The 142325-nt window shown below is 50.6% G+C and overlaps 3 protein-coding genes across 7 annotated transcripts in view; 2 read left to right on the top strand and 1 right to left on the bottom strand.

Annotated features, from left to right (window-relative positions):
• Positions 1-9190, bottom strand: part of FMOD (fibromodulin) — a 19757-nt gene extending 10567 nt beyond the window's left edge. The window contains exons 1-2 of one of the 2 annotated variants that reach the window (XM_054026806.1): positions 8962-9190; positions 3711-4703 (exon numbers count right to left, since the gene is read on the bottom strand). In XM_054026806.1, the coding sequence (XP_053882781.1) occupies positions 3711-4698 (988 nt within the window). In that variant the 5' untranslated portion in view covers positions 4699-4703; positions 8962-9190. Of the gene's footprint in view, positions 1-3549; positions 4704-8961 lie in introns of those variants that run through there. The other variant, XM_054026805.1, reaches the window with a different exon arrangement.
• Positions 9191-82040: 72850 nt separating this feature from the next.
• PRELP (proline and arginine rich end leucine rich repeat protein) lies at positions 82041-103395 on the top strand. Its single transcript, XM_054027371.1, has 3 exons — positions 82041-82207; positions 94092-95046; positions 98689-103395. The coding sequence occupies exons 2-3, from the start codon at positions 94107-94109 to the stop codon at positions 98862-98864; spliced, it is 1116 nt and encodes a 371-aa protein (XP_053883346.1). The 5' UTR covers positions 82041-82207; positions 94092-94106; the 3' UTR covers positions 98865-103395.
• Positions 103396-110428: 7033 nt separating this feature from the next.
• Positions 110429-122548, top strand: OPTC (opticin). 4 transcript variants are annotated; one of them, XM_054027151.1, is made up of 7 exons: positions 110429-110514; positions 114949-115183; positions 116252-116405; positions 118321-118479; positions 120348-120550; positions 121432-121527; positions 122008-122548. In XM_054027151.1, exons 2-7 carry the CDS (start codon positions 114956-114958, stop codon positions 122176-122178), a joined length of 1011 nt encoding a protein of 336 aa, XP_053883126.1. In that variant the 5' UTR covers positions 110429-110514; positions 114949-114955; the 3' UTR covers positions 122179-122548. The 4 variants fall into 4 exon arrangements, with proteins under 4 accessions (XP_053883126.1, XP_053883125.1, XP_053883127.1 ...); XM_054027150.1 differs by lacking the exon at positions 110429-110514 and adding an exon at positions 111885-111935; XM_054027152.1 differs by lacking the exon at positions 110429-110514 and adding an exon at positions 113894-114014.
• The last annotated feature ends 19777 nt before the right edge of the window (positions 122549-142325 follow it).

Here is a 142325-nt window from a genome sequence, read left to right as displayed (position 1 = left end):
TTGGTAAGACAACTCCCACCTGTTTATGCTCTCTGTATGTGTGTATATATATCTCCTCATTATATGTTCCATTCTATATGCATCCGAAGAAGTGTGCTGTAGTCCACGAAAGCTTATGCTCTAATAAATTTGTTAGTCTCTAAGGTGCCACAAGTACTCCTGTTCTTCTTTTTGCGGATACAGACTAACACGGCTGTTACTCTGGAACCAGAGAGGGGAGCGTCACTATTTTTGGCCTCCGGGCCGGTAATGTCAAGCAGCCAGTGCTCCAGCCCAGGAATGGATACAGGATTAAGTTAGGCAGAAGCCCAGATGCTAGGGCTACCATATGTCCGGATTTCCCCGGACGTGTCCGGCTTTTCAGTCTATAAATAGCCGTCCGGGGGGGATTTTTTAAAAATCTAAAAATGTCCGGGATTTCACCCCGGTCGGCTATTTGTAGACAGAAAAGCCGCGGCCAAGCGCCGCTGCGCACCCAAAGCCCCTTCCCGACTCCCCCCATCCCCTGCAGCCTTACCACGCTGTCCCGCCCCGCAGCTGTCTTCCCCCTCCTCCACTCCCCTGAACGCTCCGCCCCCTGCTCCTCCCCCTCCCCTGCTTCCCGCGAATCAGATCTTCGCGGGAAGTCTGAAAAGAAGCAGGGGCAAGCGGGAGGCAGCAGCAGGTAAGCTGGGGCGAGGGTGGGGGGAGGAGAGCTCCGGGGAGGCGCGGCCCTGGCCGAGCGGTGCCCGGCGGCCCCAGTGGCTCTGGCCCAGCTCGGGCCCCAGCGGCTCTGGCCCCGGTTCCGGCCGAGCGCACCGACCCAGCCCCGGCCAAGCACCCCCGGCCCGGCCCGGCCCAGCTCGGGCCCCAGCAGCGCCGACCCTGGTTCCGGCCGAGCGCGCTGGCCCAGCCCCGGCTGAGCACCTCCGGCCCGGCCCCAAGCCCCGCAACCCCGGCCGGAGTGCAGCCCGATTCCTGGGCTCTTTAAAGCCGGCCCTGGTCAGGGGACAGGGAGGGGGTGTTGGATGGGTCGGGAGTTTAGGGGGGGCTGTCAGGGGGGCAGGGGTGTGGAGAGGGGTTGGGACAGTCAGGGACAGGGAGCAGGGGGGGTTAGATGGGTCTGGGGTTCTGGGGGGGCTGTCAGGGGGCAGGGGTGTGGAGAGGGGTCGAGGCAGGCAGATAGCAGAGGGGGTTGGATGGGTCAGGAGTTCTGGGGGTCCTGTCAGGGGGCGGGAGCAGTTGGATAGGGCATGGGAGTCCCCGGGGGTCTGTCTGGGGGCGGGGGTGTGAATATGGGGTGGGGGTGTGGATAAGGGTCGGGGCAGTCAGGGGACAGGTAGGGTCGTAGGGGGTTCTCAGGAGGGGGCAGTCAGGGGACAAGAAGCAGGGCGGCTTAGATAGGGGTGGGGTCCTAGGGGGCAGGTAGTGGCAGGGGTCCCAGGAGGGGGCAGTCAGGGGACAAGGAGTGGGGGGGGCTTCTGAGGGGGGGCAATCAGGGGGTGGGGAGTGGATGGGGGCGGGGCAGGGGCGGGACTAGAGCGGGGCTCCTCCCCCCCCAGTGTCCTCTTTTTTGCTTGTGGAAATATGGTAACCCTACAGATGCATAGACACAAGTGCCCTTCATGGGCCAAATGCAAGCTGGAGTGAACTGGTACAACTCCCATGAGTCAAATCAGTTTTGGTGTAAATGACAGCGTATGGTACGAGGTGCATGTAAGTGGCAAAGTAGCAAACCTTGTGCTGATCTGGCATTCAGAAAGCAGCCATTGCCCATGCAGGTAAATGGGAAGGTGCACCTACACCATTACCCATATTCCCAGAGTTAGCTTCAGGTCTGGTGTAAGCAGACACAATCTCCATTCGGTTTAATAGGAGTTGTGCTCACTATTCAGGTCTGAATTGGGGCCCCACAGACTTGCACGCCCACTGAGTGCCAAAAAGTGGCATAAGTTACTCCACTTTGCCACTTACCCCTCCTTCCGGACCAACCCTGTGTCATCTGGACCCAACTCTGCTCCCACCCACACCATTGACTTCAGCGGAGTGACTCCCCATTTACACCCATGTAAGTGAGAACGGAATCAGGTGCATCACTTGCACCACAGTTTACATCCCGGTGCAGGGAACCAAATGTACATCTCTAGGATTATTCATCTGTGCACCAGCGTGAGGGGGAGCAGAATATTGTCTTTCGCCTGTCATGCAAAGGATGAGTTTCTTTCTGTTCTTTTCACACCTTTTCTGTTGTGCTTTTTTGCTCTTTACACAACAAAAGTTTATATAAAGAAACCACATGGGCGCACAGCTGGGTCCCAAATAACTGTGTTTACTCGATGTACACAAACACACCAGACCTAGCCACCTACACGCTGCTGCTCTCACTGGCTTCTAATATAGTGAGCACCACGATAGTGTTCTCAAAATATTTAAAGGGATACTATCCTATTCTTATACACTATGCTTTCTTATGTCTTCTTCTCTCAGGGGCATCCCCCATTCTCAGTGCAGCCACATCACTTATACCTTTGTCATCTGACCTCTGACCATTTAATTCAGCTAGTATTTTTTAATCATTAATATATCTCAATCTCGAGATTTCTTCACCTTTAAATTCTCTGTGGAGTTCTACCTCAGCTTGCAGAATTTAAAAAGATAATCTCACAGACACGAGCAGGGCCGGCTCCAGGCACCAGCTGAGCAAGCTGGTGCTTGGGGCGGCAGATTGTTGGAGGCGGCATTCTGCCCAATCCTAGGCTGGGTCTACACTACCCGCCTGAATCGGCGGGTAGAAATCGACCTCTCGGGGATCGATTTATCACGTCCCCTTGGGACGCGACAATCGATCCCCGAATCGACGCTCTTACTCCACCAGCGGAGGTGGGAGTAAGCGCCGTCGACGGGAAGCCGCAGAGGTCGATTTTGCCGCCGTCCCTACAGCGGGGTAAGTCGGCTGCGATACGTCGAATTCAGCTATGCTATTCGCGTAGCTGAATTTGCGTATCTTAAATCGACTCCCCCCCCCGGTAGTGTAGATGTAGCCCTAGGGTGGCACGGCCGCTTTTTTGTTTTTGTTTTTTTGTTCTTGTTCCGCACCGGCCGTCCTGTAGGGGGCGGCGGCGTGGAGAACCAGAGCGCCCTACAAGCAAGTCCTCTTCCTTCGACCGGAGCGGAGCCCTCATGGCAGGTGGCAGGCGGCAGCGCAGCGGGAGGGGCCGCGTGGTAGCGCCCCTGCTGTAGCCCTGGCCACCCCCTTCTCTCTCTCTCCCGCCTGCTCACTCCCCCTCTCCCCCAGCCTGTCCCCCTGCACCCGCGCTCCATCCGTGCCACAGGTTTTTGGTTTTTTTTTTTTGCTTGGGGCGGCCAAAAAGCCAGAGCCGGCCCTGGACTCGAGAAAGACTTCCACTGAGCAAAAGGATAACACCTTGCACCTACCAGAGCACCATGCATCCCAGCATCTCAAAGCACTTTACAAAAGTACCATGTAGATGGGGCAAACTGGGGCAAAGAGTAGGGAAGTGGCTGTCCTAAGGCCACACAAAAAATCAGTGGTAGAGACAGCAATGGAATTTAGGTTTGCTGAATCCCAGCCCCTCTGCTCAGGCCATTAGACCAGGCTGCTTCCAACAAACAGTGCCAGAACCTGGCTCCCCATCTCCCTACCCCTTGTCCTGACCATTTGACACTAGGATCCCCTAGCATCAAGAGGGTGCTGTTGGGAGGCTGCTCACCATTGATTTGGTTCCCTTGGAGGTAGAGGTTCTCGAGGTTGGTGCTAACCCGGGGGATCTTCTGGAGCCTGTTATAAGACAGATCCAGCTCTAGGATGCTGCTGGTGTTGAAGGTGTTGGAGGAGAGCCCATCATTGGTCAGGCTGTTGTGAGACAGCCTGATATAGAGCAGCTTGGGGGACACTTTGAAATACTCATCAGGGATGGTGTAGATGTAGTTGTGCTCTAGGTAGAGCTGCTCCAAAGAGCTTGGGAGGCCATCGGGGACCTTCCTGAGGTGATTGTAGCTCAGGTCAACAAGGATCAAGGACTTTAACCCTTTGAAAGATGCTCCTATATCATGGATCTGGTTGTGGCTGAGATACAGGGCAGTAAGGTTCTCCAAACCTTCCAGAGCATTGGATGGGATCCTGGTGATCTGATTGTAAGCCAAGTGGAGTTCTCTCAGGGACCTGGGCAGGGGGCTGGGCATCTTGGTCAGGTTGTTGTTATCCAGATACAACCTCTCCAGGTTCTTGAGCTTGGCAAAGACCCTCTTGCCCATCTTCTCACTGGTTATCTGGTTGCCATGCAACGCAATCCATTCCAGCGTTGTGGCATTGTCGAAAGCCCCCTCTTGGACGGTGGTGATCTGGTTGTTCTGGAAGTAGACGTACTTCATCCTGGAAGGCACAAAGGGAAGGTACCTCAGGTTGCGGCTGTCGCAGTACAATGCCGTGGAGAAGTTGGGGGGGCAATCGCACTCCTGGGGGCATTCCCGGGAAACGGGCTCAAGGAGGGGCTCCGCAAAGGGGGACCCAGGTGGGACATAAGGGTATTGGGGGACCTCATCCTCGTAGTATGGCATGTAGTTATAGGACAACGCCTGGCTGCGAAGGTACTGATGCAACCAGTACATATCTTCTTCATCTTCATACTGGCCCAGGGAGACCCCACACAGCCCAGCTACTATCAGGACGGAAGCCCAGTGCATTGTGCAGAACCTCATGGAACCTGTATGGAAGTGGGAAAAATATGAGCAACTTTAGGTCAGGGACAAGTGACTAGAAATAGGAAGCAGGAGGGAGTTTATCATGGGGAGGCATGGAGCCTAGAGCATTGGAGAGGGAATCAGGAGACCTGGGTTCTATTCCTGACTCTGTCACTGGTTTTCAGGGTGACCTTGGACAAGTAACTTCCCTTATTTTTTTGTCTCAGTTTCCCCATTTTTAAAATGGGGATAATGACACTGACCTCCTTTGTCAAGTGCTTTGGGGTCTGCTAATGAAAAGTGCTATAGAAGAGCTAGGCATTGTTTTACCATTGAGGGAGGTGGCCCTTGAGTTGCAGTAATAGAGAGAGATGGATCCAATTCACCATCCTTTCATTTGCTTTTCGTGAACATTCATGCCAGTGACATTTTGATCATGATAATTTATTTATTATGAATAACAATAATAATAATTAATAATTAATAATTTTATTATTACAGTAGTGTCTATAGATGCTACAAATGAGATTGGAGCCCTATTGTGTTAGGAGCTGTACATTGTAAGAGTTCCTACTCCAAATATTTATAGACAAGAAGTACACAGGATGGAGGAGAGACAGAGACAGCAGGTCAGTGACAAGCTGAGAAGAGAACCCAAGATTCCTGACATTGGTCACTTAAGTCACAAGGTATTGTTTCTGCTTCCTTTTTGGGTGACACCTAAAGAGCTTCCAAGCAATCACTCATAATGCAAATCTTTATACAGGTCCATGTGCATTAAATATATTTGCAATTAGACCCCATGAGTAGCAATTGTTTGAAGTGACAAATAGTCAAGATGAAACCCAGAGGCTGAAGTAACCATTCATCATCGACTTTTGCATAGCAAACACATTTATAAAGATCAAAGTCTATTCATGGATAATTTGCAAGCAGAAGAAAAGGGGCTAAATTAGTGGCATGAAATTGTTGCTGTTAATATTTCATCAGGCTGCAGTCACAGACCCTGGCACTGGATGCAATGAGACAAAAGCTGTTGACTGGGCAGGAGGGGTGGCCTGTTGGAGAGGGTTTTGGATTGGGACTCAGGAAACCTGGCTTCCATTCCTGGCTTTGTCACCGACGTCTTTCGTAACTTGGACAAGTGACTTAATCTACCCCACGCCTCAGTTCCACATCTGTACAGTGGGGTTAATAGTGTGGAATCATAGAAGCAGGGCCGGCTCCAGGGTTTTGGCCGCCCCAAGCAGCCAAATAAAAAGCCGCGATCGCGATCTAAAAAAGCCGCGATCGCGATCTGCAACGGCAATTCGGCGGGAAGTCCTTCACTCCGAGCCGGAGTGAGGGACCGTCTGCCGAATTGCCGCCGAATACCTGCACCTGCCGCCCCTCTCCGGAGCGGCCGCCCCAAGCACCTGCTTGAGAAGCTGGTGCCTGGAGCCAGCCCTGCATAGAAGATTAGGGTTGGAAGAGACCTCAGGAGGTCATCTAGTCCAACGCCCTGCTCAAAGCAGGACAAACCCCCACTAAAACATCCCAGCCAGGGCTTTGTCAAGCTGGGCCTTAAAAACCTCTAAGGATAGAGATTCCACCACCTCACTAGGTAACCAGTTCCAGTGCTTCACCACCCTCCTAATGAAATAGTGTTTCCTAATATCCAACCTACACCTTCCCTACTGCAACTTGAGACCATTGCCCCTTGTTCTGTCATCTGCCACCACTGAGAACAGCCGAGCTCCATCCGATTTGGAACCCCCCTTCAGGTAGTTAAAGGCTGCTATCAAATCCCCCCTCACTCTTCTCTTTTGCAGACTAAATAAGCCCTACCTAAATAATACTGCCCTACCTTCCCATTAATGACAGTAGGTTTTGGCACACCATGGCCATGAGGGCCGTATAACCACCCACACAGTGGCTTACATGCTTTCCTGAAGGGAGGGGATAATGACCCTGCTGACCGAGGCATCTTCCAGTACATACCAGAAAGCGCTTGATCAGCATTCAATGGCCTGGCCTTATTGTCATAGAATGACCAGCATGATGGAGAGGGGGCTGCTCCCAGAGGGTTCCAGCTACTCTGAGCATGGTGTGAGTCCAACTTATTGTTAAGGTCTGCTCTGCAGAGGGAAAAGGCTGCCCTTTGTGCTTACAGCACTGGCCTGGGATGTAAGAGACCGGGCTTCAACTCCCACCTCTGCCACAGTCTTCCTGCGTCACCTTATCTCGCTCTGGGCCTCAGTTCCCTATCTGGAAATGGGGATAGGAATAACACTTCCCATTTTTTCTCTGTCTGGTGTATTTAGACTGTCAGCTTTGTGGGACAAGGACCGTCACTGCCCATATGTACAGCGCCTAGCGCAAGGGGGCCGTGCTCTTGGCTGGTGCTACTATAATCCAAGTAAGAGTGGAAGATCAGAGGTCCCCTTACAGGCGTGCCCAGGCCCTTGCAAAGCTGTGAAATTGGTGCCTGCTGGACATTGTGATCTAGATTTGCTGCCCCTGCAGACAGCCTGTCCAAACTGGGCCTTTGGCGGGGGCGTCCCCAGACTAATTATCACAGGAGGCCTCTGGGTTACGTGTAGCAGGCCTGACAGCATCCATAGCCCTGGCTCAGACATACATACAGAACAGAGCTGCAGGAAGGGGGGGATATTTATAGCTTCACCCCTAATGAGGAATCCTGGCGCTCCAAACAAAGAGGGTACAGTCCTGCTCTGAGCCAGACTGCGCATCGCCACCTAGGCACACTGCTGGCTGGCAGGCTGCTCGTGTGGGAAGAAAAGAGGGATTGAGACACTCCATGGCTGGGCTCTTGGGTTTCTTCCATTTTCCATACGTACAGGAGTTCCGGCAGTCGATGGGGCCCATGAAACTGAGTCTGTGTGGGGTGCAGGAGCTTGGCATGCAGGCTGCTTCAGAGAGCAGCTCTCCTCCTCCTCCCATTCCAGGGGTACCTCGATGGGTAAAATACTAGTCCTACTTCCCGATAAATGGGCTTCCTCCACCCCCACTAAAGACCATCTTTCCCACTGTATAGCACCATTCCTAGGGAGTCTGACCTCTCTATTTGGCACAATTCCTAGGAGTTCTGTCCCCCAATTTGGCACCATTCCTAGGGGGTCGGTCCCTCCATTTGGCACCATTCCTAGGGGTTTGTCCTCTAATTTGGCACCATTCCTGGTGGGTCTGTCCCCCCTATTTGGCACAATTCCTAGAGGGTCTGCCCCAATTCCTAGGTCTCTCCCACTATGAGGCACTGTTCCTAAGGGGGAATCTCCACTATCCACTATTGTTCCTAGGGGGTACCTTCCTGCAAGTACACACCATTCTGAGGCGGTCTTTCCCTCAATCTACCCGTTCCTAAGGAGTCTCTCTTGCATATACAGCACAATTTCCCTCTGTCCAATGCCAAGTCTACGGGGTTTGTCTCTCAACCTACAGCCCCCTTCCTATAGAGAGCTTTCCACTGTCCAACCCCATTTCTACGGTGGGGTCTGTATCCCTTTCATGTGTAGGATAACACAAGTTTAACTTCTTCATATGTCAGCATGAATAAACTGGTCCCAGTTCCACTGGCTGCTAGTCTAATTGGGATTGTGCTGCATAGGGCACCTTGCTGGAACAACCAGAGTCAGACAGCATGAGCTTCATCCATTGCCACCTTCTCACCCTGTTAATCAGGTAATAGCCCTCATCTAGAACCGAATGCAGAGCCAGGTAGATGTGCTTGGTGGAGGAGGTGGTGGTTGGGGGTCTGGATACTAGAGTCTGGCATGAAGGAAAAAGTTCCTAACTGTCAGGGTGGTTAAACATTGGAATAAACTGCCCAGGGAGGTTGTGGACTCTCCATCTCTGGAGATATTTAAGAGTAGGTTAGATCAATGTCTATCAGGGATGGTCTAGACAGTATTTGGTCCTGCTATGAGGGCAGGTGACTGGACTCGATGACCTCTCGAGGTCCCTTCCAGTCCTAGAGTCTATGAATCTATGAATCTGTCTGTCTAGCTTGTCTCACTCTTCCTTGCCAGGAATTTAACAAGTCACCAAAGGAAAAAAAGGGCATTGTTAATAAGGACAAAAGCTCCCCAGTAGTAACCAAAGCAGCCCTTGAGGCTCAGACCTGTGCCATCCATGTCGTTGGCGTGTGATTCACATGGCTCCCTGTGTCAGCGCCGTGCCACCGGCATGGCGAGGGGGTTGCATTCCCTCTGCGGTACAGGTATGCAAACAAATAAAAAAAAAAGGCAGCACAACCCATGATAAATACAGAAATCGACTTACCAGACTCAGAGTCCCTTTTCCAAAGCCTCAGTGTTCGTCTGCCTGATCTCCTGTGTATTAAAGAGCATGTGTATATCTCAATTTGCCAGGGTTGGTGCCCGCCCCGCAGTCCTGATCAAATATTGTGCTTGCAGGTCATGGGCACTGCAGGGTTTTTCTTGTGGAGTGACCTCCCAGCGGCAGACAGTTTGCAGACCCGAGTGAAGATACCCTACCACTGCCTGACTTTATAAACAACCTGCTTTTTCTCTCTCCTCTCTCTCACTCTCGTGTCTTTCCTTGCAGAGGCTTTGGCAGTTTCCAGCCTCTCTCTGTTTAACAAGTTAGTGGAATCGTGGGTGTTGTTTGGAACAGACTTTTGCTAGGTCGCCTGCGTTTCTCATCAAACAGAGATGATGAGGCCGCTTTAAAAAACAACACAGGCTTTGGGTGGGGGGAGACGCTGAGGATGAACGGCTTAGAAACAAAGCATCTTTCATGTTTTCACTGCGGGGGGAGAGATGGCAGAATGGCCCACAGGCTGCATCCCTTGGCTCTGGGTCACCAGCAAACCTTGATATTTTATTATTCTACTATTAAATAGGAATGTATCATAGAAATATTTATTCTAATGAAGCAGCATCCAAGGTACATAAACTACATACCAAAAACCTAATGTCACACTAAGAATTTGTTTTCATCTGCTGCTGAAAGGTGCCAGGTTGACCGTCCTGCTAGCTGGAGTCCTCTGCCAAGCCACATGGGAAGCAACATAGTTTCTTGCTTAGATACTGTGGGGAAGGGTTCTATAGAAATATCGAAGACACATAGCACATAGACTAGGACCTGGGAGTCCTGGGTTTCTATCCATCCTTTTATGATCCCCATTACTGTAATATCTGGGCATCTTACCATCTTTAATCTTTATCACATGCCTGTGCAGCAGGGCAGCGCTACTGTCCCCATTTTACAGATGGGGGACCTGAGGCCCAGAGACATTTAGTGCTTGCCTCCACATGAACATTAATCTGGAATAAGATAAACTGTTAATTTAAAGTGGATTCACTGTTCTTGATTAACTCCACATGGGGATGCTTTTATTCCAAATCAGCTTAATCCACTTGCAAATTGGAATAACTCCCATGTAGACAAGCCCGAAGGCACTTTCCCAGATTCACACAGCCAAAGGAATTGGACTGGAGTCTTCCAGAGTCAGAGGCATGCTAACTACTGCCCCACCCTTCCTGCGTAGGGGACTCTGCTCCCAGTTCTGCCACAGATAGTCGCTCAACTTATGCAAGTCGCTTTGCGTCTCAGTGCCAGTTTCCTCACCTGTGTTATGAAGCTAATGCTACTGACCCAGCTTTGTAAAGCGCTTTGAGATCTGGGGATAAAATGGGCCTAGACAAAGGGCTTAAATATTATTATTTATCCACCACACGGGCCATGGCAATCCAAGCTGCTTCCAGATTCCACATTATTCTCTGCCAACTTGCCTCTGGAGAAGCAAGAGGCCTTTGTAACTCCGGGGCTATCCGCTTTCACTAGCTCTCGACGCACAGGGTATTTTTAAAACTTCAAGACATAATTATTAGTTATTCAAACATTTCCTCCCGCTCCCCTCACAAAAGAAAAACCAATAGATCCTCATCCAGTTGCTAATAACCCCTCAGTACAGCAGCAGTCAGGGCCCTGGGGATAGGGTTTCTGAAGGAGCCTGGAGTAAATTAGTTACATTCAACAGGCGATGGATGCCAAATTCCCTTAGGGGGTTGTATTTACGTAGATTCCTTTGAAAATCCCAGCCTAAACTACCACTGTTTTTTGGGATGCTTGCGGTGACCCTAAATAACCCATAACGAATTGCTAGTAGGAGCGCTCATTGTAGCCGGAAAGAACGGGAGGCAGATTCATGGAAGTTATTAGGAAAGGGACTGGTTGTATGGAATCATTGTCCTACGGAGCAGCTGCTATTTATTAGGGAAGGGTGTGGCTGGAGAGATCAAAGCGTCACCCTTTCTGTAGCAATGTAAAGCTGGTCAGAGTAGAGTCCTGCCTGCTACGGCTCTCTCCACGCTGCAGTAAAACACCTGCAGCTGGCCTGAGTTAGTGACTTGGGCATGCAGAGCCCAGGCCGCGGGGCTATCCAATTTCAGGGTAGGTATCCTGGCTGGCTCAGGCTGGAGGGCAGAGGATTCCAGAGTTGGACTCCATCCTGAGCCTAAAGGTCTACACAGCAATTCATCAGCCCCATAGCCCGAGCCCCATGAGCCTGAGTGAGCTGACCCACGCTAGCCACGGATGTTTAATTGCAGTGTACACATATCCTGAAAGAGCTGGCCTGATCTGCAGCTACTGTGAGAAGCTGGACTGTATTTTTGGCAGAAATGCCCCCACTGCCTCATGGCATGTTGTCAACTCCACCACAGACAACCCCCTGAAATTCAGGTTCTTGTCAACCCTCTAAACCCCAAGGCTGACCCATTGATGGAGCCCCAGGCTCCCCCTGAATCCCAGGCAGATATTGCAGATCAGTGGCACTATCTGCCTCAACGTAGCCGTGTCCTGAAACCCTCTGCTTCTGGGACCTCTGCAAACCGGGCTACACCCTTCACTTCCCCAGTCCCGTTCCTCAACCTTCCACACCACAAGACAGCGTGGCGAGTAGGAGAATCTCTCAACTCCCACACCCACAAGGGACAGGCCTTTCTCTCTCCCCCGCATCCTACCCCACAAGATGCAGAGAGCATTTCCCCCATGTGTGCAAATTGGTGATCTTGAAAGCACAAACTTGTGCTCCCCCAGCCCTGTGTTTTTTGGCACTGGCTTGTAAGTGTGCTCTGTGTAATGCCTACGCAGTAGTTTTTTCTGCTGTTCATAACACACAACTGGGTGGATGATTTCTTATTACATTGAATGTCATTGGAAATGTCAGGAGGTTGTTTAAAATTTTCACAAAAGCCTTGGCCGAAGCAGGATAAAATCCCCACATGAAGCTTGCTACAAGCCGTGCACCATGCATCACTGGTCCCTGCACACAATCATGAGAAAAGCCTTACCCTAAGGTAGCTGCGTTGTCCGCAAGACTGCCCTGGCCTCACAGCAGGAGCATAACGCATCCCTGACCCTGTGTCCTTGACCAGTTGAAGCATTTCATAGAAGCCGCCTCTCTGGCTGTTCAGAATGTTCAGCTTGTCTGTCCACCTCTTCTTTCCACCCGTCATTGAGGTGCTCTCCCTTGTGCTCACTTAGGCTGTGCAAAACATAGCAAACAGCTCTCACACGAGCAGGGCCGGCTCTGGCTTTTTTGCCGCCCTAGGCAAAAAAGCCACCTGCCGCCCCGCCCCCAGTGTGGCAGGGGAGGGCGCTGAGCCCGGCCGTGGGCCCGCAATCCCCGACCGGCCGGAGCGCCGGGGGGAGGGCGACGAGCCTGCCACGGCTCCGCTCTCCCTGGCGGCCAGAGCGCCGGGAGCAGGGTGGCGAGCCTGGCCGGGGCTCTCCGCTCTCCCCGGTGGCCAGAGCGCCGGGGGGAGGGCGGAGAGCCCCCGGCGGCCAGAGCACTAGGGGGAGGGCGGAGAGCCGCCACAGCTCTCCGCTCTCCCCGACCGGCCGGAGCGCCGCAGGGAGGGTGGCGAGCCCAGTCGCGGCTCCGCTCTCGGGCTGGAGCGCCCCGCCGCACCGCCCCCCTCCGTGTGCCGCCCCAAGCACATGCTTGGTGGGCTGGTGCCTGGAGCCAGCCCTGCACACGAGGCAGATAATGTTCAGCAGCCTCCATTCTTGGCAGTAGGTATCTGCATCCTCCCTTCAGTCTCTAAATGTGCACTCCACTGTCATTCTGCAGCTGCTTCTGGCATAGCTAAACAGCTCCTTTCACCTATCCAAGTATCCATAAAAGGATTCATAAGCTGGGAAGCAGAGGGGTAAACTCAGGGCAAGTTTACGTCACACAATTAAGTTGACCTAAGTTATGTCGACATACAGCTGCCACAGGAATTAAATGGTTTTTGCATGTCCACACTATGCTCCGTGGGTTGGTGGTGCACGTCCTCACTACTAGTGCTTGCATTGGTGCGGAGAGCAGTGCACCCTGGGTAGCTATCCCACTGTGCAACTTGCCACCATGGCTGTCTTGGGAAGGGTTTGCAATGCCTCATGGGAGCAAATGAGTCGCACAGGAGGACCAGGAACATGGTTTCTATGTCTCATGATGCAGTTTTCTCCATCCCATAGTTTTATCTGCATCCAATAATGTTTTGTGCCTCTTTTCAAAAGCACCTCCAACCCGCGCATCCGCCATCTCTGTACGCATGGATCCTGCACAGCTGTGCGCTATTGTGATGAGCGTTGCGAGCACAGAGCGCCTGATCCTGCAGTATTTGCAGAGCCGCCAGAGGAGCTGTGGGGAACATGGACATTCCTTGGAGGCTAGCTTGCTGGGGGACACAGTAAGAAACAATTCAAGGTTGTCATTGGCATTCACTGAGCAGATGCAGACATGACACGAGGAACCGAACACCACCGAGGTCCATAATGGTCCTCCAAGCAACAGTTCCATTTGTCATTGCAGGATGAGGTGCAGAGTTTCTAGTGGTCTTGTCATCATGGACCTTCTCAGACCACCCTACATTAATACCGATGAACCTTCTATGGGGATCAGCCAGACCTTGCAGCACCGTGCAGAGAGACCCCTTATTGTTGATGAATTCTGAGTCCTGGGGTTGAGACAAAAATAAGCATGTGGGTCCCATCACTACCCCGTATACAACTTGAGAACCCCAATCATGCAACTCCAGCAATAAACCCCTGAGCATCTCCAAGCTTTATGACCTAGGGCAACAGCACATTCTGAATAGCACCACTGCACCTCCATGACAATAGCCCCAACAGTTGATCTACCAACACCACACTGGGCAGTTGCTGACCGGTAGCAATCGGGGTGTGGCGAGCTTCCAGATACCACTAACCATGTACCTGGGTCCAGCGCTGCAGCTGTAGGGTGAGCTCAGCACAGATTTTTAAGAAAGTCACCTCTGATATCCTGAAGTTCTGCTGCCACTGCTGGTCTCCGAGGTCTGCATCTCTGTCCTGCCCTCCCATCATGGCTAGTTGGCCATGCCCAGAAACAGCAGCCCACCACGGGAAGCCGCTCCAGGAAAAGTTCATGCAGAAGTGACTGCTTGATTTCAGTCGCCTCCTCTCCAGGTGCCTGTATTGCACTGCCCCAGAAACCCTTGCCCAATTTGAGATACATGGGAAGCAACCTGTTTGTCAGGATCACAGCACTCAGCAGTGTTTCCACTACGCTGTGTGACAGTGAAATGCCAGAAGAATCACGGGATGCAGTGAGAGGAACTAATTAGTTGGGAATTAATTCGTTTGACCCCAAGTTCCAGAATCCCAGTGCCTTGGGGTAGCTATCCCACAAAGCACAGGGGGGGGGGAAATACCAGACTGCATAGAGTCTAGTGGAGGAGTATTGCACCAGGGGATGTCTGCCCTGAATGCTGAGGGCTTATTTGGAGCAATGCAGTGGGGTGTGGGCATGATGATCCCAAAGAGAAGTACATTAACCTGGGGTGATGCGGTGTGGATATGCCACTCGCATAACAGTTGTTCAGGATGACTTAACGCAGATCGACATAACTCCAAACAACTTTCAAGCATGGACATATGCTTAGGTACTGTGACAGACCCAGACCAGTGGGGTACAGGAGTCTGGTAGAGGGCAAATATACTGGTCACCGGATGAGTAGTTTTCTGTTCCCTGAGTGACCAGAGCAGGGGCTGCACTAGAGTAATCAGGAACCTGCTAGAACCAGTTAAGGCAGGCAGGCTAATTAGGACACCTGGAGCCAATTAAGAAGAAGCTGCTAGAATCAATTAAGGCAGGCTAATCAGGGCACCTGGATTTTAAAAGGAGCTCACTTCAGTTTGTGGTGTGAGTGTGAGGAGCTGGGAGCAAGAGGTGTAAGGAGCTGAGAGTGAGTGCTGCTGGAGGACCGAGGAGCCCAAGTGTTATCAGACACCAGGAGGAAGGTGTCTGGAGGAGGCCATGGGGAAGTAGCCCAGGGAGTTGTAGCTGTCATGCAGCTGTTACAGGAGGCACTATAGACAGCTGCAGTCCACAGGGCCCTGGGCTGGAACCCGGAGTAGAGGGCAGGCCTGGGTTCCCACCAAACCTCCCAATTGACCTGGACTGTGGGTTCTTCCAGAGGGGAAGGTCTCTGGGCTGTTCCCCAGCCCACATGGTGAATCTCTGAGGCAAGAAAATCTACTAATAAGCGCAGGACCCACCAAGATAGAGGAGGAACTTTGTCACACTACATACAAGACTCCTCATTCCAATAGGATCTGAGCACTGCAATCTTTAATATATTTATCCTCACAACACATTTGTGAGTTGGGTAAATGCTATTATGCCCACTTTACAGATGGGAAACTGAGGCATGGAGAGACTAAGGCATTAGCTTCATTAGAAAAAAAGATGTGTTCTTAACTTGAGTTAGCTAACATGAGGTGAAATCCTAATGAAGACAAGGCAGTTTGTAGTTTTAACACAAGTTTGCAGGACAAGGTAAACCTTAGACTAAGAACACATGTTGATTCCTCATGAATACACACCTTAAATGTGTATTCACTAGGGTGACCAGATGTCCTGATTTTATAGGGACTGTCTTGATACTTGGGGCTTTCTCTTATATAGGTGCCTATTACCCTCACCCCCGTCCTGATTTTTCACACTTGCTTTCTGGTCATCCTAGTATTCACCTTCAAGTACATAAAAGGCTGTTACAAGGAGGAGGGAGAGAAATTGTTCTCCTTAACCTCTTAGGATAGGACAAGAAGTAATGGGCTTAAATTGCAGCAAGGGCAGTTTAGGTTGGACATTAGGAAAAACTTTCTAACTATCAGGATAGTTAAGCACTGGAATAAATTGCCTAGGGAGGTTGTGGAATCTCCATCATTGGAGATTTTTAAGAGCAGGTTAGACAAACACCTGCCAGGGATGGCCTAGATAATACTTAGTCCTGCCTTGAAAGCAGGGCACTGGACTGGATGATCTCTCGTGGTCCCTTCTAGTCCTACGATTAGTGTCAAAGCACAGACTTGACCCTAGGCTTCCCAAGTCTGAGGCAAGGGTCCCTACCCACTAAACCAACCAGAAAGTTCTAATTTGTGTGCTGTTAGGCTCTTTTCCTCTTAACTTTAGATCCGCCTATTTGCTTCACACAAGCTGTCCTTGGTCTAATATGAAGAGCAACACCATTATGAAGGGGTCTCTCCTGCTGTCAAAGAGAGGAGGTGCACACAATAATGTACATTATCCAGTTGCTAGACAGATGAACCAAAGTCAAATCTTTGGGAATTCAAGATACCACTAACAACAGGAACTTAGTAGGCTGTTAAAAGGGTGAGACATTTCTTTGGATAGTGAGAACACCCACACTTACATTAGACAGGGTATGTACCCTATAAATATTATATACTTGCTGGGGTGAGTGACAGCTGGGAGGGTACCATCTGCAACACCTAAGCCTAAAGCCTTGAACACCTTCCTGTAGAGAGACCCAAGCATCTAGGATCCAGGCTCTGCTCGTTAGCCTCGTATATTTTCCAGAAGGCGCTGAGAGAGCCCGATGATGAGAATGGTACAAATGCCTACAGACAGACCAGCTAGATCCAGAAATGGTGACTACAGAACATCAGGGCGAGAGGCAGAGAAACAGCCCTTAATTGACTTCAGACTCTGCAGTTGGTCTCTGCAGGGCCTGTGGATCTCAGGCCTGATGTTTCCTGACTGGCACGTCTGAGAGTTTGCATCCATACAGTCTTCCTTGCCAGCGCTACCTCTCTCCATCCTCTTTGAAAGGCAGAAAGGATGCTTGTATTGATACTGACAGGGTGCCCTTTCTCCAAACAGATCTGAGTCTCTCTCCCTCTCTCTCTCTCTCTCTCCCTTGCTCATTTTCATTGCATCCTGGAAAAGGCAGCTACCAGCAGAGGGGTGGGCAGCAGGTCTACAAGCCACTGCAGAGCTCCTGGAGGGCTCTGTTGTCCAGTAAGGGGGTTGAGTCCAGCTACCCGGGATGGGCTGTGCTCTCAAAGAAGAGGCAAGGAAAGGCAGGTTCATAGGGAATGTGGAACATCAGTCAGACCCACATTAGAGATACCACCTACTGCTGTACTAAGGTCAAATATTATAACCTAAGCAGCACTGGCCCTGGTCACTACTTGGATGGTTGAGCTGCAGTGAAAAGCCAGGATAGTGTAGGCAATAGAGCTGGTGATCCAGCAGGCGTCACCCTTCCTTCTGAGTTAGTACAGAAGAAGTGCCCCGCCCCCTGCGTGCCCTGTGCTGCTGCAGTAAGCTGAGACCTAATGCCAAGGGGATGGGCCACTAGTGGTCATCAAAGGTTCCATATTATGTTCCCAGGGGAACTGCCAGGGTGTGAAGCACAGGCTTTGTGCCCAGCACTAGCATAAGCTGGGAAACCATTTAATTCTTTTAGCTTGTTATAAGAGAGTCTGTGCCCGTGAATGGGAGTTTGGGGTTGGAAATGGCCTCTTAACCCTAGAAATTTTGGCAGTGGATACAGAATTCAGTCTGCTCACTCGTAAGAGTGTCCTCTGGGAAACCAAGCACCTCTCAAACCCTGCTCCCTTGTATGGATTGCTTAAATCAAAGCCTAACTGTGGAGGAGCAGGCTGGCTGGGGCCCCTGGATGGGGGCTCTTCATTGAAGAAAAAAAAAATCTAACTACAAGTCGTGCACCTTTGACATTTTGCTCGGTGTCAGTCACTGTTCATTGGTCTAGTCCATTTTTGGCAAACTCTTCCCAGCCTGGATCACGTCTAACTCTGTTTGTACAGCACCTAGCACAAGGGGGGGTAGTCTTGACTGGGGGCTCTAGGCATTATTACTATGGAAACAATAATAATAGCATAGCAAGGCATGCGGCAGGATAGGGCTGAGGGGCAGCAGAGCTGGAGCCAAAGAGTGAAGTAGCCAGGGGTGCTGCAGGGCTGATTCAGGTGCATTGGCAGAGCTACAGTGGAGCCCAAGGCTGGATTAGATGGGTGGCATTGAGGTTCACTAGCAGAGTGGGGTGGTAGTGGGGAAGTTAAGCCAGGGGTCAAGGTGGCAGAGGGTTATCAGGGGATGTGGCAGATCAGAATGGAGATGTCTTCATCAAACAGTGCATGGGAAGCTTGCATGGCACCTACATGACATCTACAAATTGGCCGTAACCAGTGGTTCTAATTAGGCTTGGAAGGATTAGATTTGTGTTGGTAAACGTCAATTCCACTGTACACACACACACACCCTCACAAAGAAATATATCCATTGATAATCATTGAGATAGGCAGACAGACAAAGTAAGAAAAATGCTGCTTGAGAACTTCTTACAGCCAAACTTCAGTGATTTAGAATTTTGAATTAAGCTTGTTACGGATGGACTAGCCAATGAACAGTACAAACAGGGATGACTTGTTGATTTGCTTTGTATATTTGCTATTTGCTTTGTATATTTTGACACGTGATGTTGATAATTTGGTGTCAACCCTTTATAAAGCTTTAACTTTTTCAGTCTCTCGGTTTACTCTCATTGAATAATTATCTGACCCTCCCCCACCCCACCCCATCATTTCATGCAACTGAGATAATTTAAATCAATCAAAATTGAAAAAATGCTTAACAATAAAGATTGATACTATCCATGAAATTATATAAAAAATTGAATTTTGCCAAGCCTCATTATAATATTGCTTTCCAAAAATCCAAAGGTCATGATGGGGGTGAGAGGGTTAATTCTCCCTGGACCTGCCTCTTCACCCATGATCTCACTTTTCCTAGTAATAGTTTTTTCAACCCAAACAACATTCTTGAATCGAGATTTGAGAGAGTCTGAAGAGAGAGACGGTCACTCGGAGACAATGCGGCTACGGGGAGCAGCACCGCTCCCGGAAACTCTGACTCCAAGGAGAGTTGTTTGGTTGGTGTTTTATAAACGATGCTTGTGTTTCAGTGGAAAGTCTTTGCCACCTAGGATCCCCAGACTCTCTCGGGTCACACTGTTTCCATGGGAGATTCTTTAATGTTTACCCTCAAATGAAATAAATAAGTGACTTAAATTCTCAGCCTGGAGTTTTCTAGAATAAGAGTGGTGCAACGGGAGAACCCCTTGCTAGCAGGGTGCACTGGCGCCACTCTGCTTCCAGCTGCTGAGTTGGCTTGGCTGCCAGCACTGGGGAATGACAGTTTGCTGGAGCAGCCTCTGACTTGTCCCACGGTAATTACAGCTCAGATCCTGAGGGTAATTAGCACTCCCTTCTCCCAGGAACTGGGGGGGTTGATGACAGGCTAGAGGCATCGTCTCCTCCCTCCCGCAAAAGCCTGGACTCAGTAATGAGAGTCCCAAGGCCTCATCAAGGAAGGAAGGTCTCTCCAAACCCACCTGGTTTGACCCATTTCAGAGCCATTCGCTCGAGGGATTTCAAAGCGGAACCTCCATTGTTTGCCCTAGAAATCCACTTCCTCACCAGCACCACTGGGCCCAGGAGAGGAGAGGCTGGGTCCCAGGCCAGGGAGATACTCTGCAAGCACAAGACAGGATGGATGTGAAGAGGATATAATCTGAGCCACAGGATTTTTAAAGTCTGACATCTCACGAATCAGCCAAGTTGCTATATACAGCATGGGAAAGCTGGGGCAACGGGGTGTGGCATGAGAGTCTAGCCTCGGAGGGTCATACGATGCCATCATCCCATCAATGGTCCCTGGGACCGAATAAAAATACAAGCCATTTGCCAGGCCAGGTGAGAGGGTTTCCAGGATCCTCAGCATCCCCACTCTTCTGGGATGCTGTATTTAGATGATCCTCCTCTGTCTGAAAAGAACTGGCTGTAACTCTGGAGAACTGCCACATACTCCATCAGGCTGGCTTATCCATCTCTCTATCTACCTAATCTTCATCCTTCCTGTCTTCCTTCCATTTTTCCTTAGCACCCATCACCCTGGAACCTAAATTTTGCCTCCTCTTTGCTCCCAGCTTGTTTGGACTGTTATCCTCATAATCAGTGTGACCCTGAATACCCTTTGGGTAGGTCTACACTTACCTCCGGGTCTGGCGGTAAGCAATCGATCTTCTGGGATCGATTTATCGCGTCTTGTCTAGACGCGATAAATCGATCCCGGATCGATCCCGGAAGTGCTCGCCATCGATGCCGGTACTCCAGCTCGGCGAGAGGAGTATGCGGCATTGACGGGGGAGCCTTCCTGCCGCGTCTGGACCCATGGTAAGTTCGGACTAAGGTACTTCGAATTCAGCTACGTTATTAACGTAGCTGAATTTGCGTACCTTAGTTCGAAATGGGGTGTTAGTGTGGACCAGGCCTTAATGTACAAAGAGAAAGAGTAACAATACCCAAGAGGGGAGGACTCTCAGTGCGAAAACTACTTGAAAAGGGTGGGTCTCTAATTGAGGAAAGTTATGGGTGCAGCAGCAGCTTCCAATGGCTCTCCCAGTCGTCAGGGTGCATTAGCGAGGCCGTGCTGCATAGCCGGGAACAAACGCCGGGCAATGTTAATACCGAAGGAGCTAAACAGAAGGTCAGTTATTAGTATGTAGGGAAACAACTTTGAGAAGAGAGGAGCCAAGAGAGGCATTTGCACAAGATTAGCCACGTGCAAATCCATTCAGGAGCACAGTAAGTGAATTGCCAGTCGTGCTTATTTCTGGGAGGTGGCTGGGTTTTTCCAGGATACTGAAAGTAGAATAAAGAAATGTGAATGCATCCACCTGGTGCAGCTGCATTTTCATTTTTGAGGACTCGCATTTCCCTCTTGTGGTTTATGGGCTGTCACCCTGGATAACCCTGTACGGCTGAGTGCAGTTTGTTCTCTTTATAGTACTTCACAGGCCTGTGTCTCAGTTACTCTGATCCTGTGCTTGGGGAAGGGTGTGTGGGTGGGTGGCAGATGGTCAGGATTTGTGCATCCCATATTCTAGGACTGGTCGGGACCTGCCCAGCCTCTAGGGTAGGTTAGAGCAGCCACAGAGCTTATCTACACTTGAAATGCTATAGTGGTACCGCTGCAGCTGCATCTCAGTAGCACTTCAGTGTAGACACTTCCCCTCTCCCTTCGGTGTAGGTAATCCATCTCCCCAAGAGGCCATAGCTGGGTCAATGGAAGAATTCATAGAATCATAGAATATCAGGGTTGGAAGGGACCTCAGGAGGTCATCTAGTCCAACCCCCTGCTCAAAGCAGGACCAATCCCCAGACAGATTTTTGCCCCAGATCCCTAAATAGCCCCCTCAAGGAGTGAACTCACAACCCTGGGTTTAGCAGGCCAATGCTCAAATCACTGAGCTATCCCTCTCCCCCTCCATCAACCTAACGCTATCTACACGGGGGAGGTTATGTTGGCTTTTTCACACATAGTTAAAATGATGTAATTTTCTAGTATAGACCAGGCCTAAGCTGTGCCTTGATAATCAGAGGCTAGCCCTAGACCAATGCATTCTGCAGGGGGCTGAGAGCAGGGCTTATGTAGAGGTCTTACACCAGTTCTGCACAGGCTGGGGGTATGCTCAGCAGGCTGGTTCAATACCCTTTGAGGCTTTGTATGCTACCAGGATGGCATTTAGATGCCTTCATGTAACTGGCGATCAGGCCTAAGCCTCTGTGTGACCTAATGGTAGGGATTTTTGCCTTTTCCTTATCTTCCCATCTCCTGGGCCTTGCTTCCTGTGGGTAAGCTTGCCATAGAGTTGTGTATGAAGCCCTGTTCAGAGGGATGTCTATTTGGCTTTGGGGCCCAGTAACACCTGAATGACGTTTAATGGTTTATAAACTTACATGATAAACTCACTGCATGACACCTGGCTATCCCGCTTCCCAGCTGAAAAGTGATCCTTTGGATTTGGGAGGAAACTCCTTCCCTACTTAGCAATGCCCCAAATCTTGGAGGTTCCCCTGTTGCTCTTGAGCCACTATGCTACTGATACATTAGGAAGTCTACAATGGACAACTGTTAGACCCAGTTGTCTTTTCAATGGTTAGATACGACACATGATGGCTGCTATAGAAACACCTGTGATAGGTAGATCACCTTCCAGCTGTGAAGAAGCTGAGCTACTCACTTCAAGCATACAGTAATCCAGGGGATGTATTATTCCGCATGGGAATCCAGGTTCTCCAAAGAGCTAGACCTTACCGAGGTGGGTTATCAGAGTCAGATGGGAACTGAACTTGGATCAGTGCACTTGCAGGTACCAGGATTTGTTAGACTCCTGCTGCAATTCATTCCTATCCTGGAGATAGAGGACAGTCAGCAAGATGTCTCGTGTTCAGGGCTCAGGGTCTAGCGGCAACCTGTGGGCTGCTCAGCACCACAATTATTTTTCTTTTAATACGCCCCTCTTGGCAGGCTGGCCCTTTGCAGAGGTTTCACAATGATCGCAGGAAACGTTCCAAAGATCACAGCCCACTTCCTGGTTTTGTAGCTCGGATGCACTTTTCTAGGCAGGGGGTTGCTTATGGTGGTGTGTGAAATAGCTCTGGGATGTTAGCATCCTAAGGCCGACTTCACAACAACCCACGCACACGCCAGTCAGCAGCCCTAGTAAAGCGAGCGGGAAAGCCCAGGTTAAACAGGGGGGTGTTGAAGGATTGTCTTCCACAGCTGCTCCTTTGAAGTGGTCTGAGAAACCACAGCAGTGTCCCAGCCATGGGCCAAGCAGCACAGTCCACAAGCCTGAGCGGAAAATGGGCAAGGATCCCAAAAAGGGCTTCAGTCTGGTCAACCCCCCGGGCCACAATGTATTGGCAATATGTGAAGTAGGGTGTGGATGGAGACCAAGCTTCCAAGGCTCTTACCCAGTCTATGACAATGCAGAATTATGACATCTCCATGGAATTTACCAAGACAACACTTTCACCTTGATACTCCCAGAGGCTGTTTCCCTCGGAGCTACGTCCCTCTGACACAGGATTGGTTATGGAACCTGTTTCACTGGGATTCAAGGAGTGTCAGGTCTAGAGAATGTGGGATAGACAACAGATCCAGACAGCTGTAACTGGCTTACATCTTCTCCTGTTTTGCAGCGTTGGGAGGGACATATCACAGGCCGGGACACATCTTGTTTGGCAGAAATCCTGAGCAACCTCGCAACGGGCCTTACAGTGCTGTATCTGAGATCACAATTTGGACTCTTCTTAAAATTGGGGGAGCAATTTTCCCATTCATCATGGGGTGCTGCAGCTATCCCCCACCGCCCCTGACTGTCAGCACCTAGACCTGATGCCATGGGACAGATGGCAAATTTCACACAAGGTGACCGGAGAGTTAGCTTTCCAGCAGATCTCAAGACAGAGGCCAGGTCCATGTGGCTCCTTCTGCTTAATGTCTGTTATGCATGACTTTGTTGTATGGTTACAGCAGCCACTTAGCAGAAGGCAAGCTCTCTCCCTCCCCCACCATTCCAGTCTGTGGCATCAAAGCTGCTGCTATGAGCGCCAACAGCTGTCAAAGGAGGGAAGGGAAAAAGTGTTGCAGTTCCTTACTCACAGCTTTGAATTCATGTTTTCAAAGAACCACTGAATGCTTTGCACGTCTCAGAAGCCTCAGTGTCCTAAACAAACAGCACAACAGAAATAGGTTCCTTTACATCTCATTGACAGCCGGCTGAGATCCCTGGAAGGTAAAGCCCTCTGAGGAACGCTACGTGTCATTTTTCATACAGCTTGCAAGCTGCTGAGTCCCCTCGACTCCCACTGGTTTTGACTTCCAAGGCATCGATCTGGAGGCAAAATTTGACCTCTCCAAAAACAGTGTTGCTGACTCTTTAGGAGATAAACACAAATCAATCCAGAGCTTCATAAAGTGTAGCTGACACTTTAAACTGCACCTACGAGCAAATAGGTAGCCACTGCAAAGCACAGAACATTGCTGTCATGTGTTCAGAGCTGCCTGCCCTGCTCAGCTTCTGTGTGCTCTTCAGAGCACAGACCCTCTTTTTAGACTGCCCTTTTCCTGTCAGGCACTTTGTGAAATACGGTACACAGGAATTGCTTCACCTCTTACTAAAATGCAGCCACTTCTGGGGTGGAAAGAACCAGCTGTTTAATAGTGCACAGCAACAGTTTAGGGCAGGCAGGGCATACGCATCCCATTGTTTTAGGAGCAGAATGCACTTCTCCTTTTAGAACAATCAGCAGTCCAGTGTTTCTATATGCCTGGGCTGGAGAGCAACACACTTGATACCCGGGATTCCATTGCAGATAGATCTCCTCCTTTCCAGCAAGTATGCAGACCTCCTTCCCCTCTGCTTGCTCTGTTATCTTTGCAGGTGGCCTGCTCTCTTTAAGACACGTTGATAGGCAGCCGAGGACCCTGGGGACCATTTCCACACTTCTTCAAATCCATAATAAGCTTGCCCAGTTTCCCCTAGTTTGAAATAAACCCCACCTGCCTTCGGGGAGACACTGTGCAGAAGGTCACGCACAGAACTTGGTTCCCAGATGGTGCACCCGGGCTGGTTTTTGTCCCTTAAAAATGTCTGAAATATGACATTGAAGGGAAACGTCAGCTCTCTGGGAAAGCCATTACCATTCCATGCTGCCTGGCCCAGCCGCCTGGCTTTCTGTTAGAGCAAATAAAGAAATGAAATGCCCAGCTTTCGAGCTCTCCTTGCCCTGGCATCAGCCACGTCATTTCTCATGGGGCACGGTGCTCGTGTACAGTAAACGCAGCCAATGCCTCCCTGAAATGAGCCGCTTAAGCAGTGCCCTCCCCTCCTTCAACCCCCTTCTGAATGACTAAGGCCTGCTCTAGCCGCACAAGTTGCAGGGGTTTAGCTAAAGATGTGCTTTTTAAATGGATTGAGTTCAACCAGCACAAAAGGCTGAGTGGATGTCCTTTTAGCTAAACCATACTCCTGTCGGACAAAAGCCAACTCAATATAAACCAGGTTTATATTGATTAAAGAGCATCCCCACCGCTGCTGGCACCAGTTTAATTAAATCCATTTAAAATCGCTCCTTTAGTGACGCCGGTGCAGGCCTGCATGTAGACAAGCCCATTGATTGTAAGGGGTAGGGACTCTCTCTTTCATTCTGGGTGCATAGCACAAGGGGAGCGTGACTGGGACCTCAGAGCTATATTGCATTGCAAATAATAACACAGGTTGGTTCCATAAGGCCTACAGGGGATTGATTGGCTGGTTAATCACAGAGCTCGAGGAGCCGCTGGGTAGATTTGATGAGGGTTTGTTTAAATATATTAAATTAAATTACATAATTATTTAATTGTAATTTAAACGATCAATAGAACATGTGTATCTGCTGAGGCAGTGTTGTCGAATGGTCAGGGCTCTAGATGGGGGGTCAAGAGACTAGGGTTCTATTCTTAGTTCTGCCACTGGTCTGCTGGGTGACCGTGGGCAAATTGCTTTCCCGCTCTGTGCCTCAGTTTTCCCTTCCCACTCCTTGTCTATTGAGACTGTACGATCTTCCTGGCAGGGACCGCCTTTTCCTATGTGTCTGTGCAGCACCTAGTACAGTGAGACCCTAATCTCGGTGTTATTTGCACTGTAATACAAATAATAACAGAAATCACCGTTTCACGCATCGCCTGCGGGGTAATAACATGAAAGAACTCCAGGCTCATAAAACTAAACTGGATCTTTATTAAGAGAACGATTTACGGAGGTGCTGCAACCATAGCTAGCGTTTGACTCTGGACATGTGCCTGTTGACTACGTTCCAGGTGCTTCCTCCAAACTCTTCCCTCTTGAAACCTGTGTTCCTCCCTCCAAGTTCCAGGCAGGTTGCCACAAAAACATGCATAGAAAAATTTTATATATTTTCTTTGTATCCGTCTCCGCTCTCCTGTGTGTGCTGGGGGAAAGGGGTAGGGTTGGGGCCATGATGAGGGCCCATGTAGGTACTTAAATACAGACTGAATTCCTGGTGTTGGAGGCAGAAGGAGGCAGTGCCTAGCACATTGTAGGTGCTGCCAGAATACAAATAATAATTTATAATGATCAAAGCTGCTTGCGGATAACATTCATGAATATTGATGTATGGAAATCCCAGTTGGATGCAAACCCTCTTTCAAACCCCCAGTGTAAAGACAGCAAAAACCTGCTCATGTCAGAGACTCCTCAGTAGATCGCAGACACGAAATCTCTTTGTTTGCAGAGCTCTCTCCCTGGGCCGAACAGGTTTTGCACACTTTGTCCACAGAGTTGCACCAGTAAAGTTAGGGAGTCTCTTCCCAAGCTGATGCTTGACTGGAAGAAGAATGGTTGAGTGGTTAGAATACAGAACTTGGGGGCAGGCCCATTATTCCCAGCTCTGTGACCAGTTGTGCCTTAGTTTCTCCATCTGTAATAAATAAGTACAGTGATACAGACATTAATTTCTTTTAATTAAGTAAGCTCCTTTGAGGTCCTTGGATGGAAGGTGCCAGAAGACTGCAAAATGCTATAATGCAGCTGTGGCCACTTAACCACTTCATTTACTGCAGACGAGACACAGAATTTCATTGCAGTTTCTGTGTAGAGACATAGAACTTATGAGACACACTTGGAAAATTCTGATTCCCTAATAGAGGACAATGGTGCACAGACACACAAGCCAGTTCATTCCAGCGTTACTATTCAAATATCCACATCGTCAGGTCATGGGCTCCCTAACACCCAACCCCTATATTGTGTATTCTTAAATGCTGCCACAGATTAGCACACGTGGAGCTCGATATGTTATAGGCAGGGTTGGATACATGCAATTAGAATGAAGTTTTCCAGTCATATTCTTTAGATTGTCTTTTGCTTTCTGGTTGGCAGATGTTTTCTAAGGGCAGAGTGGGGATCTGATCTCGGGTATGAACTGGAGCTGCTGTCAGCTGAGTTTACTCCATCTTCCGTGAGTGAGGCACCAGTGACTTCTGTTCTGCACAGACCAGGAGTACCCTATTTGTTACTGGTATAAGCTGCCTTTTGCTGACACCAACATTGGGGGAGCTTGGCTGCTGGTGGGTGCGGAGCACCCGCTAAGTTTTCGCCGTGGGTGCTCCAGCCCCGGAGCACCCACTGAGTCGGCGCCTATGGCCCCACCCTGATTCCCCTGTACCCAGCTCCCTCCGCACCTGTGTGATGCCCCTATGAAATGGCCTTCCCCCAAAATCTAGCCACAGTCATTGCAAACCTCTGTCCGTTACCCAAAACCCCACCTCTCCTCAATCCTTCAGACCTCAATCAAGCTTTCTGTACCTGTGATTCATAGATTACTCCCCCCACACACACACCATCCGCAATTATATGTGTTGTGTTTTTGATGTCCCGGGGACCTCTCTACTCCTGCTGGGATGAGTTATTTCTCTGCCTCTAGGGAAAATAATTAAATAAGTAAATAGACTCTGTAAAGCCAAGTTTGCACGACTGAAAGGATTCCATCAGCAGCTCCTTGCCAAACATTCCCAGGGATGGGGATGTGGCTGGGCTCTGAGCCCATGCTGTATTCAGACAGAGACAATGGCAGTATTCCTCTAACTGGAGACCCAGAGAGAGAGACTAGAGAACGGAGCTTAGCGCCTCACAGCTAAAGATTTCACCGTGCTTTATGAACCCGTGAGTTGGTGAGTCTAGCTAGTCCACGAAGAGGGAAACGGTCGATACATTGGACAGCAGTGGTGTGCTGAGAATCTCACTGTTGTGCCCGCCAGTGTTTTCAAAAAGCATTTGTTATTTAAGGTGCATTCGTTTTGGGAGCTCAGCTCGAGACCAGGCCTGAAGTTCAGGAAGTGCCGAGCACCCACGCGCGGAGAATCAGGGCTTCTTAATGTGGCTCATGTCGGGCATCCAAAATCACTGGTTCTCTTGAAAAGCTTGGCCACAATGAATCAGTGATGGCGCTGGGGCTAGGACTCAGGGGGCCTGGCTCTGGGTTCCTTGTGCTAATTCATGCACACCCTGGAGATCTTTGAAAAGGGGAAGCTTCTTCTGTACTGTGAGTTCATTCCCTGCAGGAAATGATGCCTGTTATGAAAGACTTCAGTCATTTCCTGCAGGACAATCCTGTCTGTCCATCCATTCATGCAGTAGAAAATGTTACTACTGCAATTGCTCTAACATTGCCATATGCCACTCCCTGGGATACAGAGCAAACTCTTGGGACCCATGCAAGCTATGCCCCCATGGGAGGATCCCATTATTGATTGCAAGGGGCCTTAAAGATTTTGACGCCATCCCACATCTCCACGCCTCGGTGGGACCTGCAGTCTCTGACGACATTGGTCGGAATTCCACTGGGCTGAGACGGGAAGAGGAGGACAGGGGAATGAAGAGAGAGGAGACAGACACTGAAGGGGTTGTGAAGACTGAGGTGAATGTGGGGGAGAGAGTAGAGGTAGAGTGAATGGGCCCCTTGCCCCATCAAACTCCCTGTGAAAGGCAGCCCTGCTAGGGTAGCGGCAGGCAGGGGCCATTGTTTGCACACGACCTCTGGGCTAGCACGATGAATTCTACAGCAGCCCGGGGGGCGGAAGGGGGTGCATGGATTTGTGCACAGGGTCAGCAGCCTTGATACCTCCTCCTCCTCCTCATCATCTGCTCTGCCGTCCCACTGCCAGCGGTGATGAGAGGAGATCAGTTTCTTTCACAGGAGGGGCAGCTCCATTGCAACCGCTCTTCCGTGAGGACGCGATCGCCGCCCGCCTCGTTCTCCTGTGGGTCCTGCAGCGTGAATGATGAAAAAGCTGCTTTTGATGCACAGATGGCAAGTGGGCAGGCTCGGGGAAGTGTGTGCCTGACGCAGCCTGACCTGCCAACACGACAAATGTTCACCGCGTGTGCAGGGGAGGGGCTGTGGCCCAGGGGCTGCAGTCTTGCCTGGTCGAAGACTGATGTGGGGGCTGCCGTAAGGGATGTCCATAGGGTATCTGCCCCGATGGGCAGCCATTGATATAACCGCACAGGTGCAAGCCCCTAGAATAGCCTGACTAGGATGAAGCGACATCCCTGATTGATTAAGTTGCTCTGGTGCGAATCACAGTTTAGTTTCTTGTCTGCGCCCATGGGCTTGAAGCGCTGCAGCTCCACGGAGGGCTGGAATCAGGGCAAATTGCCTGCCTGGGCAGGGCTTAGGGTGCTGGGTTGAATCTGGTCAGATCCCTAGCTAAGCAGTTGTCACTATCTGAAGGCGGTTACATGGCCTATGTGAAATGAGGTTGGTGCGTCTCAATCCGGGCAGGTGACACATGATGGAAACCTCCACCCTAATTGACAGCTGTTGAAGGACTGAACGGCCACGGTGGAGGGACACCTCCATGTTCAACCATAGCTCCTTGCAGGTGAGGGAAGTTTGCTCGGCAGCTGCTGATGTTGGACCCGATCGGTGGATAAAAAGAGAAGAGCTGTCAGCCCAGCAATTTCCTTATACACTGAACTCCCTCGGAAGATGCTAGAGGAGCTGTATACCTGCAGCAGCCCCTTAAGAAAGAGGAAGAGAGTTGGCCTCTCACCCACCATGCCTGCAGCCAATGTTCCTCTTTGCTGCTCTGGCTGATACCCACACAGGGGGATGGCTTGGTGGGAAGGCTGCCGTTCATAACAGAGAGAGGCCCAGGGTCGGAAAATTCTGTTTGGACGTTGGGGGCCCCCAAGGCTCAGGAGTTCAGATCCAGGGTTCCAGTTTGGTCACTTATAGAGATCAGGGCTCAGCCTTGCTATCTGGGATTCTGGCTCCCCCTTGCCAAAGATCGGGGGGATTTGGTAAAGGGCTGCATCTAGGCGTGACGCAATGGAGCATCAGTCAGCAGTGAATTCCCTGCGTTGTATGTCCCTGCACCACATTGTTAGCTGTTGATCGGAGGGGCGGGGCAGCCCAGCTGACAAAGTGTGATTCCAGTTCCACACGTGGGCGCTCTAATGTACTGCACCTTTCAGGGACCAGCCAGCCTTTGGGGGGGACAAGGGCAGCTCCAGCAGGGTTAACAAGCCAAGTCAATCCCTGGGCTGCTGGCAGAACCATTAACTGTGGCTGGAGAGGAGGGAGGATTATTCTGGAGCTGGGAAAGAGACTCTAGGAGGAGGAAGTGTGGGTATTATGCAAAATAAGGCTCTGCGGGCAGCAGGAATCTGACTTTCATTCTTGGTTCCTGGCAAAGACCCCAGCTGGGAGTTGTGCTTACCCCTGAGCTCTCTCTTTTGGGTAACCTGCCCTCCCTATGGCCATGGAGCTGTGCCTCGAGATCCGACTCTAATGATATGCCCCTAACACCTTTCATCACCCTTCCCACGGCAGAGTAGGGGGCAGCCGCCGCAGGGTGCACCCCACAGCATGGGGAAGAAAAGGTCTGGCCCAGGACATGGGGACACACCCCGGCACTTTCCGAGAGAACCACTGCAGAAGGACTTCTAATAGCCACTCTGCAGGGAATTCAATGGATTGCAAAAGGTTGCTGGGCTGAGCCAATGGTGCCGATGTTCGAAGCTGATTCCAGAGACCTTTGAGCCAGAGGCCGAGGTGTCTGGAGTCTGAGCCTCAGTGATTCTGCCAGCGTCAAGGGGCCTTAGCATGGGTGGAATTGTCCCCTGAGAACACCTAAGTGCAGGGGGCCTCCCTGGCTGTGGAAGAGCTGGGATAAGGGCTCTCATTGCCCCACTCCCTGCCTTTGGTGTGGGGGTTGGATTGGGAGTGTGACTGGAATTCACTGTGTCTGTTCACAGCTTCTCAGCCACGGCTTGTTGGGGGGGAGGGCAAGTTAGAGCAGCTGTAAGGCTGCCCTAAATTACACCAGGGCCCCTGCATGGTCACAGAGTATAGGGATCGCAAAGGAGCCTTAATCTACTTTTGTCCCCTCTCCCTTCAGGGCAGGAAGAATCAGACCCCTTAGCTTTCCTTTCCAGCCAGAGACCGGATCTGGTCTCACCTCCCCTTCCTGGAGAGAGGCATCATCCTGCAGCCGTACACCCATGCACATGGGAGAATATCCCACAGGGGGCACTATAGGAAAATAATTAACAAACCCTGGGCATCTCATTGTCCCTCAAAGAACAACTCCCCTCCCCTCCTGCCCCCCAATCCCCTCTGGGTGTCTCTCTCCACCAGCCCAGGGATCGGCAGGATTCCCCGCTGCACTGGCCAGTACAGTGACACCTCTTGCCCCCGAGAGAGAGTATGGGCCAGCGCTCGGCAACTCGCATTGAGAGCAATGGACAATCCTGCCTCCTCCAGGCCCCAGTGGGAACTGCAGCGTGAGGCACATGGACAATCATGCCCATATAACGGGCCCAACATTCTGGAGTGGGAAAGAGGCAGGTCTGCCCTATGGCAGGTGGCCCCTCTTCCGGCAGGTGCACAGGCTCCGTACAAACAGCTGGGCACCCCCTCCGCCAATTCCCTTGTGGCGCAGCACTCAACGCGGGGAACACCTGCACTTCCAGTGCCCTTGGAGCGCTCGCTCCTTTCTGGGAGCTGCTGGAAAAAGGATTCCTTTTATTGCTGTTAATACTTTTCGCCCTGCTAATGAAAGGCAGCTCTATTCCAGTCCAGGCACTACCGCTTTATGTGAGGGAAGGGGTGGGGCTGGTGGAATATTAAGCATGTGATTTTTCTTCTTTCCCTGAAAGAATGAGAGAGATGCTGCCGGGCCGATGTGTAAGCTCTGGGTCTCTTTGGCTCCCTAGGTTCTCTACGGCTGGTAATAAAAGTCACATTGCGCAGAAATAGCAGCCAGGAAACTCTTTCATATAGAACTCGGCTATATTCTTCCAGGCTCAGGCACTTAAATTTCCTTTGTGCTCACTGTTGGCTGTCTTGTGCTAGACAGAGAGAGAGAGCGCGTCTCTAAAGCCCAAATGGAATTAATGGGCTGTAAAGGATAGTACGCACTGCTCTATCAAGGTGCAGTTCTCAGTTCATTGAAGGAGGCTGGGTCTTCATCCCTCCCAGTGTTTTCTCAGCTGAGCAGTCTCCGGGATTATTCAGGGAAATTGATCTTATCAGCCTGGGGATGGATCACGTGACAGTGCCGATCAGCCTGGGGATGGATCACGTGACAGTGCCGTAGTGATACAGACACACGGGCAAAATGGAATGCAGGGGCGGGGGTACGGGGGGAAGGGGAGGGAAATAAACTCTGTTCTCAGAGTCCTTGGTGCTGCCCACGGGGCCTCAGCTGTTGAAGCAACTTTGTTCAGCGATAGGAGCCGGGCAGCTGGAGTGCAGATGGGGTTGGCCTCCACGGAGCTGCCATGACAGCAGGCACAGTCTGTACTGGAGGAATCCATACTGGTTAATTTCAGGATAAGTGTAACATGGCCTGCAGTGACTTAAGAGCACGAGTAGGAAGCTTAGGGGAGACGAGTAGGAACCAGGGCATAAGCCCCAAATCGGCTGTGAGGTCTATACTTAGATTTCACCACCCAATTATCAAGTCTAAACTCCTCAGGTGCTATAACAGCGTTAACCTGGAGTCACAGACAGTCTCCTTGGGTCCTCCGATCTATCTTGCCACCCAGGTGAGCGTGCCTTTGTGATAGCTCAGGGGTTTTCAACCTTTTTGCATTTGCGGATGCCTTTTCGAATGGAGGTGAGGACCCCTTTGGAAATTCACGGACCACAGGTTGAAAACGGCTGTTCTATGGTAACAACAAACTTTTGTGGACCCCTTAGACATAGTCTGCAGACCCCCAGGGGTCCATGGACCACAGGTTGAAAACCACTGTGATAGATGATTGCTTACACCAAGAATCACAGCAATATTCAGGTTACTCCCAGAGGACCAGTCACTTACTCCAGGTCAGTTGCACCTTAGATCTCGCACCAAAGACATTGCTTGTAACCAATACTATAATAAACTATCTAAAGATTTATTAACTAGGAAAAAGAAATGAGTTATTTACAAGGTTAAAGCAGATAAACATAGGTACACAAATGAGTTACAGTTGTAAATTTCAAAAGGCAATAATAAACCAAACTCAGCTGATGGGAGGAGTCTACTTGCAGGGCTCATCTTCATAGGGGAGAGTCTTTTGTTCTCTTGTTGATGGTATATGGGGAGACTGCATTTGCAGTGTCCCTAAATAGTCCATCTGGTGTGGATGAATCCTTCCTTTTGGGCAGGGCATAACATCTTTTGTTGGAGATCAGCCCTTCACGCTAATTAATGTCTCTCTCCTCTGTCTGGTGATTGATAGTCACAGAGACTCACAATACAACCACTCAACTATTACCTTGCAATATGGGATAGAGATATTATAAGTGAGATTTATGCTGGCAGCAACTTGCAAGTATTCAGTAAAGTTTAAACACTAAACACATTCTTATAACTCTAATACCTATTTTAACAACACTAACACACAGGTGAGCCAGACTGACTCCAGCTGTGTATTTGTCAGTGTTCAATTGAGACACGGGGACCTTGGCATGAGCTGGAATTTAGTCTGCCAGTGTCACAGTAACAATAAGGGAAGGCTGAGCTTGGGGTTAAGGCGCTGGGTTGGGATTCAGGAGATGTAGGTTCAGCTCTCAGCTCTGCCACAGTCTCCCTGAGTGGCCTTGGACAAGTCACTTAATGTCTCTGAGACTCAGTTCCACTTCTGTAAAATGGGATTGATATTCTATCCTTTCCCCCACCCTTTCCCCCACCCTTTGTCTATTTAGGGTAGGTCTGCACTTAACAGCAACATACAGAGTATAGACACTGCATGCCCTGCTAGCATGGGTATAAATAGCAGTGTAGATGCTAAGGCCTGGTGTAAGTGAGTAGAGACATGCCAGGCCCCTAAGGTAGGTACCCGCCACAGCTCTCTACAGGCCCAAGCAACACCTCCCACAGTCGTGTCCCACTGCCATGTGTAGCTGCACACCACAGGGAGGACGCAGCCTGCCTTTCACTGCCACCTGTCGCGCCCTGTACCCTACAGGCTGCCACCAATGTATACAAGGCCTTAGACTATAAGCTTTTGGGTCTTTTACAATATCTATGTGCAGCACCGAGCACGGGGGCTGGGACCGTCTTTTTGTTCTGTGTCTGTACAGCACCTGGCACAGTGGGGTCCAGACTGGGGCTCCTAGGTGCTACGGTAATACAAATAATAACAACAACCAGGCCTTGATTTTCAGTTGGCTGTCTAGGTGGTATCGTCCTAATCCTAGCTGGGATTTTCCAAGAGCATAAGGGAGTCAGGCATCCGCATTGCATTGGCTTGGAGCTGGGGCTGTGAGATACCTTTGAAATCACCGGCTGACAAGAATAATAAACTGATGCTTCACTTCTAAGGACTCGGAACTTTTCATCAATAAATGATCATGAATGTGAAATGTATTAATAATAAATAACCAGATCCCAGTTCTGCTTTAAGTTACAGGTCTGCAACTCCCACGGGAAAAACTAAATAAATCCTCTCCTGCAACGTGCTCTAACCACCACCCTACATCCCCCTACAGACCCCGTTGGCCACTACACTGTATGGATGAAAAACAACTAATTAGCCCAAGGAAAATAATTATATTTACTTGGCATTTCAGAGGCATCATAATGTTACAGGAGAGAAAAAAAAGAAGAAAAATGGCCTTCCTAATTTGTTTATTGATTTTCCCAGGAGGGACCCAGTTGAAGTAAGATGGGGACAATAAGCTTCCCTTTGTGTATCTGGTTTATTGAGACCAAAGATCTTCAAGGCAAGGATTGTCTCTTATTATGTGTCTGTAGAGCACCTTGGAAAATGGGGCCCTGATCTCAGCTGGGCAAATAATGGAGTTCTTGTCTTGCGTTGATCCAAAATAACTTTACAATCCTGGGCAAGTTGCTGCTCTGTGCCTCAGTTTCCCTACTGATAAAATGGGCATAATAAAGCTTCTTCACATGCCAGGGGGCTGTATCATGATTAGTTGGTTAACATGCACAGGGGGCTTTGAGGAGAAGTGCAAGACACCTCACTTTATTTAACATCTTTTTCTCGACCTTCAGCCCAGATCAGCAACATTTTCCAAAGTAAAACACGGCACAGAAATGCAAACACCACTAGGGGAATGAAGCTGGGCATTTGTAATATTCTATTCCCTCTATATTTAGAAAATGCTGGATTTCCCTGAGCATTTGAACTCCATCTTAAAGATTCTGTTCTCGCTCTCAGTGTCATATACTCACAAAGATTCTTTATTTGGTGTGCTGGCTATCGTCAGCTGTATTTAGGAAAACACTGTTTCCTGTTGACTTGTGGGTTCCCAGCTGTGATTCCAAACATTGTTGGCCAACCCACCCTCTCCCAGCCTTTTTGTCCCCTTCCTCCCATCCCACCCACGTACCCCTAAAGCAAGAGAAAGTGACACAGCAAACACTTTTCCAAGAATTCACATTGGAACGCCTCATCCAAAGCCCTTTTGAAGTCACTGGAAGGGAGTCTTTTGATTTTGCTGTGAGTATCGGGGATGCTAATTGTGATTCAATGACTCAGAATGATAAGGCTACTGTTCCGAAGGTGGCCATGATATAATAATAATAAGAGTTAGGAGAATAATTCACAATGGAAAATGTCACATCCTGAGCTAATCTCTTTTGCTGGCCAGGGAATATTCCCAAGCAGACCAGGATGTCCACTGACTACTATATTTCATGGTTTGAAATCATTCAATGCACTTTTTATTATAATTTTTTTCCTCAGGAGTATTCACCATTTTCTCTGTGTTGGTTAGTTGTGATTGGTCAGGCGAGTCCTGTGGTATTGTTTCTTCTCCCTGATTGGAGAGGGAGATCTTGTGGGTAAGGCCTTGGATTGGGATTTAGGAGACTCAAGTTCAGTTTCTGGTTCTGTGACCTTAAGCCAGTCATTTAATCTGTGTATGAACTTCCCATCTGTAAAATGGGGATAATACCTCTTTCCTCCCATATTTTGCCTGTCTTGTCTGCTTAGGCTGTAAAATCTTTGGGGCAAGGACCATCTCTCATTTCTTAGCATAAGGAGGCTTCCTGGTCTCAGATGGGTTATTCTACAGATGGGAAACCGATGCACAGAGAGGGGAAGTGACTTCCCCAAGGTCACACAAGAGATCCGTGGCAGAGTGAGGAACTGAACTCATCTCGCTTCAATGCCAGGCCCGCGCCATCGCCATATGCAATGAACCCATCCTTCCTGTCTGGCGGGGATTTTGTTTCATGATCAGGGCCCACGAGAAGGGGGGGAAGCTGGTACAAATTACCGGGGCCCGGCAGTCTGGAAGGGGGCCCAGCTTCCTCCACCTCTCATCGGCCCTGTTTAGCTGGTCTGACCTTGCTGGGGGGGCCGAAAATTTTTTTTCACTGCGGCCCGAACCCGCTCTCGGCGGCCCTGTTCATGATATCTGACACCCATCAAGGAGAGTCAACCCCGAGGGGAGAGTTTTAAATGGAAGCAAGGCGAACAAGTGCTTTAACCTGGTGAAGAGAGCGCCATCTGAGTCCGATACGATCTGCCTGACGTGCTACTGTTATTGCTCTGGCCGGGGAGGCTGCCGAAGCGCTAGGTGAATTAACGAGCAGCAAAACAACACCTGTTTGTGATTACATTTGCCCGTCTCCAATCAGCGTGAACAGCAGCTGCAAAGTCACCCCGTTGACAGCGCATGAACGAGCCAGGGCCTGCTCTCTTCCAGCAGCGTCTGATTCTAACTCCTGTGCCTCCAGATCCCTGGATTTACCTGGCTGGTTCCCTCTCTAATGGTTGCCGTAGAACCTACATAGAGAGGCATCTCCCACCCAGCTGTCTCTGTGTCTATGCAGCTCCCCACCATGAGAATGCCACCGCTAAGCCCTGGCCTGTCTCTCCTGCCCACCAGGCAGTGCTCTTGAAACGGTGGCCGGGAGGTGGCACGGGGCTTGGAACCGGATTGCCTTTCTCCAGCCAGAGAGCAAAATAAAGGAAGCGGCCTGGTCTCCAGCTGCTTCTCTTTCCAGTGACTGAGGACAATGGAGAACAGATGTGAAAGCTTGACCCCTAGTGGCTGTAACTCTCGGCTGCGGTGCAGGCTGTGAGGAAGGAGCGCCGTGAAGCTGTGGAGTAGTGTAGCTCAGGCGTCTGCATCTGAGCTGTAGGCTGACCTGCCCCATCCCAGCTACACAGCATGCAGAGCTCAGTTCCTGCACCTCCTGCTCCCCCATGCACATCTAGGGATATTACTGCCCAGATAAGCCACTCTAGAGCCTTGCTCCCAACAAAACCCTAGAACTAGTGGATAATAAGAGCTAGCACTTTCCTCTAGGAATCCAGAGAGGTGAACGTGACCTGTCTGAGGCTTCACAGCAAGTCAGCGTCAGAACAAGGAACAGAACCCAGCCCTGATTCGCAGATGGACGCCCTGATTGTCGGAGCCCTGGGCGCCTGGGACCCCTGCGACGAGCGTGTGCTGCGGACCTGCGGGATCGGTCGACGCTATGCACGGCTCATGCGGCGCCTCATGGTCTCAGATGCCATCCGATGGTCCAGGGACATCTACATCGAGCACATCACCGGCCACCGACAGTACCAGGAGGCGTGAGCCAGAGTGACATCGTTCTCCCACTACAAGAAAGGGACCAAGTGACCTTCTCCATTGGATCATATGAACTGGAACCATAAACTCCCTGAACATTAAATCTCACCAAATGAGGGTCAATCCATCCTCCTCCTCATATCCACTCGTTATACTCCACACCCGAACATAGCCACTCTATGAACTTCATACCCTCATATCTCAATGCCTGTACTTTCACCCATCAACCTTTTACCCCCAATCGGGGATATTGCAGATTATGTATTCCTTATGCCACCTGATCTTAAACAAAACTTTGCACCCTTGATAATCTGTACCTTATTCCCTGATAACCAGAAACTTCTATGCTCAAACTCTGTGAACGTTTTTTAACATCATCTTAATAAAATTTTTAAATCTATTATTAAACTTCAGAGAGATCTGTTGTGCGAAAAGGGCCAGGCACTGAAAGTGTTAAATGCTTTGCCAATGACAAACTCAGCATGTTGTTGTTTGGAAATGATCTGAGGGTCACGGGAACTTGATGGGGCCAGATAAACTCCTGGGACCTGTTTCTCAATTGGTGTAAGGGGCCAGTGCTACACTGAAATTCATGAAGCTCTGCTGATCTACACCAGCTGAGGGTCTGGTCCTGAGGTCTCCCTGCCTCCCTGTCCATGCCTTCACGGTTTCAGTGACTGCATTGAAAAATAAACACATTTCCTTATAGCTTCACATACAAAAATGTTACTGTTGGCTTCCTCCGAGGATCCAGGAGCACAGGGACTGAAGGGGCTTTTGTTGGGGAAAATGGCTGCGAAATAGTAGTAGGTTTTTCTTCCATCCTCTCTCTCAGCCCTCTTCCCCCACGCCCCTTCCAGAAAACGAAAACCCAATATTCATGCATGGGGGTTTATTATTGCACTCTGCTGGAGCGGACCTGCAGTTTGGGATGGCTCGGCTTGGTACCATCGTTCCAGATAGAAGGATTCTGCCCTGGAATCCACCCAGTGGCCTGCACTTAAAACGCAGGTTGACGTACCTGCGGCGCTCAGGAGTGTGACACCCCCGCCCCTTGAGCACTGGAGCTACACCGCCCTCCACCCTCCATCCCCTGGTGTAGATGCAGCGAGGTCAATGGAAGAATGCTTCTGTGGACATAGCTACCGTCACTCGGGCAGGAGGAGAAGCAAAAACTCCTTTGGTCGCTGTTGGCAAATACAGTGCTGTAGCAATGCCACCAAAGGCCCACGTGGCACAGACATGGCCTCAGCTCGGCTACTTTGCTGTCGCTCAGCTGGGAAAATCCTCCCTGTAGACCCCAGTGTGACGAGCGAGCACTGGGGAGATGTGCGGGAGGGAAGGTAAGGGACCGGAATTCCCCTGCTGGGTAAGGACCTGCTGCAGGGTTCACTCTGCTTCACCCTGCATTTGCCCCCAGGGTCCTAATGCGACCCCCCTACATGGGGGGAAATGGGAGGACCTGCCAGTGCCTTTCCCCCTTGAGTGCTGCTGCACAGAGACCCTCTGCAGAGAGGCTCCAAGCTTCAAAGGAGGGGGGAGGGGTGCACCCCACACACAGCATCCCAAAACTCTGCCTTTGCCCTGAGCCATTGTGACTGCAAGACTGGCTCCAGTGTCTGCCCCCAACGCAGGCCTGTCCACCATACAGCTTCTACCACTGATAGTGCCACTGGAGAATGATGGGTCCAGCATAGACACCCCTTTGGGCACAGAACTCCCAGGAGAACAGAACTGCACAGCTGTTAGCCCACTGCCTGTGGTGGGCTGTAGGGGGTGCGGGTGGGTGGCATAGATGTGAAAGGAGCTCATTAAACACAGCCAACGGAGAGACCTCATCACCCATATCCCCTCTTCCCCCACTCCAAGTGCACTTCAGACAGCATTTCATCCTCTGCGGGGGTGAGCTCTGTATCAGAGCTCTGGAGAGACCGCTCCATTGCAAACCCTCCCTGGGGTCATTATGCCATAGAAAAAAATCACACCTGTACACACTCTAGTCTCTTCCTTCTGTTCCTTCTCCAGCTCCTGGGCATGCCTGGGCATCCCGTCTCCTCCCACCCCCTCAATTAGATTCTGCCGAACAAGACTGTCTTGGTGCACGTGCCGTTTCAGGGGTCTCCAGCAGGTTGCCTTTGAGGAGCTGATTCAAAGGGCTTAGCAGTGCTTGGTTACCTGCTCTGTGGGCTCCCATTTGAAGCTCCCTTACTTCTGCAGAAGCTGCTGGCTTGCCAGTCTCACTTGCAGCAGCTGGGATCCATACGGGGTGAAGTTCACCTGCCAATCAGAAACCAGGGCCAGTATCTCTGGGATTTTGGCGCATGTGCTTTTTGTTACAGCTTTAATTGCAGGCTCTGGCATTCTGCTGAGAAATGCCCCAGACACCATCAGCACAGGGGTGAGGCAGGAAATCCTAGATGCTCAGCTGCAGCAGGGTGCATGCTTTATTAGGCGAATATCCCGCAGGAGCATTCCCAGTTGCAGATAATACATGGTCACAAAAGTATGTCCGCCTTGCCGTGCGACTGGAGAGGACTTGGAAAGCTCTCAGACCTCAAGAAATGGCATTGAAAGCAGAAAGCTGCCTCCCCCTTCTCCCTTAGGTCCTACCTCGAAGGGGCAAAGTGCAAACCCTCCAAGAGGAAGGAAGGAAGGAAGGAAAGGAGTGGACAACAGACTGTACAGAGAAACAGAACCTTAGAGCGGGGTGGTTTACAGTGCTTTGGATGAGTGCTAGGGCCCGGTGATGAGACCCTCCTGTGCTCCCCTTCTTCCTATCTAGGTTCAGGAGAACATCTGAGTCTAGGTTTGACTAGAGATGATGAGCCAGCCTGGTTAAAATAGGAACCACCACTCAGAACTTAGGTCTGGGGCAGTCGGGTTAAAGATGCTCCTACAACATCTTCCTTGAATGGGGAGTACCAATCGTGAGCCTACAACCTCCCCATCTTACCTGCCCACCAGCCCCATTCCTCTACTTCTTACATGCTGTGCGGCCATTGTGGGAAGTGGGGCTGGGGGCTGGCCCATGCTCCTCAGAGTTAGGCTTTAGAGTTTGTTATCTCATCTAGCATCAGGGACTTCTTGTGAGAGAGTGAACAGGTCTTGCCCCCACCAGCTCCCCATTTATTATCACTTTACTTCAAGAGACAGTTTTGGCTAATTTCTCTCCTTCCACCTGAATCCACTCAGGGATCTTCCTCTGGGGTAGGCCAGAATGCCTGTTGCCCTCTTCTGGGGCAGTGGGGCCAGGAAACCCCACCTCTGGCCCCCCCGATCTGCCACTACCAAATTTAAGATGCACTTCAGAGCGTACGCGCCCAAAATGCAGAATGGTGTCATGGAAAACCTTCCTCCATTTCTCTGAGATCACCAGGGAGCTGGGATCCACCCTGCACCACATGTCCAGCTTCTCCTTATAGATCAATACTGTATATACTTAATTGGCTTGAATGTTGGTTTATTAGAGCAGATGAGTGTGTAATATCCTGGAAAATATTCACTCCAGATTTCTGACGACGCCTATGGAAACCCAAAAACAGAGAGAGCCCCTGGGGAAACTAACGTCCACTCCACAATCCTGACCAGGATTTTGGAAAAATCATAGAAGAGACCAGCCTCAGGTTGTGCACAGAGCCCAGTTCATGTAATGATCTGTGCAGTTATGTCATTCAGTCACTAGATGTCTTTGTATGCTACACAGATTTCCAGACAGGATGTGGTACCTGGTAAACAAGAGAGAGCGAGCTGGAACTTGAGCTGTGTGAAAGTCTGTTTGTGTCTGTAGCTACAGCTGTCTTCTTTAATAGATGCCTGTTTAAGAAGGAGTTTGGTTCTATTTATCATGAGAGAGAACTTTGATAGTTTGTGGTGTGTGAATACTCATGCAGCGCAGATCAGCTCAGTAAAGTTTGGCAACATACCTTACTACCCCGGCTCAATGCTTTGATTTAAAAAGATCGAATAACTTAGGACACAACCAAATTCACCTCCTTAGTTTTGCATGGGATTGATTGTATGCTGTTGCAGGGCATTTGGGAAGTGTTAGTCATTTTCCAGGTAGACTGTTAGATAGGCTAAATATAGTCAGCGAAATGGTTAGTTCATTTCCTTCACACTCATCCTGGGGGCTGATTTTCAAATGTTCAGCACCCAAAATTAGGGCCATATTTTCAGCTGTGTTCCGCACCCAGCAGCTCTTTGGAAACTCCAGCCATTTCTTTAGGGGCGGGAGCGGGAGTTCTACTCTTATGCTAAGTCTGGCTCCAATTGTGCTGAGCACTGGGAAAGATCTGGCCTTGGTGTGCAAAAGGACACAGCAGTGTACAGTGGTGTACTAATGATGCTAACCAGTCCTAGATGAATGAGAGCAAGCGCTCCCCAGTGCCATCTCCAGATGTGCATTTCATTCTGATTTAATAACACATTTATTGTGTGTCCATAAAACAATGAATTGTTCAAAACGCATTTCCACAGCTGTTCCCTGGGGCCTGTTCTCTTCCATAATGACCCCTTGCCTCTCATTGTGCGTTGCTGTCCAATACCTAGTTAGCTAGTGCCCTGTTTGTGAACCTTCCTTTTACATGATGTGACCAAGTCCCGACTCTATCAGAGCACGTAGCTATTTAGAAACATCCCTCAGGTGGGGCAGGAAGTTCTCCCGAAGGCTGTCACTAATTATTATCTGATCACATAATAAATGTCTCAGATGCAATAACGTGTGCAGCTGGGAACTAGATTCTACCCTGGTTTTTGTCTGGCTTTCTTTGTCTTTGATCAAAGCAGTTGTTCTTCTTGATCTGCTCTGGAATAGCAGCCCGTTCCTTGCAATGGGATGTTCTGGTAGTGCACTTCAGTGGTGAATGGAGCCTGCCATGCACTGATACCCCCCTGCATTGTGACACATAATGTGCACCAATGTGTCCTGGTGTGATGCTATGCACCACAGATCAAAGCATTTCACATCATGGCCTGTACCATCTATTGCTGAAATCGAGTACCAAATATCAGGAGGTTTCTGTTGAACCATGCTTACTGCATGTAGTAGTGCTTGACTTTAGCAACGAGTACCACAGTGGTACACTCTGGCATAATGGTATGTCCCACACATTGATATAATCAAATATAAAGGTGTGTGCCATGTATTCTGAAGACATACCAGGCCTTTCCAGCTGGTTTAGCAGATTTCAGCCTAATGGCGTGGATTGCACATGTGCAGTTGGCATCCCCCAGTGTTGGTGTGCACCGCACGAGTGCATTGTTGTGCATCAGTGTAACGGTGTCTATGATTCATTTGAAACGTGCTCTGATATCATAGCATGCGCTGCCCATGTACCAAGTCCAGGGCAGTATCTGGATTGATGTGCGCTGATGAACATGAGAGCGGCCATACTGGGTCAGACCATGGTCCATTGTGCCCAATATCCTGTCTCTGACACTGGCCTGTACTGGAGCTTCAGGGGGAGTGTACAGAACAGAGCAACTACAGAGTGATCCACCCCGTCTTCCACTTTCAGCTCCCGGTAGTCAGAGGTTTAGGGTCGCCCCAATCCTGGGGTTGCATGTAACAGTTCATGCTGCAACTGCATGCTGCACATTGGGGTGCCGTGTGGCAGAGCTATTGTGTAGACTCTAGAGAGACATGCAGAAAAAGCAGGTCAGCTATTTGCTAACTCGAACCTCAGTGCCAAGGGACTAGGCAGAGGACTGCTTGTGGGCCTTTCATCTTCAACGCTACGAGAGCAGAATTACTCAACCGTCCTCATCAGCAGAGCAGAAGAATAAACAGTACCTTTGGCTGGTTGAGGAGAGCTCAGTCATCCGTGGCTGTGACCACTGGGGCTTCAAAAAGGATGGGGCTTGTGCCGTGATTATATGGAGCATAGTTGTGAAAGGGGTGGACTCTGGCATATCCATGTTCAGCTAGCAATTCCTTGCAAGCACCAGACGGAACCTCGCTTCCTGACATGCCTCATTTCAGCTAGCGTGGGCTTTGCTGCTGCCTGTCCGTCTTCCACCTTTCAGTCAAGGCCTTCCCCCACCCCCACCTTGCATTCTGAACTTATCCGCAACTGATTGCAGACTCCCTGGCACCGTTTGCTACTGCTCTTGTTTTTTCGCCCATCAGAAGACACTACATCGCTTCCGATTTTCTGAAGAGGCTCAGAAAACAAATCAGTGAAATGTCTCACGTCAAAGGTAGCATCAAGTGCAATCTTATGTACCGTGGTGATGGGGGAGGAGCCAAATAAGTACCTAGACAGACAGACAGATTAGATAGATAGGAAGCTAGTCATCATCGTACAAACCTCTCTAGTATCATCAGAAATATTATAATAAGGAAGGATTGATCTTCAGGGATTCACTAAACTCTTGAGAGTGTAACAGATCGATCGATCGATCGATCGTCTATCTATCTATCTATCTATCTATCTATCTATCTATCCCCATACACTACATCCATCTAATCTATCTATCTATCCCCATACACTATATCCATCTAATCTATCTATCTAGCTATCTCCATACACCACATCTAATCTATCTATCTATCTATCACAGAATAAATATACCTTACACTGTACCTAAATTCTTCTTGCCAGTTGCATGGGAACAACTTCTACTGGCTCAAATGGGAGGTGTTCACATGCCACTGGTGGGAAAGCCCCTCTATGTATATAGAATTTTTCATCCTACTGGATCCCAGCTGCAGGGCAGACCCTGGGTCGGGTCCACAGCTCGTGTAAATAGATGTAGCTCCTTTGACTTTGGGGGAGCTACGCCCACTTATAACAACGGACAGTCAGGCCCCCTCAGTCAGACTCTGCACAAATTTATATTCCATGCAGCTCTCTGGAGCCGGGCAAGGGATAAGCCTAGGCAGAAGATGGCCACATCTCTAGAGATGATCTCACTCATCATCGCCTGCGGCCAGCTCTGGGTGGGACAGGGCAGAAGTTCTACGTCTGCCCTAGGCTTAAGAGAGGAAATGAAGGCTATACACACACACACACGCTGTGCAGGGAGCGGGCCATTATGGAGGCTGGAATTAACGCTTTTCGTGGTCAGAAGAGGAAGGAGAAATAAGAGGAAAGGGGGCAGATAGAGCTAGACTGCAAGAGATGGCAAAGTTGCTGCTGGGATTGCTGGCAGTGTCCGGGCTGCTGGCGAGACAGAGCTGGCTGGCTGGATTTTTTTTTTCCAGGCCCGTGTCTCAGTTTCTCTGTGTTTTATGTGTTTTTATTTCCTATTAAAAGCTCCCTGTCTCATTTCCTCCATGAAAAACAAGGCTCTTTCAGGGAGATGAATTCCTTCAGCTCCAGAAGAGCCCTAGTCGGCACTGAAAAATAAACAGCCTGCAGATCGCAGCGTCTTTCTCCCGAGCCTCCTCTTGAGCCCCACATTCTCCCCCCAGAGCCTGTGGTTAGCCTGCTTTTATTACCAGGACTTAGGGACATCAGAGATGCTGGTGCTAGAAAATGTTCTTTCTGCTCCAGACATCAATTGTTTGCAGCCCAGTGCACTCAATGTATTCCCGTGGCCCTCCATTCAGGGACGTGTTTTGTGCACCGTGTTCAGTATTTGGTTAAAGTCTAAACTGCTGGTTACTAGCTGTGAACAATCTGTGAGCAACACCTTTCTGTCAATGCTGCACTCTCCTACCCATGGATCCAGGGTGTGTCATCTCCTGGCCTCCCACCCTGTGTGCCTGATCCACTAGCCTGGCCTCTCGCTCCAGTCCGGGGTTCATGACACGCTTCCCTGGCCTGTTATCTGTGTACGCTGGTCAGAATTAAGGCCCTTTGGCAGAGTGGTGCTTGAGGGAGAGCCCAGAACAGGACTAGCAGGGGATGCTGCTGGCTGGGATTACGGTGCATTGGAAAAATGCTGGGGAGCCCAGGACTGACGTGGCAGGAGATGTTGCAGGCCAGGAAGGAGATGCACTGGGCTCAGGTGTGTAGGATCCCAGTACTGGAATAGCAGGCAGGACCTCAGGGGTGCACTCAGGCGCATGGGCAGAGCTATATGGGGGGAATTTGCAGAGTGTCACCTCACCATGTGCCTGCCTTTAGCCAAAACTATTCACCTTGCACTTTCACAAGCACTGAAATTCACCTAGATACTGAGGGAAGAACACCCCTGCGTTTTCTGCTGGCCAAAAATAAGTGACGCTGGCCAGTTTGTTTTCTAGCAGCGAGTGATGCCTTTGGGGTGTTCGTCTGCCCTGGGCCGCATGTTCCTGAGTTTCGTTGGCCTCCAGGCTGAGGAGCACAAGCGTGGGAATGATTTCATCGTGATCCCTGCTGTGCATGGCAGGGGAGCTTGTCGCACACTCACTCCCAGGGAGGGGCTCCTCTAGTTAGAAGAGCCAGGTCAGCAGGAAGGGCTGGCCCTGGAGTACAGCTCTCCTGTCCAGTAGCCCTCCCCTGTGGTCACAGGGTATTAAAGAAAAGCCCATCTGCTCTCCCACCAGAGACCCATGTCCTGCATCTTTGAGGCAGCTGCTTGCAGAACCCAGCAGTGGTGTCTTTCAGAGGCTGGGGTGTGTTGTCCTGGATAAGAATCAGGTCTCTGATGAGCTCTCTAGAAGGTCTCTTGGTCTTTTCCCAGCTGAGGAAATTGCTGATGACCAGTGACAACCTGGAACAAGTCCCAGGTGCTGTGGCCAACCAACTAGCAGCAGTTGAGGTGAGGACACATTCAGATCTCAGAGGGATGGCTGGCACTTTCAAAGATCTGGTGGACCTGAGCCTGCTGCCGCCTGAGGCCTACAAGACTGAAGAATTTGAGGGGAGAAGGAAAGGGGTGAGGGTCATTAACTCAGGCAGCCTCCTCCACATTTCCCCTTCTTTCTTATGCCAGACTGGTAATCTTGGAGCCTCTTCCATGGTGCTTTGGTACGTTTGGTCCTACCTGGAGCCAAAGGGTAAAAAAAAAGAGGTTAAACAAAATAATCAGACAAGCAACTGAGAAACAAATAGTTTGGTTCCAGTTTGGTTCTGGACTCCAACAAAGGCTCTGAAACCCATTGTTTCTAGAACACGATAAAGGCTCTGAAACCCACTGCTCCTAGAACATTACAAAGGTGCTGGAACCCACTGGTTCTAGAACACGTGAAATGTACTGGAACCCATTGGTTCTAGAAGATGACAAAGATGCTGAGCACAATTCAGGACCCTGACAAAGGCCCTGGAGCCCATTGGTTCTAGGCAAGCCAATGGCTCTGGTAGAGTCTGGAACCCTTTGATTCTAGATCATACCAAAGACTCTGGGAACCCACTGCCTGTCATTACTTGGAGAAGCCTCCAAAGTATCTGCCTGCCGCATGTAACCCCCTTCCTGAAACCATGGCACAGATATTTTCATGGTGACGGTGCTTCCACCCCATGCTCCTCCTGCATGCTGTGTTTTAGAAAGCTGAGGTTTGACTCAGTGGGGAGGGAAGGCAGCGTCACCAGGACCTTCATGTTCATATTAACCTCAGCCATAAAAACAAAAACAATAATAATAATGAATAACTACATGACATGATTGCAAGAAGCAGGCAGTTTGCTCCAGCAAATCCCAATGGCCGTTGCCAAGAGAACTGGAGTGTTGTGTTTATCCCAGCCAGCGGAGTTGGCTTTTGGAAGCTCTTCCCCCTCGTAGTGCACTTGTGCGTGTTGCCTGCAACACACTGGCTGCCCACATCAACATCTGAGCTGTCAAGGCTCAGCTTTGAATTTGACCAGCCCGAAAAGTGGAATGAGCTGGTGGGATCTCGACTCCCAAGCGCCACTGGACAGCTCTGAAAGAGTGGTTGATAATGTCACCTGCAGGAGAGCCTCCTCTTAGCCCTGCAGGCTCCTGGCAAAGTGTAGGACCTATAGAAACCATCCTGGCCCTGGATATCTCTCCCTAGCAAGAGGAAGCAGCTACATCCCCCGGGGAAAAGGCACACCGCTTTTAATCATTATAGGACCGCAGTGGGGTGAACTGTCTTTTCTTCCTAGGAGAGGGTGGTCCCTGAGGAAGCTGTTACTGCAGTGGAAGGAGATTTGATCTTAAGGTTCTCTCTAGATTCACTGCCCTAGATCAGCTAGTATCAACCTTGCCCTCCAGAGCTGCCTGCTCTTTGCACTGAGCTGTTGGCTGATGCCCAGTCCCTCAGTAAAGCACTCCGCAACAAACACAGTGGTGGAGCCAGCCAGTGGGGATAGGAGCTCCTGGCCTGTGTTCTGAGACTATTCTCGACAGTCAGTTTTACAGCCTTGGCAGCTAATCTCCCCCTTCCGTCCCTTTCTGTTTAAATCAAAATAAACGAGCAAAATCAAAGCAGCAAAACCCCAAGCACAGAGAGACGTTTATTCTCCAGCCGTGTAATAGATATTTGTTATTAAATATCGGGGCTCGTGGAGGAGAAAATATTGGCAGAGGCAGAAGCTACAGCCCGGCTCGTTTGCCAGCTGCAGGGACACTCAGCACTTGCTAATGCCAGTGGCTACTGGGGAGGAAAGGTATTCTGGGACTCAAGAGAGCTGCGTAGGACATGGGGTTTCCCATGGGGAAATTTTTGAGATTTAAGAAAAATGTCCTGTCCCAAATCAGGATGAAAAGTCAAAATTGCAAAAATTTGAGTGAACCGACAATTAAAATAAAAATATATATATATGTTGGTTTGAGTTGATCAAAACGTTTTGTTTTGATCATTTCAAATCAGACCCTTTCCAGAAAAAAGTTTCAGTTTCGACGAATCGGCATTTTCCTAACCAGAGTAGGGAGGAAATTTCATCCAAAAGTTCCCGACTAGCTCTAGACCTGGGTTCAAGCCTCGGCTCTGCCACAGACTGCCTGTGTGACCTCAGTCAAGTTACTTTATCTGTCTGCATCTCAGTTCTGTACAAAAATACCCCTTCCTTTGTCTGTCTTGTGTACCTAAGACTGTTAGCCCTTTGGGTAATAATGCACAGGCTTTACTACATACAATGTAAGCCTCCCCAAACACTCAGTGATTATACCTTTAAACTGCCTGTTGGATGCTGGCTTGTTGTTTAGCTCCTCCTGACCTCAGACTGGTGGATTGTGACTTATATTGGCACCCTCAGAACCATAGCCTGGAAGTGGAGACAAGGTGGCTGGAGACCTATTAGCAAAGTAGGGAGTCTTGTCCTTCTGCAGTCATGTGCCCTAAATTCCTTTCTATGGAGAGAAGGCAGTTTCATGAGGCTTGCACTGAGCACTGCAGCCTGAAAAGGGGATCAAACCTTTTGAAGGAGGACAAAGAAACCAAGTGCTCTGCTGAGATCCCCCTGGAAGCTGGTGAGCATGACTGGGTGGTGAAAGTCATCACTGGCCACTGGACCTGCCTGCTTCATGGGCTTCTGCTCAAAGGTAAGAACCTCGCTGGGAAAAGGGACTTCTTGTCTGGGTTCACTGCTATGCATTGGGCAGCCAGGAGCGGGGACTGCGAGATGGCACGCCAGCTCATGGAAATGTCCAAGAAAGCTGGCAGCTGCCTCAACATGAATGCAAAGTCCTACGGAGGTTACACCCGGCTCCATATCACCGCCATGCATGGGCGTGAAGATGCTGCCACCATGCTGGTCAGGAATTACCAGGTCAAGGTGGATCTCTGGGAGTGCAGTGGGAGAAAGCCCCTTCAGTACTTAAACAATGAGTCACCTGACACCCTCCAGCAGCTCCTGAGCAAACCAGATAGTTCCAGCGCTGCTGCAGCCAGCCGGTCTAAGATGACAAATGTGGAAACTGCCATCTTGAGTCCCACCAGCAGGTTCCTTGGAGTGATCAAAGGCTTAAAGAGATCTGTGTCCTCCCTCAGTGGGTCAGTGGGTGCCAGGAAGACAGGTAAAGCTACAGGGATCTTTTCATCCCTCTCCAAGGAAGTGAAGCAAGCCCAGGAGGAAGCCAAGACCAGAAGAATACAAACCTGTGTCTGAACTATTTTCTCAATTTGCTACTAGTCTCTGCCTTAGTAAATTCAAAGAGATGTGAACAAGGCATCAAGGTCTCTGGAACTTGTACCACAAAGGGAGGAGGAGTTTTGCACCTGTACACTGGCACTACCCAGATTTCCCTAGAAATGCTGGAGCTGAGTGGTTCTCAGACTATGGGTTGGGACCCCAAAATGGGTCACGACCCCATTTTAATGGAGTCGCCAGGGCTGGTGTTAGACTTCCTGGGGCCTGGGGCTGAAGCCAAAGTCTGAGCCCCACCACGCAGGGGAGAAGCCCTCAAGTTTCGGCTTCTCCCCCTGTCCAGGCAGCGGGGTTCAGGCTTCAGTCCCCCTTCCTGGGGTCATGTAGTAACTGTTGTTGTCAGAAGGGGGTCGCGGTACAATGGAGTTTGAGAACCCCTGCATGATACAGACGTGTTAATTGAAACAGGGAGACCTCTAACTCCATGCAGGAGGCCTGAGCTACTTCAAACCGTTTTAGCAGAAAGAATGGCCAGTTTACACAACAGCTTGCTTAAGCTGAACATGCTGCCTCGGAATTTGCCGCGCCTTCTCCCAAAGTTTGAAGAGGACCAAGGATTGTTTTAAACGAACCCCTGGTGTTTTGTCAAACTAGGTATCGGGTTCTTAAAAACGGCCCTTTATACTATAGGTTTAATGGCGCCATTGAGGAGAGAGGCAGAGTTTGGGGTGTTTTGCAAAATCTCCCCCTTTGAATTCTGGTTGACTTGGGGGTATGCTGAGAAGGGATGGAGTTCAGAGGGAGGGGATGTCAGAGCGGCTGAGAGCCCACTGCATGAGAGGCATGTGGCAACCAAAGGGTTAAAATTAACTCCAGGGTATGAAACATCAGTTAATCAGGACCCCAAGGTGTCCGGCCTGAGACCAATCAAGGGTGATGCAATCTGTGGTGCTGAGCACCTGCTACGTAACTGATATCTGGGTGTGGCCCCAGGACTGCCAGAGCAGTAGCTGGCTTTGATGCTGGTCAGGCCTCTGCAGCAATGTCTAGTACCTTGGCAAGTGCTTTTGGTGTTCAGTCTAAACTGAACCTCTGCTAAGGAAACTCAAGTGGGTGCTTTGTAATTCTCCAGCGCACAAGGGTGAGGCTCTAAGAGGGTGGGAAGCAGAGCTCCAGACAGTGAGTGGAGGTGTTGGAGGAGCCTGGAGCAGTGATTTTTATACTGAGAGGTGGTGGGTTTGCTGAGGGTGGGGATACGGGAGGGATTTGCAGTGTGCTCTGTTGAGTGTATGGGGTTAGTCTGAGAGTTTGGAGCTGTCCGAGTCTTACAGCAGCTTGTTTAGGTGGTGGCAGATTGGAGGTAGCAGAAGGACTGCCCCCATCCTGCAGGGGGGCTGTGCTCTGTGGGGATGGAGTTCCCACAATAGTGATATTGGGAGCAGGCTGCAGGCTCATTATGCATGGGGACTGGGGCTAGGGGAAGGACTGGCAGCTCCCTGCCCCATGCTTATGGGATCAAGTGCATTATATCTGGCAGTTACTTCAAGTTCCCCAGTGGCGTTCCCTGCCCTCCCCCCTCTCCTTCCATGTAACTTCATGTAGTTAATATCTCTTGGGGGGCTTCAGGGGAGCGTGGAGGAGAGGAGGATGGCTTTCTGCTAGCTGGCAGTGTGTGTGTGAGACTGCAGAGTGGCAGGGCCAGGGCATGGCTAGGCAGAAAGGCCTGAGACAGGTGAATGAGCAGATCGCTCTAGTCTAGAGGCCAGCTTGGCTGGGCTGCTAATTGGGCAGGTATAAGATTCAGGAGTGACGTTGGAACCCCTGCAAAAATTGCTACAAAGGTCCCTGGTGATACAGAGGCAGGGGTATTGGGGCAACAAGATCAGCGGTCAGTGTGCTCTGCCGCCCCCTCATCCTGATTCCTGCAGCCCCTTTCTTCCAGTTTATGCAGAAGGCTGCTGCCTGCAGCGTGTTTCCCTTGGCCCCAAATGGCTCCCCATTGGCTTAGGGCAGTGGTTCCCAAACTGGGGTTTGTGAAATGTTCCAGGGGGTTCTCGGGGGTAATCCCTAATGGCGGACAGAGCTGTCCCTAGGGACCCCGGGCAGCACAGGGCCAGCAGCCCGGAGCCCCTGGCCTTCCAAGAGCTAAGCAGATCAAAGCAAGCATATCTATCACACGGAGGAGATTTAAACTTCAAGACTCCTTATAAGACATGGAAAGGGAGGTGGATATTTTTTGCTGTTTTTAAAATTAAATAGGCAGCTAGTGTTGTTTTTAAAATTATTATGAAGAACAAGTTTAAGCTTTGTTGTAATGTGCGTTGTTTGCCTGGACTGCTCAAGATCTGAATGTTTGTGTAGGAGGAACTCTTTGAGTTGGCTTCTTAAATACCTTTATGCTGTTTCACATCTGATAGTCCTTGATGAAACATAGGAGCTTTGTCTTATAACAGGCTTATTCAAAGTGATACAAGCTATGAAAGTGAGATCTTGGAAGAGTGTTGCCATTTTCATAATGTAATAAAAATACTGTAATGATAAATAATAATGATAAATAGTGTGTAATAAGCATGTCATAAAAACAAATTGTGTATTTCCAAGATCACTGCTTTTATAATTTATACTCAGGTAAAGGAGAAAATCCCTGGAAATATTCATTTTTAGGAGGGGGTTTGCGAGACTTGACATTTTCGTGAAAGGGGTTCACAGGTTGTTAAAGTTTGGGAACCACTGGCTTAGGGTCTCGTTCAGAGCCGCTCGCCTTGACTGTAAATGCCCACCATGGGCGTTGCTCTATACTACCCTGCTGATATGGGCCTGAGTCTCCTCTCATCTAAACAGGGGTGAATCAAGAGCAGCTGCACTGGAGGCAGTGAACTGGATTCTCAGTAATTCCCTTCCTGCATGTGGAGTAGGAAGGGGGAGGGCAAAGGTCCTCAGTAGAGGGCTGCTCTAACTTATTCTGTTTCCTACTGTACCCTAAGCCGCAGAGAATGAACAGCATGCTGTGCAATGCCCTCCAGCAATGCGTCACTTACCAGGGGGCCGGGAGCGGGACTGGTGTAGTGCCCTTGCACCAGTTCTACATTGGCCAGGGAAGCTCCCTTGGAATGGGATTATCAGGGGGCCGTTTACACTGACTTTAGTGCCCCGTTGGCACTGCCAGCGCAGCATAAAGGTGGGCTTAGTGTAGAATCAGGCCCAAGGTACTTGCATCATTTTAAGTGTGAGCAGAATCAGGCCCATCTGCTCTCTCTACTGTGCTCTCCGCTTACCTAGCACTTCTCCCCCATCCTGCCATCTGGCCCCTGGTGCTACAAGAGCCTTCTCCTTTGCATCTCCCCAACCTTGTCTGCAACAGTATCTTCCCGCCTGCACCTCCCTGTGATTTCCTAGGTTACTTTCATGCAGTGCCTCTGTTCTTTAGCCCTGCAGCACCATTCGCCTGGAAGATGCTATGTATAAAAAATATAGCATTGCTTAATTCTGCACACTCCTACTCTGTGTATGGAAGAGACTTCACTGGGGATCAGCAGAGCCCTAGTGAGGGTAAGTAGGGTGGGGTCCAATTGGTAGGAAGAGTTATTCAGACTGCAGCCAGGACTAATTCTGGTTACGCTTTCTCCCAAACAGCCCCTAAAAATATCATTTAAATTGGGGAGGGAAGAAAAAGGACATTGATTTTAGGTGACGTAAAGGCGAGCTAATGTTAAAAGCAGATTGATCGAGACTTCATAGATTTGTAATAAATTCCTTCTGCAAACAATGTGTGTGAGAGGGCAGTGAAATCCCAAATGTTTCTCCTTCTGTTGCTCATTAAATAACCCGATGAAATTATCTTTATTAAACGCAGGCCTGCCCCGGCCATAAAATGTTACTTTCGTAACGAGTGAGGGTTGTTCCAAACGGTAACTTGAGGGATAATAAACCTGCAATAGATGTTCGCTTATTGCACAGTGGTTAAATGGTCACGATTGTTACTCATCACTCTTTGTTGTGTGGCAGCCCCTAGAGCCCCTGCCGTGTGTAAATCACTGGACAACCACGGAACAAAAAGAGGGCGCCTGCCCCGAAGAGTAGGATCGTTTGATTAACTTGAAATCCATGTCTAAATTAATTTTTCTTATTTGGGACATTCAATTAAAGGCTTTTATTATTTATATTGACGTAATCATTGCTGGCCCTAGCTAAGATAGGGGGTCGTGCGAGGTGCTGTGCTCACACAGAGCAAAGGACAGTCTTACAATCTAAATAGACCAGACAGGCGAATGGTGTGGAAAGTAAATTATTCTTCTCTCCATTGTACAGATGGGGAAACTGAGGCACAGAGAGACTAAGTGACTTGCCTAAGGTAACACAAGGAGTTTGTGGCAGAGCTGGGGATTGAAGCCAGTCCTCCTGAATTTGCATCCAGGGCCTAGTCTTGGGGCTCGCGAAAGTACATGTTTCTATAGAGGAAGGCAATTGCGCATACAGGGTTTGATTTCAAAGGTTATGCAACATCAGCAATGCAGGAGATGGCACAGTTTGGTGGTGTGACAGGTTCAATGGGAGAATTTAGCTATCAGAGAACACAAGAATGTCACCCAGAAGAGAATTAGTGGAGCAGGAAGCAAGTATGTTAAATTACCCCCACTGAAGGTCAGAGTGACACAAGAAAAGTGAATGAATTGATTATATTTGGAGACCTTCTAATGGATCACTGATGCCATGAGCGTGGTGGTCTCAGCCCAGTGCAGAGCGAACCTTTTCAAAAGCACCGCACAGCACGGCTAGATGTGAAAAATCTCTGCACAGAATAAGACCAAGACTGGTGGCAGCTGAGGACTGTGGTACCTTGGTAGAGCCCAGAACTGGAATGGCCGGGCTGGTGCTGCAGGTCAGGATTGAGGTGCAGTAGCATAGCCGTGGGGGGCTCACAGCTGGCACAAGAAGAGCTGGTAGAGGTCAGGATTGAGTAGCATCCGTGGGGTGGGCTCAGGACTTGGAATAGCAGGGCATGCTGCAGGGCAGGACCGAGGAGCATTTGAAATGCACTGCTGAGTTTTGTTCCCTCACTTTCACGTGCCCCTAGTCCATACAGAAACCCCCCCCAATAAATCTCTCGCAGGGTGTCGATTCGGAGCCAAAGCTGTCTCTCTTCACATTGAAACCGTGGAAAGCGCAACAATGACTCAATGGGGCAAAGGGAGGTGAGATCCATACACAGCAAAGAGCCCTGATTTATTAGGAGACATTAATAGGCCCAGTGGTAATAAAAGGTCAACATTTGTTTAGCATTTGGCACATCCTTATGCAGCGGCGGGGGGGGGGGGGGGAGGGACGGGAGGCTGCGTAGCTGTTTGCACTGCTAATTGTCTGCAATGTGGAGTTTCTCCAAACACACAGGAATCGTCAGCCAGATGTTGGGCTCAGCCAGAGGACCAACCTTAGCAAAAGCCTTGGCTTGGTTAGTGCTTTGGAGAGGGTCATGTAGCTTTCCCCCTGACTCGGTGAAGGCTTGGAAGAGCAGTCAGTGTGTGACATGCTGATTGATCTCCTTTGCATTCTGCTTTCCCCACCAATCGCCAGAGTTGTGGTGTTTTGCTGTCTGGCATGACTGCTGAAGCAGTGTTGTGTTGGCCAGCCTGATGTCAGCTTCTCCCTCTTCCATTTTGTCTGGAAATGATATGGCAGTAGCGGCACAAACAAATTAATGAAGAGGGGAAGTCAAAATAGCTGACAGCGTCTTGCTGTCACTGACTCTGAGCTCAGGACAGAGCACAAAGGGAGGCAGCTGTCATGCCTTAGAGGGGAATAAAAACAGTGCTTTTCACAGGTATAGCACCTTCTCTTCAAGGGTCTCAAAGCACTTCACAAGTTAAGGCTTCCAGCCCCACTTTGAAGCTCAGAAGCTATAGCTAGGTGAATTATAGACAGAGAAACAGTGGCACAGAAAGGGTAAGACTTATTTTTGTTTTAAAATAGGGATGTCTAAATTTAGGCACCTAAATAGATGCACCCAGTAGCTCCTTTGGAGCTCTCAGGGGGCTGCTGAATGCTTGGCACTTTTGAAAATCTAACCACTTCTTTGGGCTCCCGGCTTTAGGCCCCCAGGTTTAAAAAAAAATCTTGGGTTAAGTGACTTAACCAATGTTGGACAGGGAGTCAGTGGCAGAGCTGACCGCCTCTACTTCTCAGACATGGGCATCAACCCCAAGGCCACCCTTCCCCTCATGAAGAGAGAGAGAGAAAGGTGAATGTAGAGGGAGGACAGACAGATGCAACGCCAAGACAACAGATTACTTATGGGAAGTTCTTTGGGGCAGGGACCATCTTTTTGTGTTTGTACAGCGCCTTGCACAGCGGGGGCCTGGTCCATGACTGGGGCTTCCAACTGCGACCTCATTACAAATAATTAAAAGAGAAGGTGAGGAAAAAGGGAGGAGGGGGGGAAAGCAGGGGGGAGAGAGAAGAGAGCGAGGAGGAGACATAGAAAGAGGCGAGAGACGCCAACGTGACCTCTCTTGATGTACAAACTACTCTGCTTTTTTCTGGCTGGTTCAAGACTCTGATTCATCAGCCTGGCTATTTTAATGGCTTAACCCCCTGGAGCAGAGAATCCCGGTCTGTGGCTCACTGGTCGTCTGCGGCGAGTTGCCTGGTCACATAGCGCTGGCTCCTCGTCCTTACTTCCAGCAGCTAATGCGCATCCAAAAACACTTAAAAAAGGACCTTCAGCACTGTCCCGACCTGGTTCTTCCATGTAAGCAATGACCGTGGTTGCCACAGGGATGTCATAGTGGTCCTCTGTGCTTGTGAGTAAGAAGACTGATGGCCTGTCTCTACAATAGGGTCCCCCACAATGAAAAAGCGTGGGAACCCCGGGCCTAGAGTACTATTAGCAGAGCGAGAGAGACCCAGCTGGAGCTAATGAGGGAATTTTTGTAACGTGTGTAGGACAAACATGGGTGACACAATTTACCTGCTGACTCTGCATTGCTATGCACTGGATGTCAATGGAGAGGGGAATGAGGCATGGTCACGTGTCACGTATGTTGCCTGGGTTGAGACCAGCTGCTCTAACGAGAGCTGGCTGGAATCAGCACATACACAGGGAAGGCCCAGGGGAGATGACAGGAGTCTCAATGACAGAATGTTAACTTTCAGTGACGGGGAGGCTGAGGCGGGCTGCAAATGGGGGCCAACGGAATATGGGGTGAGCAGACTGGTTTTTAAGATTGTTACTCAGACATGCAGTGTCACAGACAGAGGGATGGAGAGCCAAGATGGATCCAGGAAAGCATGCTGGGGCAGTTGCTTCTGCCAGTATGGACTCTGATTTCAGCTTGGCTTTCCCATCCTAACCTAGAAGCTGTATGCCAGGGGACTAATAAATGCTGCCTTGTTCTGAAAAGGCTGCACGATGTCGCTGCAAAACTCACTCGGGTGCCTGAAGGGGTAAAAAGTCTCTGAACAGGGCATCTGCACTTCTGCCAGGCTCGCTGGGGAGAAACAGAAGTGCTGGACCCAGAATGCAGGCCCGGTTTCGGAGTTCGGCTGCAACCAACGTGTGTCTGCAAAAAGTTCTGGTTTCAACAGAAAAGATGTTTTGTTGAAAAATTCCCAGCCAGCTCTAGTCAATATGAGCATTCTCCAGCGAGCACAATACTTGGCTTCTATGCTGAGTTCCTCTCTTCCCCCCCTGGAGCCCTGACTCCGTCTTACCTTCACCACCAATTCACTCCCTCCACCAGCAGCACAAGAACCACTCCCTGGCTCTTCCTCTTGGCCCACCCCCCCATCCTTGTCACGCAGCCACTGCACCTCCCTTTGACACGTACCCACTTCCAGGACACAGCTGGACCTTGTGCTATGACTGTCTCTTCACTGCTGGCACTGAGCTTGTAGGGAAGGGATGGCGGTAGGAGCCACAAACAGCAGGCGACCGGTCATGTCAGGGGAACCACCTGAGGGAGCTTCGCAGGATTTGGACCTCACAAGTACCTACCTGCCAATGGCCAGAAATCCTCCCTTTTTCCTAGTGAAGTGCCCCTGGCGACTGAGCCGAGGACCAACCTGCCTCCCCTCTATCCTAAAGCCAAGACCCAGCAGAGACGTTCCCTCCTCCACTGGGGCGAGAAATAAGGCCAGCCTGGGAGTTGCCCCCAGAAGATTGTGGGTTCAAGCAGCCACTAGCTAGTTCTGCAGCACCCTCATGTTGGCACCCTTTGGAAACTGACTCCTTTCCCCACTTGTTCTCCCCTGAGATATTGGGACCTGCCCTTTCCTAAGGGGTTAACGCTTTTATGAGCTAGTGATTATTTTGTTCTTTTACATCTTGTACCAGTAAATAATTAGAAGCAGCTTGTTGGTGAGGTTTCCTGGTTCTCTGGAGTAGATCTGAATTGCTTTCCCCATCATTAACCATAGCTTGGCGGGGAAAAAAAACCTAGTTGATAAGGAGTGCATTTGGTCCATGCTGCCTGTCCCAAGAGAGACGAGCGTGCCCAATGGCCGGGCCAAGCTGTGAAGCTTCATGGCTAATTATTATCACCAAAGTCACCCGAAAAAAAAAAAAAAACACAGCGTGAAAGGGAAGAGATGACAGCAGAAGAGAGAGAGCCGCTGCAGGGGCATGTGTAAAGGCTTTTGGATAAACACACTGTGTAGTAGTGCCAGCAGAGTGACTGGAAATGAACTGGACAGGAGGATAAGGGATGAGGTGGGGAGAGGGCATGAGGTGATGGACAGTTTTAGCTGTGAAGGCGTTAGACTGAATCACTCCAGTTGTCCTTCAGGAATGAGAAGAGCTTGAGGGTCTGTCTTCAAGGCACAATTAACTCAGTGCTTACCCAGGTGCTGCCCCTAACCCTCCTACTGTCCATGCATGAAACCTTCTGATCCAGGTTAAGTCATGCTTTCAGTTCAGGCTTGCTGGCTTGCCAGGGGCTATAGGCTGAACCCCAAATGAGCCTTTCACTCAGCCTTTCACTCAGACGTCCTCTCTGCAGTGAGCCACTTGAATGCTGATAGTCCTCCAATGCCTTCCCACAATCCCGCCATGTGCCCAGAAGGACAGACAAGTTTTTCATAGATTATAGGACTGGAAGGGACCTCGAGTCCAGTCCCCTGCTCGCATGGCAGGACCAAATACTGTCTAGACCATCCCTGATAGACATTTATCTAACCTACTCTTAAATATCTCCAGAGACGGAGATTCCACAACCTCCCTAGGCAATTTGTTCCAGTGTTTAACCACCCTGACAGTTAGGAACTTTTTCCTAATGTCCAACCTAGACCTCCCTTGCTGCAGTTTAAACCCATTGTTTCTGGTTCTATCCTTAGAGGCTAAGGTGAACAAGTTCTCTCCCTCCTCCTTATGACACCCTTTTAGATACCTGAAAACTGCTATCATGTCCCCTCTCAGTCTTCTCTTTTCCAAACTAAACAAACCCAGTTCTTTCAGCCTTCCTTCATAGGTCATGTTCTCAAGACCTTTAATCATTCTTGTTGCTCTTCTTTGGACCCTTTCCAATTTCTCCACATCTTTTTTAAAATGCGGCGCCCAGAACTGGACACAATACTCCAGCTGAGGCCTAACCAGAGCAGAGTAGAGCGGAAGAATGACTTCTCGTGTCTTGCTCACAACACACCTGTTAATGCATCCCAGAATCATGTTTGCTTTTTTTGCAACAGCATCACACTGTTGACTCATATTTAGCTTGTGGTCCACTATAACCCCTAGATCCCTTTCTGCCGTACTCCTTCCTAGACAGTCTTTTCCCATTCTGTATGTGTGAAATTGATTTTTCCTTCCTAAGTGGAGCACTTTGCATTTGTCTTTGTTAAACTTCATCCTGTTTAACTCAGACCATTTTTCCAATTTGTCCAGATCATTTTGAATTATGACCCTGTCCTCCAAAGTAGTTGCAATCCCTCCCAGTTTGGTATCATCCGCAAACTTAATAAGCGTACTTTCTATGCCAATATCTAAGTCGTTGATGAAGATATTGAACAGAGCCGGTCCCAAAACAGACCCCTGCGGAACCCCACTCATTACGCCTTTCCAGCAGGATTGGGAACCATTAATAACAACTCTCTGAGTACGGTTATCCAGCCAGTTATGCACCCACCTTATAGTAGCCCCATCTAATTTGTATTTGCCTAGTTTATCGATAAGAATATCATGCGAGACCGTATCAAATGCCTTACTAAAGTCTAGGTATACCACATTCACCGCTTCACCCTTATCCACAAGGCTCGTTATCCTATCAAAGAAAGCTATCAGATTGGTTTGACATGATTTGTTCTTCACAAATCCATGCTGGCTGTTCCCTATCACCTTACCACCTTCCAAGTGTTTGCAGATGATTTCCTTAATTACTTGCTCCATTATCTTCCCTGGCACAGAAGTTAAACTAACTGGTCTGTAGTTACCTGGGTTGTTTTTATTTCCCTTTTTATAGATGGGCACTATATTTGCCCTTTTCCAGTCTTCTGGAATCTCTCCCGTCTCCCATGACTTTCCAAAGATAATAGCTAGAGGCTCAGATACCTCCTCTATTAGCTCCTTGAGTATTCTAGGATGCATTTCATCAGGCCCGGGTGACTTGCAGGCATCTAACTTTTCTAAGTGATTTTTAACTTGTTCTTTTTTTATTTTATCCGCTAAACCTACCCCCTTCCCATTAGCATTCACTATGTTAGGCATTCCTTCAGACTTCTCGGTGAAGACCGAAACAAAGAAGTCATTAAGCATCTCTGCCATTTCCAAGTTTCCTGTTACTGTTTCTCCCTCTTCACTAAGCAGTGGGCCTACCCTGTCTTTGGTCTTCCTCTTGCTTCTAATTTATTGATAAAAAGTCTTCTTGTTTCCTTTTATTCCCGTAGCTAGTTTGAGCTCATTTTGTGCCTTTGCCTTTCTAATCTTGCCCCTGCATTCCTGTGTTGTTTGCCTATATTCATCCTTTGTAATCTGTCCTAGTTTCCATTTTTTATATGACTCCTTTTTATTTTTTAGATCGTGCAAGATCTCGTGGTTAAGCCAAGGTGGTCTTTTGCCACATTTTCTATCTTTCCTAACCAGCGGAATAGCTTGCTTTTGGGCCCTTAATAGTGTCCCTTTGAAAAACTGCCAACTCTCCTCAGTTGTTTTTCCCCTCAGTCTTGATTCCCATGGGACCTTACCTATCAGCTCTCTGAGCTTCCCAAAATCTGCCTTCCTGAAATCCATTGTCTCTATTTTGCTCTTCTCCCTTCTACCCTTCCTTAGAATTGCAAACTCTATGATTTCATGATCACTTTCACCCAGGCTGCCTTCTACTTTCACATTCTCAACGAGTTCCTCCCTATTTGTTAAAATCAAGTCTAGAACAGCTTCCCCCCTAGTAGCTTTTTCAACCTTCTGAAATAAAAAGTTGTCTCCAATGCAGTCCAAAAATTTGTTGGATAGTCTGTGCCCCGCTGTGTTATTTTCCCAACATATATCCGGATAGTTGAAGTCCCCCATCACCACCAAATCTTGGGCTTTGGATGATTTTGTTAGTTGCTTGAAAAAAGCCTCATCCACCTCTTCCACCTGGTTAGGTGGCCTGTAGTAGACTCCTAGCATGACATCTCCCTTGTTTTTTGCCCCTTTAAGCCTAACCCAGAGACTCTCAACACTTCCGTATCCTATGTCCATCTATACCTCAGTCCAAGTGTGTACATTTTTAATATATAAGGCAACACCTCCTCCCTTTTTCCCCTGTCTATCCTTCCTGAGCAAGCTGTACCCATCCACACCAACATTCCAATCATGTGTATTATCCCACCAAGTTTCAGTGATGCCAACAATGTCATAGTTGTATTTATTTATTAGCACTTCCAGTTCTTCCTGCTTATTCCCCATACTTCTCGCATTTGTATATAGGCATCTAAGATACTGGTTTGATCTTTCCTCCCAGTTTTGTCCTGACTCTCCTTTCTCTCTGCCAATATAGCCCACACTCCCTCTCGTTTCCGACCCATCTCCCCGGTCTCCATGTTCCCCACTTACCTGTGGGCTTTGCTCACCTGTCCCCGTCGAACCTAGTTTAAAGCCCTCCTCACTAGGTTAGCCAGTCTGTGTCCGAATAGGGTCTTTCCTCTCCTCGAAAGGTGAACGCCATCTCTGCCTAGCAGTCCTTCCTCGAATAGCATCCCGTGGTCTAGGAAGCCAAAGCCCTCCTGGCGACACCATCTTCGCAGCCAGGCATTCACCTCCATGATGCATCTGTCTCTGCCCGGGCCCCTACCTTTGACAGGAAGAATTGAGGAGAATACCACCTGCGCTCCAAACTCCTTCACCCGTACTCCCAGAGCCCTGTAGTCACTCTTGATCCGCTCAGTGTCACACCGCGCAGTATCATTTGTGCCCACATGGATGAGTAGCATGGGGTAGTAGTCAGAGGGCTGGATAATCCTCGACAATGCCTCCGTAACGTCTCGGATACGGGCCCCCGGCAGGCAGCATACCTCCCGAGATGAAATGTCAGGGCGACAGATGGGCGCCTCCGTCCCCCTCAGCAGAGAGTCTCCGACCACCACTACCCTACGTTTCCTATTCGCAGTGGTGGCAGCAGACTTTCCAGCCTTAGGGGTACGAGGCTTCTCCTCCTTTACTGCAGGGAGTGATTCCTTCTTTCCTGTGTCAAGAAGAGCATAACGGTTACCTATAACCACGGCAGGAGGGTTCGGAGCAAGGGTGGAGCACTGCCCGCTGCCAGAAGTAACCAGCTGCCAGTGTCCACCCTGAGCCATCTCCTCCACCACCAGTGGTGTATCAGCAGTCCTGTGTACTGGGACAGCTACCTCAGCTGTCTCCACATGGACACTGTCGAGGAATTGCTCATGGATACGGATGCTCCTCAACCTAGCCACCTCCTCCTGTAGCTCTCCCACCTGCTGCCTGAGAGATTCCACCAGCAGGCACCTCTCACATTGGATGGTCCCCCCAGCCTGGATATCAGTAAGTGGAAATTGCAAGTTACAGTCTTTGCAAAACCACACCAGGATCTGGGTAGAGGCATCCATGCTTAGGCACTCTGTCTGGCTACAGGCACAGGTGGAGGAGACAGTAGCAGTGCTGGCACAGGTGTTGCGGGTCTTCCTAACCATCGTAAGCCTCCCTCTGTCAAACTCCCGTCTGCAGCCCCCTGTCAGCTGAAAGGGTTGTTTAAGCGAAAAGTTATGAATGTAGTTGCTTTATAGGTAGTAAGGGGAATCAAGAGAAAACAGATGGAACTGGCAAGGGACCCTCGCCCCCTTCCTGCTCCTCCTTCACCTGGAGAACTCCCTTGCGAAACTCCCTGTTAGCAGCCCCTGGTCGCTTGTGCACTGCTTTATAAAGCCCTGGCCTGTATGAATGCCCCGCCCACTGATGAAGGCTCAGCCACTTACCAGAGACTTCTAGCTTTCAAACCTTCCAACTGCCAGCCACAGCACACGGTCCTTCAAACAACCGAAACAAACAAACAGACTGACAAACACAAGCTCAGCTCACAGCAAGTAACCCTCAAACACAAACAAACACACACTACAGACAGTCACTTACCCCAAAAGGGTGCTTTATTGCTCCTCCTTCACCTGGAGAACTCCCTTGCGAAACTCCCTGTTAGCAGCCCCTGTTCGCAAAGCAGAATCTGAGCAGCTCAGCTCACTGCAGTGCAAAGAACCATGGATGTGCCCCCAGAAATCCTAGTGACACACACCAGGGAGCACAGAACCAGTGAGGGTACTGTAACTTGGGCAGGGCTTTGCAACGTGGCTGCTCACGCCTGGGCTAGGCCAGTGGTTCTCAAACTTTTGTACTGGTGATCCCTTTTACACAGCAAGCCTCTGAGTGTGACCCCCTTTATACATTAAAAACACTGTTTTTATATTTAACATTATTATAAATGCTGGAGGCGAAGCGCTGTTTGGGGGCGGAGTCTGACCGCTCAGGATCCCCCATGCAATAACCTTGCGACCCCCTGAGGGGTCACGATCCCCAGTTTGAGAACCCCTGGTCTAGGCTAACCTGGCTGCTCAGACCTGGGGGCTGACTACCTGAGTTAACTCTGCAGTGAAAACGTAGGCCGAGTGTACATTTGTGCCGGGTGAACCTAAAAAGGTCGGAAGTGGAACTGGTTGGGGGGAAAAGGAGAAGGAAAAATTGCAAATGTCTCTTCCCCCTTTAAAAAAAATTCACAACTTGAGAATTTTTAATTTGATAGAAATTTCAAAATTTTTAAAATTTAAACTAAGCCTCTAGTTGGTTGAAAAATATGTTGAAATTTCAAAAAAATAAAAATAAAAAAAATCAGAAATGTCCAATACATTTTGACCAGCTCTTCTTGGAAGTTCTGATTGGAGGAAAAAGCTCATCCCAAAGTCTGATTGTTATTGGAACTCTCAGAGCCTCTGGAGTTTTGTTAAACTAAGCTGAGATTTTCACCAAAATATTTCCTTATGAGATTCCTGGTACTGCCAGGAGAGGCAGAGATACCACCAGAGCTGCCTTTCTCTCAGTAGTTATCACTTCCACTTCAAGCCATTGCTGGAATTCCGTAAGATAGAGACAACCCGGTGAACTCATGGTGTGTAACTCCTTACAATGACTGAAAAGCGTGAGTAAGAACCTCGGGGAAGACTGTTTAAAAACCAGTTAGATTTTTACCAACCAATTGCACCAAGTGCAAACTCCTCAGGTCCTTTAACGGCCTCGGTATGGAGTCACAGACAGTCGCCTTGGGTACTCTGGTCTGCCTTGTCACCCAGGTGAGCATGTCTGACAAAGTGGGTATTCACCCATGAAAGCTTATGCTCCAATACGTCTGTTAGTCTATAAGGTGCCACAGGACTCTTTGTTGCTTTTTAGTCCTGTTGTTTCTCAATCCAGATGTAGGAGTGTCCAGTTGTAAGAGCCAACCAGAGCCCGTGTGGTATATCAATGGGTCTCCTCTTTCAGGAGGAGTGTAACAATTTCTGTAGAAGAGCGGCTCTTCACACTAATTAATGTCCCGCTCCTGTATGGCGATTCATACAGTCACAGAGGTTCCCAATACAACCAGTCAGCTATTACATTTTAATATGGAGTCCAGATATTATAAGTGAGATTAATGAATGCAGCCTCTCACAAGCATTCAATAGAGTCTAAGTACTAAACACTTTCTCAACATTTTAATACCTATTTCATCAATATTAACACACAGGTGAGCCAGACTGACTCCAGCTGTGTATCTGTCAGTGTCCCATTGAGGCCTGGGGACCTTGGCATGAGCTGGCAACTGGTCTGCCAGCGTCACACATTGAAACGCTGGACCAAACTTTTTCAACTCTCACCGAAAGTTTCTGTTCAAATTCACAGCAAAGGCTGGAGCTGGGGCAAGAGTCAAAGGAGGAGGTGTGTTCTATTATCTGGTCCAATCTCTGCATACCTACTTAGTTAACCCTTGATGTCTCTGTCCTCAGTTGTCATTAGCTATGATTCCTATCTTATGCAAGAATGGAAGGCCAGATTTTTAAGAGGTAGTGCGGGGAGATATAGTCCTCAGAGGGCTGATACATGATCCTGGAATGTTTTGGAAATCTAATGCTGCCTGCAACATTTCCCTTCTCCACAGCTGGCCAGTGTGCAGCTGTTGGGAGGAAGAGAACCGTTAACTCTTTCCTGTCAGTGCCCAGGGATCCGTGCCGCAGGACAATGAGTTGTTTGTTTGATTAGGCTGGATTTTCCCCAGTGCACACCAAGGGTCTTTGAAGAGCTTGCTATCAGTCCTGGGGAGCAGCAACATTCATGCCAAAGAATGAAAACAAAATAGCATAACAACTCCTTGGAAAAGGAGATATTTGAGGGTGAAAACCAACAACTTCGCCCTAGAAAACAGACAGCCAGATGTTCCAAAGAGAGATTAAGCCTTGGAGAAGCTTAAAGGACAAAATGAAGCAGGAGTGGTTGGCTGCAGACGGGAAATTAAGTGGGAATGGTACCAGGTGCAGAGGAAAAAAGGTGATCAGATGCCACGGTGATGGGCGCAGGGAAAGGTCTGGAACAGAATGGGAAAGGGGAATGGAACTGGAGAGGCTGGAGTGATGGGCAAATAGAGTACGCAGAAGTAACAGACCCAATGCAGCTGCATAGGCAGGGGAAATGAGGTATGAGTGGCGTGGACAAGCCAGAGCCTGAAAGGAAGGACAATGATTTATTTTACCCAGGAGGCACAGAACATTGGGAAGCAGGCACTCGGCTTGCAGCGTCTTAAACTTGTGTCCAGTGCAGGGCTCGGGGCACTGAGGCAAAGGAAAGGTTGGTGCCCAAAGAACTCAGGCAGAAGCTTTGACATGAAGAACAGTTATAGAGGAGAAAAGTCAAAGTTTGTGTTGGGTCGGCGCATGTAGAAAACCAAGCTGAATGTAGAGACAGGCCATAGCTGTAAAGTTTGGTGCTGAATCTAAACTTTTCTGGGGCTTTGGCTCAGCCCCTATTCTTCCTAAACTATTTGCCAAGCAATATAGGCCAATCGTACAAAAGGGTGTAAATCATGTGCCAGCTGGGAGTATTCTCCATTACACTCCAGACTCCAAACTGATACAGTTGCTTTCTGGGTATTTTCTTGTTGTACTTCTCCCCCCCCCCCATGTATTGATTTGACTGCCAGCTCCTTGAATTTGCACGGCAATTACTTTCCATCTGTCTCCACCCAAACAAGGAAATGGAATAAGAGGGTGAAGAGAAAACTCCACTTGCTAAACAACACTTGCTGCTGTCATGTCGCTTTGCTAAGGAAACTTATGCTCCAGATATCTAGTGTGAAACAAACAAACAGACAAACAATTCTCCAGGTAAGAAATTTGCATAAAAATGAGTCACACCAAGGGGCCTACAGTTTGAAAACTCACAAGTCCCTTTGATGTCCATAGGCCAAGAGCTTTCAACCAGTGCCGGGCATATCTGGACACGTTCATCCTTTTCAAGGGGCAACTAGACAGACAAGAACTTTATCATGAGGATTTAGTTCCGGTGAAGGTACTAAACTTTACTTATGCTGGAGACTTAAGCCCACTGCCTATCCAGCTAATCATGCAGGTTTCTCCCTACTGCCTCACTCCTGGACACAGGGGGACCATACAACAAGGGCAGTTAAGCTACCAGGGCCCGTTGAGTCCTTGCTGAGATTGCCAGGAATAAAGATAGTTTTGTGGCATGGTGTATTAGTACCTGGCCTGAGCATCCTGATTAATTTCTCAAAGGCCACCAAACAGCCTTCCTAAGAGTAAAAGATTCTGGCCCCCGCTGAACTGGGCTGGATTTGAACTGGTAACCCGAAGTCAAATGTTTCTTTCTCCTGTTACCATGCCCCGGTCTCCCTGGGCTGTAGCATTCCTTCAGAGCCACAGAAAAGATGCTGGCGCAGACTTGAGTGACATGCCAAATGCATGTGCTGTCAGCTCCTCCTGTCTTTGGCACCGAGGCCACATGGGACGTTAACGTCTAGCCGAGGGGAAAACTAAAGGAAGGGCTGTTGGATTCCAAAAGAAGCTGATGCCACGCAAGGAAAACAGCTGCCTGGCTCCTTCTTCCAGAGAGGAAAAATACTAGGCAAGAGACTGGAGGAGAGAGGCCTAGGCCAAAACCATGGCCAGGCTGGAAGGACTAGTGTGGAAGGGAAGCCCAGACTAAGTGGCAGGCGTGGGGATGGAATCAGTTGGCTTGTGACACGTCTCTCCATGACCGGCAGAGCAAGGGCCTGTGAATGGGGAAGTAACATGACACCTGCCCGCTGCTGAACCACCTCTGGTGGGTTGGATGGTCTAATAGCTTGTCCTGAATAGATGCTGTAGGAGTTTACCCTGTTATCTAAGGGTTCCTCCTGCTCCCTGTGGATCATTGGCCTGTGGCAGGGAGGTCGTCGGACTAGGTGATCAGGATGGGTGAAATCCTGCTCCCATTGAAGTAACTTGTTTAACAGCCAGAGTAATTAACCACTGGGACAATTTACTAAAGGTCATGGTGGATTGTCCTCATCTGGCAGTTTTAAAATCAAGACAGGATGTTTTTTCTAAGCGATCTGCCCTAGGAATTATTCCGGGGACGTTCTATGGCTTGTGTTAGGCAGGATGATCACAGTAGCCTCTTCTGTCCTGGGAATCTATGAATGGCAAAATCCCAGCCACCTCAAAGGGGGCAGGATTTTGCTGGGCGGTGTCTGAGCATCCTTAGAGTCCCCCGAGCTCTGGGATACAAGAGACTTTTGTCTCCAATTCAGTGGGAGTCTCGGCCATATCTAGCAGCCACTCCTTAGCCTGCACAAAACGAGTTGGGTGGGTCTCAGTCCACTTCCCAGTGGTCAGGTTTCTGTATCACAAATCCCTAAAACATGAGACTTTCTAGACTTTTCATACTCCTTCGGGGAAAGGGGGGTATTTGTTAATCCTTCCTATTGTAATATGGAATTACCTCATTATCCATGCAAATCTCCAAGCCTTTTAAACAAACAATCCTGCTAGGTTCTTGGCCTCACTGGCATCTTAAGGCGCTGAGTCCCACTGGCTAATTGTGCGTTGGGTTAAAAAGTATTTCCTTGGATAGCTTTCCAATTTGCTGCCGTTTGAATGTTCATTGAATGCCCCCTTGTTCTTGCATAACCAACACTGGCAGCCGTTCATACCACTGAAGGGCCACCAAGAATTTGCCGTCCCTTCCCATCTGTTGCAGAAATTGCTGTCGTGGCCGTTGGAAGAATTTCCAGCGAGCGGTACCAGCTGTCCTGTGTAGCCAACGCAATCTGATATGCACGTGTCTGGCAAGGTACCGAGCCTGTTATGGAGGATTATAGTTAGCATTCGTGCCAGGGACATAGCCTAAGCTTCTCTGTTTATGAATGAAAACCATGGGGGCTAGAGAAGGGTGGGGAATCTCTCCTCTCTCACCCTTCTCATCGAAGACAAAATAAACTCTGTTGGCTGGCTAGCAAAGAGTATCTGAAGAATGTGTGTGTCAGAGGAGCACAGCTGTTGCTGATTGATCTGCAAAGCATGCAGTGAGGGGCAGAGAGGGGATGGGGTGGGCAGGGACAGAGACAGCCCTGAGCCCTCCCAGTGTGGGGAAGGGAGGGGATGATGGGCAGAGAGGTACAGAGACAGTCCCCTGCTCGTGTGGGACAAGAGATGGGCTCTGTGTTGGAGGCATGCAGACAGGCCTCTTCCCGAGAGGGCAAAGGAATTCGTTGGTGTTAAGGAAACAGTCCCTCTTGATAAGGGATATTTGGGAGTTTCGCTGCTGGCTGTTGTTCCAGGGTAAGATGGGATCACATGACCTGGGGCCTGTCTGGTGTTGATATTGGCTCCGGGAAATGGAAAGCTAATTAAAGTCAGGCATTGTCCCCAGCCCTCACACGCATGGTCACACAGACATGCATGGCCGACGCGGGAGCCTCTCGAGATATACAGGCCCAAGCCCTGGCTGCAGCGGTTTCCTGCACAGCTCCCTGTGGGGTTATTAGTGGGGCACAAGATCTGGACCCTGGGGGAGGGTTAGCGGAGAGGGGTCAGCTCAGCCTGGTTACATTTGGATGAAGGGCCTGTCCCTGCACGTCAGCACTGTGATGTTTCACATCCTCTTCCGCTCTCTTGGCTTTGCAAAGTTCTGGGGCATCTCTGAAGTGCCGGCGCGTGAGCTTTCCCTGCCTGAGAGGGAGCTGGTCTTGGCTGCTGGCAAGGCAGCATAAGAGACTCTCCTTCCCGGCAAAACACCGCGCTTCACCCATCCTCTCCATAGCCTCCCATACCATGATTTGTGAGGAGACCTCCCCCGCCCCACCACCACTACCACGGTAGTTAGTGCCCGTGTCACAAGAAAGGAGGCACTAGAGTGGGAACAATCCAGGGCAGTGGGAGAAAGGGGATTGAAACAGGAGTGGGAGATCTGACTGTATCAGCCATGCACTGTGGGGGAGCCGTGCTAAGCCAAGCCAGCAGGATACAGCACCCCAGGGTGAAGGCAAAAGAGCAAGCCCTCCTTCCCCCCCACCCCGAACCTGGGAAGCAAGCTTGGCTGCTGACTGGCTCAGGGATTGCTGCTATGCCCAAGGTGGCTTTAACCAGCGTAGCAGGCTCCGCGCTGCCTGTGGTTGATGCCAGATGCCTCACAGGAGGCTCAGAGCTGCTGTCTTATTACGATTATTTTAGTTTATTTTTTTGCTACGTTTTGTTCCATGTTTACCCACCCCACGGCGACAGCTGGCCTTAGTCAGACGGACAGTGTGCTGTCCAGGGAGTGCGCCGGCCAAGCAGCAGTAATCGTGCTGGTGGAAAATATACCTCAGCGTGAGAAAGCTTCTGTCCAGGGCAAAACCCAACACATATGCCCTCTGCGGGCTGGCTCTGCTCCCTGGGTGTGAGCTCAGAACTCAGCAGCAGCTCCTGGATTGGTCCCCATTGTGTGTGGGGGGGGGGGCGGTTTGCAAAGTCTGGGGGCAAAGCATGCTGGGCTAAGAGCTCGCACCGGGGGAGCTGCTGGGCTGATTGCAGTGCGGTGCTGTGTTGTCCTACAGGGGCTCGCAGACACATCGCAGGAGGCAAGGCCGGTGTCTGTGAGATAGTGGGGGAAACGAGCTTGTGGGCGTATGTGTCTCGGACGCCTCCAAGCTCATTCGCTCCGAGAGCCGCCTGCAGTGTGAGGAGTGCTTGGTACCAGCCTGGTGTGAGAGCATCACGTGGGGCCTGTCTCGCCACACGCTGCAAAGGGGATTCACCAGCATTCGCCTACAGGTGTTCGCGTTCGGAGCCTGGAGCCACATGCATAAGCTGCTGAAGTGCTCCTGGACTTGCTGCACCCTTGGATGGAAAGGGTGGGAGTTTGGCTAGTGGTTAGAGTGAGGAGCTGGGGGCCAGGACTCTTGGTTCTTAGCCAGGTTCTGCCCCATCACATCCCCAGTCCACCCAAGGAAAGGGAGCAGGCCTTTAGTATGTGTTGTATGAAAGGGTATCCGGCTCCATGAGCAGAGATGGGCCAAAACTGGAACTATTTATCTACACCTCCCTCGACTTTGGGGCAGGTGGATAGAATAAAATGGGACTTGTTTCCTGGCTTTGGCTTTTGCAAAACAAAAGTGTGAGCGATGTGGGTTCTGCAGAACCAAACCCACCTTGGCTTTGCCCATCCCTATCCATAAAGTATGGTCTGCAGGAAGCTGGAGTCACTGGGTCACTCCTAGACCCTTCCCCTTTAGCAGGGGCCCATGTTATGTCACCGGCTGAAGCTGGCACCACTGTCCCTTTCAGCTGGTTTCCATCCATGTGGTGGTGGGATGGGGCTGTCATCCGTCCAGCAGTATCATTGCTCCCATCTGTGTGTTAGAGAAGAAAGCCTTTGGCTTTTTGTGCAAGAATCTAACTGATGGCAGGACATGAAAATTCCTCCCTTAATAACTTCTGATAAACTTTACCCTCAGCTTGATTTATAGAATGTGCTGCTAAACCCTGGGAAGATACCAACTGGTTCAGGGGGAGGCCAAAGAACTAGAATCGGGGAGAGAGTGCCTTTGCTTTCAGAAGCGTGGGGATGTGGAACAGAGCAAAGCTATCACTCGCACTTGAGTGCTTGAGATATTTCAGTCTCGCAGTTGTTCTCACAGGCAGAATTTGAGCCTGAGGCCAAGTTCAGAGGGATTCAGGAGATCTGGGTTCTAATTCTGCCACTGAACTGTCCTGGGAGTCACGAGTCTCATCCATGTGCCTCGGTTTCCCTATCAGTCAAATGGGGATAATGATGCTTACTCTCCTTCAGCAAAAAGCTTGGCGATCCATGGATTAAAATTGAGGCATAAGAACAAAGAATTATTATTAGACTGGGGCATAAATATTTACTCCCTACAAAGTAATACCAAACATGAGCCATGTGATAGTCCCTGTGGGAGCCAGAACTTGGAATCACTTTGCATTAGTTTGTTTAAAAAGCTCAACCCTAATATTGCACTAAGACAGAGATTTTAGTTTTGCATTGACGATAACACACTCCAGTGGAGCGGCACGGTGCATGGAATAATAGCGGATTGTTTTTGCAGGGAGGGTGGAAGCCACACGACGCTCCCCAAGGAGACTGTTTGCAGGCAGGAGAGCCTGGGAAAAACCAAGTGCTAGCGAGATCCTTAATGGACTGGAAGTTTTTCAAGGGGTAAATAAAGGGCCTTGTGTAATTCACGTTTGTTCAATCAGACCACCACTGGCGCATGCATATTAACCAGGCCGTTATATTAACCAGGCCATTACGGAGCTCCTGAGGTCACCCTGTCAGGGAGTGGCGAGGTGGGGATCTGCTTCCCAGCAGCCCTGTATCCGCAGTGAGGAGCAATGCCGGACAGCAGCAGCAGGCAGTGTCTCCCTAAGAATGCAGGGCCGGAAGGGACCTCAAGAAGTGATTGAGTCCAGTCCCTTTGCCCCTCCTGTGCACCTGGCTAGCCAGCATGTTTCTCGCTGACTGTTGGGTTTGTGCTCTGATATTGGCATTGAACTGAGAGGGGACAATAGTGCCCACTTCCCAGAGATGGGGTGAGGGTTAATTCATTAGTGTTTGCAGAGTCTCTAGGGAAGGGCCATCTCTCTATCCATCCCCATACACATCTCTCATCTCTTTCTCTCTCTGATCGCCATGGTATCTGTGCACCTTCCATAGCATTCGCTCTACTACCTTCATGTCTTAGTTGCAAAGTCAGAGCCCTGGAATGGGTGTGCTCAGGATAGGACTGGCTGGCATACCCAAATGGGATGGGAGGTCAGGCAGAGTACATAAGAATATAAGAACGGCCATACTGGGGTCAGACCAAAGGTCCATCTAGTCCAATATCCTGTCTTCCGACAGTGGCCAATGCCAGGTGCCCCAGAGGGAATAAACAGAACAGGTAATCACCAAGTGATCCATCCCCGTCACCCATTCCCAGCTTCTGGCAAACAGAGGCTAGGGACACCATCCCTGTCCATCCTGGCTAATAGCCATTGATGGACCTGTCCTCCATGAACGTATCTAATTCTTTTTGGAACCCTGTTATAGTCTTGGTCTTCACAACATCCTCTGGCAAAGAGTTCCACCGATTGGCTGTGCGTTGTGTGAAAAAATACTTCCTTTTGTTTGTTTTAAACCTACTACCTATTGATTTCATTTGGTGACCCCTAGTTCTTGTGTTATGAGGAGGAGTAAATAACACTTCCTTATTTACTTTCTCCACACCAGTCATGATTTTATAGACCTCAATCATATCCTCCTTTAGTCGTCTCTTTTCCAAGCTGAAAAGTCACCGTTTTATTACTCTCTCCTCATACGAAAGCCATTCCATACCTCTAATCGTTTTTGTTGAAAGCAGAGTGTCTCTTCTGCAGGTGATGGTTGGGGGCAGGATAGGCGGAAGGGGGATGGGCAGGAAGGAAGGGAGATAATGGGGAAGACAAGACAGGGATGGGTGGGAATGGACCAAAGGAAGCACTAGGAGAGAGGGAGGAGCAGGGACAGATGGAAAGGAGTCAGGACGTCTGGATCTCTGAATGTAGCACTCACTCCTCCTTTCCCCCAGTCACAGTCACTGAAGGAGATTCCCAAACAAACCCAGCTGAAACTGACATGCCTAAAATATCTGACAGCACAGGCAGTCTAAACACAAAGCCTGAACCCTCTCTTCCATCCAGGGCTGAGTGCAACCAGGAGCCCTGATTCCACCCCTGCTTGCTCTGGAACAGGCCAGTCCCTCACAGCAAAGGAGTGACCTGGCAATGCCAAAGAGGCTGGTGCTGGTGCTGATCACCTCAGGAGAGGGGTGGTCCTGGCAGCAGGAGTCCCTCTCTGCCTGGGTAATCTCCTAAATATTCAGCCCACCGGTGTATCACTAATGTTTGGCATTTCACTGGGCTCTGTGATATTACTCAGCGTGCCGAATAAATAACCGCGAGCTGATATATTCAGCAGAGTTGTTGGCCTCGGGAGGGTGCCCAGCCTGCCAAGATCTAATGAGCGGCCGCGCAGCCCCGCAGAAAAAGGGTTTGGACTTTTATAAAGGTTTCTGCTCCAGAGAAACAATTTGGATGATTTAATCCCAGAGAAATGTGAAGTCTAATGAATTTCATGTCCCCTCCCTGTACTTAAAGCGATCAGAAGAATAGTCAGAAGAAAGGAACAGGGAGAGGAAAGAGGAATGGGGAGGAAGGGGTTACACAGAGAGGGGATGGGGAGGGCATGCCAATCGGGGTCAACAGCCACCACAGCACAGAGCTAGTGGGATTCTCCCTCGTCACTCAAACCTCCCAGAAAGTCTTTGCAGTGCCATGAATTTCAGCTCACAAATAGCCCGTCTTTCTTTCTTTCTTTCTTTCTTTCTTTCTTTCTTTCTTTCTTTCCTTCACAGTGTTTAATAAAATAAAATACATGTAAGAGAGAGCATGCTGGGAATTCAGATGCCTTTGGGGCTGGATGCGTGTCTGATCACTGAGATTTTCAACCCCTGTATCACCACTTTCCATCTGGCTCCTTTTGGCAGTGATCAAAGCTCCTTGTGGCCGTTTGGTCTCTCGATGGAATGAGTTTGATGGGTCTCAGACCAGTTTCTAGGGCGTGGTTTTCATGTTGGGAAACTGCCCTAATAATTGGTGTGGATTTGGCCCCATTCCCAGGAGAGAGTACAACGACTGGATTGGCTACGGAGTTTGAACTATTCCCTCCCCCCAAGAAGGGATCCCTCCCCCACTCAGAGATGTCTATTCTATGGATACATACAAGACTTCAGGGCTGGAATACAAGTGCTGTCAGTCCAGCACTCAGACTGATGTATGATAGTTAGTCCCCCTGGACTGCAAGGCTGTCAATCCAGCACTAACAATTCACTCCAACTTTTTCCTTTTTTAATGAAAAAAGTAGGTTAGTCTTGAGGTTAAGGCACTGGGCTGGGACTTAGGTGATCTGGGTTCCAATCTTGACCTTGCCACAGACTCCTTGTGTGAAGATGGGCACCTTACTTGAACTTTCTGTGCCTCAGTTCCCCATCTGTAAAATGGGCTTCCAATCCTTCCTTTGTCTGTCTAGACTGTGAGATCTTCTGGGCAGGGAGTGTCTCTCACCGTGTTTATGGCAAACACTTAGCACAATAGGGTTAGGGTCTCAAGATGCTACCACAGTACTCATAATAATGAGCCTGCATCTTCCCACGTGGATTTTTCTTGGCTCACCTCCGGTAAAACCTCTCATTACAAAGTGATTGCAGGGCCAGATCCCCAGCTGGTGTAAACTGGTGTAGTGCCGTAGAGGCCCACGCGGCTTGTGCTGATTTACACTGGCTGTGGATCTGGCCCCAGGCACGGCTGGCTCTTCGTCGTTTTGTTATGTATCCCTCAATATCAGGGCCTGAGTGGAAGGCAATTTACAGCTCCTCCGGGAAACAGGCAGCATTACTTGTTTGTTAAATTCCTCCACCCCATCTGGTTTTCCTCTCCTGTTCTAGAACTGCCAAATATGAAAGCTCCAGCAGGTAATAACCCAGCAGGAGGGGGAGAATGAGCGAGAGCTGTATACTGGGGGTGAATTTTTTAAGCCTTGAGTAACTTGCACAGAGTTTTCCATTGCTTAATTTCCCTGATGCTAGAGAAGGTGCATTTATTCCCCTTATTCTCATAGCCTGTTCTTCGGGGAATGTTTGTCCACGGATTTAATGACCAAACCATCCCAGGGAACATTTCAAAACATGTTGTTTTTTTTTCTCTTTTATTACTTTAAGCACCTGGCAGGGGCATGGAGAGCGAGTGGAATTCTCTTTCCAGTCCCTCCCCCCCCCCCCCCATCCCCGTCCCTGTCCTTTAAAGCACTGGTGAAATGGAGCATCCCGGTCCAAGCATGGACAAAGAGCTTTCCAAGGCCTGATTGTCCAGAGTGAGGTGCGTGATGATGGATGGAGTGGACTAGCCAAGTCTGGGAAGGTGGGACGAGCGTTTTGGGATGGGAATGGCTGTAGCAAACTAAGCTCTCTCCTCCTCCTCCTCCTCCTCCTCTGTCATTCTCTCCCTTGGCTGGGCCTTTTAAGACGATGGAATGCATTGCCAGGATAAACAAAACAAAAGCAATACGAAAGTGTCCCTTGTCCGGGCCAATTCACTAAGCGGACAAAATGTTGTGTCTATGGAACGCGCAGAACTAAGCTGGCGACGCAGGAGGCCTCCGAACGCTGAGATGATTCTGCGAGAATTTTCCGGTGCATTTGGACATTTTGGGGCCCACACCTCACCCAGAACTGAAGAGCACCCGTTACAAAGCTCCCCAGGTTTTTAATGATGTCAGGAAAGAGTCTGGCTGGAAGAAGAGAGAAGATTCTGCTAATAGGGAGGTAGAGTAATGGGGTGCACAGGGTAAGTCATCTAAGCTCTCTAGGAAGTCTCCAATAAAGGTGTCATAGGTTTTACTTAGAGGAGATTGGCTGGGTATTATAATGTCATAGAACCATTGATTTTACAGCCAGAAGGGACTCTTACAATAATCTAGTGTGACCTCCTGTATATCCCTAGCCATAGAGCTGTACCCAGCCATTCCTTCACCCAACCCACCAGACCACTTTAAAGATTTTTCCAGTCCTAGGGACACAGAGTTAAGCAGCAAGCACATGGACTGACAGTAGCAAAGGCTCCCTAAGGGATCTGAGCATGTGATTGAGGTGTCCAAACCCTCTCTGCATTTTTTAAAAACCTCAGCCTCGAGGTTTCTTTGCTTTCTGACGCCCTCCAGTTCAAAAAACGTGGCCAGCGGAGGAGTTTGTGGCATGGCGTGGTGGCTCCGCAGATATTTTGGGATGCTCCTACATACTGTGATATTTGGACATGGGACATTCCTGGCCAACATCAGGAGAACCCCCATCAGTGGGTAACTCCATGTGAGCTGCATAAAGCACGCTGGGAAGCAGCATGCAAATGAGTATGGCTAGCAAGCCCCTCCCTTCCCCACTCTGCTTCTAGAATGCTGTGTGAAGTATCCAGGGAATTAACAGATGGAAGGAAATAAATCATGCTGCATTTCTGTGCTATGAATTATTACAGTGGAATCCTTTTATTATGAAGCAACATAATTTTTCCACTGATCATCTTCCCTCCAAAACAGAGACCTGCGCATTGCCAAGCTTTGCGCTTTGATTTTTGTGCACAGGAGCCTCGCAGAACATGCTATAAATGGGGATCACTTCACCCACCATGGAAATGCAGCCACCTCTGGGCCCAAATGAGGCAGCTGTTTAGTAGGTACAACAGTTTGGGGCTAGGAGGAGAAAAAGAATTGTGCTCCCAGCTGGGAAGTGGAGGGGGAATTTCGGGAACCAGAATGGAATTCTCCAGTTTGGAGTTCAGTCACTCCCCTACTGATGCAGGAAATGGGACACTTGAAAAGCCATGAGAGGGCAGGGCCTCACTTTTATGTCTCAATTAAAAGGCAGCACAGCGCCTCAATGCTGGGTTCACTGACCCAGAGGGGAACTGGTAACTCCTGAACTACCAGCAACGCTTCCTGCGCAGCCCAGGAGTCTCGCAGGCCATGGCTACACTGCAGGGTCACTCTGCCCCGCCCAGCCCAGACAGACTTGCACTAGTGGAGCTCAAACTAGTACCCACAAAAAAGCAGTTTGGATGTCGCAGCCCAGGTTCTCAAGCCCACCAGACCCCTGGGTCTGAGCTCACGCACCTCGCCCAGGTCTCTGCTGGAGTCACACCATCCACACCACAGCTGTTTTTACCCTGCTAGCCTGAGCCCAGCCAGTGCATCTCTCTCTATCTGGACTGGGAGGCCTCGCTCCCAGCTGCAGTGTAGATATGCTCAGGGATCGCTCTGTCACGTCACTGAATGAGCCAGGATCATTGTAACAATGTTGAGCTTTCAGCCTGCATCGTTCTGCACAGCGCTTGGCTCTTTTCGCGTTCACTAGAAGCAGCATCCCCTGTGCATTGTAGATTAGAGAGTTGAATGACAGGGCTATGTGACTTCGGAGCTGCCTGATTTATACTGAAATAGACATGTGAGTGCACGTATTCTGCATAGCTACTGGAGGCAGGACTCCTCTCTAGGCCAAAGCATGATTGCCAAGGCACGACCAGCGGACTGGCACAGGACGGTTCAGATTTGAGAACATCTGATTCATGGTGCTCAGAGGTGACATAATCCACCAAAAAGCAACAGAGGGTCCTGTGGCACCTTTAAGACTAACAGAAGTATTGGGAGCATACGCTTTCGTGGGTAAGAACCTCACTTCTTCAGATGCAAGTAATGGAAATCTCCAGAGGCAGGTATAAATCAGTATGGAGATAACGAGTTTAGTTCAATCGGGGAGGGTGAGGTGCTCTGCTAGCAGTTGAGGTGTGAACACCAAGGGAGGAGAAACTGCTTCTGTAGTTTGGATAGCCATTCACAGTCTTTGTTTAATCCTGATCTGATGGTGTCAAATTTGCAAATGAACTGGAGATCAGCAGTTTCTCTTTGGAGTCTGGTCCTGAAGTTTTTTTGCTGTAAGATGGCTACCTTTACATCTGCTATTGTGTGGCCAGGGAGGTTGAAGTGTTCTCCTACAGGTTTTTGTATATTGCCATTCCTGATATCTGACTTGTGTCCATTTATCCTCTTGCGTAGTGACTGTCCAGTTTGGCCAATGTACATAGCAGAGGGGCATTGCTGGCATATGATGGCATATATAACATTGGTGGACGTGCAGGTGAATGAGCCGGTGATGTTGTAGCTGATCTGGTTAGGTCCTGTGATGGTGTTGCTGGTAATCCACCAAGTGGAGCTTCAAGGGAAGGTGGAATGAGGGCCACCAAATTGAGCCTTCGCTGGGAGCTAGAGTAAAGTGGACTGGGCTAGACTAGACTATGAGCTGGCCTGAGCTGGGCTAGGCTAACGAGGGTTGGATCAGCTGGGCTAGAATGAATTGAAGGGGGCTGGCTGGGCTAAGCTAAAGGATCCAATAACTATAGACCAGAATGGGGTGGAGTGGGATGGGCTGCACTAAGGATAAGACTGGGAGTGTCTGGTGGACTGCCTAGGACTAACTAATGCAAATGTCTCCCGTGTGGCTCCTAATGAGGAAGTGGCCTGTCCTGGAACCCATTAGAAAGGGGCTCAAAGAGGGGGACATGTTGCTGCTTGGAATTAGCACTGGGATGAACAGCAGAGTCGGCAGCCCCCAAATTACATCCAGCTGCAGTGCACCGACAGACCCCCAGGGATGCCCGCCATCTGCACTGAGGATGTGCTACAGAGCTCATTCGGGTTGCAGAAGGGAGGTGGGAGAGCTGGAGTTGTGCACGGCGTGTGAATGCAATAGAAAGAGGGAGAGAAAGATGCCGCTCTGACAGAGACAGAGCTGCTGTTACAATAGGGAGCTGGACTCTCTCCCCAGCACCGCCAGCCAGTCCCATGTTCTCCAGCTCAGGTTATTGAGGAGCTGTTTACACTGTAAAGAAGGCGATTTGCTCTGCAAACTTTATTGAACGAAGGACAGATGCTGATTCCCCCCCACACACACACGCCTTGCTGACTTTTCATCTTTTCATTCCACCCCCTCTCCCACCTTGCCCCTTTATCTTTTTTTCCATCCAACTCTTAAGGATGAGCCGAGTTGCATGAAAAACACAATGAAGGAAAAGCAACGGCAACCACTGGGAATCTTTGCAGCGAGCCTCTGAGTTGAGGATCCTCAAAGAACCACCCTCCCTCCCACTGACTTATACGCGCAGATTCACAACAGCTGATTTCCTTCATGCCTTCCACCTTGTCAGGAGCAATCGCCTCGTCCCGCCACAACAAAATGCACACGTAATATCCAGACTGAGTCTCTGGTCGAGCAAAATTTGTGCCTGTCAGATTGTCAAAGCAATCAGGTCAGCTCTTTTCAAGTGTTGAGTTTAGTAGTATTTTAAATGAGAGAATGTTAGAACACTGAACTCATGAGACCTGGGTTGTATTCCCCGCTCTGGCTCTGGCCTTGTCGCTGGCCTTGGGCAAGTCACTTCTCCTCTCTATGCTTCAGTTTCCCCACCCACCCTTTACCTCTTGTCTGTTTAGACTGTCAGTGCTTCAGGGCAGGGACTGTCTCTTACTATATGTTAGCTCAGCACCCAGCACAATGTGGCCCTGATCTTGGATGGGATCCATAGGGGCTCCTGGAGTACCTCCAATCAACAGTATTGCATTAGATTGTCCTATTTTACTTCCAAACAGAAATGACTTTCAATGAGGAATTTAGCAAGGGATTCAGCCTGGCTGCTTTTTGGAGCTTTTACATTTTTGAAATGCTCAATATAAAGCTCCATGGCATAAAATAATATTTTCTTTCCTTATTGTTTTTGTCTTTTTCCATCTGGCAATGTCCACCCTGATCCTCTTTCAAAGTGGTGAGAAAAAAACAACATGAGGAGAGGCTGAGGGAACTGGGCTTATTTAGTCTGCAGAAGAGAAGAGTGAGGGGGGATTTGATAGCAGCCTTCAGATACCTGAAGGGGGGTTCCTAAGAGGATGGAGCTCGGCTGTTCTCAGTGGTGGCAGATGACAGAACAAAGAGCAATGGTCTCAAGTTGCAGTGGGGGAGGTCTAGGTTAGATATTAGGAAACACTATTTCACTAGGAGGGTGGTGAAGCACTGGAATGGGTTACCTAGGGAGGTGGTGGAATCTCCATCCTTAGAGGTTTTTAAGGTCAGCCTTGACAAAGCCCTGGCCGGGATGATTTAGTTGGTGTTGGTCCTGCTTTGAGCAGGGGGTTGGACTAGATGACCTCCTGAGGTCCCTTCCAACCCTGATATTTTATGATTCTATGATTCATGCTGATATAACCCTGGCAAGCTGTGACTCAAAATAATAAATACATGCAAGAATAAACGGTATTATGTGGACCCCTAAATGATGTGGATGAATGGCCCAATGGGCCTGACCTTAAAACCCTCTAAGGAAGGAGATTCCACCATCTCCCTAGGTAACCCATTCCAGTGCTTCACCACCCTCTTAGTGAAAAAGTGTTTCCTAATATCCAACCTAAACCTCCCCCACTGCAACTTGAGACCATTGCTCCTTGTTCTGTCATCTGGTACCACTGAGAACAGTCTAGATCCATCCTCTTTGGAACCCCCCTTCAGGTAGTTGAAAGCAGCTATCAAATCCCCCCTCATTCTTCTCTTCTGCAGACTAAACAATCCCAGTTCCCTCAGCCTCTCCTCATAAGTCATGTGCTCCAGACCCCTAATCATTTTTGTTGCCCTCTGCTGGACTCTTTCCAATTTTTCCACATCCTTCTTGTAGTGTGGGGCCCAAAACTGGACACAGTACTCTAGATGAGTACTCACCAATGCCGAATAGAGGGGAATGATCACGTCCCTCGACCTGCTGGCAATGCTCCTACTTATACAGCCCAAAATGCTGTTAGCCTTCTTGGCAACAAGGGCACACTGTTGACTCATAGCATGGTTAGGTTCCACTTCCTGTCTATCAGCCAGCTCCCTCTTGGGGCCGCCATGCTCTGTTGATTAGGACCCCTTTCTTGGGAACACTTAGCTCTTTCCATTTCTAGCTCTCCGAGCACCCTAGGAAGGAGTGGCAGTATCATTAGCCCTGTTGTGCAGATGGAGAAAGTAAGGTGCAGAGAGGCAAAGGGGCTGGCGGTAAGTCACTGGGAGAGATGAGAATAGAGACAAGATCATAGAATCATAGAATATCAGGGTTGGAAGGGACCTCAGGAGGTCATCTAGTCCAGTGCCCTCCCACTACAGCCCACTGGCCCCCTTCTTTCTGCACTGCTTCCTCCTGAAGGATTGATCTGAGCTATGGGCTGGGTCCCCCAGGGGGGCTGTAACAGTCTGTGGGCTGGGTCCCCATGGGGGGCTGTCTGGTCTATATGAGTGTTTGGTTCCCCAATGGGACTGTTACAGTCTATCAATAACATGCCCTTCAGAACTGTCTCCTGCACTGGGGACCGGGTTCACGTGGGGGGCTGTCCGGTCTATGGGTTGGGACCCCCGGGGTGGCTGTCACTGTCTATGGACAGGGTCCCCTCCAGGGTAATGGTGGCGGAAGGCTAAGTTGCTTTGTGCAAACGCTGTCTGCCTCCATTTCCTTTACAGATAAAAAGCACTACAAGTCCCTTCTTTCCCCTCGGTTCTTTTTATTAAATCCCAAGAGGATTTAGGGTAAATAATAACAATCGGGGAGGCAGTAAAGCCTGGAGGATTTTTCCCTGCTATGTGTGAGCCGGCACCAAGAGCCCAGCAATTGCTTGGCTGCTTTTGGCAGGGCGCAGAGAGAAAACTGAAGGGCCCCAATTCAGGAGAGCATCCTCATAACCCTTGATTATGTGCGTGGCTCCCACTGAACGCAATGCATGTGCTGTAAGTTAAACATGTGCTTAGTTTAAGTGCTTTCTTGACTGCAGGCCATGGTGAGAGATGAGGTCTTTCTAAAAACACCCAAAACATCTATTTGGTAATTAGCTTTGTTTAAAAACACAGTTCTCAACTGCCTCCGCAGCAGAAGGAAATGTTATTAAACGCGAGTCCGTCGGTAGGCAGGACGTGTGTGCGGATTAAATCCTGAGGAGCTTGGCTGCCAGATAAAGACGTTATTGTTGTCATTTTTCCCTCCTTCCCACCCTCCCTCCTTCCCTCGCTCCCACCCACCCTCTGCGAGAGAATCTTGGAGGAACAGAACCAGGGAAAACACACACACACACACACACAGAGCTTAGAGGGAGGCTCACTCGTGTCAGAGCTGAACTGCAGTGAGGAAGAGGAGGAGGAGGGGCGGAGAGAAACGTTCCTGGGAATTAATAACAGAGAGGCAGGAGGAGGGGCAGGTGCACACAGGTAAGCTTTGGATAGGTGTTCTACTGGAGAATGTTGTCACCTGGACTGATTATTACAACTGAGTCAGCCACCTCCTTTATCAGTGGGCTAATATTACCATTCACTTTCCAACTTCTGTGAAACTTAAAAGAAAAAAAAACTTTTCTTTTCTTTTCTAGTTCAGCTGTTAGATCTTTCTTTCTTTCTTTCTTTCTTTCTTTCTTTTTTTCTCCAAAAGTAAAACTTGTTGGGGGGAGGGAGAGGAGGCAAGAAGATATCTTTAGGTCTGCAAAGTGAAAAGACAAACCCATGTGTGAGATAGTTGCAAATGCTGTAGACTGTTTCCATGGAAGTATAACTCGGGAACCCCTTCCTCCCTCCTTCCCCCCGACCACTACCTTTCACACACCCACTCTTTCTCGCTCTCGCTGACACACACACACATGTGCATGTCTAGTTTCTCAGCTATAAATGCAAAAACCAAGGTGCCTATTTAAATGAAAGCTGCACACCTTAATACAATCGCAGAACAGGAGTTGCGCTGCGTCAAAAAAGAAGTGTAGAAGGGATATAGGGAGGAGTGGAGGCTGAGAGCAGGCAAGATTTCCTCTGCTACAAAGTCTTGACTTTTACTGGGTGGCAGTTAACCAAAACTTTTGTAGTTTTATTCTCAGCAGACATCGGCATTTGTTAATTCCTCTTCCTCTGTGTTAAACACAAATTTGCTGTTTCAGATCAAATCTCAGAAAAGCTTGGTAGGAGTTTCCGGGGGTGGGGGGGAGATACACTCCACAAGTCGCTGCAATCTCAAGTTGGGGGTGGAGGGGGTGTGGGTGTTAACCCGCCTTTCCAAATGGATAGATGGAAAAAGAGCACACACTGTTTTGTTTTTCTGGGAAGGAGTGAATCAATTTCTTTTCTGAGAGGGGTGTGGGGGGCTGCACTGCGTCCCAGTTTCCTTCAGTCAGCTGGGGTTTTCAACTTGAATTTCAGAAGCTAGATCCCTGGCTCCAACACGCAGAGGGCAGAACCCAGGCTGCGTTCATATTTGGATCATTCCAAGGGAAAGGAACGCAGGATCCCCTACCCAGATTGTCCCAATGGTATAGAATCGAGACAGTTCTACTCCAGGACAGCCGGAGAGGTTTAACCCATTCCTCAATGCATAGATTTGATACTGCGCCTGGACAATATGGAGACATGAGGACCAAGGTTCATAGTCCCTGTTCTGGCAGAGGTGATGAGAGAATGAAGTGTAAAGATAGTAACCCTAACTGAATCCCTAGGAAAGAGATTCTGTCTATAGCCATGAGCAGAGACTTGTGTTGTACAGAAACCTCCTCCCTGTGTGGGCTGAGAACTGTGTGGCATGGGGAAAGGGGGTGTGTGTGTTTGTGTGGTGCGGAGGGGGGAAGATTCAGCCTTGTTGTGACTCAGGGTAGGGATGGTAGCCCGAGAGAGAGAAGCAGTTTTCTTCGTCCTGGTCTCCATCTAAAAATGAGATTAGCCACGTTGCTCGGGGTTGTGAACAATTTTGCACCTTGTCGTTAGCTCGACCTATCCCCCACTGTAGCAGTGAATTTGCTACATCGATGGAAAAAAACTTTCTGTGGCTGTAGGAAGTGGCTACATTACAGCAGTGTTGTAGCTGTGCCGCTGTATCCCTTGTAGGGTAGATGTGTCCTAAGGAACCTGAGGTCCCAGCCCACCCTTATCAGATGTTTGGCTTCTGCTCCCTGCTCTGCAGCGCACGGCAAACTACGCAAGATGGCTCTAGAGGCATTGTTTTCATCTCCTCTGTCAATCACAGACACTCCATATCCCAACCAGCCTGGGATCGTAGTGTCCTAGCCACGCAACTGCACTAAAGCTGCTTTCCCAGCCCTGACACGTGAGTGTACGGTTCATGCAGTGTGTTGTCCATACTGTCCTTCCCACTGGAGCAGTTGTGTCAGGAGAGAGATCTAAGTGCAACGGGAAGGCTTGGAACAGAGGTGGGGAGAGGGGAATCTGGAGGAGCAGATAAGGCAGGTATCAGATGGCAAATTCTCATTCCTTAGAGAGAGAAAGCAGAGGATCTGAATTACAGACAGTGCGGAACAAAGAGAGGCTCAGGAGTTGCACTGTATTCGCTTTGGAAACACCGATCCCATGATCTCCTCACGTCTGCTCTGCCAGTTCCACTCTGTGTGCAGCACAGATGATCCATCCATTTAGTCTGCTGGACAGGGAGGTTCTGGTGTGGGACCAGGGGCCAGTGCCGTAACAAGGGCAAGGCGAGTGAGGCACTTGCCTCGGGCGCGCAAAGCTGAGGGGCACAGAAAAAGATGATGTCAGTGCGTTTGTCTGCAGACAGGGATCCCCGCACCACTCACAGGCAGGGCTCCTCTGGGACCTGCCCGCCTCCGGCCTCCCGGCCCGTCAGCACCACTATGGCGGGGCCGGCTGAGGGAGGCAGCCGGGTGGCTCTGCTCTGGATAAAGGGGCCATGGTGCCAGCCCCAGGTCCCCCCGCCCCACCCTGCCTTGCCCGACTGGAAGCAGCATCAGACACGGAGCGGGCCTGGGGGTTAACCCCTGCAGGCCCGGGCAGGGAGAGGGGTGCTGCTCGGGAGGTGGGTGCAGCAGGGCGTGGGGCAATAGGGACAGGGGCAGGATGGGATGGGGGCAGCAGGGGACGGGGTGTAGCAGGCCATGGGGCAGCAGGGGATTGAGCAATAGAGACAGAGAGGCAGGATGGTACTGGGCGCAGCAAGGGCCAGGATGTAGCAGGTCATGGGGCAGGATGGCATGGGGCAATAGAGACAGAGGAGCAGGATGGGATGGGGGTGCAGCAGGGGATGGGGCAATAGAAACAGAGTGCCTTTGTTTCTCATTCCTTATTTCTTATGGAGATCACAGATTGGGAATCTGCAATCTCTATAATATATTCATTTTGTGTAATGTTTAGACGAATTTAATACATTTATTTAGGTATTTTTAAGTTTTATTCCAGTCTATTGAACAAGTCCCTATGAAATTATATGGAGGGGGGAGGGAGCAATTTTATGTTCTTGCCTCGGGCGCAAAAATAGCTAGTTACGGCTCTGCCAGGGGCAACCGAGGGACGGAGTGAAAGGAAAGGGTGTGGGGTGAGCCTGAGCCACCGGGAGCACAGATGCCAAAGGGGGCTTCCTTAGCAATCAGCATGTGCTCCGTAGCAGTGGTGGCAGAAGGATAGGAAGATACTGGGGTTGCTGAAGACGGCAGGCTGGGGGATATGGCACCCACTGTAAACTCTGCACCTAAATGGGGAAAAGATGAGGGAGAAATTTCTGTGGCATCTAAGTGGGGATCTGTGCCCCTGAACACCCATTTGCACGCACAGAAATACGTGGTCTGTGCTTGCTGTTTACACAGCCGCTTTTCAAATCTGGGGGGCTACGGTTTGTTTGCAGAAGGAGACACAGGCAGAGAGGGATGGATCGAAGAGCAACACTGGTGCTGCTGAAGAGCACAAGCACGGATTTTCTGTTACAATAACCCAGGAATTATCCAGCCAACTGATCCAAGCTAGTTTCCACCCAGGACACACCCCATCCATATGCATGAGTATAAAACCTTCCCTGCAGAAAAAGGCTGCTGCGGCTGAGTCCCTGGGGTTGGATTAGCCAGTGGTATGATGACTCCAGCCCAGCACAGATACTCTGTTGTTTACATTCTCACTCCAAAACCTATGAGGAGAATTGGTCCTTAGCATCGGGTCTCTGTTTTTAAAGGTACTTTGAGGACATCCGAGTCAGAGCGCTTGCCACACTCTCCTTTGTCCCATCACTGCTTTAAAGGCATGTCGGGTGCATGTTTAATATAAACTCGATTCTGCCATTTCAGCTCTCCAGCCCAGCTGAATAAAGGAAACCCCTGTTTTGTGTATATTAGGGTTATCAAACCAGCTGACTGGGAGCCCTGTTTGGTCAACCCAACGGATGACTCTGATTAGCTGCCATAACTGATAGACAAAAGGGATGGCCAATGAGAGAGCTTGCTGTTCTTATTTTAGGTCTCCCTCTCTGTTTTAAAGGGACAAGCACATGCTCTGTCCTAGTCTGTTCGTCCCAAATGCTAAATAGTTGTAGGTTGGGGAGGGGGGTGGTCATCAGGCGCACAAGAAGGGGTAGGAAGTTGGGATCTCAACAAAGCAGCAACGAATGGAGGGAGAGGCAGTAAAGAGAAACTTTATGACTGAAACGAACAGAAAATGATCCCTGGCACCACTTATTGTAACAAGCTGGTTGTGCACATCCCTGCCCCCTACTGGACAGAATCAGAACTGCTCCTTTGTGTATCATAGACCCTATTCTGCACGGAGCAATGCTTCATCTCAGGTAACTGGGGACTGTGTTTCGGGCCATCTTTCCCCACTGTTGCACTGAAGGTCTAAATGGCCATGGAATGCAGCTCAATGGCAACTTCAACTACTTTATTCAGTGAATTTAACTCCTTTCCCATAGGCAGTTCGCAAGTTTCTTGAATATACTTGTTATTCAGCCAATGCACTGTTGAATTTTTTTGATAGGGATTGATGATAAATATTCAGAAAGCGAGGTGTTTTGCCTACTTGTGATTGGTCGGAAAGGTCACCTGCTATTGTTACTGCTCCCTGACTGGAGGCACTTGCATGCCAGTAGTTGGGAGTGCAAATCTAGTATTTGGTTTTTGTGAAAACTGGTGCATGTGACTTGAAATTCCTTCCTTGCTAACATTTAAGCCAGTAAATGCAATCACATGAATGTGGATGGAAAGCCAACACACAAGCATGGCCAAAGACAATTCAGTTAAACATCCAAACTTATTAGAGGCAACTATAAAGTTCGAAGTGGCCTCAGATTTGTTGAAACATCTCAAATTTCTGTCACATGCCTTCCTTTTGGAAGGTATTTTTAAGACCTGGCTGGAATATTCATTCCACATAACATTTATTGTGCATGTAGCTCCTTCTTGTGCCTGCAAATTGTTTGCAAATTGACCCAGTTTTCTATGAAGGTGTTTAATTTTTCGGAATAGTTCATGTGAACAAATTTCATCTTGTGGGTTGTTTAACTGTTAAGCTCTTCATGGTGTGGGATTGGTCACCTGAGACACCAGGTAGCAGCTCAGATAGCAGGGTGTTGGTCATCCGAAATACATACAGTAGATAGATGCACACTAAACAGTGGAGTGGATTACAGTAGGTTGATAGTATTTGTTTCTGCTTGCTGACATTTTTATTCAGCTGTGACGCAGAGCAAATAATGAAGATGCTGCTTTCTGTGCTGAATTTCTGGGCCAATATTTGTATTGAAATATGGATTCCTAAAAAAATTCAGAAATAAACCACCACTCCCTCATGCCCAGCAACTGGCATGACACTGTGATAGGAGCAGAGCAAACATACTGGGTTTGTTCACAAAAATATTTGGAAACTTCGTTCCGTGTTATTCAACCAGTTCTGGTATGTTCACTTGAGTGACAGCCCTGTCCCCCGCCTCATGCCTCCCTCTCTCTCTGCTGGGTTCTGCCCCTGGGATCATTAACTCTTGAATAACATCACAATCAATTATCATGGAGTGATGTCAACAGTTAAGCATGACAATTGGAGAGAGGCCTGAACCAAAATCCCAGCTCTGAAGAGACACAAGGAGGAAGTACGCATCCCAGCTTTGCAACTGGCTCCTCCCTCCATAACGGGCTAAACCAAAATCCCAAATCCAACCCTCCTCCCCACCCCACTCCACCCACCTACAGCCTTTGTGGTTTTTTAAATCCAGATCGGAATTTTGGAGTGGAGTCCTGGGAAACAGCTTCAGACAAGGGCGATGGGGTTGAAAAAACGAGCGTGTGTACTGTGCGGGTTAGGGGAAACCAGAGGTAGCCGGATGTAGGCAATATCCCTGTGATGAATTTGTCAGTTCTCTGAGGCATTCAATGTTTCCCCCTCTCCCCCACCCTTACCCAGACTATGGTGAACCTAATATCCAGCAGCTTCTCGAAATCCCCAAGCTGCCAGAACGTTGATTGAAAGCAGCAGGGCCGCAAGGGTTCTGCGGTTAAAGAGAGACAGATGGAAGCAAAGAGAAACAATCAGGAAAAAGAGGGGGTGGGGAAAGCCCAGAATCTCTTTGTGGAGAGAGTCAATTATTTAGAAGCCCAGGAATGCGTCCAGTCAGCTGGGCAGAGGTATTTCAAAGGGAGCCAAGTTGTCCATGGTCCAATGTGCCAGGAGCCCTTGGTGGAGGTTGCCAGCATGGAGGATGTTCCCCGCAGCTCTTGCTGCGTCTTCGCTAAGTCAGAAGGCTCAGCCTGGGCCAGGATGCAGTCCCAATCCTGCCAGTCGCGGGAGCTGTCTCTGGTGGTGTCAGGCGGAGGTGAAGAAGCTAACAGGCTGCCTGGGAAGCAATTTCCTTGCCGGAGAAAAGGGGCTGAAGGGCTTGTTTACCAGTGGGATTTTCCATTTCTCGACAAGCGCTGACAAACCTTTCCACTTCGCAGCCACGTGAGCCCTCGCTGCTGGCTTGTTAGCCTAATGCTGTTGACATTTCCCCGCTGCAGCCCGAAGGGGAACGTGACGGGCCTGTCTCGGGGCCTGTCTCAGCCCCTGTCTGCGCGGTTGGCATATAGCCAGCACCATCCCGCACTGGGCTCGTTGTGAAAGGCAAATGAAGTCTGTGTGCCAGGGCCGGCTCTAGCTTTTTTGCTGCCCCAAGCAGCAAAAAAAAGCGCCGCCCCCCAAGCCCCCCAGCCGAGCGCCGCCAGAACCCCCCCCAGAGCGCCGCCCCCCCGCCGGAACCTCCCTCCAGCGCCGCGCCCGCGCCGCCCCGCCCGACAAGCGCCGCATGCCGGAGCCTGCCCCCCGTGCCGAGCGCCGCCAGAACCCCCCCCCAGCCCCGTGCTGCCCCCCCCCGCCGAGCGCCGCGCCGCCGGAGCCCGCCCCCCGCCAAGAACCGCCGGAACGCCCCCCCGCACCGCCAGAGCCCGCTCCCCACCGAGAGCTGCCGGAACGCCCCCCCCGCACCGCGCCGCCAGAGCCCGCCCCCGCCCCCCGCCGAGAGCCGTCGGAACACCCCCCCCTCCCCGGGAATGCTGCGCCGCGCTCCCCCCCGCCGCCCCTTACCAGGTGCCGCCCCAAGCATGTGCTTGGGTGCCTGGTGCCTGGAGCCGGCCCTGCTGTGTGCATACATCCCCCAGCGCCCAGACTCCGAGCTTTGTCTTTGCAAGGCTCCCCTGAAGTCCTGCCGAGGGCTGCGTGGCAGCGGCGCTGGGGCTGGGGTTAACAAGTGAGGTGGGATCCCGGCGCGGGTGGGGAGCGCCGCACATTTGAACGCACGAAATAAAGCGCTGAGCAGGATGGGGAGCACACATCTTGCTTTATTCATTCTTTACACAAGGGGTTCTGCCTTCAGCCCTCTCTAAAGCCCTCCTCTTCTTCCTCTGGTCACACGCCAGACCATTGGCAGTAGCTTAGCCAAGTTGCTGCCTCATCTGACTTACAGTGGGCTGCGAGGGGGCAGGTAAGCAGGAGTGGCACAGTGGATCTCCTTTCCATTCTCCCTCTGGTCGCTACTCCACCCAGCTGCACATCCTCCAGCTGTCTGGGGCTCAGGAAGGCTCTGCCGCTTGGTTTCATGCACATGATCTTCCCTAGGTGCTGCTACCTCCTTCCTTTGCCATTGGCAGCCTGGGAGAGAATTTGATCAGTTTGTCCCGGCTCCTCTCTTTCTATCCCAGCCTGGGATTCTCCCTCTGAAGCGGATGATACTTTTTGCTCATTGCTACTAAGCTAGATGGACCCCTGGACTGATCCAGGATGGAAATTCCTACGTTGTCTCTGTCTACATTGTCAATTACGTCTCTGTGCAAAACCATTATTCATAGGTTGATACTTGTCAGCCATAATCACTGGGCCTCTTCAGCCCTTCTATACATCACCTTAACGATACCACCCTGGGCTAATGCTCGTTGTAAAAAGATGAGACATGGTGGAGAAAGACAATGTGGTCTGATGGACTGACTGCAAGAGTGGGGAGTAGCGACTCCTGGGGCCTCTTCTTGGCTCTGCCAGTGATCCGCTGTGTGACCTTTGGCCAAGTCACTTGACCTTGCTATGTTTCAGTGGCTTCATCTGTAAAATGGGATATACTGATATGTGCCCACCTGCTTAGAGGTGGGGAGCAGGTCTGTGAGAATTGTACAGGTGGGATTTTCAAAGGGCATTGACCTAATTCATCTCCTGTTGAAGTCAGTGGAGCAGAGCTGAGCCAACGCTGAGCGCTTTTGAAAACCGCACGCTTAATGTTTGTAAAGAGCTATGCAAATGAAAAATGTTATATAAGTGCTAAGTATAATGTTATTACTGACACTGTTCCTTACCTACCTAGATGCTTACATGGCCCCATCATATAATATCAGAGGAGTTCCCAAACATTAGTGAATTCAGGCTCCCAGCCTCTTTGTAAAATATGATGGCTTATAACCCCCATTGTATAAACGGGGATACACAGAGATCAAGGGACTTGCCCATGGTCACACAAGGAGTCTGTGTCAGAGGTGGAAACTGAACTCCTAATCATAATACCTGGTCCTTCTACAGCCCTTTTCATCAGTAGAAGTCAGTGTCATCATCCCTATTCTACCAATTAGGAAACTGAGGCACAGAGCATGGAAGTGACTTGCCTAAGAGTCACCAAGTAAACCAGTGGCAGAGCCAGGAATAGAACCCAGGTCTCCTGAGTCCCAGTCTAGTGCTCCAGCCACTTCTAAAAGCTTGCTTTTAAAAACACGTTGGACAAGCACCTGTCAGGGATGGTCTAGAGATTTGCTTGGTCCTGCCACAGCACAGGGGACTGGACTTGATGATTTCTCAAGATCCCTTCCAGCCCTATGTATCTATGATCTTGTGAAATCACACTGCTGTCTCTCAGAGCTCCTCCATTCTAGTCCAGTATGTAAACACGAGATCATCCGTCCTTACCATCCCACCAGCAGCTGCTGGTCTGCTGCTATCATCATTTAGTCTATTTACGACTGATTCATTGACTTCTGGCACAGCCACAAAGCTAAACACGACGCATCGCGCTGCTATTTCCGTGGAGCGCGTTCTGAAGATGCAGTCCGTCTCTTTGGTGACACTTATAATGTTCCATCATGGTTCATTGACGGAAGTGTAGCCTCATAAATGAATTATCACATGACCATGTGTCTTTATGATTCATGTAATCTACGGTGCAGGATTCGGTGCTGTCACTTGGTGGCACTGCAGTTAAAATATCTTTAAAAACTGAAGTGAAAGTATTGTTCAAAGCTGTTATGGATTTTTCGTGGTAGGAGGGCCAGGGAAGCCAAGAAAATATTCCTCATCCTTGCTATCTGTCATTCACATCCTAGCCACTGGGTATACTTTTCCCTTCCTCTCTATGCTTCTGTGCGCTACGTTATCCTTTGCCAAATAGATTACACTGTGCTGCTTGCTGCTTCGAGACCTCTACCTAGCTTCCTCCTCTCTAGATATTTAATCCATGAAATGACTGCAAACCCATCTCAACACACCAGTTCATAGTGAACCCCGTGCACTAGAAGTTGGTTTATGATGGGCCTCGTGGCATAGAACGTCATTTGTCAGAGGTAGATCTAATGATCAAAGCCACAGATGATCCTGCTAGGAACGATGAGCCTCATGCTTCAGGGAACAAACCAAGCATTAAACCGCCTGGGTTTGCGGATAAACTTTCTAGACTGTTCACAGTGGTGGCAGATGACAGAACAAGGAGTAGTGATCTCAAGTTGCAGTGGGGGAGGTTTAGGTTGGATATTAGGAAAAACTTTTTCACTAGGAAGAGTGGTGAAGCACTGGAATGGGTTACCTAGGGAGGTGGTGGAATCTCCTTCCTTAGAGGTTTTTAAGGTCAGGCTTGACAAAGCCCTGGCTGGAATGATTTAGTTGGGGATTGGTCCTGCTTTGAGCAGGGGGTTGGACTAGATGACCTCCTGAGGTCCCTTCCAACCCTGATATTCTATGATTCTATGATTTCATACTTCATTATATAAGGGCTCCTTCCTCCCCCTCAGACACATGTATTGGAGGCTGTGTGTGTGCGTATTAACACACAACAGGGGTGTGTGTGTGTGTGTGTATGGTGGAGGGAGTGGGGTGAGGAGGAGGTGAAAAGAAAGGATGAACTAATGCAGAGATGCACACACAATATATATATATATAAAACATAAAACGAGATGGTCTTGAACAGATTTCCCTGGGCAGTACAGCTAATCTCTCTCTCTCTAGTCTGTTCCGGTGAGATGCCCCTGGATTACCCAGTCCCGTATTACAGACCCAAAAGGTTCGGCGAAGACAAGCGTGTGAATTTGGGGGGTGTTTACCCAAGCTGGTCCCAAGCAGCGAGCCCCCAGCAGTTCACACGTCACCATCCATCACCCCGCCTGGCCTAAATCGCTGCACACTGTCATGAACTCTCACGAGGACAATGCCTCTGAAAGGCAACCCGCCGAGTGGCTTTTCATTGCTTTGTACAGGAGCAGGTTTTCAGGCTATAGCCCCCCCCTGCAAGATGCCCAGGGCCTGCAGCTCCCTCCTAGATCTATGGACGAGCAGGCTGTTACTCCCTGGATCAGGCCCCTCATGCTTGTGCGCAGAACCTGTGGAGCAACGAGTGATGGGAATCACGCTTTGTGCAGTTGGCTCTGTATCTCATTAATCTGTTCCGCTCACTAGGGGCCCATTTCACACAATGGCTTTTTGCTGTGATGTATTTCCCTGGGGTTTACTCCTGGAAGCAGTAATGTGACAGGAGACACTGAAAGGGGAAGGCACAGTGAACATCGGGGGGAGGGGAGGAAATGTGGCTTCAGAGCACTATTCTCATCCATGCCAATGGGTCACAAATTCGGTTTCGTTTTGGAACAGATGCTCCAGGAGAACGGGACCCAGTCCCACATCACTCAAACACAATGCACAGAGATGGACCCGAACGCCGGAGACGTTTGCATTCGGCTCCAATATGATTTTACACGGCAGAGCACCCGGAGATTAAGAAAAGGTGCTGCTAGGTTCTGTGCTGAGCTCTTGTTCTAGCAGAGATGTGTTACGGGAGCGTTGGCTGGACTGGCAGGTCTGAAGGTGACCCACAAAATATATGGAGCCAGAATCTCAGCTGGTGATTCAAAGTAGCACCTGCGCTGACTGCAGTGCAGATATACCATTCCCACCTGCCATTTTATATTCCAGGAGCAATTTTCACCTCTGTCTGTTTGCAGATTATTCAACCTAAACCTCCCCCATTGCAACTTGAGACCATTACTCCTTGTTCTGTCATCAGTGCTGCCCCACTAATTGGCTAACCAGCACAATAGCGGACCCTGCGTAAGGAGGAAGGGAGGATGGTCTTGTTGCTGAGGCACTGGTCTGGGACTCAGGAGATCTAGATTCAATTCCCAGGTCTCTCACAAACTTTTCATTTCCCTGCCGTTGCAGGGCAGTGGGCACTGGTGAGCCTTGGTCCTACCGGTTCTTGGCCTGCAGCACATAATGGTCTAGTCTCCTGGGGGCTCCTTGGGTCTCATTTTGGTTGTTGGGTTGGTGTGCAGCTGGTGTTGGTGCCTGGGATATATAGAGGTGGTCAGATTAGACTATCTGGTGATTCCTTCTGGTCTTAAAGTCTGTGACCCTATGACTTCCTGTGTGACCTTGGGCAAGCCCCTTGATCAGTCATTGCCACGGCTCCCCGTCTGGAAATGAGGGATAATTACTCTTCCCTGCCTGGCGGGGCATGGTGAGGGTAAACTGGTCAGTGTTCGTGAGGAGTTGATACAGCTGCGATGGGGGATACATAGTGCCTAGACAAGCCTCTTTTTAACAAACCCTGTTGTGCTCCCTGCAGGTGAATTGCTGGACCATGAAGGCAGCATTCAGATTGCTTCTCCTCCTCATCCTTGTGTTGATCTCTGAAGTGAACGGGCAGAGGCAGAAGCCTGCGCGGAAGCCCGCGCGGAAGCCCGCCCGCCCAACTCCCGAGCCAGTCGAGCCAACAGAGCTGCCTCCGCCCCTGCCGCCGGGCCCCCCCTCCGTCTTCCCGGATTGCCCCAGAGAATGCTTTTGTCCTCCAGACTTCCCCTCGGCCCTCTACTGTGACAGCCGCAACCTGAGGAAAGTGCCCCTCATCCCTCCCAGGATCCACTACCTCTATCTCCAGAACAACTTCATTGACAGCCTCCCGGAGGAGTCCTTCAAGAATGCCACGGAGCTGAGGTGGGTCAACCTGGACAACAACCGCATCAAGAAGTTGGACCGGCGGGTGATGGAGCAGATGGACAGCCTCGTCTTTCTGTACCTGGAGAAGAACCAGCTGAAGGAGGTGCCATCCTTCCTGCCAGTCAACCTGGAGCAGCTGCGTCTGAGCAGGAATCAGATCTCCAAGATCCCCTCTGGGGTTTTCAACAAGCTGGAGCACCTGGTCCTCCTGGACCTGCACCACAACAAGCTGAGTGATGGAGTCTTCAACAAAAACACCTTCAGGGGGCTCAAGAACCTCATGCAACTCAACCTAGCCCACAACATCCTGCGGAAGTTGCCCCCTGGGCTGCCCAGTGCTGTCCACCAGCTCTTCCTAGACAGGAACAACATTGAGGACATCCCCGATGACTACTTCAAAGAATTCCCCAATTTGGCCTTCCTCAGGCTCAACTACAATCAGATTTCTGACAAAGGGCTGCCCAAGAACTCCTTCAACCTCAGCAACCTGCTGGTGCTGCAACTGGCGCATAATAAGCTCACCACCATGCCCTTCATCAACCCCAAACTGGAGCACCTCTACCTAAACGACAATTCCATTGAAAGTGAGTTGGGGGTAGCAGGTCGGCAGGCCTACGTGGCCGTGGCTGGGCCTGGAGGGAGCAGACGTCCCCCAGGGACAGAATTCTTTGCATCGGGAGATTGTTTCTTTCAGTGTGAAACCCACCCACAGGGTTCCACTCCCTTCAAAACACGACTTGATGTTTAGAATGGGTTGGTGGCCCTTTTACATGGGTGCGTGGGGCCAGGTGGTGGAAGGGCCTGTGCTTAGGAAAAGGATGGTCCAAAGTACTACTCGCATTTCCTGCTCTGCCACGATTTTTCCCATATGATCCTGGACAAATCACTTAGTCTTGTCATCTGTAAAATGGGGATCAGACTTCCCTACCTCCCAGGGATAAATGCATTAAAGACTGTGAGGTGCTCAGATACTACAGTGATGTGGGGGGCTCACATATGCACCTAAGATAGATGGGAACAATACAGCTTAACTTTCTGAGTGTTGAAGCTAGCAGGGCTACGGGATGCAGAGGGGGACAAAGGGAGAACAGGGCTATGCTGGTGAGCACCTCTGCAAATCCATCAGAGACAGCTTCACACGGATTTAGGCGAAGAACAGCGATTTCATGGGACAGGTGCCAGGCCATGAAATGCATAAACACAGCAAATGTAGGAATAACAAAGGCCTGTTCCCAGCAGACCCAGATGTTTGTGCTATCGGAGCTCTCACCACCTGCTGCCCTGGTTGAAAACATCTGCAGGGATGCAAGAATGCAGAGCTCCTTCCAGAAATTCTCTGCATGCAAAGGAGGGACACACACAGAAACCAGCCCAACTCCTAATATTTCGGGCTGCAGAGTGGGCTGATGGAGTTTTGGTAGCAGAGCAGCATAGGGGATTATACACCTGTAAATCAGTAGTCCCAAAACTGTAGTTAAAATCTAAATACCTTTATGGCTGGCAGTTTATGACAGCTATGCCTATAGACTGTCACATTAGTGAAAGGACCAGGGGAACCCATTGATAATAGCAATGAAGGATGTAACCTCAAAGTCCTTACTTAGGAATATCTCCCCCTTAACTTCAATGAGAGTTTTGTCTGAGTAAGGACTTCTAGATTGGACCCTTATATGCCAAAATGGTCCACCACTGAAGAACAGCCATCTCTGAGTGGAACATGGCAACTGTAGTGGTCAAGGGAAGCGGCAGTAGAGTACTGGTATCCAGCTTATGAATACACTGGGGTTTGATCCTGGGGTTTGATCCAAAAAACGAAGGGAGGAGCAAGCAGTTTCAAGGTGGAGAACCCTAGTGGAACTAAGTTGTCGTCACTGAACGTCAGCAGTGCCGGGAGAAAAGGACAAGGAGACAGAAGGGCCCAATCTAGGCCTTGCTTAAGTAGCTGGACTGGCCCACAGGGGACTAAAGAACCATCAGCAACCGACAGGAGCCCCAAAAAGCCAAATAAGGGCCAATTTGGGCCAAGTTTTAACTAGGGGGGAATTCGGGGTCAAGTTGCTGACTGATCTGTGATGTAGTTAGTCAGCACAGCTATGGTATACTAGTTAAGGCGGTATATGCTGCAGGTTAGAGAGAGACCCATGTTCCATTCCCCTGTGCTGCCAATTGTCGGCATTTTATCCTGAGCCTTGGGACATTTGGTGGCTTTTCTAAGTCTTCAGCTCCGGGAGTCATGTATTCAGTGAGAATCTCTGCTTTTATTTTCTTTAAAAGCAAGTTTCTAGCCCTCGTGGTGGCAGAGAAAAGCCTGAAACGTGCTCCCCTAAAGGGCTTGCAAACAGAAGGCGAACAGAAAGAACCCAGCCATTTTTTTTGATGTCTTGGTTTTTAAGCCAGTCTTCTGACTTTGGGGGGCCTGGATCATCATTTTTGAAAGCCTGAGGTTGGCAATACCGTTTTCCCATTGTAAAGTATTTCTTTTCTCCCTTTCATAAAGTGCCACGGTATTTCTCACCTTTCCCTTGTTAAGCACAGATTACTCTGGGAGTTTCCTGACAGAACTCATTCACCTCTGTCTCCAAGGCCACCCCACCATAGCACCCTTCTCTCTGCCCCACATCACTGATAGAGACACTAGAGAAGACGTTAGGAAGTACAGATGCAATCTGAGAGCACCCCAGACACCCTGCAATCGCAGCAGAGCCCTGGGATCACGGCACACACAACATACGAAAAATAGACATGAAAATAAGCCCCAGAATAACTACTCACGGCTAATGCTCTCTCTAGCTCCAGGGTTTTCCTGCCTCTTGTGATGGCTTCATAATGGCAGCAATGATTAGCAATACTTTGGGCTATTTTTATAGCTACCTACAGGGATGGGAGGAATTATAGCTTGCTGTTTCCTGGAAAATCACCCAATCAGGAATATTCTTAGGCCGATGTGAGTGAGTCCCCAGCTGCGATAGCCAATTAGAAGACATGAGGGGTGGTGACTACACCTTCTCGGTGGCCTGCTGGAGTGCTCACTTGTTGCAAGGATTTCTCATTGTTTGCTGGAGTTAATGACAGAGTGGAATCTCCAATGCCTGGCTGACGTTTTGAAGGCTGGCTTTGGAGCTCCACTGGGGCTGTGTGTGCTCAGATGATTTGGTGACGCCAACGGCTGATATAAGATTCCTCTGGTGGAATCATAAAAGCCATGGGGGCTGAAGGGCAGAAGGACTGGAGTTTGCAGCTGGATAGCCAGGAGAGGTGAGAGGATCTTTAGTAAATCCAAGCACGCTGGACTGATGAAACCTGCTATGTCTGTAGTGGGAGGAGGTGCCACATGAGGGAAGCCATGTCATGCAGGAGCTAACAGATTGGGTGAGCCTGTTGGTTGGCTTGACACATGGAGCTTGGCGAGGTGATCCACCATCTGGGACACTGAATTCAACAACAGTGGTCCAGGGATCCCTATGTTTTGGTAGACAAAAGGAGACTTGGGATGCCCACATGGCTAGAATTAGGGTGACGTGCAGCTCAGTGCTTGCAGATCCCCGCTGACAGAAGGACAGGCAACTCTGCTCTCTTGCTCTCCTTTGATAGAGAGGTATGTTTTCAGACAGGTTGAGGTCCTGCCTCCTAGTCCAGGGGCACAATTCCCACACATGGAATGAATCCCGGGTGCAAATGTGAGTCACTGTACCTCTGCCACCCAATTTCCCCCGGGAGTCAGCTAGTGAGAACAAGGACTTAGAGTTGCACCCAAAATCCATTGATGGGTGCAATACTCTAGGTGCAAAAATGCACCCACAAAGAAGGAGAAAGTGTGCCCCCATTTGCACCTAAACCGATATGTATTTCCACCGTAGCATCAGCACCTATTTACTGCAGTGATGTGCTCTATCAATAAGATAGATGCATAGTTAGCTCGTCCCAAGAGAACGGACATACCCAAGGAGATACAGGGGTAAAGAGAGGAGCAGCGGAACCCTCCTCTTCCTTTGGTGCAGTGAGAGCGCCCTCTTCTGTTTCAATCTACTTTAACTACGGGATGGGGTGGTATGCACCAGAGACAACAAAGCAGATCTCTTGCAAGCCCCTTAAGCACTAAGTGTTCACTGAACACCATAGATGGGTAGATGGATGGGTGTGATGTAGAGTAGATAAACTCTCAGCATCTCTTGCCTGGAATCAAATAAGCCCTTCCAACCCATGCCATGCTCTCTCTTCCCCTGCAGAAATCAACGGGACCCAGATTTGCCCCACCGCCCTGGTCACCTTCCAAGACTTCTCCTCAGATCTAGAAAACGTGCCCCGGCTTCGCTACCTGCGCCTGGACGGCAACCAATTGAAACCTCCCATCCCCTTGGACCTCATGATGTGCTTCCGGCTCCTACAGTCAGTCGTGTTTTAACTCTCCCAGCAGTGCCACTCTCCCCGGACTTCGGCTTTGCGCAGACAATTGACTCCAGTCTATGTCAGACACTTGGAAAATATCTTGTTCCCCCATTCAACCCACCCCACTCACCCCTCAACGCTCTGTCTCCTCTTCCTCCCCCCTCTCTTTCCTCCTTCCTCAGCTGCAAGGAGCCCCGCCGCCGTTAGGTGCAGCACAGTACCGCCCTGTGGATGCTGCATGTATCTTATAGGAGTGCACTTCCTGTCGGATACCTGTAGTGCCCACACAATGGCACTATGCCACAATAGGCATCCAAGGCCTTCGTGTAAATGGGGCCCTTTCACGCCTACCCTTTAGGTCAAAGTCAGAGAAGAGGTGCTTGCTCAAATGCCACCTACTTATACCCAGCATGCAACTGCCTTTCCTTCCCAGGTCTGTATCTCTTCCAGTCATAGGAACCATCTCCAGGTGGACCTGATCTTTGTAGGTCTATCAGCATCTCCTCCCAACTCCAGCAGACGGTGGTATGTGAGCTTTGTTTTGGGAGCACCCAGTGATGGAGGGGCTGTCTGGCAGATGGGAGGGGCAGGGGGCCTGGAACTGGACAATGATCCGAGGCAATTATAGCTGCTTTATGAAACAAGGGGATTTCATCCCCAAAGCTGCAATATCTGGCAAAATAACCCAAGTTGTCTTGGGCACCGAGATCCAGTTCAGGTGCTTCTCTTCCAAGGGCACAGAATTCATTCGAGGTGGGCGTTGGGAATCCAGGTCAGGCTCTACTTTTTTCCAAGTCCTCTCCTTGGCCAAAATTGGTGCAGCTCACACTTCACTGTGGACGATCCTAGGGAAACCCAATGGGTTTGCTCAGCCATTGTGTCTTCGGGCCACATTGGCGCTGGACTCACCCACCAACTTCATGCCAATGAAAGCTGATGAAACCTCAGAGGTTCCCCACTGAGCAGAAAATTCTGGGTACAGACACCATATAAGCATGTGGCAGGCATGCAGAGCCCTTGGGTGGGTTGAATGTATTCACATGGAAGAAAATTCATGCAAACAAGCAACTTCCTCAACCACATGGCAGCTTCTTGCGGCACCATGCTGGATTCTATCGCAATTCATGGCAGCCAGGGTTACCAGCAGGTCCCCATCGCCAACTCAGATAGACCCCATAAGGAGTCCCCATAAGGTCCCACATTAAAACCCTATGGATTATAGGAATCCTGGTGGAGTACCCCTTTCATGTACGCACACACCAGTCTGCCCTTGTGTCAGAGCAGTATGGGCATCAACCATCACTGAGAACTTTTAAATCAAGATTGGATGGTTTTCTAAAAGCTCAGCTCTAGGAATTACTTTGGGGCAGTTCTCTGGCCTGTATTACCCAGGAGGTCTGACTAGATGATCACAATGGTTCCCTTCTGGCCTTGGAATCGATGAATCTATGAAAAACCACAAAGAGGGTGGTTTTTGCTCTGGCTGGTGACCTGCAGCCGGGTCCTTCCTAATACATGCGGCTACTTTGATTCCAAAAGATGGTTTCGAGACCAAGAGTAACTCCTCGAGCCCAGAGCTTAGGGTAGTTTGTGAGGCTTGGGTCTGCAATGGGGCTAGATAGAGAGACATCTCAAGGCGAGGGGGAGATGGATTAACTGTGGCTCTACACATTAGGGACAGCTTGTGCTGTCATGGTACTGCAGCACTCCTGCATGATGGGGTCAAGTCCAGGAGCTGGTGCTGAAGGCTGGACATGGCTAGGGCCCTGGATTTTGCATTGGTAGAGCAGAGAGGTCCTCATTCTGGGAAATGGGGACAATAGGGAAAATCTGTCTTGAAAGCACCACCTTTTTGCAAGCAGACAAATGCTTCCTCTGTTCCATTTATGGGGCACCACAGTGACACCCAGTGGCCAGAGAGGGTAACGTTGGCGGGCAGTCCTAGGTTTCCCAAAGATCGACATTGTTCCTGTTTAAAGGTAGCTGGTTATGTTAATCCCATTCATTCCCTTTGGGTGGATCTGACCTGAGCCATTTGTCTTATTTAAAGGTGGCAGGTTAGAGTAATGCCCGGTGCATTGTGGGGATCCCTGCTTCACATTCAGAGACGTCAATCCGGATTTAGTCCGGCAGAAGTGAGAATTGTCGTAAGCTACAGTCCCCCCAGCTGTCCACTTGGGAGTGCATATAAGTACAAGCGATGTCGTTACACCCTGAGATGGGCCTGGAGCTCTTGGGGGACCAGAACGATGGTGAGAAAGCTGCAGCTTCCCCGGGCACTCCCCATCAGAATGAAACACCCTCTGCCCATCCCCCTCGCTCCCCAGAAAACCACTTGCGGGGGGAGCAAGAGGAGAGAAGAGAGATGTGAAGAACAGAAGAAGCTGCCCAGCCCACTGGCACCGCTTGCTTTAGCTTCCTCTTCTCACCACCTCCTGCTGCCCTTCACGCCCTTCCTCCGGAGTCCTCCAGCATCCCATCGAAGGTCTCTATCGCCTTTCTTCAGACCCTTCACTCGCCTTCCCCAGTCACTTATTCCCTCCTGCCCTGCCTGGGTGAGAGCTCTGCTCAAAGTCCCTGCTTCCCCCCCCCCCAAGATTCCTCTGAGGTCTTGAAGCAGCGTGAAAAAGTCTCTCTTAGTTTGTCGATCCTGTTCGCCAACTTCAAGCCTTAAGTCCCAGGGCCAGATCCTTCAGCTGGTTAAATTGGCTCTGACTTCAATGGAGCTGCACCCATGGACGCCAGCTGCGAATAGTGCCCTCTTTATCCCTGGGGACTCCATTGAGCTCTCTTCCCCTCTGTGCAATGGATGCTTTGATCCTCTCCAGCACTATGTGGGGCAGCACCCAGTGTTGCCTGCTGAAGCTCAGAAGGTGTCTAACATGCGTCGGGCACAGTAGCAGTATTGCCACAACCTAGTGCCAACTACTGCATGTGGCCCAATGGGCAGAATGAGGCGTGACTGTGTCCTGGGTGGTTTTGCTGTTCTGCTCTGCACAGGACGTAGGTTTTCAATGATTCCTCCCCCCGAGACTCCATCTGCGTGCTGCTGGGTGACACGCGCTCAGCTCGGATCTTGTGGCCTGGTTCCTCTCTCCCACAGACGAATCCCTTTACACATCTCAGCAACGAAGTGCATTCGCCAGCTCGGTGGCCTGCTCACCTCAGTGACTCAAATCCCTCTGGATCCCTGCGATTTGCTCTGCCTCTGGTATTAGCCTCCTCGGCGTGATCTAAGCATGCGCAGCAAAACAGGTCCAGTCTTTCTCTCCCTTACCCCTGTGCCGCTCGCTTTGAACTCAGCAGGATTCTGTGCGGGGTAATGGAGAGCAAAATTGGGCTTGTGGCTGTAAGCGACGTCCCTAAGGCTTGACTCTCCCCCCGTCCCCACCTGTGAATCCATTTGGGCTCCTCGTCTTGGCAGATCTTTGGATGTGAATCGGCAAAGCTCCATGGTCTTCAGTGGAGCAGAGCTAGCAGGGGTTCCGGCTGATTGGTCTTTCCCCCTTCACACTGGGACTCCTTTTGACTTACAGCTGCATTGCCTCCATCTTAGCAGCTGGAAGGAGCTGGGGTGTCATGAGCCACCAGTGTGTGTGTGTCTCTCTCTCTTTCTGTATTGCACACAGCAACACAGAACACCGTCATATCACTCCCAAGAAGCGTCTCTCTCTCCTCTTCTCTCTCTCCAATACTCTCCCTGCCCCCCACCACATACACCCCTTTCCTTTACCTCCAACCAGGTCTCTAGCTTTGGCATTGCTGGGTAAGACGTGCCCATTACGCTAACCCTCTCACCATTTCCTCTTCCAATCCTGCCCTGCTCTCGGTCTGGTTTCCCTTTGGCTCTCTCTGTAAGCCTATACGGCCCTGTGGAGCTGCACAGATTGAACTCAGTAGCCGACGGTGTATGTGCAACCCCCTCTTCCATCCCAAACCCCTCACTTCGGCCCTCAAAGCCAGTGGACTCCCATTTACATCAATGGGCTTTGACCACGTCCTTAGTGACCAGACAGCCCCATTGTCCCCTGGACACGTCCTCCCAGGAGCTCCTGTTGGAGGTGCATGCTCGGAGTCAATTATTTTAACAGCAATGCAGGCGTGAAACTTGCTCTCCTACCTATGTCCGCGGGGCCAGATTCAGATCTCAGTGACGCAGGGGTAACTCCACAGTCACTCCGTTGATCTCAGTTGAGTTGCTTTGGATTGTGACATGTAGAATGTGATCTCCTGGTCTCTCTCCTAGCCTACCTTGCATTATGTTTCATTCTCGGTCGCTTTACAGAACCAAACACCGCTTGTATCTTTTTCATTTTGAAAAAAAAAACATTGTTTTTTTTTTGAGGAGCTTATTTTTTTTATTCTACTCCCAGTTGTTATATGTACGGTTCTCTCCTCCTTCGCCACTGCATACATAGGGGTCTGGGTTTCGTTTCTTTCTGATTTTCCGTGTTTATGTTCTGGACCAATGGAGGATCGTTTTTTAAAGGAAAAAGAATCTGTTTTAAATCGGTGTTTATAAACAAATAAACCCACTAGCAATTGTCTCCCTTGAATTCAACCAAAATGTGAACCCTCTGTGAGAAGAGGAGGTTTTTAAAGGCACAAATGGGAGTTAGAAGTCCAGCTTCCATTGCAAATCGATAGGAGTGATCCATGAAAATCAGTGGGAACTAGATGCCTTAACTCTCCTTTGTGCCTTTCAAAATCTACCTGCCACGCTCCAGGGATGAGCTCCCAGTAAGCAGTAGAGAGACTGTTAAGATCTACTCATTCCCTCCACAAACACTGTGAAAATTGCAAATTCCAGGCAGGTATTTTTGATGAAACCCTCGTCTCCAAATGTTCCTCAACGGGATTTATTGGGTTTGACTGGTTTCAACGTTAAACCTGGAAACCCTATGTATATATTTATATATCTATATGTGTATATATACCGGTACACTGTACCTATATAGCTATATACATACAGTAGCTCTCAACTGATTTTAGCTCAATGGTATTTTCACTTCTCCTCGCCCGTGGCAGTGAAAATAAAACGATTCAAAAAGAAACCTGGAAGTGCGGTCAGAAAATGCTGCCTAGGGACCTGTTAGCAACTGATGTACTGATTATTTAGTCACTCCAAGGGTTCTCTCGGATGGTGCCCATCGCACTGGTGTCTGGGTACTGCTATGAAGTTCAGGGTCAGATCCTCTGCCCTGCCTTCCTCTGCTTCCTTTGGGCCACGCTGCCAGAGGTGAGAAAGAGAAATCTAACCCTAACCGCCCAACTGGGGATATCCCCAGGGTAAGGAAGGTCCCAGCAGGCATAAGAGCAGACATAGCCTAAGCAACCATCTCTGCAGGGCAGGCAGAGGTGTGGCCAGACCATGATTTGCTCAAGCGATCCTCACCTGGTGGATGGGTACTCAGGGCGCAGCCAACTGATGCAAATTACAGCAGCCACCCCAGGCTGTTCTCAGCTGGGCCAGGGTTGGACAGAGAATCAGTGAGTTGTAAGCAGTGCCCAGCGGAGAGTCTGGGCCTCCGTCTTTAGAAATACCCTCATTGTCTGGCCCATTTGCACATGCAATTACCACAGACAGTCCCAGGGAAGTGCAGGGACCTTCAGCACTGAAGCAAAGACTTCTACCACTTGAACTAAAGGACTAACTCCGCTAGCTGGTAGGAGTTTGTTGCCCTCTCCGTGGGCCACGTGCTGACGGCGGAGGATGCATGCACTTTCCAAGCGTGCGACACTTGCCAGTTCGGGGTGCGAATGCCTGTGTGGTTGTGAAAGTCGGGGCGGAGCTGCCCTCAGTTCATGATCACAACCCTACTGGGGAAGGAGCGTTTGTGCAGGGAATGCACAGTAGAGGTATGTGGAATGGGTGTTGGGAGGAGAGATTGTGTCTGTCTGGCTGTCTAGGTATGTGTCAGCTCACAAATGATATGGATACGTGTGGGGTAAGTGATTGTGACTGGCTGTGTGTGTATGTGTGGGGGGCATGTGCATGGGAACAGAATGGGTGTGGGCTGCAGTTTATCTTTCTGCCCATTGCTATAGACTCAAAGCTCATCAGAGATTGTCATGGAGGCATGAATCATAAAGGGGTGGGCGGGGGTCCGTGGGTGAGTGTGTGTGTGTGAACGCATGTGCCTAGACGTGGCGCTCCATTCACGTGTGTGTTGGCAGGGAGGCATGGCCGTGGGTGCAGCTAGCCTCATGCTGATCACCGCAGGATAAAATCGGACTGTTTTAGATTGTGATCAGCGCGTGAATCGTAAACTCCCTGGTGTGCGTATGTGAGCGAGACAGAGGGAGAATTACCTTGCCACCCCTCTAGGCAGGACAGCCCTGTCTCCTGCAGGATATCAATAAAGCAGAAATAAATACGGGGGGGAGGGGGATCATTTCTTTCCCTCCCCCCACCCCTGCAAACAGCAGCCTCTTGGGGCTCAGAAGAAAGTGGGGTGGTAACTCGTGAGCTCTCCAGCCGTGTTAGCAGGCATCAAGGGGAATGCGGGAAATCTCCTAATTAGCCCTAGTGGATTGCTGATGATCCGGGGGACGTGGGCATGCCGCATGGGCATGGGAACATCAAAGGCATTCCCAGGGCTCACAGGGCGTTTGATATCCGGGGAGGGGAGGGGTGTCATTGCAGTGTGGAGTCATCGATCCTACAGAGAGAAGAGAAAGATTCTAAAATATGGGGCCTGGTGCAAGGTGCATAACGAGACTAATTACAAACCATGGCCCCCATCCTATCAGTAGGTGCACAAGCATGGAGTCCCAGTGCCTCTCACTGCCTGGGGCCTTATCTCCATTATCTCCCACCAGTGTAATGCAGCCATCTCTGGGGTGGTGGGTGGCAGTCAAGCAGCAGCCAAGTGGGGGAAAAGAAATAGTCCTCGGCAAACCTCGACTCCTTTGGGAAAGCAAGGGGGCAGAGCAGAGCTGTCGTGGGTTTGAATTCAGCTAGAATTCCTCCCGAGAGTTCTTGCTGCATCCTGGGCCTTCTCCAGTTCCCCGCTCCTGTGGCATGGGCTGTGGCTTTCAGCCTACCTCTAGCCCTTTGTCTGGCAGTGGTTTAAAATCGTCCAACCTACAGGAAATGAATTGTGCCTGGTATTTCCTGGGCTGGAGGGGGACAGGGAAAGAAGGGGGAGTATACCCAACTGTCTGCCTTTAATGCCTCTTCATAGTATCTCCCAGTATCTCCCTCCACTTAGCCTCGGCTGGCTACAGCAGTGCTCTCCGAACTGCAAGCCTCTCTCTCTGGCCCAGCCCCTGCTATCAGCGCTTCACTCCTGACTTCTCTGTGAACCGAGTCCGTTTCATCCAGCGAGCGGGCGGCACAGCACCCGGGCGACCCCTGAAAAGCAGCCAAATGCCGCTAGGCCCATCAAAGGAGCAGACCCGCTGAGTCAGCTGGAACGCGCCTCTCCGGGCTGCCGCGCCACCTCCAGCACTAGTGAGCCTTCTAATGAGGGCTTAAAACGGATTACTGCAGGCCTTCGGCGCTTTTCTGTGCCTAGCAGGGATGGGGCTGCAGGGCATGGCTGCCCTCCAAGCTAGAACACAGCTTGGGTTTTTCCAGGATTCTTAGCACCTCCCCATCACTCCACCTCCACCCTCCCCTGCTTTCCATAATCATCTCGTCAGATGTAGCCCTCCCAACTGTCCCGCATGGGCCTGTGCATGTGGTCAAGGAAGCGCATGACGCAGGTACCTCGGTGCAGTCCCTACAATGGTTGAGCCCGCAACTCTGTGTGCACGGCTGGGTGAGACGGCGCATGCCTTGTGGTGTATGGCATTAGAATCTCTGAAGGTGGGAGCATATGTGGGAGGAGGCTGTGTGTGTGAAAGAGAGCAGAAGTTGTGTGTGCGTGTATGCGTGATGGGACTGTGTGTTTGTAAGTGAGGGTCTCTGCAGAGGGGTGCATATGTGCGATGGGTGTTGTGTGGTCGGGGGGAGGGGGGCACATGAAGTTTTTAGAGGCGTGAGCACCGGGCATTGTGCCTTGCAGATGTGAAGTGTGCGTGGGTGTTCCGGGAGTTGCAGGATTAATGACCTTTCTCTGGCTCAGATTCTGGTTCCAGGCCCAGGCTCCAGGCGAGGTGGCCCATTCAGTGCCGGGACATGCGTAATCCAGATACATGTCCTCCAAGAGGCAGTGATGTTCAGTCCCTCCGACAGACACCGATGCTCAGAGGCTGACATGAACCGAAAGCATCAAACTAGGAAGTTTGATTCCTAGAGGGAATCTGTGCAAGTCACAAGGCACAAAACTGACTCTCCGGCCATCCGCCATGGAGAGGGCTGGACCAGGGAGCAGTGTCGCTATAGGTCAGGGCTGAGGGGCATTGGCAGAGCTGTGTGTAGGGATCCAGGAATGGAACAGCAGGTCGGTCTTAAGGTGCATTGGTAGAGCTGTGGGCAGAAGCCGTTCTAGGCATATGAAAGCTCGGCAGATGCCTAGGGTGGCGGATTTCTGGGGATGGCAGATTTGGGGATTTCCACCCCCCTATTCCTGCCATGGATGGCGGGGGATAAGGTTGGCAGAGCTGCCCGGGGGAAGGAGTGGCTGCCAGCTGAGACTCCGAGGAGCGGGATTCTGGGAAGCACACCCACCGGCAGGCTGGGGGTGCAGCTTGTGGGCTGGGGGTGTGGAGTGTGAGAGGCCAGATGGGGGAGGGTGCCTAGATTCCACTGTGGTTGAGCTAAGTGGCTCCTGGGGAAGGATTGCAGGGGATAGGGGTCCCCAGCCTCGGTGGGGGGAGAGGAAGCCGGGACAGGGATGGATGGGGAGCAAGTCTCTGGCCCCAGGGGGGTGGAGGAGGCCAAAGAAGGGTGTGTGGGGGGGTCCTGATGGAGAAAGGGTCCCTGAGAGCAGGAGCAGGGGCAGCAGCACATGATATTTTGCCTAGGGCAGTAGATTGGCTGTGGAATGCACAGGACTGGACTAGCAGGGAGGGCTGCAGGGCAGGATTAAGGTGCATTGGCAGAGCTGTGGTACCCGCAGGGCTGGAGACGCTGGGAAGGCTGTATCGAGGAGCATTTGCTGGGGCGGAAGGAAGCTTTCCTGTGCGATGCCTAGTTGTAGACCATGCTTCTCAGCCCCTTGTCTTCATTAAACTAATGAAAGGATGAGAGACGAGAGTAAATTGCACTTCCAGCTGTGGGTGCAGCCTGGCACAGACACACACACACGGCAAATATTTACCTTTAAAAATCAGCTGTTCTTCGAAATTCTCAGCTCCCTCTCCTCTCAGTGCCCTGTTAAGGGAGGTTAGGATGCAGGTCTCCCAGGCTCCTCAGCACTGTAGCAGTACAGAACTCCCCTCCCCCTGGAATAATAATGCCTAGTTTTATCTAGTGTTTTTCACCCCTAGATCTCAAAGCGCTTTACAAAGGTCGGTATCACGCTAGAAGGACAGAGATTTATTGGAACACTGCAAGTAACAACTCCAGAACCCTGGGCAGGACTTAAGTTCCTACAACCCCCCTCCCCCCTGATAACAACATACAACACAACAGCTTCACGTACAACACAACATAACAACATACAAGAGAACAGCTTAACACTAAGGTAACAATCTGTTGGTGGAGGTACTGTCTACACTGACCAGTACATTATGCCCATTTTACAGATGGGTAAACTGAAGCACAGAGCAGTGAAGTGACTTGCCTAAGGTCATCCAGCAAGCAGTGGCTGAGCTGGGAATTGACTCCCGAGTCCCAGTCCGACACTCTTTCCACGAGGCCACACTGCCACTCAGTAATCATGTGTGTTTCCCATGTCGTCCCTTTCAGCCAGTCTGCTCCCCCTCCTCTGAGCACAGAGTGGGTGATCCAGCCAGGATTCTGCCTTACTTTCCAGGCTTGCATGCTGGAGGGGGATGAAAGTATTCCCCCGGCTGCTGTATGACATGTGGGGAGTGAGAAACTCACCCACCGGCGCTCCCAGATGGGTTGCAATACAAACACTGCCAGGGGTCAGAGAGAGGCCTTTTCCTCTTTGCACCCCACCCCCAAGCAGAGCTTTCCCTCCCCTGCACTGCGACAGACTCTGCTCATCAGATGCAGCTAAGGTGCGTCTTCCAGCTGGGCAGGAAGGATCAGACAGGACTCCTTTCACAACCAGTCAGCGTCAGTCCCTGCTCAGCTGGCAGGGTCGCCCGCTGCCTGCGGGCTCAGCTTGCCGCCTCTCCAATGCTTCCAAGCTGGGGAGTGAGAGGCCATCAGCTCAGGCCCCCTCCTGTGTGGAGACCACGCAGCGCTGGCGCTAGGCCACAGGAGGTTGGCTCGAGGGCTCGCAGGCAGACAGGGAGTCAGGAATAGCACCGGCAGGCAGATCTGCTGGAAGGATGGGCTGCCGGTGTCCACGCAAAGAGCTTTGTACCAAGTTGGCCCAGCCTCTGGGTTCGATTCCTAATTGTGGGGTCTCTCTCCAGTGGTTGGGAGGGGTTAGGAATGTGCACACTCAGCCCTGGGGGCGGGGAGTGAAGGTCAGTATCCCTGCATTGCTTGGCAATCGAGGAACAGCATTGATGGGCTCAGAAAGTCGGCTCCTCCAGGCCCTCCTCTGGGAGGGTGGTGGAGGAGTTCCCAGGGATCCAGAGGAGGGAACGGGCCACGGCTCCATCTCTGGGGCACCTGCGTTCACTCACTGTGCGGGCGGTTGGGGACGTGGGATAGCTCAGCAGAGACAACAGCTGCCGTCAGCAAGCGCCTTTCCTCACGGCCGGGACAATGTTTGTAACAGGACGGAGAACGCAGAATTCCCTGGCCTTGGGTTCGGCCCAGCCCTATGGAGTCCTGGGCATGGAACATCCTCCTCCTCTGCTTCCCAAGCTGCCAGGTTTTGAGCCTTTCTCCTGAACCCCTGTGCACAGGGAAGGGGCGGCCAAACCACGGTTAAGCTTTGTTCTCCAGCTGGTGCCCCTTGCCACCTCTCAGGCAATGGAGTTGTGCAAAGAAGGCCCCTGTTTAAGATGTGAACAGCACACGGCACGGGAGGGGTCTCTGCCACCATCTGGTGCTATTCTGGGCTTGCCAGGTCCAGCGTTAGAGCGCGCGGCTGCGGCCATTCCTGGTTCCAAGCGGCCACCAGCTGGGCAGCCCTGCAACACCCCCCACACCCAGGGGGACAGTGGAGCATGCCAGGGCCCCTCGCAGGCTGCGGCTCGAATGCGACTGCTGCAGTAGGCTCCAGTGCAGGGAGGCCTGCGAGCCTGGCAGACACGTTGCCGCTCCTCTGCCCTGGGGAAGGGGATGTGAGGGGGTTTGTTGATCCTCCTGGCACACAGATGTGGAGGAGCCGCTGTCCCACCCAGAGGGGAGCAGCCCTGACGTCAGCACTGTATGCCCAGCATCAACAAACAATGTGCCCCCCCTCCAGGTTTCCAAAGCAACAGCACTGCCGAGGTGTGAGCCGGCACTAATCTCTTGCGCGGGGGTGGGAGTGGGGGTGGTTGCTTCCAGCCGGAGCTTTGGCTACAAAGACAGAGTTTTTTTATGAGGTATTGAATTTAAACAGCCATCCTGTTGCTGAGACGTGGACCCATCCTGGCTGTAACGGCAATCAGACCACTGCCAATGGCTGTGGATGGGGGGTGGCACCCAACCACCAAGGACCCTGCTAAGAACAGACGGCACCCACTGAAGAAGGATCTGTCCGGTGAGATCCTACCTCCTGAAGGCACATTTCCCGCCCCACCCCTTTCCTGCCCCAGTGCTAAATTCATCTGAAATACTGGACTGTCACAGTTCCTAAACGCATCCACGTCCAGGGGAAATCTCAGCCTTTCCTAGCATGTGGCCCCAATCACCGCAGACAGAGTGGCGTGTGGACACTTCCCCTCCCACTGGCCATTGCGGGGCAACACATCACCTCCAAGCAGTGGCTTCCAGGGGGAAGCAGTTGGGAGGAAGCCCTGTGCATTGGATGGGATTCAGCAGTGGTGAAGGAGGAGATGGAGTCGGCTCCCGCTCTCTGCACACTCCCAGCACGTGTTCCCCCAGCCCTGGTGGTCCGCAGTGTGGGGACCACTGATTCATGGATGCTAAAGCCACTGTGATCAGCTAGCCTCCCCTCCTACATAACACAGGGCAGACCTAGCCCTTTGGAAAGAGAGCTCCTACCCGGGTATTTCTCAGTGAATTCTGCCCCTGCGGCCAAGGTTTTTACAGGCTGAACACGCCCTGCATGTACCTCTCCCCACACGGTTCTGCTTGTTCCCACGTTATCCTGCGTGAACATCACGTGCCCCCCTAAGCCAAGGGGAGACCTAACGGGCACCCAACCCATAGGCATGTTTCCCAGCTATAGACTCATAGACTTTAAGCTCAGAAGGGACCATTATGATCGTCTAGTCTGACCTCCTGCACAACGCAGGGCACAGAATCTCACCACTCATTCCTGTAACAAACCCCTAACCTATGTCTGAGCCACTGAAGTCCTCAAATCGTGGTTTAAAGACTTCAAGGTGCAGAGAATTCTCCAGCAAGTGACCCATGCAGCTAGGGGTGAAACTCAGCCCAGCAAAGGGGCGGGGGGGTGCCGCGGACCCTGTGCAACACGTACACTGGGGAGTTTATGGTGAAACTCCGGCTGGCTTTGGTGGGACCAGCATTAGGCCTGATGGGTTTAAATGGGGCATTGTGCAGCCTGTCCCCCACACAAGCTGCATGTCACCGTAGAGCTCCTCTGCCTCCCCCGAGGTTATGTGCTGGCAGGCTGTAAAGTCTGGGGGGGGGGGGGGAGGGAGTGTTCTCAGGCCCACCTCCCCCATCCCAGCATGCAGGCCCTAAAAGCAAGCCCAGCCTCTTGGAGGAAAGATATAAGTGAGCATGGCTGCTAGCCCTTGGGGGCACCGTACAAGGGACACCATGGGAGGGGGGCAGGTGACAGCTGGAATAGTCATCACCCTGATTGGCTGCACTCCCTGCTTATCCCCTGCACACTCCCACCCCCAACCAGGCAGGGCTGCCCTCCCCTCGCCCTTGTTAAAACCTCTGCAGCCCATTGGGTCCCAGCACATCAGCTTTGCAGGAGCTGGGAGGTTCGCGCTCTTCCAGGGCAGCCCAAGGGACCAGGGGGTACGTCTGTGACTTGTGCCTCTCTCTCCCCTTCTCTCTCTTTCTCTTGAGTGAGCTGAGCTCAGGGGCTTTGATGCTCAGTTCAGAGGCGTTGTGGGGGTGGGGGCTACCTGGGGATTGGGCTTTATGCAGAATGCATGAGGGCTGCCTGCAGTGTGCATTTCAAAGGCTTTTTTATTACTCTCTTAATGCTGGGTTTGATCTGTGGGGAAACTGGCTGAGATTAAGGGCCAGGCGCCTCACTTCAGGACATTTGAAATTCAGTGCTGTCTTTTATAGACTGGAGAGAGCTGTGCCAAGTAAGCGTCTGCTGGTCTGTGTGCGTGCGTGGTTGTGCATGTTTTCCCAGGTTTGTTGCATGCGTGTATGAGTGTGCGTGTCTATGTGACTGGGCTGTGTTTGCGAATGCATGGGCGTATGGATGTTTGGGGGGGTGTTTGTGTTTGCGAGTGCATGGGCGTATGGATGTTTGGGGGGGTGTTTGTGTTTGCCAGTGCATGGGCGTATGGATGTTTAGGGGGACGTTGGTGTGGATGCTGTGTTTGCGAATGCATGGGCGTGCGGACGTGTTTGTTTGTGCATGTGTGTGCACTCGTGTGTTTGTGTGTACACACAGATGGGCCAGATGCTTTGAGTCACGCTCGGAATAGGGGCTGCTAGCCAAGCAGGAGCCGCTTCTGAACGGAATGAATCCCCTTTCCGAGGGAGCTAATCGAGTTTGGATTTCATCCTCACCATCGTGCGTCCTACCCTTACTTTGTCGAATGAGCCCTGTGCGGGAAATCCCTATGTTAGATAGTGTAGCCTCTAGAGTGTCATCGAAGGTGCATAGTGCAATTCCGCTCCTCTGGTCTCTGAAGGCCTTCCGTAGGCAAGTGGTTTTTGTTGCTTCCCGGAGCAGTCTCTTAAAATGGGTTTCAGTGCAGGTGTTCAACTGCTCGCCTCATTACTGCAACTGCATGTGCAAACTGAGCAGGCAGATGGGTGTTTGGGTGTGCAGCCGTGGCAACTGTCCACCGAACTGAAAATGTGGCCCCCCCAGTGTGTCTATTCAGGGGAGAAGGGCAGACTATAATTCACAAGCTGTTTTACCCGGCCCTACGTGCACGGGCGCTCACTGTCACGCTGTTCACAGAGCTCTAACCCAAGGTGTGGATCTACACAGATGTGCAGGCTGCGGGACATACCCCAGGGCGTGCACGCCTATAAACATACGCTGCCTTGTTCACTCCAGTAATGAGCCAGCATCTCTGCTAATGGACACTGCTCTGAGGAAGAGAGTGCTCTGACACTCAGGCCTCAGGATCCAGTCATATGAACCACTTGAGCTGGTGGCCATGACTGTACTCTGTAAGATATGCAAAGAGCAATTTACAGCTGAGACCAGCTCTGGTCCTGCCCACTAGGCTAGGGGCAGGTTCTCATTAGTCCAGCTAAGAAGACCCTCTCTAGGGAGTGATCATCAAAGTCCTAGTTTGTATCCTAGCTCTGGAAGGGACTGGGATCTAGTGGTTAGAGCAGGGGAGATTGAGAATCAAGACTCCTGGGTTCTCTCCCCAGCTCTGCTGCTGATCTACTGTGTGACTTTGGGCAGGTCACTTTCCCCTTCTCTGTGCTTCAGTTTCCCGCTCTGTGCAATGGGAAGGATATCGCTGCCCCAACTCTGTAACGAGCTTTGGGATCTCAGGTTCAAGTGGCACATAAGAGCAGAGAGTTACTCTCGTGAGACACCCTCTCCCCGTCCTGCAGCCAAGGAGTTCAGGTCAGAGCAAAAAGTCTTAACCCCCCCACTTAACCCCCTCTGTCCAGGCTGCCTGTTCTTTGAAGGCTGTTTGTACGGCTGGATCTGGCGTGTGAGCGGGAGGTGAAGCTCTGTACAGCAGCTCTGGGCCTCTCCCCTCGCAGCAGGGCACTCAAGCATGAAACAGCCTGAAAAGAAAAGGAGAGTAATGATTTCCTCCGGGGCTATAGGCTCTCTCCAGCAGGAAAGCCAAGTACACTTACTTTCGCTGCTGCAGAGGAAGCCTGTTTAAAGTGCTCCGGGACAAGGCCGGGGAGACTCGGGGAGAGCGACAGAAGGTGCAGTAGAAGGAGCTAAAGTGAGCGGTTGGGTGGGGGGTAAAGCCGGCGGCCAGCACTTGGAGGAAACATTTGTGGCAGAGACATTAACTAGTGCTTGCTGGGCCGGGTTTCCCAAAGAGCTCAGCACCCACACGCAGGCTCAAGCGAGCTCATCTGGCTGGGGGCTTAGAATATCTGGCCCATCCGTGTCACCCTGAGATCTGCTGGGTGTTTTTGCAAACCCAACTCTCATTGAGGTGTTTAAATAGGTGCTAAGCCCTCATGGAAAAGAGTTGGTGGGAGCGGAGTACTTGGAAATCTGAGCACAAGTGAGTAGGGCTCGCTGTCCGGCCCCTATCTTTGCTGCACAGCAGGGGATGCCAGACAATGGGGTTTGCAAAATATTTAGATGAATGTGGTAAATGTTATAGTTTACGAAGGGGAACCTCCGCTCACATCCCTGACAGAACTCCGCTACCCTGGCCTGCAATATACCTGGCTGTGGTATTCCTGGATTCCCCATGCACCCCATCTCCTGCCACGGCTGAACCCCCTTCGCCCAACACAATGCCCCTCAAATCTGATCTGTTCCAAGCTCTGCTATGCTAGCCCTAGCCCCACTGCTCCACCCTCAGCAGCTCTGCCGATGCCCCTCACTCCTGGCCTGCCATACTCCTCTCAGCCCCAGTCCTGGGCTCCTACCCGGGTCTGCTTATCCACTTCACTCCCAGACCGTGGCACCCCCTTGCTGGGTTCCCTGCACCGTCCTGCCAGTGGTGTTAATCCGCTAAGCGCACCTCAGGCAGGTGTTCCTGGGGGATCAGAGTCCTGTGCTGGGCAGGTAGGGCACATCCCTCAGACCCCGCAGCCCCGAGCTCAGCCCTGTAAGTGGCAGAAGTGAACTGCCCAACGATGACAAAAATGCTTCGTTGCTTCCCTTTTCTCGGCACAGGTGCGGGATGCAGAGCGTAGCCTTGCTGGGGGTCACCACCCTGGCTCTGGTGCTGGCCTTGGCCGCCCCACTTAAAGAAGAAGGCAAGAAGAAGGAAGAGAAGCCCAGAGCTGACATTGCCACCAATGACAACCTGGACCTGCCCAACTACGACCTCAGCCTAGACAGCTATGGAGAGATCATTGACCTGAGCCTCTACGAAGAGCTTTATGACTATAGTGACCTGGCACCAAAGGTAAGATGGAGACAGCAGAGCAGCAGAAACATGGGCCAACTCTTCACCAGGTGCCTGTGGGGAGTCCTAAGGCAGCTCCTTTCTCTAGGATCCTAGGGCAGCTTCTGTGCTACCACCCTTGCTGAGCCGGGCGTCCCTCCTGCTCCCTGCCCTGTCTCTCCAGGGCTGGGGCATTCTGGCCACTCTTCCACCCACAGCACTTGGTGGACCAAAACACTTTCACGTGGGAGTCAGGAGTCTAGCTGTGAGTACAACCCCACTTTCCCCAGTTTAGGTACTTCACTCTCTTCTCCTAAGTACTTCCCTGGTACAGTTTGCAAGCCATGAAGAAGAGCGTTCATCGGTTCACACAGATTATAATCATGATGGTCCCTTCTGACATTATCTAATCTGATCTCCTAGTCAGCTGGTTGACAGGGAGGCGTGCAGCAGTGTAGGATCCAGAGGGAAACGGGTATGACACTGTCTATGACTTGTTTAAAGTCCTGAGTCAGGAGGGAGAACCAGCTTTTCCCTGACACTCAGCACTGAGGTCTTGACCACATGTGGTCGCTAGGAGATAGCATTGTCTGGTAGTTAGATCCTGATCCTGGTTAGCAGCAATCCTATTGCCAATGCCTCGCTCTGCCAATGACTTATTGCATGGCCTTGGGCAGGTCACATAACCCTCTCCCGCTGAAGTTGGCTCACAGCGTTGCAGGCATGGAGAGGAAAGGCGCCGTATGAATGCAAGACATGCCTGGTATTGCTGCTGCACGGAGCATGCCATGTCTAGGAATCCTCTGTTACCTGGTGCAGCTGGCACGGGGGAGGTGTCTTCAGTGGAACCTAAGGGAGTTAGGTGCGTTTCAATGGGATTGGGTGCCTGCCTACCCTAGATGTTGGCTATTTCAGGTATATCACTGCTGGAGCCCTCCAACCTGCCCTGTGGCACCTTCTACCCCTCCCCAGTGGAGGTGTGAGCTGGGCAGGGCAAGGGAGGAGTCAGTGACTGGTCAGTGCTTTAACGTGAGCGCAGCTCCACAGCCTATGCTCACTGCCATGATGCCCCTTGCCCTGTATTTGCAGATTGAGGTTGGTACGTTGGCTCCTCCAACCAAGCGTCTAGAGGGCGTCGTGAGCACGAGAGCCATGCCAACCGAAGCACCCAGAAGGCCGCCCCTGACATCCCCCACAACCAAGCCCTTCGGGCCAGGTCTGCTCGGATCCATAACCAAACAGGGTGAGTAAGAGACCAGCCCTCGTCACCTGTTCTTCCAGGGTAATGGTGCAACGTGGGGGATTTGCTCACAGGAGATGCAGCTGAATAGGTCTCCAAATACCACGAGGAATGACGGCTGTATGGAAAGACCCTTCTCTCAGCATGGGGGCGAGTGGGAGGGGCTTTCTCTGTACCCATGCGGGGCAGAGGGGGCTTTGGAAATGAGCAAGATGGAGGCACTCCTTTCCCAGCATGGCACGGGGCAGCAATCTCTGAGGCTTCTCACCCAGAGGCAGACCCATCCCTGTGTGGGCCGCGGGACTGATGGGAGGAGAGAGAGAGAAGCAATGAGTGAGCCTGGGCACTTAGAGGCGCTGGTGGAAGGACGCGAGGGTGAGCAAGGAGCCAAGTATTTGCCCTGCGTGAGGAACATGGTGGCGGGCGAGAGGGTTTCAGAAAGGAATCGCTTCACAGCAACGAGAACACCGGCAAAGCAGCAGAGATGTTGCGACAGTCGGACAGAGTAGCAATTAGATTAGTGACAATTAAAATCCTGCAGTGAGGGATAAATATCGTTATTCATTTTCTGTCATTCCAAACTGGGACAAATTACGTAGTAGGCCCAGGGAAATGGTTGCCTTTATGCTTTGAACTCCCCCACTAATAGATTCGGAGTCTCGCACGCGCTCTGTGGGGAGAAGAGGGAAAAGAGCGGAAAAACAAAAAAACCCCACCCAACGCAGTTTTAATTGGTGCCAGAAATCTTGTCATGCTGCCACGGCCACTTTGCCTGGCTGAGCAGGGTCTAGTTCCAGACGTAGGGGAATCAGATGTTTGCTTGATGCAAATGGTTTCCTTTTGTTTCATTTCTGACAGTGCAGAAGGGCCAAAGAGATCCCTGGTGGACCTGGCTGCTGTGTTTGGTGGAGTCGCACCCCCAGGGAGAGATTTGGCCCGAGCTGATTTGTTTTTAAGCAGCTCTTTTGGCTGGTTGTTCCTGGCCTGTCTCGTGGTTTGCTTTTTGCTTGTTTTGTTTTCCTTTGAATTTAGCGGTTGGTGGAAGAAGCTGACAGCCCTGGACCAAAGCCCTCTGTGTATCTACATAGCTGGTACAGCGCGGGTAGGGGATGGGCAGTCCCTGTCCAGGCTGCCCTCCCCCAGGGTGCTCTGACCCTCCCCACAATGCACGGCCATCTCAGTTCACTTGAAAGTAGAGGGTTGAGTCCCAGACTTCAAAGCCCGGAACAGACTCTGAGCTTTAGGGACCCTTCCGGCACTGCCTGGAGAACAGCACAGCACCTCCTGAACTCCCAAAGTCCAGGCCTAGATTCCTAGGGCTGGGCTCTTCTTTGCCTCTTCTGAAGTTCTGGTCTGGGATCGGGAAGGGGGGTTCCCCAGGCTCCAGCTCTGCTCTGCTGCTGGTTGATTTTGGGTCACCTGAAATTCTGGGGGGTTGGCTCCAGGGCTTGGCTTTGGGTCCATCTCCATCAGAAAGGTTCCTGGGCCCGAGCTAGTCTTATGCTGCACGTAGTGTGACCAGATAGCAAGTGTGAAAAATCAGGACACGTTTTTTTCGGGCGAAGGAGGGGGGTATAGTTGCGTATATAAGACAGAGCCCCTAATATCAGGACGTCTGGTCCCGCTAGTTGCATGTGGTCTGGCCTCAGGGTTTTCAATGAACCCCAGAAGCAGGGGAGTTTCAAAAGGCTCCAGTTCTGTTGGGAACATTCCCTTGAGCTCTGCTCCTAACCCACAGCATGGGGTGTCGGGCCAGATCCTCCACTGCGGTAAGTGGAGCTTTAGTGGAGCTAGGCTAGCTGAGAATCTGGCCCCCCAGCCTCCCTGAGGGCTCCGGTCGGAGGTTACATTTAATATCCCCAAGCCCCGATCCCTGCTCATTGCTGCTGGCTGACTGCTCCGTCTCTCCCTGCCCCAGGTCTGCCCACCTGCCTGGTCTGTGTGTGCCTTGGCACCTCCGTGTACTGCGATGATGCCGAGCTGGAACAGATCCCACCACTGCCCCTGGAGACCACGTACCTCTACGCCCGCTTCAACCGCATCAGCCGCATCCGAGCCAGCGACTTTGCCAGGCTGAGTATGTGGGGCCGGGGCCCCGCTCCCCCTCCCCCCATATAGAGTGGCATCTGGGCATCACAGTGCTCTGCTGGGGGACATGGGGGATGGGGAAACTTAGCCCCTGCCCCCAGCTCCCTGGGAGCCAGTGCAAAGTGGACCCATTGCAGAGCTGCCTGAGGGAGGAGGATGCCCCTTGCTGTGCTGCCCAGAGTCCTGTTCAGCTGTCACACTGGATCCTGTTCCGGATTTGTACAATGTTTAGGCTGAGTCCAGATCCAACCTGACACTGAATCCTCCCAGGCAGGTTTAGACTCCTCCCAGCCCACAGCAGAGGGCTCAGACCTGCTCCTTGGGCATCAGATACAATTGCAGGTGTACACAGTGCCACTCCCCCTGGCACCAATGGGAGCCAGGCCTATAGATGCCAGAGCTGGCTTTAGCCCCGAGTCCTGGGCACACAAGCCCGAGTCATGTCAGCGGTTCATCCACACCCCTCTCTACAATTTAGATCAGGGCTTCTGCCTTCCTGCTGAGTGGCATGTAAGGGCATCACTGCGGGGAAGAGCCAGGCTGGGACATGGCTGCATCTCTCACACACAGCTCCAACCATCACACCCAGGTGCACAGAGAGCCAAATGCGGACCATTCCCAGGAGGTGAAAGGGAGCACTTCACACTGCTCTGCAACAACGCTGCTCTTTATTAAAGTCCTGGTACAGCATGTCCTGGTTGGCTCTAGGAACTGGAGGGGCCAAGAACTCACTGGTTGTAACATCATAACGTGGCAGGGCTCCTAGATGTTGGAGATGAAAAAGCCCGGTTAGGTCCTGTCATGCTTATCTGCCTGGGGGTGGGGAGGGTGAGGCAGGACTGTACAATAAGTGCCAAGCCAGGTGCCCCCATTTACAGCTGGAACTAGGGGTGCAACTGCACCCCCTGGCTTGAAGCGGTTTCCATCATATCCAGGGTTTACAGTTTGGTTCAGTAGCTCTCAGCCCCCGCACTGTACAAATTGTTCCAGCCCCCCCGACGGCTTGCACAGCCTGTGACTCCGTTCCATGCTAGTTTGAACTCAAAATTTGGGGGTGGCAGTTCTGTACCACAAGGTTAAAACCCAGAGAAAACAGTCATCCCTTCATGCCCCATGAAGCAAACTTGCTGGGTTTTGCCCAGCTCTGGAGATCTCCTAACGGGTCCCTCTAGAGGCAGGCCAGTGGTGTTGCACAATTCTTCCCCCTTGGCTGGCTGGAATAGGAGCCCTGTAGCTTTAAAGTCCCTTCTCCCCTGCAGGAAGGAATTGCACCTGGTGCTAGTCAATGGAATGCACCCTGCCAAGGCAGATGGAGCCTTAAGATTGCAGGACTAGCTAGAAAACTGTGAGCTGGGGCTTGCAGAGGCTTTCCACACAGTAGGTGCATGTTGGGGGGCTGGGCTCTGTTAAAATGGGACCTGCTGGATGCTGTGCATATTTGAAAACCTTGCTCTGATTTTGGCCCTTACGTGGATGCTGAGCTCCTCTGGAAACCTGTCCCTGAGAGGGGATGCCGAGGGCTTGAAAATCTGGCCCTTGGAGGAATAATAACAACAAAGACATAAATGTATTTCACATTTCTGTTGGAGCTGCATCCAGCCACCATAGTCGGGCTATTGGCCTGTTGTGTTAGATGCGAGATTAGGCTTGGCTGGTGTAGACTGGCATCGTTTCATTGAGTTCAATGGAGCTGTGTTCATTTACACCAGCTGAGGACCTGGTTCATTCTAGTTCTGTTTGCTGGAGTGCTGGCTTTTTCCCCTAGGGCTCTGGCCAGGCCTAGCCCCTAATTATTGCACAGCACCGTTGTGAGCGATGGCAAGGGTTTGTGAAGGTGGAATCTCTCCCCTCCATCAGAGAAGCTGAAGCGAATAGACCTGACTAGCAACTTCATCTCCTGGGTGGACGAGGCCTCCTTCTGGTGGCTGAGCACCCTGCAAGAGCTCATCCTCGCCGAGAACAGGCTGACGGCGCTGCCCGCATTGCCTGGCAGCATCGTGCGGCTCGATGCCCGGCGCAACAGGATCCGGAGCTCCGGTGTCAGACCTGAAGCCTTCAGGGTGAGTCTGTGCCCAACGGCCGGCGGCTGCCCCAAGATTCCAAAAGGGGTCCCTACATTTCACAGCTTCTGTTCCACCCTCCAAAAGAGCTTGGGGTATGTCTACACTGCAAGATAAGCTCAGGGTTTGAACTCAGGCTCAAGCCTAACCTCCCTCCTAGCTCCACACACGTCACACTAACCCAGGGCTCAGACCCAGTGTTTGAGGACTGTATGGGGGTGGAAGATCCGAGCCTGAGTTAAACTGGGACCCAGGGTTCATGCCCTATTGCTTTGCAGTGTAGATGCAACCCCACTGGACTCATGCTCTGGAAGTCCACCAGCAGTAGCCCACAATCCCATGAGCTGACTTTCTTTATCCTCTGGACAGTCAAGTTTTCCCACGTTGCATTTGGGCCCATATAATGAAGTGTAGACACTTCAGCCCAGGTTGGGACCCAGGGTTCAACAATTCCTAACCTAGGGTTGGATTTGGGCCCACATAATAAGTGTAGACACTCAAGCCCTAGATTCACAAACCCAGGGTCTTGAGTTCTATAGCCCTGGGCTTACTCCACAGTGTAGACTACCCTATGTCAATTCAATCCCCTTCTAGGCCTATCTGGCTCTGATTCCTACCCCTTTGTATCACCGAAATAACCCAGATGTTCTGTATAAAGAAGCTGACTGGGACTTGGGAACAGCCAAAGCCCAAAGTGCCACCCCCAGCTTTTCCGGTGTTTGCTGGGGTGGGACAATCCCATGCAAGCATGAGAGCAGCAAAAAGCTGTGAGTTCCACCCCACCCCGCTGAGCCTTGGAGTGTTCGTTCCAGACACCCGGCCAGGCCAGGGGAGGGGGCTGGGCAGGGCGAGGGCTTATGCATTTGCCTGTGTTTCTGCAGGAGCTGAAGAAGCTGCAGTTCCTCCACCTGTCTGATAACAAGCTGGACTATATTCCAGTGCCCCTGCCTGAGGGCCTGCGGTCCCTGCACCTGCAGGTGAGCAGTGGCTGAGTCAAGCCAGGGGACCCAGCCAGGCTGAGTGAGAGTCCCTTAAAGATACGGCCATGCTTTGATTTTTGAATTTGCTTTTGAATTTTGCTGCCTTTGCAATCGAGGGATGGAGAGCTCTGGCTAGACACAGGTAGAGTGCAGGTGGGTGTGGGGCGAGATCCTCTCTCTCACAATGCCCCAGTCCTAATGTCCCCTGCATGGATCTCACCGTGCACCTCATTCTCCCCACAGCTAGTCCAATGCTGTGCACACCCAGCTCTGCCAGTGCCCCTCAGTCCCGACTGATGCCCCCTCTGCTATTCCAGTTCTAGGCTCCTTCCTGCCTCTGCCTCTAGTTTGAGCCCCAGTCTAACAGAAGCAAAGGCTCATACTAGCCAGGGACAATTAGTGCACAAACCCATCACCCCGCCTTACCCCTTTCCCCCACTGTTTAATGTTGGCTTTGTGCTTTGTCTCCCCGGCTAGAACAACAACATCCGAACCATGCACAAAGACACGTTCTGTGATAGCCAGGACCACGGTCACATCCGATGGGCCTTGGAGGACATCCGCCTGGACCGCAACCCCATCAACCTGAGCCTCTTCCCCGATGCCTACTTCTGTTTGCCTCGGCTACCCACTGGCCACTTCTACTGAGCCTGCCAGACAGCCACCTAGGGAGCACCTATGATGGGAACCACTCTTGGGAGAAGCCTCCCCTGGACCCACAAGTTAAGAACTCCATGCCTGGCTGTCCTGCTGGGCCACCTGGTATTTGCCCTTCTCTCCCTTGCTCATCTTAGCACCACCGGCCTTGTCTAGACTAGGGTTTAAGATGCGATGTGAGCACATACGAGCTAACATGGGTTTAGAAGTCTAGTTAGGCTAAGGATACCGTGGCATGTGTTAAAATGGCCAGGGGGCGCTGGATGCGGGGATCTTATTGAGTTCTCAGTCCATGTTGCCAGCACGAAGGATGCCTCAGGCCGAGAGCAGCACTAATAAAATTTAAAAGGTTAAAAACTTATTCTGTGGATTGTTTAAAACAAAATAACCAACCCCATCTGGCACGGCAAGCCGCAGCTACTCCAGGAGCATTGTGGTGTGGGCAGTGATGGGCAAAGCTTTCAAGGGAATGAACCCTGGATTCCCTCATGGCTGGACCTTGGTCACTTGGATCCTGGCCTGCATTTCTAGTCACAGGCTCCCCTATGCACAGCTCTACTCAAAGCTTAGGTCTCGACGCTGATCCAAACAGGCAGGGGGAGGGAGGGAGTTTTGAGGCTTTTAAAAGAGGCCTGAATCATTTCAGTGTATTTAAAATATAGCATGTGTTGTGTTCCCTAACTTCTGAAATCAGAAGAGAGCGGCCCACGGGGAGAATACTTTCAATACAGCTTATTCATCATCTGTATTTTTTATACATGTGCAATAAACGCACGTCACGTGAGAGAGACGACGTGCACATGGAGAAGCCAAAACACTGAACTGAAACCTCTGAGCTCCGCCTCCACCCTCCAGGGCCGGGGAGGGAAGTTGGTCTGTAAAAAAAATCTTACAGCACGCTCCGAGTTCTCAAAAATTCACGTTGTCCCGCCAAACCCTCCTCATCGGTGTGCGCAAAACCCGTGCCCAAGATGTGACATTGCCATAGGCATGCGCAAAAATGCCCGTTTGATGCACAGTTCGGCTGTGGCATTTTTTAAAGCTTGCCCCTTAGATGCACGGTTCTCTGATGCATGTACAAAACTCTCATTTTGCACTTACCAATGGCAGGCAGGCAGGAGCCCGGGGAATTGGCTTTGGTTGTACAAAATTATCCTCCTCAGCTGCATTCTTATTATGCAAAACACAAAGCAGGGCCACTCAGGCGTGAGTCCTGTTTTGATACCCCAAGTTTCTAGGGGGGCAGGTAAAAGAGGAACGTGGAGGAATGGTTGCTGTTCTCGTCTCCAAAGTGCCAGGGTTGGCAGATTATGCTGTCTGGCAGTGCTCTGAAAACATCTATCTATGGGTTTTCTTCAGTATCCATCACCATAATATCTAAGCACAGTCCTTAAGCATCTTGTATCTTACTTGCTTTTATAGCCAAAGGGCTAAATAGAGGGGCCAGTTAGGCTCAGGTCCAGCAAAGATGGAATCGTCCAACTTTAGCTGTATTTTCACCAGCGTTCACTTTCACCCCACTAGAGGGTGCAACAGAATGTGTGTCAAAACCCACCCATCCCTGTGCCTTGCTCACCTAATCGCTGCTCCTTGTCTCCCTTCTGCTTTGCCTTCTCATTTAAACCCATTGTCTACATAAATGAGATTGGTGAGCTGCTGCCCACGTGCCTGTCCTTCAGTTAATAGCACTGAGCACAAATTCCTACCTGCTGGTTGCTGGGAAACCCTGCAGCTCTCACGGATCATGTGTTTTGGGGGGGGAAGAGAGCTGAAGGCAAAGAGGAGATTGGAGAAAAGTAGTTTCCCAATTGCAGCCACTAAATGTATACAAACCACTGCCTGGCTGCCTTTCTCAGAACGGCCTAGTGGGATTGGAGGGGGATTCAAAGGACTGGCACCAACCCACCTGCTGCAGATAACTGATAAAAACACTAAATAAACTTCACATGCATTAGGGGAGCCAGGTCCAGAAACCTGCGCCTTCCAAAATCAGCCAGCAGTGGGCAGTAGCAGTTTCGCCACTGGCCCAGCCTCTAGGGTGACATGACACACAAAGGCCGTGCATTACACAGAGGGTGTTGGGCAAGGGACTACAGGGCTTTACTAAGGAGTAGGCTGGTTTCTTGGCCGTGGGCTGGTTATCCTGGCCCGTTGGGATTGTGCTCACATCCTTTTCAAAGGGCTCCCATTGGCAGGCAGTGATCCATTTGAGGGGGACACTCCCTGCCTCTGGACGCACGCTGGCCTGAGCATCACGTTCAGCTCTGCACCTGTATGAGCTGCTGGCATTTGGGGCTGGGTGTGTTTGCGGACAGCAGAGGGCAATAAGACACTGGCTTGGCGATTGCAAGTGGACCTAAGGCTCTGCGGAAGCCACACAGGAAGGGTCTGATGAAGACACAGCTAAAGAGTCTGAAAACTGTCTGTATTTTCTTAAGAGGGGTGCTGGTTCCTCTGGTTCTCCACAGCTCAAGAGGGACCCCCCCCCCCCAGGCACAGCACTATCCTGGGGTGACAGCCACGCTGCAAAGAGTTTACTAGTCTCAGCTAAGCTCTGCTTCATGTAAGCAGCAGCAGGGCTCTGCAGCAGATGAGAGGAGCGTCATAAGAACAGCCAGACTGGGTCAGACCAATGGTCCATCTAGCCCACTAGTGTGCCTACCAACAGTGGCCGGCACCAGATACTTCGGCGGGAATGAGCAGAACGAGGCAATTATCTCGTGCTCCCTTGTCATCCACGCCCAGTTTCTAGCAGTCAGAGGTTCCGGGATGGCCAGAGCATGGAGTTATGGCCCCTGACCCTTTTGGCTAATAGCCCCTGAGGGGTCAGGCCACCATGAATTCCTGATTCAATTCTTCCCACTATGGGCTGACAAGAGGGGATTTCAGCAGGAGCTTCCTCAATTTTTCTTATTGAAGTTATTCCACTTTAATTACATATTAATTAGGCCAAAACAAGAGGTGAGTGTAGGAAGCCCGTTAGAGGACATGGGGTAGGGCACTCTTGGGGGCTGTTGAAGATCTTGGTTCAATTTCTCCTTCCTAATAAAGCAAGTGGATTTAAACAGGGAGCTCAGGCCAGCTTTTCACTTTAATTAACTATGGATTTGGACAAAGGCAGCAGGACTCCTAAGAAGTCCTCTCTAGTCCAGTGATTAGCGTGCCCACCTGGGATCCTGATGCACTGGGTTCAATTCTTCTGTCTACCCCCTGAAAAGAGGGATTTCTGTAAGGTGCTCACTGAAACTTTTCATGTTGAACCAGGGCTACTTTAATTTAATAGTAATTGGGCCAAACGAAGAACCCAGAGCAAGAAGCCCTCTATAGCCTAGTGGTGAAGGCGCTCTGCTGGGATGCTGGAGTCCTTGGTTCAGATTCCTCTTCAGGGCCTGAGATGGAAGAAATCTTTGAAGAGGGCTCTGCTGTCTGAGTAGTGGCTTTTACTTAAATATTTAGTGCTGTTGTCCCCCGCTCCATCGAGAGTACACTTATAAAGTTTGCAGAGGATACCAACCAGGGAGAGGTTGCAAGCACTTTGGAGGACAGGATTAGAATTCAAAATGATTTGACAAGCCGGAGAAATGGTCTGAAATAAAGAGAATGAAATTCAATAAGGACAAATGCAAAGTACAACTCTTAGCAAGCAATAATCAAGTACATAAATACCAAATGAGAAATGACTACCTAGGAAGGAGTACTGTAGAAAAAGATCTGGAGGTTATAGTGCGTCAAAAACCAAATATCAGTCATCAGTGTAATACTGTTGCAAAAAAAGCAATCATTCTGGGATGCAGTGGCAGGAGTGTTGTAAGCAAGACATGGGAAATAATCCTTCAACTCTACTCAGCACGGGTAGGGCTTTAACTGGAGTACTGTGTCCAGTTCTGGTAATCACACTTTGGGAAAGATGTGGACAAACTGGAGAAAGTCCGGAGGAGACCAACAAAAATTATTAAAGGTCTAGAAAACATGACTCTCAAGAAAAGATTGAAAAAATGTGGTTTGTTTAGTCTCAAGAAAAGACGGGGGGGAAGAGACACACAACAGTCTTCGAGTACGTAAGAGTTTGATATAAAGAGGAGTGTGATAAATTGTTCTCCTTAACCACTGAGGACAGGACAAGAGCTAATGGGCTTAAATTGCAGCAAGAGCGGTTTAGGTTGGACGTTAGAAAAAGCTTCCTAACAGTCAGGGTAGTTAAGCACTGGAACAAGTTGCTTACGGAGGCTGTGGAATCTCTGTCCTTGGATGTTTTTAAGAGCAGGTTAGACAAACACCTGTCAGGGATGGGCTAGATAATACTTAGTGCTGCCTCAGTGCAGGGGGCTGGACTCGATGTCCTATCCAGGTCCCTTCCGGTCCTATATTTCTATGACTGTAAAGTCACTCGTGCAACGGTTCAACCTACTCTGCCATTCCTATGCATTTTGTACCCCAGTATTACCATATCCCATAGATTATCATTGTTCCACCAAGTTTCTCTGCTGCCTATTATATCAGTATCCTCATTTAATACCAGGCATTCAAGTTCACCCATCTTAGTATTTAGACTTCTTGCATTCGTATACAAGCACTCAGAAAATTTGTCAATATTTAGTTGTCTGCCTTCCTGTGATGTAATTGAATGGATTACATTTGACTGTTTCTCTTCAGTTCCCACTTGTACTTTATCAACTTCTATCCTCTCCTCTTTACTATGATAGCAGAGCAGTGGTTCTCAACCAGGGGTATGTGTACCCCTGGGGGTACTCAGAGGTCTTCCAGGGGATACATCAACTTGCCTAAATATTTGCCTAGTTTTATAGCAGGCTACATAAAAAGCCCTAGCGAAGTCAGGACAAACTAACATTTCATACAAACAATGACTTGTTTATACTGCTCTATGTACTATACATGGAAATATAATAGTTATATTCCAATTGATTTATTTTATAATTATATGGTAAAAATGAGAACATCAGCAATTTTTTAGTAACAGTGTGTTGTGCCACTCTTGCATTTTTATGTCTGTTTTTTTAAAATCAGGTTCAACTTGGGGATACACAAGACAAATCCGGCTCCTGAAGGGGGTATAGTAGTCTGGAAAGGTTGAGAGCCATTGATATAGAGCATCTCCTTTAATAAATCCTCCCCTAAGAGATGTCTCTGTCCGAACCATGGGCTCCTCTGCACCTGTCGGCTTTCTCCAGCCCTTAGTTTAAAAACTCCTCTACCACCTTTTTAATTTTACATGCCAGCAATCTGGGCCTGGTTTTGGTTTAGATGAAGCCCATCCTTCTTGTACAGGCTCCTCCTTTCCCAAAAGGTCCCCCAGTTCCTAATAAACTTAAATGTCTTCTCCAAACACCATCATCTCATCCCCATATTGAGATCCTGCGGCTGTGCCTGTCTAACTAGCTCTGTGCATGGAACTTGATACATTTCAGAGAACGCTATCAAGGAGCTCCTGGACTTTAATCTTTTACCTAGCAGCCTAAATTTGACCTCCAGGACCTACCACAACCTCCAGTTGCTCCCCAGCTCTGCAGAATAGTCTGTCCAGATGTCTTAAGAGGTCTACAATCTTCACACCAGGCAGGCGATTCACCAGGCAGTTCTCCCAGTCCCCACAAACCCAACTCTCTGTGTTTCCTCAAAGCCAGGGGATATCCTGGATCATTTCCCTCTGCTGCAGCTTGATACCCTCCTTCTCTGAGACCTTCATCCTCCTCAGCAGCACAGAGACTGTCAGACGGGAGTGGGACCGCTCTACTGTGTCCCCAAAAGTCTTGTCTATATACCTCTCTGTCCAGGAGTGGCAGAAGGTCCCTAAAAGTGGGGGGCCACCTACACCCAAACTATGGCCCCACTTCCCCTGATGCCCCTTCCCCCCTGAGGCCCCATCCTCATGCCATCCTTTCTACCCAAGCCCCCACCCTCACACCATCCCTCCTCCCCAAGGCCCCACCCCCAAGCCACCCCCATCTCCCCAAGGCCCCACCCCCAGGCCACCCCTTCTCCCCAAAGCCTCACCCCTCTCTTGCTCTTCTCCACCCCTTCTGCCTCATCACTTATCCTTACAGCCAGTAAAAAGGGGCCGGGCTATAAAAGTGAAGGGGCCATGGCCCCCTGGCCTCCCCTGTTCCACCACGCCCCTGTCTCTGTCTTCCTTAGCTCCTCCAGTTTGGCCACAGGAGCCTGTACCTTGTCTCTGAGGGGCCCACCTACGCCACCTCCCACAGGGCAGGTAATCATACATGCTGCACTCAGTGCAATAAGCAGGATAGCACCCCCTGCTGGATGTCTGCACACATTTTTTTACTCTTGCTGGGATTGTGTGTGTGTGCATGCGCGTGGCAACATTATTTGCCTAATGCAGAGGATGGGAGGATGCTTGAGAGATGAACGGACCGTGGATGCTGCCAAGCTGCCTGGGAGCTGGAGCTCTCGGTTGGTGGTGGCTTTTCCTGCCCATTCAGGTTGGCACCATTCCCACCCCCTGAGCTGGAAGCACCAGCAGCAGGCCTGCTCTTCTCTTTTCCCCTCCCATGGGTCAGATTCCTCCAGCCTTTCCCCAGATGCCCAAATACAGGTGGCTTAATCCTGCCAAAGGACAAGAGAGGCAGGATCAATGAGGCATGAACCCAGAAAGCTGCGGAGACAGGCTGGGGTAGGGCGTCCTCTCTAGGACTAAACTCTGCAGAAGGGAAGGCAGGAGCTTGATCCAGGTGTGGTGCCCAGAATCTGATCTGGGGAGGCACAATCAAAAGAGTGGAACCCAAGGTACAGACCCTGCAGAACGTGGAGAGATTCCCCCTTTGGGCTGAATCAGGGAAACGTGGGCCGGCGGCCCCCAAGGAATTTTTTTGATGGCAGTTTCAGGGGGCTACAGCACAGCCTGAGTCAGGGAGTCTCCATGCTGGAAATGGGGACTGTGTGTGAGAATTCCCACCCCAGCATCAGGCTCCTTGGTGCCAGGACAACGTACGCTGGGAGCTGCCAGGGAGCTAGTGACAGAGGGTCATCCACCCCGCTGCCTCCACACGAGAGAAAACTCTGGCTGACATTCAATGCCGAGGTGCCTCCTCCCCATCTAGACTGGATCCAGGCTCACCCCCTGCTCTGCATCCAGAACTGGGGACCTAACCCCGGACCTAGACTGCAGAGCTGCTCGCTCCTGGGCCAGTTCAACGCCTGGACTCAGACACCTCCTCTGAAGGATGGCTTCATGCTGGCTGCTGCTCCCCTAGGCTGGGCAGTGCTTGAATCACAGCTCATCCATTTCCCACTCAGTATATGGCTTGAAGGGACCCACTCCTACCACTAGACCCCAGGGTGCCCGCTGCTCTCAAGATGACCTCACATCTTGGGCCCCGGTGCTGGCTTGGATTTGAATCACCCTGGTGGCACAGCCCGTACGGGGACACAGACACACACATGCATTCACACCATGCCAGGACGTACATACAAGATACGCACATCTAGACGTGCTAGGCAGAGGGGGGTGCCAACACGCTCAAACACATGTGCCTACAGAGTCAGGAACACGCAAACTAATCATCCCAAGTGACCAGCAGAAAACAATTAAGTATCAAGGGGGCTTGACTGGGGGAGGAAGATTAAAAGAACTGCAGGTGTCTAGCTAGGCCAAACAACAGCTCAGGGTGGGACTTTACCAGCCCTGGATGGATGTGATGATCAAGGAGGGAGAAGGTTTAGGGGGCACATAATTAAAAGAAACGGGGATGGACCTGAGCAAAGGAAGCAGTAGCGCGGCTCTCAGGAAACGTTTGCTAATAGCTACAGCTATCAGGCTGCAGAATAGTCTCCCCCATGGGAAACAGGCCCCATCGCTTCAGCCCTTTGAAATTAAAGTGGACAGAACTCTAGAAAGTAGACTCCAGGGAGCAATTGTGCACTGGCAGGGAATAGGCTAGACAGGACCTGCAGGTATTAGTCCATCCCTCACTTCAGCGATGCACAGAGAGGCATGCAAGCCTGTGGATGTACGTGCGGACATAGGGAAACATGCATGGGGCACATACACAGTAGGTGAAGATGTACACATGCAGAAACATATGGGGCCAGATTTACCACATATGCACCCCTCTCCTCCCCCCCCCCACCGCCCTGCTTTGTGCTCTCCTCTCCCCAGGACTCCCAGTCCCCCACCCCCTTGCACTCATGTGTATGTAGCAGGCAGAGAGGCAGATGTGCAGAGAACAGGGCTCTGTGTGTCCCTGTCTCTCTCTCACTTCCCCCCCTCCCCCATAAACCATCTCCTTTTGCATTTCACACAACTCTCCTCTCCCTCCCTCTCAAGGTCACCTTCCTCGCCTGGGCTGCATTTTCACATATTGATTGCTTGGCTCAAACAGCCGATGTCTCAGTGAGCTTCCAGTCTCTTGCCAGCTCAGCATCCTGTCGCTCTCTCGAAGAAGGATCTCCGTATGGGCCCCTTAGCATCCACCCCACTCTCCCCTCTCCACCTAACTCCCCCCCGACGCATCATTAAACCCCAGAGCCTTCAAAGCAGCAAGAAACATGTCCAGAAGCCAGGGAGGAAAGTGGCGTTTGTCCTTGGCTCATGCTGCTCTCCAGCCAGGGGCCTTGCAACACTTTATGTAGTGGAGGAAAGGGGGGATTAGCATCCCATTACAGGGAAACTGAGGAACAGAGGGGCAGTGACTTACCCAAGGTCACACAGGGAGTCAGTGGCAGCATCAGGAGGTCCCTGCCCCAGGCACCAATCACTGCATGCCTTCATCAGGCACAAATGACTCCTTCTTTTGGAGTTGCTGCTGGGGAAAGGCATATTAGGGCTGGTCCTAATGCAGTGGCTCTCCCCCAGTTCCACACCAAGCCCCTCCCCCCACGCAGTAGAGACCCAGCCATACAGCACGAGCTGGTGGGGGGGTCACAACCCCCTGACACCTGCTCAGAACTCCCTGTCACCAGGCCAGGCTTCTCCCCCACTCCAAAGCACGCACAGCCACACCCAGTCTCACTCAAGCAGCTTTATTTCTTTAACAGAGGCTAGCAAACAAACAGAAAACAGCCTTAACTCAGTCCTTGGCTTCAGGACCATCCCTCCCGGGGGGGGGGGAGGGGTGTCTCTGACATTCCAGCTCCGCTCCCTTCCTGCGGCTGCAGCCACAGACCCCTTGCTCCAGGGACCCACCACTAGCACTAGCTCCACTCCAGCATGGCTTCCCCTAGCCACAGCTCAGCACTTCCACACACACACAGCTGCTCACTAGCAGCCTTTTATAAGCCCCAGTGTAGCCCTGCCCTCTTTTATTGGGTTCACCTGCTCTGGCCCAGGGGGCTGGTCTGTGTCTCTGTCCAGGGCCCAGCTACCTTGTGACACTCCCCCAGGCTGAGAGCCACAGCTATAATGGGATGCAGGTCCTGCTGGTCATTGCCCTTATGAGACCAGGGTGAGCGTAACACCCTCCAGACCAGGACACCTGCTCAGAGACCGCAAGGGCGACGATGCAATGAAACAGTGGCGGGGGGAGCAGTGTGTGTGTTCACTCTGGCCTGTGATCCTCAGCCCTGCCCCTGTCCTTTGGCTCCCTCCCCTCTTGGGTCAGCATTGTCCAGTGTGACCCAGCCGTGGCCTGGAGACACCAGGCCCGGTGCTGTTCTCACTCCCGCTGGCAAAGGGCTGGACTAACTCCCTGGAGATCAGGGGGATTCGATCTGGTTCTGTGGTGGGCAGGGGACTCAGAATCAGGCCCACTTCCCTCTCCTGAGCAGCGAAGGGGATTCAGTGTCTGTGCCTGTGCAGACTGGGGCCTTGATTTTGCCATCACAGGACATGCGAAACTCCCAATATTCAATGCCCAGGAAGGGAGGACTGGCCATTTGGGATTCAATAGATGTGCAAATGGACGGCCCAATTCTGCTCTCAGTTACACACGGGTGGGAATCTGGCGTGACTTCAGTGTTCTCTTGGATACACGCCTCCAAATCTGCCCTTCCTTCTCTAATCAGCTCCGACTAGTGTATCTCTCAGGGCCAGCTCTTCCCCTGCTGTCACTTAAGTAGCTCCATTGAAGATGGCAGGAGCTGGAAAGGGTGGGCAGAGAGGAAGAAGAGGCTGCAGGATTGCCAAGCTGTATTCCCTTTGTTCTGTCCTGGAGCATGGCCCACAGAATGCCCTGGCCCAGAGCAGAGCGGAGGCTGTTTGGATTGACAAGCATCCTGGGATAAGTACTGGAGAAGCTGGGGAGGGGGGCAGGCTCTGAGCCCCACTAAGCCAAGATCAAGATGCAGGAAAAAAAAGGAGTACTACAGAAATGGTCCTTGATCAGTAGATACCGCTGCCCGCACCCCCATCCCTCAAGACCCAGCGTGTAGCTGCAGCCCCCCTCCCCACCCTATCCTGAGCACAGATGTAATCAGCTGGAAATATTGGTCAAATGAAAATCAATGGCTGGATGGAAAAGTCAGGGCTGAGTTACTGCAGCTGATGGGCTGGATGGCCCTAGCCAAAGCCCCCCGGCTTAGAAATTGCCTCTAAATGCTGCCACAGAGGATGGGCCACATCCCTGCCCCGGGGTACTGAGCGGGCTGCTGATAACAGCTTTATTTATAGCGCTTAACTGGTTCCTGGCTCGCGGCACCAGTTTGGTTTAGCGTGTGATTGTCTATAGCGGTTGCTAGTGCTACCAACAGCCGCAGTACGCTCCCCATACAAAGTCATATCCCATCCCCTTTGAAGTCACTGGCTAACTTGCATTGGTTTCCGCCAGGACAGTGTTTTGCCCTGTTTATACATCTTTCCACTCACAATCCATGGCTTTTTCCATAGGCCCCTGTGGTGTGAGAAAGGCACTGCCCAGGGAGGCAGAATACTAGACCGGGAGCCAGGACTTGTGGGTTCTATTCCCTTCTCTGACTCTGTTCTAGGGAAGAAAAATTTGATAATGGGATCTTCAGTCTAGTGGACAAAGGTCTAACAGGATCCAATAGTTTGAATTAGAGCTAGACAAATTCAGACTGGAAAGAAGGTGCAAATTTGTAACACTGAGGGTGATAATCATTGGAACAATTACCAGGGGTTGTGGTGGATTCTCCACAAAGGGCATTTTTTTAAATCAAGACAGGATGATTTTCTGAAAGATCTGCTCTAATTCAAACAGGAATTATTGTGGGGAAGGTCCTGGGTCTGGGTTATGCCGGAGGTCAGACTAGACGATCACAATGGGCCTTTTCGACCTTGGAATCTATGAGTGTTGGGCAGGGACCATCGTTGTGTCCTGTGTTTGTACCACCCTGAGATCCTGGTCTGGGCCTGGGGCTCCTAGGAAATGCAAATAATTAATAACAATTAATAATAACCTAGTCGCTTCCCTTCTTGGTGCCTTGCTCCCTGATCTGTAAAAGCGCGATCAAAATACTGAGCTTCGTCCTGGGGTTCAGAATGTAATCTTTGCAAGGACATGGAAGATGAAACATGCTTATTAATGATTATTATGCCTCGTATAGATCTGGACAACATATTTCATTTGAAAGTGGGTATGGTTTTTTTTTTTTAATTAAATGGCCTTTTTTATTTCAAAGAACATTTTCATGAAATTTTTTTGTTTCATGCCAATTTTCTGAGTTTTCAATGAAAAAGCCACAAATTGAAACATTTCTGGGCTTTTCCTCCCTTTCTATTCCAAGGGAGGAACAAAGAAAAAAGGGAGAGAAAAGGAAAAAACAAAAGAATTTCATTTTTGACCAAATAAATTGTGGCTTTTTCCAAAATCTTGAATTTGTTTCTTTTTGTGAAGAACATTTACAATTTTTTGACCAATGCTCCAGCAGCCTCCTGTCCAAACTCCACTTCAGAGGATTACATGCCGCCTACCAAAAATCCACCAGGTACATTCAGCTGGATACACTATTCTCCTTTGCTTCTTGTCCTGAACGGGTGTCATAGTGTTACTGTTCACTGCTAAACAGCAGCTACCTTTCCATCCCGGAAGTGAAATGACTCCTTGATTCAATACAACAAATAGCTTCAGGCTTGACGATGCTATAGAAGGGGAAGGTGGTATTAGCAGCATTGCAATAGGTCTATTAGAAACCTAAAGCACAACACTCATGGTATAGAAAATGCTACATGGCACTGACAGGGAGCGTGGATCCGGCCCAGACGTTAGCAGGGAAGGGGCTAATGTTGTTCCTCTGGGTAGTGGAAGAGCCACAGAGGCTTATGCTGAGGACAAGATTTACAGGGCAGCAGTGCTGGGAAGCCTAGAAGAATGTAAAAGAGATGGGATGGGATGGGGCTGGCAGTGAGAGTTGGGGGCTCTGTGCAGAGGGAGCTGAGCAAGAAGGTAGCCAAGGGCTTTTCTTTCCTCTTGGAAAGCTGGCTGAAGTGACCCATGCTTCGGAGCAGGCTGGCTATGGGATCTTTGGGGCCTACATGAATGAAAGATGTGCCAGAGCCAAGCTTGGTTCATTCAGCTGGCTGGGCCCACACCTCCGCTACAAACACAAGATAGCCAATGAGCTCTGTGTGTATGTATACCGCTGCCCTCTACTGATCAGACTCAGAACTGTTCAACTGTGTCCCCTAGGCCCTGCACAGCTAATAGCGATTCTCTCTTAGTTCAAGGGGCAACAACCTATAGTTTGTGGCGCAAGAGGGTCTGAGTTCTGCCTCCAGCATTGTCATGGCGTTCCAAGCAGCCAGCATGCTGACAAGCAAGGATTCCCAGACTGCCAGGGCTTTGGACGAGGCAGCTATGGTGGAAGCTGGCTCGCCTGTGGACGGATGCTTCACCCCTGTCCCTCCTTTATGACGTATTGTGAACTGCCTCTTCCCGGTCTCTCCTCTGAGGACTGATGGATTATTTGCAGCTAGTATACATTCAAGGCCAGCCAGCACTGCAGGCGAGACCTCTGGGGTGCATGTCAGCAAACACTCCTAACAGCTGCCACTGCTTGCATCGATTCCTGGGCTCTCCGGGTTTCTCGCTGGTGGCGTCTTGTGCAGCAACGCAGAAATACACAACGTGATACGGTCAGGGTGCGCTGCGCGGCTGGCACTTCCTCTCTCCCCGCTCCTCCTCCCCCCCCACCCCCCGCCCGTCCAAGGCTCAGCTGTGCAAGAGCACAAGAGAGTCGGGCGTTCCCTACCTTTCATTGGAGGGCCTGCCGAGGCAGTTCATATCGCTACCCCTCCCCCATTCTGCAGATGGGGAAACCGAGGCAGCGATTTGCCCAAGCCCCACTCATAACTGGTGGCTGAGCTGGGAATGAACACAAGTCTGTCTCAAGATTGTAAGATCTAGTCTGGCACTGGGGCTTCTCAGCACTACAAATTATAAATAATAATCCCCAGCATCCCCCACCTTTCCACGTTCCAACCATTAGACCACGCTGCTTCCCCCTGCAAGGACCATGACTTGCCAGCGCCGACTCTCTAAACATTTTTTTTAAAATCCTAACTCATTAAAAGATTCATCAAGTCTAAAAAGAAGCTGCCATCCATAGACTTCGGAGTCAGGGTCCCCAAGAGGCGTTTAGATCATAACAGCTGGCGTGTCAATGGGGGGACGATATGGGGCAGGAGGGATAGTACCTAGCACCTTCCACCATGAATGCTGTTTGGTGGCCCTGATAGATTTTATTCTTTTAAAATAACCCCCCCACATCTGGCTCTCCCTTTTCTGTAGGATGTGAAAAATCCAGGGGGAGGGGGGCGAGGTAAGCTTTGAGAGAAAGTGTGTCAATTAATTTATGATTAGGGAAATATGTTTGAGTTTGAAGATTACAGGAAAGGGCTCGGTGTTCTGCAGCTGATAAATCTGTTTTATAGGGATTTTGTGAAAAGGCTTCTCCTGGGGGAGAATTGTAAGAAAGCAGAACATAATTACCCAAAATTCCAATTTGAGTAATTACCTTCTGCCTACCTAACATTCCCTGGATGCTGTCAGTTGGCTGCAGTGCTCTTCGCTTCCTCCTCTTTTAAAGAAAAAAGCCTGTTGTACAGCGTTGTTGTGCTTCATTTAACCAGTTGCTGCGATCCACCCCAGAGATGGCTGCATTTCAGTAGCGGGCTACGCAGAGCTTGTCAAAAGAGCTTCAGGGTCTAGAGTGACCAAAGAGTGAATGTGAAAAATCGGGACGGGGGTGGGGGGATAATAGGAGCCTATATAAGAAAAAGACCCCAAAATCGGGACTGTCCCTATAAAACTGGGACATCTGGTGACCCTATCAGGGTCCATTGTTACAACAACACGCTGCCAATACAGTAAAAAATCATGCTGATTGCATCCCAAGGCATCGACAACACTGGGATCTTGCTGCTTCTCAGCTAAGTTTCCTTAGCAGTGGATTGTCACAACCGTGGAGAAAGTATCAGAACTCCTAGGCAGGTGAGAGAGAGACCTGGATCTAAGCTCTGGATCCAAACATTCCCAGTACTTGGGAACATTTAGTGTGGCATCAAGATCTGGATGCAAGTTTTGTGGTTCAGTCACCTCATAGTTCCCGAGAACTGCCAGGCCCATGCTGACTGGCAGGGAGGCAGGCATAATGTTCCATAGTTGAGGTCATCCGTCTGGAAGAAGAGTGGTCCTCACAAGGAATGCTGGTGCTATCTAGAGGTAGCGTGGTCCAGTGGGTAGGGCACTTGCCTGGGAGGCAGGAGATCCAGTTCTGTTCTCAGCCCTGCTCCAGAGCTGCTGGGTGACCTTCTCCAGTGCTTTGTCTGGCTTGTCTAGACAGACTGTAAACTCTTTGTCTGGAGAGCACACAACACAATGTGGCCCTGATCTTGGTGTTACTGAAATACAAAAGGAGCAGTCTGGATATTGGTAGGGTGACCAGACAGCAACTATGAAAAAACGGGACAGGGCGTGGGGGGTAATAGGCGCCTGTATAAGAAAAAGTCCCCAAAAACGGGACTGGCCCTTTAAAAACGGGACATCTGGTCACCCTAGATATTGGGGACTGTACTGAGCTGGGTGGGCAGGACTCTTGCCAACACCTTAAGCACCCAGCCCTCACAGATGCCCACAAAATGAGCAGAGGGGGTTGTAATGGATGAGGCAGAACTTGGCGGCAGGAAGCAGAGTGGAGTGAAGTTCTCCTACCTCATTTCATTCCCTCCCTCCTTTCACTGCTCCGTGGCCCAGTTTGCAGAGAGGAGGGTCAGGAATCCATCGCTCTCCGGGTCCCCCTCCCTAGCTGCTGAGATAATCGAGGGTTTTACTGCAGTAGACCGTGGCCAGCTTTTCTAACATCATCTCCTAATGCTTCCCCAAAGAGCTAGCGAGGCTGCCCTGCACATTAGTAATCAATGCACATAGCAAACGGCTTGCTCTCGCTTCCTCCACCCCTCCTGCTCTCCCTCCCTACCAGCCCTGCCTTTCCAGAGCAAGGACAGGGTTGCCTGGTATACAGAGAAGAGTTATTTGTGCTAATAAAGCAGCAGAGGGTTTTTCTCTCTGCTTGCAAAGCTCTGTGACTCTCACTGAATGGGAAGCAGTTTTATACTTGCTCTGCTGTGCCTGTCTGTCTATATGCCCTACCTGCCCCATAGGAAATGGGGCGGGCCCCTCACCCTGTGAGGGTGTGAGCCCAGGCAGAGTGAATGGCCTGCAGTCCCCAGTGATGGGATCAGTGTTTTATGGCAGTGCCTCCCTGGGGTCACAGCCATGCCCAGAGGGCTGGCTTTATCATTCAGTTCAGAGGGTCCATCCCTCACCTGCCAGGCGATTTCCCCCTTCACCCTCCTCCCTGCCCTTTCAAGGGATGAATTGTCGTGAAAAGCTCATTCCAGAGACATGAGCATTGCACTCGGAGGCACCTGGAGAGCAGAGTACTAGACAGGGGCAGCTGGAGAGGGTGATAAACATCTACGTGGTGCAGCCAGGCAGAGAGAGAAATGACCCCTGGGAGAGAAGGGACGGGCACCGCATCCCAAATGCCTCACTGGGAAGGGCCAGAAGGCTGGACACACAGCAATCACACTCCACTTGCAGCTGCCTCTGTTGTGGAGTGCAGCATCTGGTTCTGCAGGGATCCCTGTCCCACCTGTCAAATACAGCCCCCTCTGGGGTGGGGTACAGCAGCTGGTTCTGTAGGCATCCCAGGCCCATTACTGAAATGTTAGCCCAGGCTGTGATGGAATGCAGCAGTTGGTTCTGCAGGGATCCCTGGCCCACCAGTTAAATGCAGCCATTTCTGGGGTGGAATGCAGCAGCTGATTAACTGCACACAGCAATAGGGGGCTAGGAAGAAAGAAAGAATACCGGCCCTCATTGGAACTGGCAGGGGAAATTTAGTGATGCAAAATGGAATGTGTCTAGGACAGTGGGATTAACATCTCGGGCCTGATTCTCCTCTCACTTATAACACTTTTACGCCAATGCAATTTCATTGACCTCAGAGGAGTTTCTCCTGATTTACACTGGCATCAATGAGTGAAGAATTACATCCCCTGACTCCCTCGCTAAAAGTGCTGTGCACTGCCTAGTGACCACGTATGCAGCCAAGCAATTCTAGTTACATTTTTCCTCAAAGGATCTAAAGAGACTTACTCTCTCTTTAAGTGTCATTATCCCCTTTTTGCTGATGGGGAAACTGAGTCACAGAGCGGGGGAGAGGTCTTCACAGAGTCAGCAGCAGAGTCAGCCACTGGTCCCTTAACTCCTGTTCCAGGGCCCTGGGAGGGCTGCGAAATGTCCCAAGATATAATTAACACCCTGCAGTGAGAATCCTAGATGGCACCTGCAATTAGCGCAGTTATAAAATCTTTGCTCTCTGCTTCTTCTGCCATTAGCCATTACTAGGGTTACCACCAGCATCCTGGACCACTTGCACTGTCAGCGCGCTGATGTATAAGGCAACAGACACAGGCTGGCAGCTTGCTCACTCTGTCATTCACCGTCAGGGAACAGAAGCCAAACTGCCCTGTGATCAACCCACGGCGAGGGAAATCTCACACTGCGGTGCTGGGGATGGAGAGAGGGGATGAGCCCACGTGGGAGGGAGGGAATGTGATGGATTACAAGGCACGGGGCAAATATGGCAGGAGGGGGAATGGTGGCGAACTGGGAAAAACCTCAGGGGGCCTGTGAAATCACACTGAAGGGAACAGGACTGCAGGGGGGTCGGGACTCAGAACAGGAGTTGGCCCCTGCTCGCTTCTTAACCCTTTTGTACCACGGTTTAGATTGCAAGTCAGCCTTGCTCCACCGCCACCAGCTGAGGATCTGGCCTGCTGTCTGGCTCACGCACATACCTGCACACTTGCACCCTGCGGGGACCTCGGAGAGAGAGAACAGCTGGCAACAGACCCCCTTTGTGCTACATCCCTGTCCTCCTCCACTCTCCCAGCCCCCCACTACACCATGCTCTCCAGCTTGCTGAGCATATGGTACCGGACACGGCTGTTCTATGCCAGCACAGGCCAGAGGACATCCCCATGGGTCTAATGCAGCTCACAGAGGTGGGAGAGGGAGATTCTTTTATCTGGGCAGATCACAGAGCCAGGGAGGCTGGAGAGGAGGGGGTGATGTGAATCAGACACCAAAGGGAACCCGCTGTGAAGCAGAGGTTTGGCAGTGGAGGCAAGGGGAGAAGTGATTGGTGAGAGTCTGGATGGGGAGGGGAGAGAAGGAAAGGGAAGAGTCCAAAGTAACCCTGAGGTGATGAGGTTGAGTGGCAGGGGGAGACTGGAGTTCTCCATTGGGCTGGGAGAAGGCTGGGGCAGGGGTGAGCAATTTGAAAATCAGCCTCTGCTATGTTTTGTGGAGAGGTGTGGTGGAACATACACCAGGCTGGGGCAAGGCTCAAGGGTAGAAAGGCAGCACAAAGACCAGGGGAGCAGATGAAGCAACCCTGAGGTGAGTGTAGAGGGAGAAGCAGACAGGATGGTGGGCAGACCCCTGGAGAGCAACAGCAGGTGGAGGAGGAGGCAGAGAAGCGATCCACCAGAGGCACCACTGAATGAGCAGACAGCCGGGCCGGGTCCCGTGGCAGATAGTAAACAGCCCCAAAAGCCGAGGCCCAGGACCGCCAGCCAGTGACGCGGCTCCGTTGATAAAACATTCATGAGAACCTGTGCAAAAAAAAATCAATTATTGTGCTTATGAATTAATGATTGCTCAGAGAATCAATCCCAGCCAAGCCCTGCGCGTGCTGTACTTATAATGAACATTAGCAGTGGGAGCGCGGGCCAGCGATGTATTTTTGCAACCAAGATACATCTCTATCTACTTTTTTTTTCCTTTCACAAGCTCCATTCGAGCAGCTTGAGAGAAATCAGATGGTTTCTATGAACTAGACAAAATTGGGCATGTGGTAGTGGCGGGGCGGCTTTTCTTTGAACAGGGTGTTCATTAGGCCCCTGCTGGAAGGGTTTTCATTCAGCGGCCCAGGCTATAAATATGTATGGGGGTAATTGTAGCATTTGGCATGGGCATGTGTCATTCTCTCCGGCATTATCTCCGCACTTACAACACTTCCCCACAATCGCATAATAGCCTCTCGGTGACTCACCGGTAACTGGGGGGGAGAGAGAGAAAGAAAAGACAAGCCAACTAGAGTGGGAAACGACTGTCTCGGAGGCAGAGATGTGGGCCAATATTAATCTCTCAGGCTACTTACCAGGTGCTTTGTGCTTTTGAACTGCTCCCAGCCAGACTTTACTGTAGTGTACTACCGCTCTCGGCAACAGCTTCACTGAAGCGGAGTTGGGGACTCCCTGACACCACGGTGAGCCTTTCCATTGACTTCAGTGGGGTTTGGCTCTGGCCCTCTCTGCCCCTACAATGAAAACGAGAATTGGGATCTTCGGGGTAATTGAGCCTGACTGGCAAAGGCCCATGTGCAGTGAAGGGGGATTGCATTATAGAGCCTTTCACTCCTCCATTGCTGGTTCAAATCCAGCCCAGGTTGGAAGTGACTACGTATCGCTACCCTCTTGGGCCTCGCCGCCTATGAAAATGAGTTGTAGGGTCTCGGGAGCATGTTGCAGAAGCCACCCCTGCAGCTGGCTCTAACCTGACTGCAGAGAGGCCAAGGGCTGGTTGGGCCATAGGGACTGAACTCCCCTCTCATCCCCAGAGCTCAATACAGCCAGGTTGCAGGGCAGTGTGTGAAGGATGCCGATGTGTCCTCTGTCCTGCGGATCCAGGACTTTCACTAGCACCAGTGGCTACCCTGGCCCTGACACTAGTCCCTGCTGCCGCTGGGGGGGCAGCAGCAGAGAACGCTGTCCTGGGGGGAGACAGCCAAGGAGAGGGCAGCTCGAGCTGGGGAGGGGACTTGGAAATGGCCCGAAGGGGGCAGCGGGAAGGCAGTTAGAGAAGGAGGAGGAGGACGGAGGCAGCGCTGGTTGAAAAGGGGATTTGCTGAGGAAGCTGGACTATGAACCGCCGGGCGCAAGGAGCTCACCACGAGGGGCACAGAGCTCTGCCCAGTGAGGTTGCCGGTTGGGGCACTGACAGCGGGAGATGGTTTAGTCACCTGGGCCATGGGGGTGTCTCTCTGGGGGAGGAGCTGTCGTTCGCGAGGAGCCATGGGTATTGCAGTGTGGAAGCTAAGGAGCATTGCAAGCCGGAGAGAGGGGAAGGCGGGACAGCTGGGGTGAAGATGAGCACTGATCATCAGCAGAACTGGAAATAGAACCCATAACATAAGAATGGCCGTACTGGGTCAGATCAAAAGTCCATCTAGCCCAGTGTCCTGTCTTCTGACAGTGGCCAATGCCAAGTGCTTCAGAGGGAATGAATAGAACAGGCAATCACCGAGTGATCCATCCCTTGTCGTCCACTCCCAGTTTATGGCAATCAGTGGCTAGGAACACCATCCCTGCCCATCCTGACTAATAGAACATTGATGTACCTATCTAAGGTGACCAGATGTCTTGATTTTATAAGGACAGTCCTGATATTTGGGGCTTTTTCTTATGCAGGCACCTATTACCCTCCAACCCCTGTCCCGATTTTTCACACTTGCTATCTGATCACCCTAACCTATCCTTCATGAACTTATCTAGTTCTTTTTTGAACCCTGTTAAAGTCTCAGCCTTCACAACATCCTCTGGCAAAGAGTTCCACAAGTTGATGGTGCACTGTATGAAGAAATACTTCCTTTTGTGTTTGTTTTAAACCTGCTGCCAATTAATTTCATTTGGTGACTCC

This window comes from Malaclemys terrapin, chromosome 4 (genome assembly GCF_027887155.1).
Source record: "Malaclemys terrapin pileata isolate rMalTer1 chromosome 4, rMalTer1.hap1, whole genome shotgun sequence".
Lineage (NCBI taxonomy): Eukaryota > Metazoa > Chordata > Testudines > Emydidae > Malaclemys > Malaclemys terrapin.
Note: the sequence above shows the minus strand (reverse complement) of the source record. Positions and strands in the feature narration are given on the sequence as shown.

Coding starts and splice junctions, on each gene's coding strand:
- PRELP (XM_054027371.1), top strand. CDS start 94,107: ATGAAGGCAGCATTCAGATTGCTTCTCCTCCTCATCCTTGTGTTGATC. Junction 95,047..98,688: donor AAACGACAATTCCATTGAAA/GTGAGTTGGGGG, acceptor CTTCCCCTGCAG/AAATCAACGGGACCCAGATT.
- OPTC (XM_054027149.1), top strand. CDS start 114,279: ATGGAAAAGAGTTGGTGGGAGCGGAGTACTTGGAAATCTGAGCACAA. Junction 114,326..114,948: donor ACTTGGAAATCTGAGCACAA/GTGAGTAGGGCT, acceptor TTCTCGGCACAG/GTGCGGGATGCAGAGCGTAG. Junction 118,480..120,347: donor CAGCGACTTTGCCAGGCTGA/GTATGTGGGGCC, acceptor CCCCTCCATCAG/AGAAGCTGAAGCGAATAGAC.